The sequence below is a fragment of the Eschscholzia californica genome, unplaced genomic scaffold (genome assembly GCF_041429995.1).
Source record: "Eschscholzia californica isolate CP2 unplaced genomic scaffold, dmEscCali1.0.p SCAF_3, whole genome shotgun sequence".
In the NCBI taxonomy this organism is placed as follows: domain Eukaryota; kingdom Viridiplantae; phylum Streptophyta; class Magnoliopsida; order Ranunculales; family Papaveraceae; genus Eschscholzia; species Eschscholzia californica.
Window position 1 is genome coordinate 51,604,114 of NW_028238420.1, and position 125,427 is coordinate 51,729,540.

The 125,427-nt window shown below is 35.9% G+C and overlaps 11 protein-coding genes, 1 long non-coding RNA gene and 1 pseudogene across 21 annotated transcripts; 8 read left to right on the forward strand and 5 right to left on the reverse strand.

Moving 5' to 3' along the window:
• The first annotated feature begins 7,685 nt into the window (after positions 1–7,685).
• On the forward strand, positions 7,686–13,488 carry MAP1D (methionine aminopeptidase 1D). The gene is made up of 10 exons (XM_086668916.1): positions 7,686–7,933; positions 8,866–8,935; positions 9,430–9,658; positions 10,182–10,343; positions 10,447–10,488; positions 10,762–10,833; positions 11,250–11,329; positions 11,437–11,534; positions 12,497–12,544; positions 13,147–13,488. The coding sequence occupies exons 1-10, from the start codon at positions 7,825–7,827 to the stop codon at positions 13,290–13,292; spliced, it is 1,056 nt and encodes a 351-aa protein (XP_086525042.1). The 5' UTR covers positions 7,686–7,824; the 3' UTR covers positions 13,293–13,488.
• Positions 13,489–15,011: 1,523 nt separating this feature from the next.
• On the reverse strand, positions 15,012–25,719 carry LOC147551603 (uncharacterized). Of its 2 annotated transcripts, none has more exons than XM_086668910.1 (16): positions 25,338–25,719; positions 22,378–22,832; positions 22,048–22,273; positions 21,694–21,945; positions 21,502–21,602; positions 20,905–21,003; positions 20,710–20,797; positions 19,842–20,071; positions 19,065–19,249; positions 18,617–18,816; positions 17,779–18,111; positions 17,580–17,681; positions 16,791–17,088; positions 16,239–16,387; positions 15,868–16,152; positions 15,012–15,327 (listed from the first exon to the last, which is right to left on the reverse strand). In XM_086668910.1, the coding sequence occupies exons 2-16, from the start codon at positions 22,674–22,676 to the stop codon at positions 15,115–15,117; spliced, it is 3,060 nt and encodes a 1,019-aa protein (XP_086525036.1). In that variant the 5' UTR covers positions 22,677–22,832; positions 25,338–25,719; the 3' UTR covers positions 15,012–15,114. The 2 variants fall into 2 exon arrangements, with proteins under 2 accessions (XP_086525036.1, XP_086525037.1); XM_086668911.1 differs by having other exon boundaries at positions 22,378–22,802; positions 25,338–25,668.
• Positions 25,720–37,099: 11,380 nt separating this feature from the next.
• On the forward strand, positions 37,100–38,473 carry LOC147551604 (uncharacterized). The gene has a single exon (XM_086668917.1). The coding sequence runs from the start codon at positions 37,345–37,347 to the stop codon at positions 38,284–38,286; it is 942 nt and encodes a 313-aa protein (XP_086525043.1). The 5' UTR covers positions 37,100–37,344; the 3' UTR covers positions 38,287–38,473.
• A 2,461-nt stretch (positions 38,474–40,934) lies between these two features.
• Positions 40,935–45,969, reverse strand: LOC147551605 (peptidyl-prolyl cis-trans isomerase CYP40-like). 3 transcript variants are annotated; one of them, XR_015237539.1, is made up of 9 exons: positions 45,519–45,969; positions 44,525–45,022; positions 44,233–44,320; positions 44,090–44,142; positions 43,727–43,831; positions 42,125–42,200; positions 41,832–41,869; positions 41,380–41,749; positions 40,935–41,283 (listed from the first exon to the last, which is right to left on the reverse strand). XR_015237539.1 is itself a non-coding variant. In XM_086668914.1 (9 exons), the coding sequence occupies exons 1-8, from the start codon at positions 45,687–45,689 to the stop codon at positions 41,696–41,698; spliced, it is 1,083 nt and encodes a 360-aa protein (XP_086525040.1). In that variant the 5' UTR covers positions 45,690–45,969; the 3' UTR covers positions 40,935–41,283; positions 41,679–41,695. The 3 variants fall into 3 exon arrangements, 1 of the variants encoding a protein (XP_086525040.1); XM_086668914.1 differs by having other exon boundaries at positions 41,679–41,749; XR_015237540.1 differs by lacking the exon at positions 40,935–41,283 and having other exon boundaries at positions 41,675–41,749; positions 42,125–43,182; positions 43,259–43,831.
• Positions 45,970–49,316: 3,347 nt separating this feature from the next.
• Positions 49,317–63,940, forward strand: LOC147551606 (lipid transporter). 6 transcript variants are annotated; one of them, XR_015237127.1, is made up of 17 exons: positions 49,317–49,439; positions 51,813–51,905; positions 52,020–52,099; positions 52,690–52,784; positions 53,513–53,673; positions 54,319–54,470; positions 56,455–56,573; positions 57,025–57,188; positions 57,290–57,364; positions 59,337–59,408; positions 60,196–60,333; positions 61,145–61,300; positions 62,229–62,281; positions 62,373–62,554; positions 62,690–62,764; positions 62,863–63,745; positions 63,912–63,940. XR_015237127.1 is itself a non-coding variant. In XM_086666870.1 (16 exons), the coding sequence occupies exons 2-15, from the start codon at positions 51,821–51,823 to the stop codon at positions 62,760–62,762; spliced, it is 1,605 nt and encodes a 534-aa protein (XP_086522996.1). In that variant the 5' UTR covers positions 49,317–49,439; positions 51,813–51,820; the 3' UTR covers positions 62,763–62,764; positions 63,412–63,940. The 6 variants fall into 6 exon arrangements, 1 of the variants encoding a protein (XP_086522996.1); XR_015237126.1 differs by having other exon boundaries at positions 63,412–63,745; XR_015237129.1 differs by lacking the exon at positions 63,912–63,940 and having other exon boundaries at positions 61,915–62,281; positions 62,863–63,741.
• A 264-nt stretch (positions 63,941–64,204) lies between these two features.
• On the reverse strand, positions 64,205–65,847 carry LOC147551607 (cytochrome c-type biogenesis CcmH-like mitochondrial protein). Its single transcript, XM_086666871.1, has 3 exons — positions 65,384–65,847; positions 64,647–64,778; positions 64,205–64,563 (listed from the first exon to the last, which is right to left on the reverse strand). Exons 1-3 carry the CDS (start codon positions 65,525–65,527, stop codon positions 64,375–64,377), a joined length of 465 nt encoding a protein of 154 aa, XP_086522997.1. The 5' UTR covers positions 65,528–65,847; the 3' UTR covers positions 64,205–64,374.
• A 129-nt stretch (positions 65,848–65,976) lies between these two features.
• Positions 65,977–69,466, forward strand: LOC147551608 (cyclin-dependent kinase F-1-like). 2 transcript variants are annotated; one of them, XM_086666873.1, is made up of 3 exons: positions 65,977–66,067; positions 66,524–67,019; positions 68,285–69,466. In XM_086666873.1, the coding sequence occupies exons 2-3, from the start codon at positions 66,534–66,536 to the stop codon at positions 69,206–69,208; spliced, it is 1,410 nt and encodes a 469-aa protein (XP_086522999.1). In that variant the 5' UTR covers positions 65,977–66,067; positions 66,524–66,533; the 3' UTR covers positions 69,209–69,466. The 2 variants fall into 2 exon arrangements, with proteins under 2 accessions (XP_086522999.1, XP_086522998.1); XM_086666872.1 differs by lacking the exon at positions 65,977–66,067 and having other exon boundaries at positions 66,415–67,019.
• A 2,253-nt stretch (positions 69,467–71,719) lies between these two features.
• On the forward strand, positions 71,720–73,516 carry LOC147551609 (Chaperone DnaJ-domain superfamily protein). The gene has a single exon (XM_086665732.1). The coding sequence runs from the start codon at positions 71,849–71,851 to the stop codon at positions 73,337–73,339; it is 1,491 nt and encodes a 496-aa protein (XP_086521858.1). The 5' UTR covers positions 71,720–71,848; the 3' UTR covers positions 73,340–73,516.
• Positions 73,517–80,630: 7,114 nt separating this feature from the next.
• On the forward strand, positions 80,631–82,238 carry LOC147551610 (putative F-box protein At1g32420). The gene has a single exon (XM_086669630.1). The coding sequence runs from the start codon at positions 80,672–80,674 to the stop codon at positions 82,001–82,003; it is 1,332 nt and encodes a 443-aa protein (XP_086525756.1). The 5' UTR covers positions 80,631–80,671; the 3' UTR covers positions 82,004–82,238.
• A 1,891-nt stretch (positions 82,239–84,129) lies between these two features.
• LOC147551611 (uncharacterized) lies at positions 84,130–86,004 on the forward strand. Its single transcript, XR_015237730.1, has 2 exons — positions 84,130–84,161; positions 84,203–86,004. It is a non-coding gene; the product is annotated as an uncharacterized LOC147551611 (long non-coding RNA).
• A 12,457-nt stretch (positions 86,005–98,461) lies between these two features.
• Positions 98,462–99,724, reverse strand: LOC147551612 (AT-hook motif nuclear-localized protein 17 pseudogene; annotated as a pseudogene).
• Positions 99,725–101,390: 1,666 nt separating this feature from the next.
• On the reverse strand, positions 101,391–107,365 carry LOC147551613 (glucose-6-phosphate isomerase 1, chloroplastic-like). The gene is made up of 14 exons (XM_086665733.1): positions 106,487–107,365; positions 105,920–106,042; positions 105,455–105,553; positions 105,269–105,352; positions 104,553–104,696; positions 104,404–104,469; positions 104,171–104,239; positions 103,999–104,106; positions 103,305–103,357; positions 103,077–103,215; positions 102,527–102,683; positions 102,033–102,111; positions 101,868–101,934; positions 101,391–101,704 (listed from the first exon to the last, which is right to left on the reverse strand). The coding sequence occupies exons 1-14, from the start codon at positions 107,060–107,062 to the stop codon at positions 101,576–101,578; spliced, it is 1,893 nt and encodes a 630-aa protein (XP_086521859.1). The 5' UTR covers positions 107,063–107,365; the 3' UTR covers positions 101,391–101,575.
• A 1,708-nt stretch (positions 107,366–109,073) lies between these two features.
• LOC147551614 (14-3-3-like protein G-BOX factor 14 kappa) lies at positions 109,074–111,455 on the forward strand. The gene is made up of 4 exons (XM_086669748.1): positions 109,074–109,683; positions 109,779–109,901; positions 110,888–111,004; positions 111,239–111,455. The coding sequence occupies exons 1-4, from the start codon at positions 109,201–109,203 to the stop codon at positions 111,257–111,259; spliced, it is 744 nt and encodes a 247-aa protein (XP_086525874.1). The 5' UTR covers positions 109,074–109,200; the 3' UTR covers positions 111,260–111,455.
• The last annotated feature ends 13,972 nt before the right edge of the window (positions 111,456–125,427 follow it).

Genomic DNA, 125,427 nt, shown 5'->3' on the forward strand with positions numbered 1-125,427 from the left:
TTGTGTGCGCATCCATTTTCCTGAATCTCTTTTGAAGATTAGGCTCCATGGTTGCCAACATAAGGCAAGTTACTGAAATTGATTTCATCCGGATACTTTTGGCCTGCTTTTGTTCCTCAATCTTTGAGTTCACAGTTATTCTTGGAATAGGGGTATCCAGTACGCTTTCTTTGTTTGTAGATTTGAGAACACTTCTCAATCTATTTTCCCAATCAAGGAAGTTATCTATGTTCAATTTGTCCTCATCAAGGATTGAACATAGGTTGAAAAGATTGATTTTTGCCATAGTAAAACTACATGAAACAGAAAAAAGGATTTTGCTAAGTATTACATTCGATAATTTTTGCAAAAAGTCCTAAGTTTTTGCCACATTATTCAAGATAAAACGTGTCCCTAGATGAATAATGCGATTCCGAGATCCCATCTCTCAAGGATTAAGCGGACTAGGGCCCTGCCCTTAATTCCCATTGATTTAGGTGAGTGAATACTTTCACTGATCATACCATATGATTCTCGGTTGATGGATTACATGTTTAGTGTAAAATCCATCCTTTTGCCTCGAGTATCCAAGACTCTCTTGCTGATCTCGTTGAGTAGAACCATTTAGACATGTAGGCCTCTTCTATAGGCCTACCCGCAATGTCCCAAGGTAGAGGAAGTACTCTGCGAAGGCCGACCCACCTTCCTCGAACAAGGGCGCAAGGAGTGTCTTAATTTGGATAGGCACTGTACTCAAAATTACTTTTAGGGACTTTTACGCTAGTCTGGCGTTCGTTTTAGTGAACTAATTAGCCTAACTAACATCCACGACATAAAGCGTAAATAAGTAAGTAAATGCGCGCGAGAAAGTAAATCAAGCACATATGGATCCTAGTATGGCCCCTAACCTAGAAGATCTAATCTCCTTTGGTTTGCTTCTTGTTTCGCCTTTTTTTTTTAGTTCGTCTAGATCTCCGTCTTTGAACCTCCATTGATTTCTCCCACTCGCCTTTGAATTTCTTCCTTGAGTTTCATCAATGGACTCATAAACCCTAAACTCTAATTACAAGACTCAAACGATTCGCAGATCGTGTAAACTTGAAATTAAAATTATTACAAAACATGCACCCATCCGTGCTCAAAACAAGAATAAGAAATAAATTCTATGGCCATACTAGTTTCCGCATTCACATCACATGCAATCATATAATATATTTCAAGGCTATCAATTATATATGCATGTATATCCGGGAGATACTTTTGTCGACATCCGTATGTCATGTACGCACCTTAAGTCTACATCAAAAGATTAGACTAATGGTGTGTCTTGGTTTGATTTTAAAGAGAAATTCCGTTTGGGCCTTGAATGGCCCGGGTTAATTTCGGAAATATTTGGATTGGAATTTTGGGAGAAAATTTGGATAAAACTCCCACTCGAATAGTGGTCCCTTTTCGTGGTCCGAAAAGCCTTGAAAAGACCCGGGACAAGTCCTAGACAAGTCCCGGCCCAAGCCCACAAAAGGGCTTGGACAAGGTCCGGATATGGCACGGCCCATAGGGCTGGCATGTCCAAGCCGAGGCCAATAGGCCTGATCTCGTCCTGGCCGGAGCCAGGACGCTAGTCCAAGCACCAGACGCGTCCTAGACGCATCTGGTGCTGGACCGGACCAGCACTAGGTGTCTCGGACTTAGTCCGAGACACCCAGGACCCCAGACGCGTCTCCAAGACGCGTCTGGTAGTAGCTATTGGACGCGTCTGGAAGACGCGTCCTGGTTAAGCTCTTGGTCGCGTCTGGAAGACGCGACCTGGAGCAGCTGGACGCGTCCTCAGACGCATCCAACAGTAATCTGGGACGCGTCTACCAGACGCGTCCTCCAGGCTACTGGTCCGGCCAGGAAGCTTCCTGGCCGGACCTATTGAATTTCTAAAAAACTCAATAGTTTCCTTTTTTTTTTTTGTTGCAATTTTAAATTGCTTTTTCCAAAATTTGAAACACTTCTAAAATATTTCAAATTCTTTTTAGAACTATTCTAAATTTCCAAATTTTGTTTTTCACAAGTTTCCAAAAAACTTAAAACAACTCTTTTAATCAAACCAATTTGGATCAAAATTTTAGGTTTTGAAATTCTTTTCAAGAACAAATTTTGAAATCTTTTGACAAATACTTGAATCTTATTCAAAATTAATCAAAAATTTTGTGTTTTAAACACTTTTAAACACAATAATCTATCTAGAAAAGCATGGAATTGGTCCAAAACTTAGATAAGATAGGCTAATTGCAAGAGGCTCTGACGCCATTGTTGGGTTTTACACCCTTCTACTAGTATTTATAGCGGAATTAAGACATCTAATGTCTACACTAGTATTCCCAGGATCACATGCATAAACCTATGATAATCATTAATTAAAACTAGAAAGATAAATACCTTGTTCGCTAGTTTTCCCTCGAACCTTTCCAATTGCTTTTGAGAAGATCAAGAGCTTCAAGTGTAGCTCCTCTACTTGGGACACGAGCAAACAATTTGATCTCCCACCTTGTTGTATAGCTAGCACACCAATGGTGGTTGAAAAGAAGAACTCCTTTCTTCTTGACTAGATAGATAGTTAATGGGAATTAGCTCACTTTCTCCTCTCTACTTGATGTGGTAGAGTAAGAAAGCTTAGAGAGAAATTCCACACCTTATTCTCTGCCCTAAGAGTGTTTATATAGAACCCTAATAAGAATCCACTTCCTTTTAGGTCTCCTAAAACACCCTTTAGAATAAGATTTAGGGTCTGTTTGTTACGTGTGAAATGTGGGTAAGAAAGTCTACTTTCTTAAGAAAATCAATTATTAGTTGTTTGATTGGACCAAAAGGTGGGAAAGTTGATTTCACGTGAGCAAAAAAGGTGGTAAAATGGCCTGATAAATTTTCCCATCCTTTACATGAGAAAGTCAATTTCTCATCCACTCTAAAAACTTGCGCTCTCTCTCCTCAAAAAGGATATTTTTGTAATTTACCACTCATTCTTCATTTCATCTTCCATGTTCCAACTGAACTATCGGTTTCTTCTTCCAACCCTCTTCCCATATCATGTTATTCCTTTGATTCTAATGGTAGAACCAATCTATGGCTCCATATCAAGTAAATCTACCTCTCTTTGAGATGAACCAACTTATGATTTTGATTTCCAAACCAGTTTCAGATAAGGTGAATAAACCCTAAATCCATTATGTTCTTGATTTAGATTTCAATTGTTTACAAGTGCTAATGTGATTTATGAAATCTTGTTGTTGTTGTTGGTATTGACATCTATCTTGATACCAATCGATGAACTCACTTGTTGTTGTTGCTGGTATTCACGAGGGTTTGGGTAATTAAGATCGATAAAGATCTAGTAACTAAATCCGGTATTGTTGGGTCTGATCTGGAGCTTGATAAGAAGTTTATGGGAGTTGGGTAAGAGAGGAAGGAGATGCTTGAGATTGAGGTTGTAATTAGGGAAGTGGTTTAGATTTAGGGAGTTAAACCAAGCACATCTTCATGAATACATGTAGCTGAGAGATTTTGATTGAATTTCTGTGAAGTAGTTGTAGGTGAGAAGAAGATTTAGAGTTATCTTTTTATCATAGATTTAGTTGAAGCTGGTGTGCTTGGTTTCTGTGAATACTTGTGGTTGAAGTTGATCTTCCTGCCATTAGTATCTCTTCTTTCTCTCTCTAAATTGGGGAAGAGAAGAAGATGAAGGCTATTTTCTAAAAGCACCCTACCTAGACTTTCTCAAGGAACCCCAAATTCTCATCACATTTTACAGGCACCCCTTGGTTTTCTTTCTTCCAACCAAACACTTAAACTTCAAATTCACCAGAGTAAGAGTTCATTTTCTTTCCCATCAGAAAAAGGGGGGTTTTCTTACTCACACACTCTCGCGTAACAAACGGACCCTTAGGGAAATAGTCGAAAATAGCAACTATTGATATTTTCTCAATTCTCTAAGGAGGAGGTGCCCAAACACCACGAAAATTGGCAGATATAATGTTTATTATATCAGCAACTAACCCTCCAAAATTCAGCCCAATCCGAGTCCTAGAAGTACCCGAACCGGTCTAGGCCCAAAAACCCTGTTTTTGGCCTTTTTGTACTATCTTTGCCTAATTCCTTTTTAGGCCTATGAGATATGTTTATGGGACACTCCCATGATTATATCTCACTCCCACTAGTCATATCCTAGATCAATTTGTCACTCTTATGTGTAACCCGTTGTAGGATCCGATCGAAGTTAGCCGCGAATTACTTCGTAATTCGACGATCGTAGTTGGTCTCTAGCTACAACTCTACGATCCCTAAATCAATCGGACTTGATGATCTTCCACATCAATTGTCCTATCCGACAAATTGTTCGCATTGTCACCTTGGTCGAAGGACATCTCCTTCAACTCCTTCAAGTTTTTCGATGATGAATGCCATGTTGGGTGAGAAAAGCTGCTAATTCATTGCTGATATACTCTCCTCCACCATCAGTTTGCAGAGTTTTTATTGGATAGGAGAATTGTTTTTCCACTAGGGTTTTGAAATTTTTAAAATTGGCACTAACTTCAGATTTTTGTTTGAGGAAATAAATCCAGGTGAACCTGGTGTAGTCATCGACAAACAACAAGACAAATCGAAAACCCAAATTGGAAAATTCAGGTGAGGGTCCCCATAGATCTGAGTGAATTAATTCATTAGGGTTTTTAGATTGATGAGTAACAGAAGAATAAGGAAATTGATGATGTTTCCCAAAAACACAACTATCACATTGAAATTTTGTCATTACAGATGTAGATAAAGGTAATAACATTTGATTGAATAATAACTTAAAACTTTGTTGATTGACATGACCAAGACGGCGATGCCAGACATCAGATGATGTACGAGATCCAGGAGGTAGATGATGAGCAAAGAAACTGATAGGATTGATGGTGGCAGGAGCAGAGGAGAGTCGAAAGAGGCCATCAGACATCATTCCGACGAGAAGTTTTTTCCCTGTGGGAAGATCCTGAACATAAAAACCATTACGATGAAACACAACAATGCAATTTAGATCATGAAGAAGACGAGAGAGAGAAATTAAATTTTTCTTGAAGGTAGGAACAATGAGAGTATCTTTAAGAATTAAATTAGTGTAAGGTAAGTAGAAATTACCAACTCCTGAAACTGAAGTTGTGTTACCATTGCCCACCATCACATTTTCAAGAACAGGGGCTTCTGATCGAGAGATGAGAGAAGCTGAGTCTGAAGCAATATGAGAGGTGGCTCCAGAATCTAAATACCAGTGAGGATCAGCAGAGATGGAATCAATTCCTAGAGCAGCAAACGACTGATTAAGGTCAGTGGTTCTTTGAAGAGAATAGCATTGACGAGCAGAATGGCCATATTTTCCACAATATTGACATATGAGCTGTTGTCGATCTGGTGGTGGTCCAAGAACAGAGTTCCTTTGAAAATATCCTCTGTTTGAAGCTCGACCTCGACCACCACCTCTGTTAGAAGATCTTCCTCTAAAACCTCTGGTATTGTTATGATTTGGGTTGTAGGAACGAGTAATAATAGGAGCAGGAGATTGAGTTAATAGAGCTGTGGGTGAGGGACTTGAGCTTGCAAGATATTGAAGTCTGAATTCATGAGTAAGTAATAAAGAATGAAGTTCAGAGAAGGTGGGAGGAGTATCTCGAGTGGTAATGGAGGTGACAAGTCCTTCATACTCAGGACCTAAACCAGCAAGAACTATAAGCACCATTTCATCATCAGCAACAGGATGCCCAATGGCAGCTAATGAGTCAGACAGAGTTTTCAGACGAAGGAGGAAATCAGAAACAAAGAGAGAACCTTTCTTAGAAGTTTGAAGTTGGAGTTTGAGATTCATTAATCTTGCTGAGTTAACAGAGGAGAAGGTTCTTTCAAGGGATTCCCAAACAACCTTAGAAGAAGTAAGACCAAGAACTTGGGTAAGTATTGGTTCAGTTAGGGTAGCATTCAGCCAAGAGAGAAGCATTTGGTCGACTCTGTACCAATAAACATAATCTGGGTTGGGTATAGAATTAGAGGAGCCATCATGAGAAGGAGTAGAAATGGTAGCTGGGGGTGGTGGAAGAGAGCCATCAACAAACTTAAACAAATCTTGAGAATGGAGTATGGGAAGAAGCTGACTCTTCCAGAGTAGGTAGTTTGAGTTGTCAAGTCTAATAGAAATAAGATTAGCAATGTTGGTAAGAGAAGGCAAAGTGGAAATGGTGGTGTTTGTGTTTGAGGGAGAAGAGATAATAGGAGAAATAGTGGTTTGTTGAGTTGGAGCCTCCATTGAAACAGTGAAGAAGAAGAATATTAGAAAAAGAAGAAGAAGAAGGATGGCACTGAAAGCAAAAAAAAATTTAGAAACTTTTGGCTCTTGATACCATGTTAAGTGTTTGAGTCAAGATGCCCAAATAGTAGGGCAGAGAGATATATTTATAGTAAAAGCAATACAAGTGTAATTACATGAATGTCCTTAACACAAAGAGTAAAATACAAATGAATACAACTTCTCCTAACAGTTTGAAGAGAAATTAGAAAAGAAATTATAAAAATATGTATTTAATTTGATATTTGTTATTGTGTCTTTTAGGCTTTCTTGAGTAGTTAATTAAGTTTAATTGTTACGATTTTGTATTTTAAACTTCCTCATAATTAAGGTTTGACTAAAGTAAAAAAATTGTTTTTAAAAGGATGGATAAGCTTGAAGTTTGTCTACTTGATGTATCGGTTTGTTCTTTTAGTGTCTATATTAAAGTAAAATTGGTTTAAAAAATTAGGTAACTCTTACGAGTTGATCCCTAGACTTTTGGTTCTTTGACCAACTACTCTACCAACTCTGTTGTCCAAACAAAAATGACATATACGTGTATGAAAAAAATACATATAATAATACCTTTTATATATAATTGATATATAAATTGGAGGCCCCTAGATTTGGGGATCCCAAGCGACCGTCTATGCCCAGGGCCAACCCTAAGTGCGAAAGCCTTTTAGGTGGGTTTGTAGAGCTTTGACCAAGAACAATACTTTGTACCTGTTGGGTTTGAGTTTGAGTGTCTACATCAGAGACAATATCGACAATTGTTAAGTATTGAGGCGTCAGAAATGGTGTTAGAACCGATGACCGCTCATCGCCATGAATGGGGGATTGTAATAATCCCAAATCGCTCAAGAGAGGGTTAGGAGCCTGGTTGTAGGTGTAAACTCAAACTTAAAGTGTTGAAGCTTTTGGATGGATCGTGGAGCCTTCACAAAAAACAAAACCCTGTATATGTTGTTGGAATTCGATGTCTAAAGAGTGAAATATATCGATAACTGACAAGGCTTGAAGACTCTATTTTTTAAATTTGAGTGTAAGCTCAACTCAGAATTTAAAATGCTTATATTTGGCTGTCTTCAAATGTTTATTTGAGTTACTTTTAGGTGGAGATGCTAGAGTTACAAAGGATTTTGACAAAAGAATGTTCTCAGCTGATGTGGCGGTTGTGATATTCATCTCTCAACGGTCTAGATTTAGTCAAAGTTTCAAACCACAACCGCCACATGAACTGGGAACTATTTTTTGTCAAAATCTTTTGTAGCCTTTAATAGTTATGTTTCCTATATTAGAAGTGGGGTCGGACTCAAGTCCAATACCCTTGGGTTGCTTATAGCCAAATTGGACTGTGGTCAGAGGCCCAACCGAGCTAATCGGCCGTTTCATTACGATTCAATTTTTTCTTTGACGAAATTTGGATAATAAAACATTTTCCCGTCTGTTTTCCCCTCCAAAGAAATCACAAAAGAAGAAAGACGAAAGGGAAAGCAGCCATGGTTTCTACTTCATCACTTCAACCTCGTCTTCTTCTCTCTTCATTCATTGGTGATCGTCTCCTTCACTCAAAATACCCTCTTCAGCATCGATTCCTCCCATACCCAGGTTCACTTTTTTTCTCTTCTTTCATTCTGTTCTTGCTCTCTCTCTCTTTTTCTCTATCTATTCTAAGTTTTCTCACTCTAAATCATTATATAGAAGCTTAATTTTACTGACCCACCTTTCTTTAAATTTTTTTCAATTAAGTTGTAATCTGCTGTCTGTTTGATGTACTTATGGAAGTTCATTTAGTGATTTGGATTAAGATATAAATAGAGATTAGCAAATTCACCTTAAGCTCAGTATTGCTTAATTTCTAGGTTAAGATTTCTTTTTAATTGTCTTCAAGATAAATGGGTAGTTCTGAAGTTGAGATTGGAAGTGTCAAAATGTGAATTTTGTTATATGTTTAGCTATATGTAAGCTTTGAAATACACTTCAGTGTGAATTTTTGACAAAGGACCGATACAGGAGTGATAAGTTATAGTAAATAGAAAAAAAATCCGACACTCTTCATTTAATATTTGTTAGAGAAACCAGATGTTATATCATTACCAAGCACCCTAGAGGAGTCCTAAGTTATATACATAAATAAAAAAAAACCATTGGATTGAACCTGCGTAACGTGGGCTGTGGCCCACTGATTCCGCTTCCAGAGAGAAAAACAATTTCTTGCGTCATCTTAAAATGCTCTTTGTATAGACAGACTAATCTTTATGAACCATGGTTATTGTGAATGTCACTGCGGTAGGTCAAGGAGGGGCCAGGGCCCCCCCTGCTCCAGCTGTAGTTCCTTCCCTGCTAGAGGACATCATCATATGTGGCTCAAATTTATTTACGTCCGCACTTTTCATTTTTGTGGGATTAGAATCGTTGTGTCATATTTGAACTTGCAGTTGCATTTGTTCATATAGTGTGCTTGTAGCTAGTATCAGGGCAATGAGTCTAATCACTAATGATTGTATTTGAATCTTGTGTCTATAAATTCTTTGAAGCAGGAACTCAAAATGTATCTATGCGTTTCTCAAGAACTTTTTCTGGCTTAACTGACATGCTATTCAATAAAAGGTATGCTGCACATAGCCATCATCTAGAATGGTAAGAACCACATATTTAAGTTTATGGGAGATGATATATGTACGTAGAAAAAGCTTACATAGAGTTTCTTTTAGTGATATAGCTCCATTTATGATTTACCACACTTTTTGAATATCGGGTCTCAGTGCTTTGAATATATGGCATAAAACTGAAAATCCTATCTAGGTTGGCATAGTTGGAGCAAACAAATTGGTACTGCATCTTTTCTGCTTATCCGTTCCAACACATCTTCACATCACTTACCGGTACATGTGAGGAGAAGGAGTTTTTGGTTACTGATCACTTTTTTCTTCTTTTCTGCTATCTACATTTTACTATTCTGACATACATTATGCCGTCATTACAGGCAGATTTAGTTTCTTCTAACCCAAAATGAGAATATGAGATAAGACGTAAACAAAAACAATTTTTTACTGCAGTGCATGCATATACGTAAGAACAGATTTCTTTCTCAAAATTTACAGGAATCGGGATAACCAGCAAACTAATGGGCGTAATCGACTAAAGCCCGGAAAGGTATCACCTCGTCGACCTGTTCCAGCTCATATACCAAGGCCACCTTATGTTGAATCGAAACAATCACCAGGGATTGCGAGTGGGCCAGAATTACACGACGAGCAGGGAAAAGAGTGTATGAGAGCTTCTGGAAGGCTAGCAGCACAAGTTTTGAAGTATGCTGGAGGTTTAGTCAAGGTGAACTCATGAAGTTGATATCTTTGTAATAGTATGCCGTTTATATGTCAAAAATGTTGAACGGAGTAATTTACATATACTTGAAGTTGTTAGGTTCATGCTTACTGATTGACTCAAGATATGTCCAACTAAGCTTCTTGGAATGTCCTGACCTTCATTTATATTTCGAAGAATATGTTTATTTGTTCATGTTTTTATTAGATTTGTTCCCTTAATGAACATCTTTTCTTTATATTATAAATAATTCTTCAAGCAGTAGTTTGAGCTCTCTGGCAACCGCTTTGGACTAATTGTGCTATTTTTTCTTAAAAAAAAACCAATCTATTTTTTAGGGAGCTAACTGAAATATTTCATTTCATGACCTCAATGTCCTGCTTTTCTTCCAGAGCGATGTACTTATGCTTCTAACTTCAAGTCATTTTTGCAGCTTAGTTGTAGTTATCCTGTTACTATTGGCAGCTATTGGATAGGATTAGGTCCAAGATTTTTTCATCTGAAAGTTCTATCTTACTTCTATTGGCAGCCAGGCATAAAGACAGATGAAATTGACGAAGCAGTTCACCAAATGATAATTGATAATGGTGCATATCCTTCACCTCTCGGCTATGGTGGCTTTCCGAAGAGTGTGTGCACCTCGGTGAATGAGTGCATTTGCCATGGGATACCAGATTCCCGCGAACTTGAGGTCCACTTCTGCATTGCCAATTTAAATTTCTTTACCACATGTTTTCTTATTCCTGAACTTACAATTAACATCAAACACTGATGTAAGTTATTTTTTCTTGCAGGATGGTGACATAATCAATATCGATGTTACTGTTTATTTGAATGTATGTCTTGTCTATTTATCGGGTTTAACTACATCCAGATATGAAATTGAGTAGAACTATCTCATTTAGGGAAGTGTACTTGTTTCGTAATGTATATTTCAAGTGTCTATTTATTTTATTTCACTTTTATCGAGTGGTAACTCTGCCTGTTGATTTTCTTGCTTTGTAACTCAACTGGGTTTGCTTTAAATAAAATGGTGTCTCACTGCCTAGTAATTGCCTGTCAGTCTTAAGCTTTCGTTGATTTGTGCTGAGTCTATCATTTTTACGCAGGGCTACCATGGAGATACATCAGCTACTTTCTTTTGTGGAGATGTTGATGAAGAAGCCAAGAAGCTTGTTAAGGTGGATTTTGAAAGTTTAAGTCTAATGCATGATATACATTACACTACATTTATGTCCCTGATTTCTAATTTCCATACCTCATTCTGCGTATTTTGTATTTTATGTTTAATCTCTAAAAAATGATAAAGATGTGAGTTGATAATGTTTGTTCTCAATTGCTTCCCGTTGTTTGGATTCCCCACGGCTCTCGTAGCTTTTGATTTGGAAATACTCCTTCATTGACCACCTTTGTCATCTCTGTTTTACCTCAAAATCTTCCTGATCATATACCATCTTTTATTCTGGGACATCCCTCAGTTCTTCCTCTTCTACTAATGGAAAAGGTAACCAGGAATGAACAATGCAGCTTTTTAGGTTGTCTACCAATCATTTCTGCTTTGAATCTGTAAAGGATGAGTTGTTTTGTTCTCCTTCAGGTGACCAAGGAATGTTTAGATAAAGCAATATCGATATGTGCACCAGGAGTGGAGCTCAAGAAAATTGGCAAAACAATACAGTAAGAAATTGGTTGCTAAGTTTCGAGCTTACTGTTGCATTATTTTTATATCGAAATTTATATCTGATGCATATTATCAAGATCCTCACATGCAAACCATTTTGAAGTGATCATGCAGATAAATATCGATATGGTGTTGTTCGCCAGTTCGTTGGGCACGGGGTAGGAAAAGTTTTCCATGCTGATCCAGTTGTTCTGCACTACAGTAAGTATCCTAACAAAAACAACATCATGTTCTTAGTGCTGTTTCCGTGTTGTTTCTTTAGTGTTAAGAACCAAAAACCTAAAGCTTCACGTAGTTGATATTCATATATTACTTTACCGAGGATGCACTTAACTATCTATTCGAACTTGAGATTAATTTGGCAGTAGCCTGAGCTGAGTTTGTTTGACTTGCTTAAGTTATGTTTTAGAGAAAATGTATTAAATGTATATGTGATACTCGAGTCTCTCTATCCGAGTGACTCCTGAGTGCCTCCATTGGGTTGGTGCCTAGGTTCTGAGCCCAATTAATTAGACATATAATAATTGTAGAAGGTAACCACTAACAGATCATTTTTCACTACTCAGTATTGGGTATCCCACTGTCACTATCAGATGAAGAAAGATGGACCAAACCTGTGGTTGACAAATAGAATCTTGTTTCTTTATTTTTTTTTGCTTTTTACATTAACGAGTTTAATCACTCGCTTTATATAATATCACCTTCTTTATCAACGGGTTTGCTAAGATGAAGCTCCTGACAAATGGAAATATCATTTACCTCGTCTCCGTACCAACTTCAGTTTTGAGTCTCAGATATTATTATACAAAAGATCTTGACTACCAACCCAAATTAAAACGTTTTTGAAATTTAAGTCCGTGGAAGTGTAGAATGATGTGGCTAACGTATGTTGACATTTAGCCATGGGCCAAGGTAATGTTTTTTTCCTATCAGTTCTGAAATCTAACTCGGGGTCTGAACTCTGAACTCACTCAAGTCAGATTTTAGATTTTTGTTTTTGTCTTACTCATGATATCTGACTCGTCCGAATCAATTTTGGCTTATTTTGGTTCCACTTGAGTAAGAGGATTCCGATTTAGATGAGCCAGATTCAGACAATGAGAAAAACAAACAAACACCACCTTACTTTCTGCAATAAGAGCTGAGATTTGTTACTCCTGTAGGAAACGCTGATGCTGGACGCATGATATTGGGTCAAACTTTCACAATAGGTAATACTTTTACCATTTTAATTTATCAAGGTGACTTGAGCTTTTATCCTACTTTTGTATTCGACGGTCAAGTGGCCTGATTTTCTTATCAAACATCAAAGGCACAAATATTCATCATTTTAAGATTCTTGTTTCCATTCTTTGTGTGACATAAGACTTTAGTTTTTCTCCATGTCGAATACTTGGATACTCCGATACGCACAGTTTCTTTGGTGAGCATACCATGAGAAATAGCTTATACATCTTGTGTGTACTTAATACTTGTACATTATCATGCTAAGATCCTAAATACCACGTTAAGTTCACGTCCTATATATGATCTACAAAAGTAACAAATATTTATCCAAAAGAAAAAGTTCTACGTACAAAGGACCTAAGAACTAGTGTAACGGAAAATAATGTGTACAGACGTCTTATTGATTTTCCTGTCCACGTTCCATATCTAACACGCCGTGATGATGTCAGATATTGATACCCATATCATTATCCATATTACATAATATATCTTATTATTAATGTTTAAAACTATTTCAATGTTCTGAAGTATATTTTAAATAGAAAATAGTCTGAGGTCGAAGTAAATACTTGTGCATGTGTTTCAGAGCCTATGCTGACGATGGGTAGCTATAACCCGGTTATGTGGGACGATAACTGGACGGTTGTTACAGCAGATGGAAGTCTTTCTGCACAATTTGAACATACCTTACTAATAACAGAAGAAGGGGCTGAGATATTAACCCAGTGTTAAAGACGCCTGCAAACTAGTGAAGCCCAAAACTTGTGCAAACTCCAAATCAAGGTGCGGCAAATTCTTTTCATCTATATCGTTTGTAGTCACGGATCACAATTCAGTTGCTATAACAGTAAGAACTTACTTCTGCTTACACATTTGTGTCAGGAATTAGATGTATTATCTCTGTTATTGATTGAATGTGTTCTTGATATATCTGTTGATAATTCAATCCTATAGTTGTAGAATTCATGATCTTGTCATGACCTATCTGTTTTCAGTCGGTTACGAAAGTGAGGAACAACTCAAGAAGGAATACAATTAGGTACTAGATTCTATCAAACAGCAGCAATTTTCATTGACTTCAGTTTGCAATCATTTTACATTCACAATGCAGAAAGAACAATTTTTAATCTTAGTTACGAAACACGAGTCTTGCACCAGAAAGAGGAAAAGTACAGAACTTTATAGGAAATTCGAGATAAAAAGGTGTATCAGAAAGGAGAAAAAAAATACAAATAATGTTGTATTGGTCACAAAAGAATATAGTAACAAAAATGTTGAAGCACGAGTTATGTATAGAAAGAAATGTATAATTGTAGTTTTAATTTATCAACTGTTGATTTTAGCTTGTTGATAGCCTTTAACTACAAGCCTTGCTTTCAAAATACTCATATTACCTTCCTTGTCTGTTTTCATTTTGGAAACTCATTTCACCCTGTGGGTCTAATTCCTTTTGGCAATCAACCAAGTTCCAAACTTGATTTTCTAACGTTGATTCTATCTCGATCACATCGCGTCAAGTCATTTTCTGGAATCAGGACTGATCATAACTTCTTTGTTGTTGGTAGGTCCATTATCTTCTAGGATATGTATACTCTGAGATAGATTTCTTACCCTCTCATAAATGGTCTCTTTCCTACGTGACTATTTAGAGATATTTTATTAAAAAGTTTTCTATAGTGCAACACGCCGAGAAAAATTCTAAAGTTTATATTTTAACCATTAAATTAATTAATTTGTTTATGTGACACTCAAATATCCTCACGAAACACTCTCAATTTTGAATGTCCTTTTAAGAATCTTTATAGATACATCATTTAGAGTTTCAAGTTGAGTTTTGCATTAGAGATGATTTTCAAAGGTAGATTCTAAACAAATCCTAAGAACATTTCCAAGGGGACACTCAAACTTCGAATACCACATTTTTAAAAATTTTGTACAACGGAACACTGTTTTAGACACTCCATGATGATGTCAAAACATTTATTATAGATTCTCAAGATAAATGCTTTCTCCTTGAGACTCTCCAAGTCTCCATGTGTCATTCTAAAATTTTACTTTTCATTTAACATTGAAGATGTTCCAAGTATTACATCAGATCATAAGAACGCTAGCTAATCAGAGGATTCTGGTAAGAGAAAGAGCGTTGTCATCCGTTTACTCAAAATATCATTTATTAGGTTCCATTGTGAACAAGTCCACAACAATTTCATCCAAGTAATCGATCATCGTGAAACTGATCCACTCATAAAAAAACTGAAACCCGTTTGTTCACTTGAGTATAGTACCATGAGGTGAGCCACAAAGAGAAGAAAACATCAATCTAAATTTTAGGGATACTTTCACATTTTTGTCTGAAGATAATTACATAAGAAATTCACCAACAAAGAAGGATGTGAAAAGAGTAATGGAAGGTCTCTGCCAACGAAAAACCACAGTAAGACCGACACAAGCTTTTCATGTTTTAAGATTTCTCTTCTTTAATGATGATGGTCAAATAAATGATTACATATATATCTGAACAACTACCGAACTAAAATAAACGAACTAAAAAACATCAATTATCTGTGATTTCTGAACTAGGACTAGTACTAGAACTAGAATCTGTATGTTGGATAACAAAATGATCAACAATTCTAACAGTACTTAGGGGATCCTGCTGAGAAGTAGCTGCAGTCCACTTACTCGGATACTTCCTCCTATGACTTGGTTGCTGCATCTGTTTTGGTTCTCCATCCCACTCTGAATCCAATTTCCATTCCTTTGGTACCTGCATTTCAAATTCAAAAAAGAAAAATGATTTTGCACATCATAGTTTCCTTAGGTTCTACAATGATTACTGAACTGTCCAGAACAAGAATGTGTTGACGAAGCTAGTTCTGGTTCAGATACTGAATTAGGTGGTTATGTGTCGTCGCCTCGCTGGTAAACGGTCTTGGTTTCAGGCAGCTCTGGTTTTTTCAGTGTCATATTTCCGATTTATCGATCTTACATATGAAGTGTTAGAATGGAAGTAATAGAAGTACATGAAGAATCAATATCTCCAAGTCGATTAAATATTCCTAAAGTTAAATTTGGAAGTTTGGTTCCTCTAGGGTGGTAGACTGGTAATGGTACTTGCAGAACACACTTATAAATCTACTGGTTCCAAGTTATGGCACTAAAATATAAGATGGGCCAACATGCACAGCAAAGATGGTATGTGCCCTCTGTAGTGGAGATTGGGAGAGAACCATTCTCGATATATAAAGATTATTTGAGTTTGAATTTCAATTTTGGAATTAACGGTAGTATCTTGATAGTTATATACCTTGTCAACTGCAAGAGTGAACACTTCAAGGTCTCCGTCACTGGTGATGTGGAAACGGGTAAATGACTTGTAATTCGCAATTCGTAGAGAAGAGAATGCTTCATCGAAGTGTATATGGAGCCAATTAATACAGATATACAAGTAGCTTCCAAACACCATAGATACCACAGGAGTCGAGAAGACCCAGAAATAGAGGAAAACGGAGGCATAGTAAATTATTACACCCCCACGAGAAAGCGAATCCATGCCTTTCTTGCATATTGTGCTTCTTGTAACCGCCATGACCTGAAAAGTTCTCCCAGGCATTTAATTATGATGGGAGGAAAAAAAAAAGTACGTAAGAGAATAATATAATGAGTTCCTTTTCTCACCTCAGGAACGTCAAATGCTGACATGAGGTACTTGATACATGCTGGATAAAGCCCAAAGGTCCATTGTTCGATACGGCTTCGAAGGCCTGTTGGGTCCGGGAAGTGCTCACTCTCCACTGAACGGTACCACTGATATAGAGTGTGGTAGCCTGAAACATAAAGAGATCGCTCTAATCTTCAACATTTATTGGAGTTATCTTTTATTGTAACAAGAAGATTCGAGCACTGCTCTCTGCAATGGATACCATACATGTTACTGCCCAACCATCGGGCTATACTCATAAACTTGTGAAAGTAAAGTACGTCAAGTTAATACTCTCAATTAGTATCCTCATGCTGAAATATTCAGAAACCACCTGGGAAGTCCTCTTTGGACCTCCCCTTGGGCCCTCCCTTTGTCGCAGGGACAAATATAACAGATGTTTGAAAACATAGAGTCGTGGTTAACTGAGTTTATTCACATAAAAACCTTCAGTTACAGTATAGAAGGATCGACTGAAGCTAACACGAGGGTTTAATATTTAAAGAAAACTGAGGGAATATGAATCAAACCTGAAGTTGCTAGCAGGTCATGGCGAATGCATGTTTCAATGCCTAGTTCTAAAAGCAACATCAAAATGAGTGCAGCAGCCAAGTGGGAAGAAACATGAAGAACTCCAATTATCGCCCGCTTCTTTCGGGACAGTTTGGAAGGAACAAAACAAAATGCTGCAAACAACAAGACCAGAGTTCCAGCCGAGGAAGCATACGAGTTTTCCAGCATGTACATGAATGCCCTCCAGACTGTGGTGAAAAAGCTCTTCAAATGACCAGAAAACGAATCGGCCTGCAAGATGTGATCGAGCTTGCACTGCAATAACCAAAATGAAAGTGAAAATTTCTCCACACCACCAATTTTTTTTATATCAGAGTTGTGAAGAAGATCATTTTTGCCTACTGCTCAAGTAGATTTAGCTGGTTTCTTTTTTCACATTCAGATCCGAAAACTGACACAAGATCTTAATCAACTCGAATGGGGTTTCAGTTTTCTTTTTATCTAACTCGTGTGTCTCACTCGTTTGAATGGCCGAGTCGTGGTGATTTGGGTCCATTTGAGTCAAACATAATATAAGTCTAAACCAAGAGGCCTATGTCTAAAATAACCTGAAATGACTATCGTGCCCCTTACCGCAACAAGTTATACTTAGACAACTCAATTCCAGACAATTCAGAATCAGAAAACCGAAAAACAGTACCAACTTTTTAAATATTTCATCCAAAGAGTATCTCCAGAAAGAATAAATCTTCGAAAGCTATTAAATGCCCTAGTGGTTAAGAGGCTATGAAGGACAAGAAAGTCACCTGTGGAAACATGGAAAAGACCAATATAAAGTATATGATGCCACCAATAAAGTCAAATTGCCAATTCTTCTTTCGGAATTTCAATATGTTCCCAAGCGCGATCTGGAAAAACACTACGTATTATAAGAAACTCAACAACCCATTAGAATATTAAAAACAATTTGATGGCCGTGCTTGGAAAGTAAGTAAGAAAACATGCCCTGCTTGAATCTTCGAATGAAGGATAAGCTGCCTTGCTTTCATAAGAAGTTCCATATAATTTCTTGAAGTTACTGAAGACATGGGTAGGATGCAAAAATGCACCCCCGCAACCATTGACAAGTAAATGTTGAACATAAGCTGGCTTATCTGATTGAACAGAAGAATGACGCATGTAATGGTGCAAGTCCCCAGCCATTCGAAGCTTACACCTCCCCTTTAAATGGTCACATATTAAGTGAGAGACATTCTTCCCAGACACATCGTTCCAATACCAATCAAGAAGCCACTTGGGTTCATGTGTCATAATGATCACTGAATCATTCTCTCCAACCTGTAAAATACTGCAATTATTTTCAATACCCATTCAACCAAAGCAACCAAACCCATTAAATTAGAAGCTAGAGTCCTAAACATGATTCAAGCCATTGAGACTGAGGGAGTGAGGATTTGAAAAGAAAAAGAAACTAGCAAACAAAACATCAAAATGATGAAAAAAGTGATCAGAGTAGTGAAGGCCAGCCAATACTCGCATTAATGTGATTAACAATCTCATATCCGGTAGAGTTACCTCCACATGCGAGCACTTAGAATGCTTAACTAAAATTAACATTTCATGTAATCAAAAGAAAAAACTCATACACTATTACTATATCTATGTAGTACATTACTATATTGTTTCTTGAGGCACTGCTTAAAATACAAGGCACAACCACCAGTCCACCACCCTTTTCAGCGAATCATGTCAATCTTGCATCATAAATCATTTAATACAACGTGACATCTAGTGTCATCTCATAAGAGAGCTAATGACCAGAAGCAAAAGTAACAACTAATACCTTGTCTCTAATCAATTCCGCGAAGAATTTGAATTGGAAAACATCAATGTCAGCATGGAGAGCCTGATCTAGACCAAATACCCACCATCCTTTAGGTAGTTGCAATGCAAAATAACTCTTTTTCTGAGGAAGCAACCACCCGCCTAACCAGCTTTTATGGCATATATACCTCATAAAAGTTTGAAGTCCATCAAACCAATCTGTAATGAAAATACTTCAGCTCTGGACCTCCATTACCGCACTCTTAAAAGTTAGAACATTAAATACCATTATCACTCTTTTCTAGATAGAAGATTGGATTACTCAAACAACAAAGTTCTACCACATTGTAAAATTGAAGAGCAGCATGATTACGTAATTAAAATTAACAAGAGCTTTGTGCCATATGAATCATAAAAAGCTGTACTCTATGTCATAGTAAGAAGGTTAAAGATGGATGTGAACCAACCATGGTTTCCAGGAATTACAAAACACTGCGGCCCGTCATATTGCTTGAGTTTGGACAGACCACCAGGTATCTCAGGCTTATCTACAGCTATATGTTCTGGTTTATACCAATGTGGGGGCTGAAGAGCATACTCAAATGGGCAAAAGAATCGTCTCTCGTATGTAAATGCTGAAGGGTTAGGATACCTGTTCACAAGAGAAATTAAAAGGTATCAGGTTCTGCTTCGTTATACATGGAAGAGGTAAAATATAGCGGTGTACAAATTTGGGTTATATGTATAAAAATTAAAACATTGACATAACTTGCTTATGTTGTGAATATTTTCTTCTTTCATTGGAAGGATTTTCATATTATACAACATGGCATGTGTCGTTGCTTTACATCATGGGTCATCGTTATCAATAGATGGAATAAGCACATAAACCAGCGTGAACCCTACATTAAATATTTGTAACTTACCTGAAAGGCCAAATAACTAACCCTTAAAGTCCATGATAACTACTTTATAGTTGTTTCTACCTATAATTACATGGAATGATATAAGAGGCTAAACCACATACCCCAGGTACCGAATCCCGACCTCCTAGATTTTGGAGGAGATGCACAATCATTGGGTTACAGTCTCATGTGCATGTTTTGATTATTGTCGAAGACAAAAAAAGAAGTGTTGGGCGTATTGGGTTAAACCAACCCTAAACATATATCTTAGCTGTAACAATATGTATAGTGTCTAACAAAATGAATATAAATACGCGAAATTTGAAAGATCCAGCTTACGCAAGATCCCCTCCAATCAGTAGTAAGTCTCCACGAGGTAGGCTACAGGGAGTATCTCCATCATTTAGCCGTATAGAAGGTTGAGCCAGCAATCGGGCAATAGAATATGACGAGTTTCCACCATCCCCTGTGTCCGCCATGAAGTCAAACCATAGGTCTTTCTTCTCACTGAACTGATCATACAGGAGATCATCTTTTTTACTCCCATCTTCTACCTTGCTCATTGCAGCCTGGTCACAGATGAATGTTAACAGCTATTAAATAAAAAAGAAGAATAAAAGAGAGCCCAAACAATAGAAACAAAGAAGGAGAAAGGACCACCAAATTTGAATACAAAGAGCACTTAAAGTGTGATACCAGAAAGGACATGGAAAACAGATTACACAAAGAACCACGTAAATCCTCCGTCTATCAGTTGTTCAAGTACAGTAACTAAAGAATTGTAATAGAAACAAAAAATTGCCTCAAAGAGAAAAGATATGGTTGGACATTATAGAAGAGGAGAGAAGGACATTGTGCACAACTCATCACATAGCAATTGATAGAGATAGAAAGAAAATGACTGTGGTGAACTGTGGAGAGCTCATACGGCAGTAGATGTAGATACAAACACCCAAAGACACACACAGATTGAATTGACCAAACACAAAGTAGCTTTATACAGGGATACAACACAAACTTATCATGACACCACGAAGATAATGCATCACATTCCCATGGAATATTTCATGTACTTCTTTATAGAAAAGGATTTATTCTAATTCCAAGACCGATTTTTACAGTTTTAACTCAAACAATATTATATCAAACCGACAAAAGCAAGATAGAAGTATAGATTCACTGTAAATGGATAACAATGGAGGTTTACCTGCATCATGCGCATGTCAAACCGACCTACAAATACAGTGACTGAAACCAGGAGGTCAAACACTGTCTTGAATAAATCAGCCGAGGTTCTGCAACACAGCTGGTCATCAGCATGGTGATGCTATATTGCTAATTAATGAACCTTTCCTTTTTATGCCAAAAATGGAATGCAAGAACTCAAATAATGAAAGCATACCCAGAATACCAAGGAACCATATCCAAGAAATCGGGTTTAACTTGCAGTTTCTTCAGCTTTTCGACTTCCTCAGCTGACTGAGGATGTGTAAGGGCCCATCTGTCGATAGTAAAAAAGAAAGACAAGTATAAAAAAGTCAAATATCAACAGAACAAACAGAATAGAACAATATCCATGTTTATGTCCTCAAATGTTTTCTATGTTCTATGAACGTATAAAAGAATCAAAAGACAGCAGGCGGTCACTATAATCTGTTTATCTAGTATAGCAGAAATTAGCCAGATTAAAGCATCCTAAAGTATTAAACTTTTTCAGGCTCCTCATTTTGAAGATCAAGAAGAAAGAAGAAAAGTAATGGATGTTCAATACTAGTCACACCAGGTCAAATGTACTGGAATCAGCAGACTCCAGCATATATTCTATTTGGACATTTAAGTGACGGCGAGCCTCAGTCAGGAAAACCAAACTCGACAATTTGTTCATAATTAGATTCCGTCCATAACAGTGGAGGGGCAAGTCAATGCCATGATCTCATTCACGCTCACTAAAGCAAACAAATAATCATACACCCGTTAAACTCCACCACTGTTCACTCACCCTGTAGATCGTTCCACCACATAATTGGCCATATAAAGCCCTATAAGTGTCGCCCACAATGAGTAAATGGGGGAGATTTCATCAGATGGACCTCCGCTTAACTGAGAAAAAGGTTTGGAGAACAGAAACATAATAAGAAATGAAGTAAAAAACATCTGGAGAACACAAAGTTAGAGAGATACACATCCATACCTCCCCATAGATGACCCATTTGGATAGAAGAGGGTAGTCACTGGCAGACCCAACTGGAGCAAACCAAGATGAGCAAACCTGATCCTTCAACTCATTCACGTGGAGCAAACCAGCTAGCCACATGTTCCTCTCTTCTTTCTTCCAAAATGATGAAGAAAACCAGCCAGAATGTTTACGTTCAAAGGGTTTCTCTTTCAAAATAGCACGGTTACCGCAATGAGTATAAAATATACAGCAGGCTATGCTCAGAACCTGATTGAACAATGATATCAGACGATAATAAAGAAGGACTTATATATGGAAGTGACAGTTTGCAATCTATGATTGTGAATGTGATGGCATTTCAGTACTTACTGTACAATTTTGGATGATGGTTAGAGCCTCGGGCCTCTTTCCAGCCACACGAGCAACAAGACCAATGTACCATAGACCAAGAAATATAATATGGAAAACAAGAAGAAATACAACAGATGAGATGTATATTGTCAAAAATAGAGATAAATTCATTCTCATATCAACTCCCATGGATTGAAAACTAGGAAGATGATATAGTGCTGCTATTAAAATCCAGGCAATATACCTGTCAAAACAAATAATATCAATCCTTGAACTAGTACTAACAACAAGCCATAAATTTTCGTGAAGCTTGAATCTGCAAAGACAAGATCTAAGTGAAGTAATTACCATCTGCTGAAATTTGAATAGCTTGGTTTAATTGTCTTCCTGATAAATGGAGATGAAAAGAAGTAGAAGAAGCCCAGTAAGCAGGCGTACATTGACCACCACTTAATGTTGTTGTCTAATTTCTGTACGAGGGTATGCATGTTGTCAAATGAGATAAAGAAAAGACACCCCACAACTACTGCAATTATAGCATGACGTGAATGCTCGTGTGGGTAAGGGTATTTGTGAGTCAGAATGGTCCTGACCCTCTCCATTTTGAGGGTATTTAGTAAACCGACAGACTGTGTGTCAGAACCCATCGAACTTTTCTTCGGCTGCAAACTACTGCATTCACTTCAAACACTTCTGAAACAACTGTACTTGGTAAGCACTAATCCAGCAAAGCAGAAAAGTTCAGAACCTTGTAGCAGGGTCCACATGGGAATCTGCAGAGAAGAGAATTATACTTCACCGACCTGAAGACCAAGGCTTGCAGTTAGATATATGCAAATTAAACTTCTCTCGAAAAAGATATATCTTTAAAAATTTAAATAGTTGAAAAGTTGCAAGATAATTTACAAGGTAAAAGCATATTACATATCATTTCCTTTGGAACCAAATTCACCTTCAAATTGCATAAACATTTTATAAAAGGGAAAGAGGGCCATCATTTCCGTTGAATAAACAAGTACCTAACATTTTTACCTTCTAATGCTACAACTAGTTGGAAAATTAACAATCACTGTACATCTCAAAAAGAAGGTCTCGATTAAAAATTGAATTAGATATTAACAAAACGAATAAATCGACCAACATTCCCAAACAGCACAATAATACAATTAACAATCTTAGCAATTCATGACAAGTTCAGATACCCTCAATTGTGGTTTCTTGTCATGCACAATGAACCAATCTTGTATTGACAAAAGGAGTTGCTGCCCCATTTTGAATGTGGAAGTAGGTCAATCGCATAAAAAGAAGCAACTCCGCTGTCTCTTACTCTACAATCAAAAGTGGGATAAACTATGAAAGCAACATGTGTAATTTTCTTGTCTTTGTTCTCGATTCCGTCGTATTTCCTGTCTTTGTTCTCGATTCCGAAAACAATCTTAAAGGCAATTGATAGCAAGATGTGTAATTTTCTTTGGAATGGAAAGTCTGATAAGAAGAGAATGCATTGGGCGGCGTGGAAGTTAGTTCGGTCACCAAAACTAAAAGGAGGAATGGGAGTTAAAGATTTGAAGGCTATGAATGAAGCGTTGCTCATCAAGTGGATTTGGAGATTCTACCATGAGGATGGGGCCTTGTGGAAGGAAGTAATTTCTGCAAAATACGGACATAATCCGCGACAGTGGGAGGATCGGGTAAGGAATTCCTCCTATGGATGCGGAGTGTGGAAAGGAATCCAATGTTTATCCACAAAATTTCAAGCAATTACGAAATGGGATCTTGGAAATGGGGAATCTATCCTATTTTGGCATGAAGAATGGCTTGGGCAAACGAAGTTAAAAGATAGATTTCCTTTGATCTTTGATATTGCGTCTGATCAAAATGCGTTGGTTTCCTTTATGTTCGATAAGGAGAGGTTGGTTTGGAACATATGCACGAGAAGGAACCTTAACGATTGGGAAGTGGATCAATACATTTTGCTTTGTTATTATCTTAAGGAAGTTAGGGTGACTTCCGTGAGAGATAAAAGAGTCTGGAAGGAGGGGATAGAAAAACCTCTATGTGTCAAAGAATGTTATGAGAGGGTATCACCCAATGTCACGGTGATGAGGCAAGCCCTTGTGAGAATTCTACATCGAAAGCACACCCCCCCGAGGGTGCTGTTCCTCATATGGGCTACCTTTATAGGTAGAATACCCACGATGGAATCTTTACGGCACAGAGGCTTTCAATTGGCAAATAGGTGTATTCTATGCAAAGGGGATGAGGAATCAGCGGATCATCTCTTCCTAAGGTGCAGGATAGCATCGAACTTATGGGACTACTTTATGGGATCACTCAAAAGTCAATGGTGTAGACCCAACACCATTACAAACATGTTTGAGCAATGGGATGGCATCTCTAAACCGAGATCCAAGAAGGAAATATGGGACCTGGTGCCGGTTGCTATAGTGTGGAATCTATGGAAGGATAGGAATGACAAAATTTTTAAGGAATCTAATTCCTTCTTATCGGTAGATGTAGAAGATGTAAAAGGAACAATTCACTACTGGATTAGTTGTTCCTCAAAATTCAAAGATTCCTCTTTCTTGGATGTTGTTAGGAATTGGGAGGCCTGGGTTATGTAGTGTAGCATAACCTGAGCAACCCAACTTCCTTTCGTTTTTCTGTATAGTTTTCTCTTGTTAATTCAATCAAATTTTCAAAAAAAAAAAAAAGAAAAAAAAAAAGAAAAAAAAATGAAAGCAACAGAGTTCTTGCTTCTAGTCTCGAATCTAACATAGAATGCAAGTAAAGGCGTTTCAACAAAACCTATCAATTTATGTCTTTTGTCGTTAATTTCGAATCAAACATCGACAATACCTTCATTAATTCAGCAATACCCACGATCAAATTTACATCTTAGATAATTTACAAAATTTTGCACGAATTCGTCTCGAAAAACCAGAACTACCAAGAAAAACATAACTGCCATCACCATCTCTACTACTAATACAATATACTAAAATAACTAATAGAGGGAGAACAAGAAACAATCACGACTAATTCCGGGGAAAAAATGATTTAAATCACTTACCCAAATTCACAAACAAAACAATTTTCAAGATTAACTTTTACCCCATTCTAGGGTTTCACAGTGAGAGAGAACAAGACCCAAAATCCGTTAAATCCAACTAAAGTCTTAACCTTCATTTCACAATCAATCAATGAAATATACATAAGAATAAAATACAAACCCATCAAAAACATGCAATTTGAAAACATCTTAAAGATTCGTATACAGGTAGAGAGAGAGAGAGGGGGAGACGAACCTGAAGGAGATAAGAGAGAGAAATGTAAAGGGGGAAGGGAGGAGAAGTTTGTGAAGTAGAAAGATAAAAATTAATGATGAAGAAGAATTGGCATCTGAGAATGTTGGAAGCGAACCATTAACGGCATATTCTTTCTTTCTTTCAGGAACACATAAACACACAGATTTCTAGAGAGAGAAAGAGACGATGATGTGTCACAAAACACAAACAACACTACCCGTTTTCTCTCTCTTACTTTGCTTACAGTTTACAACTTCCTTATTCCATAGGAAAAAAAAAACTCTCTCGAGTCTCATCTCTCATTGTTACAAATGTCATTAGCCTCGTTGTTATTTATTATAAATGTCATTACAAGCATATTAATATACAACATGAATTGAATGAGTACATTAACTATTATTATTACAAGTTATCGATATATCATAGGTCGTGATTCATGAGTGCATGAACATTCTGGCATGAATTAAATAAGCACATTAATCTTTAGGAGTATTACAAATCATTGATATATCATGAGTAGTGAGGATACAATATGAATACGCGACATAAACTAAATAAGCACATTAAGTGCTATAAGCACAAGACTTTAAAGGCTTTTCTAAAGAGTCTTAAAGTTCATCTACGAATAAATTATGTACACCAAAACTTGTACCTTGTGACCTCTGAAGAAGGTGCAAACACAAGACCAAAAGGACTCTCTGGTTGGAAAAAAATTATATGTACAACCAAACACTTGTTCAATGCCTAGGGTTGATCCTGTGTTTTCAATGGCTCCAGTCGAATTAAAATTTTGTGACTATGTAAGCACGTCATATTTATGCCAGAAGACATAATGATTTCAGACTCCTTTCCTTTTCTTAAGACTTGTTTGATAAAACATATAAGTTTTATAGTTCAACAAAATTTGATAAACGATAAGTTTGATAGTTCAACAAAAAAAAAAAGTTTGATAAACGATAATTTGATCATAAAGTCTATAAAATGAATTCGTTCAAGCTTATTATTTCAAATGAGCAAAACAAAAGAACAGTTCTGAATATGCATTAGGTTGTTAAGAGAGTAAAAATTAATTTTGAGATTATTTTGAGGCTTTAAGGAGATTACAATAGCAAAGTATGATGATGAACATTTTTTACTTTTCCTTATTTTTTATTTTGAATGGATGGAGTATCTACTGAAAATGTAGTGGTGTCTCATAGTTTTCTCTTGTTTTGGTACGTAAGTGTTCAAACGAGCTTCTTAAATGTATTGCATTTGTTATCTTTGTTTACTCTTCCTTACTCCAGAGCATGGTACTACGGAGGATAAGTTCGTTCAAAGTGTAAGTAGAGGTCTTGGGTTATCCGAACACTGGGGTAGAGCCTTAAATCCTTCTATCCACCATGGTTTAATAGATGACAAAAGATGTTGGATTTAAACTTAAATAGAGTAACAGTTACGTACGACGTTATGACTTGAGTGTTAAGGATTATGTGAAAGCGGTTTTGTTTCATGAATTAAAGATGCTAAAATTGTTTTACTGTGATGTGAGAAGACTTTTCAACTGTTTTTACTATGATGTTTTAATATAATAGATTTCTGAAACAATTTGGGAACAAAAATGTTCTTAAATAGCCGAGATACGACGATTAAGAGAGAGTCCAAGATATTTGAAGATCTAGATCTGAAGATAGTGTTTCATATATTTAAGATATTTAGTATTTTTTGTGTTCTTGTATTTTTCTACTATTATAAGTAGCCACACATATATCAAGTTTCATAGATTGGTTGGAAGTTTTAAGAAACAAGAAAATTCCAATTTACTCTATCAACATGAAATGGGTTCGAGGGATTTATCCTTCAATTGCTTCTGACCAATGTAAGGAATCTTCTCACAATCGTGGAATTAATTAAAATATAGCCTTGGTGACTTTCTTCATGTAGGTGGTAAATCTCTTTCCAACCCACGTTAAACTGTAATGTTCTTTTGCATGATCATCTCATGACTGGTAAAATAATCAAGTTGATTGACAAGATAGTTCGAGGATTAACAATTATATAGGACACCATAAAAATCTGCATAGATAAAACATTGCTCATTTGCTCCTAATAGAGAGGGTTAGGCATTCATGTATATATTGTATTCATTTTAGCGGCCAATTCAAACGAATGTGTCCCAAAAAAGCAGTTCAAATATATTATTAAAATTCTATGATCCAAATCTAATCTATAGAATAATAGGGAACAAAAATGTTTGGTAGTGGATTACCATTTTAAGGAATTGACCCATTTTTAAGGATTAGATTGTCCTAATGGGGGCCGAATTGATGAGCATATAAGATCATGATTTGACCCCAAATCACTAGTCCATTTATAAACCAGACATTTGGAGTTAAGTGTAGCTTTTCCTAATATATTCGACTAGAGAGATGGAGGGTCTTAATAAGGTGGCTTCAACAATAAACTCTTCACTAACAACTTTATCTCATATTTTAATTCAATATTGAATTTAGGGTTGGGTGTGAGTGAGACTAAATACACTAGAAGTGGATTCCCTAACAATCATGTAGATTTTTAATGTTTTTTTTTTTTGATGAGAGATGTAGATTTTTAATGTTAAGCGGATGAAATAGTTCTAACACATTTCTTTAGTCTTTTATAGAACGAGAAAGATTTTAATTTTTGATCTTTATATTAAAGAGAATCATGTGTTACTGCCAAATCAAAATGGACTTCACATTTCGTTAGTCTATATATTAGTTAGAACTGGACGGATATAAATACAAATTTATTACCTTATTGATAAATGTATAATTAGAAAATATGCACCAACCATGACTCGGGGGCGATGCACTCTGCCTAAATTTTCCAAGCAAGTAAGAAAAAAAAGCGATGTTTGAGAAATTTGGGCCGACCATATCAGATAACATGAATTTTTTTTTTTTGAAATTGTCAGCGTACCTTGAACCTTTGGCTCATAAAGTGGAAGACTATACATCTTACTGCTCCGACCATGCTAGCCACATAAATGGGTTTAGATGGTTTTGTCCAAATTTCAAGTCATACATCATAGTTGATTGATTATTTAGGGAATCTTCCCTAATACCCACTCTACTTAAATACAAGTACAGAACAACTGCAATGTAACAGTCAAGTATTCATTCCTCTCTCTTTCAGTTTCAGACAAATAATGAGAACTTGATTTTCATTAATTTGCAGTTCAAAAATCAGCATGGCAACAACCAAGTTCATGGTGTGTTCATGTATTTTTGTTATTTTACTGATTTCAACTTATGAAGTTCTATCTACAGAAGGAAGCAGGCATTTGAATAAGGATAATCATGGGAACAAGAAGACTGAGGATCAGACACATGATTACCTGCAGGAGGGAAGAAGAATAATGGTTAAAAAGGTGGAAGGATTTCGACGCACAGAACCTGGACACAGTCCTGGTGTTGGTCATTCGATTATTAACTGATCATTACTCAATTTACTACCACTAAAACTTTAATTACTGTATTGTTAAGTTGTTCATATGTAGTTCAACATTGATCTCTCTTTCTATGTCTATCCTTTTATCTATATTGAGTTAGAAAATGGCTTATTTCCTTTACATTCTTATGCTCAGGTTATTTAGAAACTGAAGGAAGTTCTTCTTGTCATCTTACGACTAAAATATACTACTGAGACATGGATTTTACAGGGACAAATTTTACAGACTAGATGACGGAGTCCGCCAATGTAGGTGGTTCTCTATCTCTGGCCGCCGCTTAATTTCCAAAGTTTCAGCCATTGGAAGCAAACAAAAAAGTAGAGTTGTATTTTCTGGCGTCAACCACTTTTGAAAATTTCCAGCAACTTTGATGTATGATGTTGTAGAAAAATCTATAATTCGTCTGGTAATACAACCTTCTCAGTTGAGAAGGTTTTCTGCTCGTTGTAGGTTCACCATGGACAAGCCGCCAATAACTTTCTCATGTGAAACGGTTATTACCATGTCAGGGGTGGCCCTGGGCCAAAGCGAACAAAGCGTCGCTTCGGGCCACCGGTTTTTAGAGGCCACCAAGACATTAATTTCATTAAGAAATATATAAGAAGCCCAACTCTCTAAGAAAATTATAAGGGCCCCATGTAACAAATGTTAAGTAAAAAGGGCCACCAAATTTGATGATCTTTAAATGAATGGGGAGCCCCAACAGTTTGTTTGACTTATGAAACAAAAATGCTTTTTAAATATCCAAATCATGAAATCCCAATATCCCTTTCTTTCTTCAAGCCAAAGTGCCAAACCAGACTGCTTATTCAATTTCTAGAAACAAAGTTTATTGTTTTTCGTTGTAAGTTGTTTAGTTTCAGAAGTACAAAGAAATATTTTGTTTTCTATTTGAGTTAAAAAAAATTACCCAAGATGATGGTGATTTAAGAGATTCATGTGGTCGCTTTGAAACCTTTTTCAAGCATAACGAGTCATATGACATAGACGAACTAGATTTATTTTCTTAACTGAAACTGTTGAAGCATTTTTTACCGAATGAGATCAAAAGACCAATTAAAGTACTAGATTTTTTGAAAGATATGAAAGGTTGTTACCCGAACACATGGGTTTTCTTATAGAATTATGTTAACCATACCAATTGTTGTTGCCTCTGCAGAAAGAAGTTTTTCTAAGTTGAAGTTGATTAAGTCTTATATTCGATCCACTATGTCGCAAGAACAGTTAAACGGGTTAGCTATATTATCTATTGAGAAGTATGTGGCTGTCAGTCTTGATCATTCGACGATTATTAGTGACTTTGCATCGAAAAATTTAAGAAGAACAAAATTTCAGTGATTGTGATTATCAAAAAAACTATTTTTGTTACGGGGGATGTGTTTTAAGTCCAAAATCGCATGATCAATGAGTCTAGAGACCAAAGATAATCTGAAATAGAAAATAAATCCACTCAAAGTAAATTACATGTCTATCCTCTCATTCTCTTTTACTGCCTAACCTATCCTAAGTTAAAAAAAATAACCTAAAATAATATATACCATAATATTTAGAGATTCATTAAATGATTTCCTCAAAAATAAACTTTCCTTCCGAAAAAATAGTTGCCTTTACCGTTTAGCAGAATACTTTCTTTTATATTTCTATTAGAATTGGGCAAAAGCAAACCGAAGAGAGAGAGAGCATCGTCACTTTTTAATATATGAACTAGGTTTTGATTTCATTCATCATCGACGCCCAAATTAAATCGAGTGAAAAAGGTGAAAGCATCGAGTGGGAGAGAGAGAGAGAATCGATTGATGGTTTCATTCATCATCTACAGTAGTGAAGAGTAAGAAAAAACAAACGTTACAATAAAATGTTAAAAATGCTGTTAGACTCGATAAGATTCTACCAGCATAAAATTTTATTAGAATCAACCTATTGTAACAAATTCATATCAGATGGTAACAGAATCAAGAAAATGCTAGTAAAATACTGAAAATGTAACAAAAACAATTTCACATAATATATTTTAATTACTAAAAAGTATTTGTTAACCTATTGTAACAAATTCATAAGATGCTAGCAAAATATTCTTGCTTTTTAAACTACTGTATTCAAATTTATTCAACCGATGCTAATATAATGTAAAAGTTGCAATTAGAATCAATAAGATGCTAGCTAAATAGTATTTGCTTTTTAAACTACTTTATCAAATTCATTCATCAAATGTTAGTAGAATGTAAAATATGCTAGTAGAATCAGTAAGATGCTAGCAAAATAGTTTGCTTTTTAACCTCACAAAAGAATTTGTAGATGTTTAATTGGATCGAGGTAGAGATAAAAAGCAAATCACAAATTCATACTTTCTTGAAGTTCAAAGAACATAGAGTTACAAAGAGAGAAAATCGTTTTTGGGAGAGAGCATCTCGTTTTAGGTAAATATTGATTCAATTGGTAGGTTAATTTAGACAAATATCAGTTTTGGAAATAATATATTTTCTTGAATTCAAAGAACATATAGTTACAGAAAGAGAAACTCGTGTTTGGGAGAGAGAGAACTAGATTTAGGTAAATATCCATTGATTTGGTAGGTTACTTTAGAAAAATATAAGTTTTGGAAATAAAGATTAACATTAAATATCCACCATAAATATTTTTTCATAAAATTACTAAAAAGTATTTGTTTACCTATTGTAACAAATTTATAAGATGCTAGCAAAATATTCTTGCTTTTTAAACTACTGTATTCAAATTTATTCAACCGATGCTAATAGAATGTAAAAATTACTATTAGAATCAATAAGATGCTAGCTAAATAGTATTTGTTTTTTAAACTACTTTGTCCGATGCATTCATCAGATGCTAGTAGAATGTAAAATATGCTAGTAGAATCAGTAAGATGCTAGCAAAATAGTTTGCTTTTTAACCTCACAAAAGAATTTGTAGATGTTTAATTGGATCGAGATAGAGATAAAAAAACAAATCACAAATTCATACTTTCTTGAAGTTCAAAGAACATAGAGTTACAGAGAGAGAAAATCGTTTTTGGGAGAGAGCATCTCGTTTTAGGTAAATATTCATTGAATTGGTAGGTTAATTTAGACAAATATCAGTTTTGGAAATAATATATTTTCTTGAATTCAAAGAACATATAGTTACAGAAAGAAAAACTCGTGTTTGGTGGAGAGAAACTAGTTTTAGGTAAATATACATTGATTTGGTAGGTTACTTTAGAAAAATATAAGTTTTGGAAATAAAGATTAACATTAGATATCCACCATAAATATTCTTTCATAAAATTTATGGAAAAAATAATTGTATTAACTCAACCATTATAAACCTTTGGTTTACCAATGGTTAAAAAAATATTTATGAAAGGGCAAAATTGAGAGAAAATTAAAGGATTGATGCATGGGGCCCACCAAATAGTGAATTTTTGGACTTATTTTACATTTTCGGTTTATTTTGGTTTTATTTTATTTATTGATTTAGGAGTGGATATATGACTAATTACCCCCCTATTTTTGGACCTTAAACTCAAAAATCCTTTTTGTTATATAAATTTGATGAAAATATTTTGTGGTACTTACGATTTTCATGTAATACATTTATACGTTTTACAATTTGATAGAAGGGGCCACATTTTCAGACCTCGCTTCGGGCCACCGAAAAATCAGGGCCGGCCCTGTACCATGTGTGGACATATAGTATCCTTGGTAGTGCTGCTTCAAATCACATATCAACATCATAGTTTGTTATTGCATCCTTAGTATAAAAAAAAAAAAAGAGACTGTGTGTACTATGTCAACATCATAGTTTGTCAATCAGAAAATATGAAAAAGAAGCTTAACTATTTCATCAACAAAGCTGGAATAGCTCAGTTGGTTAGAGCGTGTGGCTGTTAACCACAAGGTCGGAGGTTCGACCCCTCCTTCTAGCGATTACTCACTTTTTTTTCTATTCTTATTGGATCACATTGAAGCCTGGTCCCATAAGAAATAGAATGATACACAATCAACAAATCAGATGTGCTGTCTTACTATTTTTGTAAAATCTCGCCCAGTCGGTCTGATTTTTATCCAGATTTGTAATCGATGGATCATGGTAACCGCAAGTAGTCGTGTAAATACCATCTTCTTTTTTGCTTCCAATATAACGACATTGTTGTTAACTTCTATGTGGTATTTGGATTTCTCACATTTTTGGGCAATGATAGGAGGAAAAAGAGTCCAGAGCATTGATTCTGTCCACTGTCTTGTTGTAAGATTGATTAAATCCTTGTTGATATCAATCGACCAATTTTCTACGTTTTACTGATCAGACCCTCAACTCTAGTTTGGACCCATGGAGCTGAGAAGATTTATGTTTCTTCGTTGTTACCGATTTGCCAAATATAATTTTGTAAGGATGATCGTTTGGGCAATAAGGTCCTTGTAGTATGCAAATAGACATTAATCATATGTGTTGAGATGGGGAGGTCCGTCAGACATGACAATTTGGATACTGAGCAAGTACAAGAGTATTTAGGTTTAAAGAAACTTATGAGGCGATGAGATCGGTTAGTGTTAGGGTGCCACGGCGAGGACTAGTTTGGTTTCCTAACTGCATTGGGAGACATAGTTTCTTTATGGGGCTGGCCTTGAGAAGAGGTTTAAAGACGAGGACAAAACTACAAGGTTGGGGAGTATACCTTGATCAAAAATGCGTCCAATATAATAGGGAGGACGACTCAGATTACTGATTTTCCAATGTGGCTATTCGAAACAAAATCTGGGAATCATTGTTCCAAGAATTGGGTTATCGCCAATAATGCCCATTTGCTTGGGATGACGAAAGATATAAAGGGTTTCAACAAAGATTTATAGAGTTCATGTTTCACACGTCTACATAGAGATGAACCAATCGACAAACTATTTATCACAATAAGGGTGGCCAAATAGAGACATTTTCAAAAGTGCAAAGCTTATTAACGGAGTTGGTTAACATTTCGTGTTTGGACAATCGGAGATACATTCGACTTAGGAAGGGTTGGGGGCTTGGGGCTAATCTTTACAATTTTCCAAGTAGTTTCTTCTTATGCTTTTTGTTGAAGGGGTGGATCCTTCAATCAACCATATTTTAGAGAAGATCTTGAATACTAACATTTATCCGAACATCATCAAATTTAAAATTAATTTAGAAAGTTTAGACTAAAAAAAATCTATAGTTAAAGCTAATAAAGAAGACAATGTATATGTGGTTTGTGATTGGTTTGTGATTCAATTTAGACAAGTTCTTCCCTTTAATCAACCTAACCTATTAAGTATTAATTAATTAGCTGAGACACACAAGGGCCAAGAAAAAGCAATTCTAGAAAGTTAGAAAACTCTTCCCATGCTACAAATTTTATACTCTCATTTATGTCTTTTTTTCAACCACCTTATACAGACGTTAATCTTTAAAATAAAAAATATCCTTACTCACGAAATCTAAAAATATCCAACTCACAACGATAGAACGCATTATCCACATGTGAAAATTCAATTCTGGGCCAGGATGGCTTCTGATCCCTTCTTATTTCAGACTAATTAGGACACTATTTGTGCGAACTCTGGCCATTACTGATATTAGTGATGAGTGCCTTAAATTTCTTTTAAATCAGGTTACATCTTCCCTTCAATTCACTTTATGTCGGACCCCGAAGGCCCAAATTCTCTTAATATAATCATGGCCCAAGAAATTATACACTACTTTCACTTCAGAAGTCCAAAAAGAGCGTTATGGATTTAAATTTGATATGTCAAAAGCTTTCCATCATAATCAAAGATGATTCATCCTCAGACCTTAATACTAAAATTTTATTGATAAAATTGAAATTTTTCAAAAACTATTAGATGCCCTTCCTATAGTATTAGTGTTTCTTAAACCTCAAATTATTATTATTTTAAATAAATAAAATACTGTAAAATTATTTGTAAATATAAAATTGCTAAATATGGTAATTATTTGCAAATATAAAATATGCTAAATTATTTACAATTCTCGAAATGTCCTCTAGAAATCTTTCTGAATTACTAAATAATAAAAAAAAGAAATGCATACAAACTTAAAAACAATAACAAGTAAGGCCCATGAATACAATTAAAAATTTGGGGTTGCAATAAATAATTTTGGAGGAGAGCGTGGATTTAGTATGACTATATTTTGCACCCCCTATCGTTGGATCCATATCCCCACGTTGATAATGTGTCAAGAAGGGGGCAAATTGTACTTTATTGTTGTTGTTGTATCCTTTTAAAAATAGGACTAAGGGGAGGACTTACATTTGCTTACTTTATACAAAGTTGGTAGAGCACCCTAGACACTCAACAGTGGGTCAACTAGTGAGAGTATTTCAATCGCTAAAATCTAGGTTCCCACATGGAAATTTACAGTTTTTGTTACAAGTTAGGTCCTTTACCCTAAACAGAGGGGAAACAAATTTTTTAGATGTTTTTTTTTTTTTTGAAAAAACAAAATTTTTAAATGTTGCTATACAAAATTTTGTTTATCGAAAGATATAACTATGTTTATCATTTGTCTAAGTATCGGTTCAACAGATACCCACAAAATTTTGTTGCTCCTCCAAATTGGTCTTTGGAGTTTATAAATACCCCCACGGCTTTTGAATATTGTTTTGACTAGAACGTGTTGATCTAGAAGAATAATTTAAATAAATTAACAATAGATATTATTTAATACGTTTTCCAGTAACTTGTAACCAATTAGTCCAAGGGTAATAAGGATCAGGGACTGAAAGTTCTTGTAAACTGCATACTTTTTTTTCTTTAACTTAAAAGTAGCGACTTAGTCCACATAATCTTATTCAATTAGACAGATTGATTTATACACATTTCAGTAGTTGTTTTCTATGTATTTTCTTTTTGTCTATATGTCTGACAAATTTGTTGATGTTCATAAAAAAATGATTCTTGTGAATCTAGAAGGCCTTGTATTCCTTGTCAACTAGCTATGGACATTCAACTTATTTAGGTGGAAGTTAAATAAGTTTCACATTTTCAACAAAAAAAAAAAAAAAAAGTTTCACATACCCAAGGTAAATGATGAAGAAAAATTTAAGAACATCATGGGGGAATTTCTTTAGTTCAACAAAAAAAAAATGGGGGAATTTCTTTCCATAGAAAAAAGTTTGAGGGAATTTTTACAAAATTTTTATTTATCTATTCATTTTGTCCCTCTGCTGATGTGGGGACATATCACTAGAATATATATTTTTTCTCCATTCTCTCCAATTACTCAACACTCAAATGATATTACGCCACATCAACAAAGGGTTGAGGGAGGGACCAAAATGGAAGGATGAATAGAATTTTGGAAAATTGTTAACTCATATATTCCACTCCGTTAAATACTGTAAGAGTTCATCTATTATCTTGACTTTATATAGTTTGAGAATAACTTTTTTTCTTTACAGTCTCATACAAAATTTGACTTAAAAGTTAATGTAGAACATTCTTGATCACATTCTTATATCAATTGTTTCAGGAAAGGCCCATGTTTTAAAGTTAAACATACACATTATGCAAGGCCAGCGCTTTGGGGAAAGCTAAATAGTTTCCAGGGTGTGAAATTTTAAAGGGAATATGTAAAATTTTAGAGATTTTTCAAGGAAATAAATTTTAAGGGGAAATAAAAAAAAAAAACACTCCACCTTACCTCACTCTCTCTCCACCTCACCTCACTCTCTCTCCACCTCACCTCACTCTCTCTCCACCTCACCTCTTTGTCTTCTCCGATTTAATTTTCCGGCCGGCGACCATTAAAAAAAAAAAAAAAAATTTCACTCTCTCTCTCTCTCTCTAGAAACTCCGGCGAAGGGACTCCTTCAACAGACCGGAACTCCGGCGAAGGGAAACCCCTTCGCCGGAGTTTCTAGAGAGAGAGTGAAAGAATTTTTTTTTTATTTTAATGATCGCCGGCCGAAAATTTTTCCGGTCGGCGACCTAATCGGAGAAGATAGAGGTGAGGTGGAGAGAGAGTGAGGTGAGGTGGAGAAGTATTTTGCTTTCCCCCTAAATAAAATTGTCAAACAAAATTGACTAATTTTTGACCAAGTCTTCACACCCCGGAAACTTTTTAGCTTTCCCCAAACGCTGCCATTATGCAATCCATGTGTAAGTGAAATTTAGAATGATTTGGGTCAAATTTTGACCAACTGAGGTAAAGACCTTATGATTGAAATTGGTATGTCAATAAGGAGGTCTTTATTAATATATATTCATTTATAAGGGTATCAAAACTAAATAAAGATTGTGCGAGGGCTAGGAATGGTAACTTAAGGGTACAAAATGGCGGCTGAAAGGTCAACTATCTCTCCTTGTTCCTTCTCTCCCATTTCTTCTTTCTCTCTCTATAAACATGTCATACATTAATCTTCTACCCCAAAACTCCAATCTTCTCAACCACCATCAAAAGATTATAACAAAGAATTCTTGCAGAGAGAAAAAGTGAAAATTCAAACAACAATCTTGATTTCAGAAACAGAGCAAAATTGAAACTCAAAAAAACCCAAAGATGGATATCATAATACCTTCACAAACAACAGAATTCAACTTCAATAGTACTACTTCTACTCCTTATGCAAGTGCTCCTTCAAGTCCTAAACGTTTTGGTGAATATTATAGTGCTCCAACTAGCCCTATTCATAGTTCTTCAATCTATCATGAATTTAACAGATTTAGTGCTTCTTCTTCTGTAATCACCTTTGATTGGGATGAAAGCATTGAAAAACCCCATTTGCCTAATGATTCCGAAGATGATTTTGCTTTCAATTTTGATTTGAAACCAGATAGATCTTCTCTAACTGCTGATGAACTCTTTGATGGTGGAAAAATTAGACCTTTAATACCCACAACTCATTCACAACTTACTTATGATTCTGGGTATACAAAAACCCCAATTATATCATCCCCAATTTCATCCAAATCGCCTATATCAAAAAAGATGTCTTGGGAGGATGAAACCAGAAAAGAAGAAGATCAAGATCGAGGAAGAGGAAGAGGAAGGACCCAAGTTGTTTTCTCTTCAAATTCAAAACGCAGAGAAAGTAGATCTCTTTCTCCTTTTAGAATAGCTGAATTTGCTTGGGAAGAAGAACAAAAACAACAACAACAAAACCCAAAACTCAATTCATCAAAAGAATCAAGACCCACTTCAGATTCGTCTTCATCATCATCAAGAAGATGGAGAATTAGGGATTTACTGTTATTTAGAAGTGCATCAGAAGGTAGAGCTTCAGATAATGATCCATTAAGGAAGTATACAAATTTGTCTAAAAAACCAATGGATGATGAGAAGAATTCTAGTTTCCCGCCGATTGGTACAAATTCAAGAAGAAAAGGACCGGGTTTGCATTACAAAGTGAACAAGGTGGTTGGTGATGATTCAAGGAAGAAAACATATTTGCCTTACAAACCAACATTGTTTGGCTGGATTGGATTCAATCACAAGGCTTAATTTACAAACACAATTTATTTATTTTTACTTTCTTTTTTTGCTATTTGTTTGTTACTCCCTGTAAAAAGAATTCTGCAAGAGAGGAAAAAGGTCAACAAATTTGTTATCTATTTTGTTCTTAGGATATGGGATTTTACTCCAATGTGTAAGATATTCAAAATTAAATACAATGGCTTTAAATTACTAACTCTCATGATCCCATCCTTCATCAAAAAAAAAAAACTCTCATGATCCCTATTTTGTTCCCGTCTGGGTAGAGACATTTTTACTTTCTCTTTCTAAATTTTGTTCAAACACATATTTGATCCGGATTCTGCGAAATAGTGGTCGGACAAAGAGACATTTTTTTCTTTAATTACTTATGCATCAATTTTATTGTCTTTACATAAGTGGCCTAAGGGTTTGCAGAACCAAATTTTAGTCATTTTTAACCAAGTCAAGAAGTCAACAGATTGACTATAATATATACAGGTCGACCCGCATCAAAACCGTCAGGTGGTGGTGGATCCGATGGAACCTTGCCCCTTGATCTCTGACGTGGGAGGTGGTCATGAGTCTCTAAAGCGCTTTGAGAACTGCTCTGGAGGCAGGTCAAAAGAAAGATAGACAAACTCTGGCAAGGAGCTCTGTCGTAGCCCATAGAACGGAGATGAGGTCTTCAGAAATCAACTCGGCACCTTGAAGTCATGCGTTGCCGCAAGGATAGAGGGAAGGTGGATACGAGCTAAAATTTACCCTACCTAAACCCTGACCTAAGAAGTGGTTCCGAGCAGAGACAGAGTAGTGGAGACGAGCTCAGTCCTCCTTTGAGCTCTGAACAACTTGAGCAAAGCACCAATGACGTAGGCTAGATAAAGCCAAAGATCCAGTTTTCATATAAGAATTTGACCATCACAGCATCTGAGCCAAGAATTACGTCAGATCAGCCTGACCTTTACAAGCATATTAGATCTGCTCTAAGGAAAGAGGTCAATTTTTTTTTTTTTGAATGGTCAGCGTGCCTCGAACCCTTGACCTTTAAGGTGGAAGACTTAACCTCTTACCACTCCAACCAAGGGTTGCTAGAAAGAGGTCAAATTCGTTACTCACACTTTGGATTCATTAACTAAGAACTGCAGAAACACCCCGCTGACACGAACGTTAGAGTGTCTTGTGTTTTTTCAATATCATCAATTTGGCGCTAGGAGGGATTTACTCTGTCAATCCCTTAACATTCGTTGGTTAAATTTAGGAATTTCTCGACCACAAGAACATTCAATAACCTATATTCCACCATGTATTCCAGTGAGAAACTATCAACAGAAATGGCACAATTGTAGGAAGAAAAGGGGCGAGATTCATACGCTATGCTCTCGATGCATTCCCTTTTAAAACCACCAGATAAAATGGAGCAGATGAAGAAATAAAGGGATGTTGAGGAACGGAGAGACCCATGGCAGTCCCTTGCAGACAATCTGTTGGCAACCCCAATTACCTCATCTACCTTGTTCATTGACAATGATAGAGACTTGGACACTAGATGGAAGTGGAGGGGGCTAAAAAGATAAAACAACCAGCACGCAAAGAAATTAGATAGATTTCAAAAGGAGCACGAAGAAGCTATCTTTTGTGGCAGAGCAAGAGGGCAAGTATAGAGTTCCTGTCTCTATGTTAGAAATCACTTCAAACGGGTACAAGTCTACATCTAGAGCTTTGGTAATTCAGCAACTAACTGAGATGAAGAAGATAAATGAGAAGCGGCCCCTTACAATTGGAAAGATAGCGCCGCCCCCCTTTAGCGTAGAAATATAAAATGCTGAAAGGCCCACGGACTTTAAATGTTCAATGCTCAAAACCTATGATAGGTCAGTAAACCTAGAAATCTTCCTTCAAAATTCTATCACCTTGATGAGCCTGGGTACCACAGACGAACCAACTATGTGTCGGGTCTTTCCCACTATCCTCTGGGAGGGGCGAAATCTTGATATTCTATCTTGTACCCATCACTACCACTATTTTTTTTCCCCCAATTTGTTATCAATCAATATGAAGAAATATTATCATGATAACAATTTTTCAAGTGCACCCACGTACAAGTTATGATGAGTACAAGATGAAAGGCAGAGATCTCAATCTTCGATGTAAAAGAAAGAACACAACAATTTCAACAATATGTTAACAGTTCAGAAGAAACCATCAACAAATGGCTCACATTTAAGTTGGTGTCTTATCATGCATCATCTCAGCCGATCAACAACGCTTGCGTAAGCATATCAGATTTGCCCTAGCAAGGAATGAAAGTGTCAATTTCTTGACATCATCACCACGGAAACAGTTTTAATACCAAACAGTAAAAATACTCCCTACTGACTTGAGTGTTCTAATGGTTTCTAAGTTTTTTACAATCTATGTTTCATCAAGTCACACAAGGATATTTAGCATCTGATTGTTGATCCTTCATCATCTGAGAGATAACTACAAACTATTTTTCTACATCATCACCATGGAAATAGATTTTACACGGAACAGTGGAAATACTCTTTTCCATCTACTTTTATTTCCATCGATATAGGTGCTCTCAAAGACAGACTAAGAATATACTGAATAACAATATCTACACAAAGCCAAGTTTTGAAGTTTCCTGCTTATCAGATACGAATCAAATTGGATTTTATCAATTGACACACAAGTTGCATATAAAACTAAGTAACAGTACAAAACAAAACTTAACCCATTAAGGTGCAAAAGAGAAAACAATGGAACCCTATACTGCAACAAATCATCAAGGTTCAATCAAGTCTTGAAGTAGCTCAATACCACTTACCCTGGATACCCAAAACAATAATTTCATCACTGAGTTCAAAAGTTGGACAGCAATTAATCTTTAACAACAGCTTACCATGATAATATATTACGGAGAAGTTTGGGGACAAAAATGGTGCAAAATTGACAATTTTAGAACTACAGCTACCTCCACCGACCTGATAGCTACCTTGCATTTTTTTCCTTCTTTGATACCTGAAATGGAAAACCAGCTTTAGGCCACAGTAGCATGAATGCTATAGATTATTTATTCAAACTTATATGTAGCAGATATAAAGTTGTATAATTTACATGATTTGAGGAATTCATGAAGCCATACTCTGAGCAAGGGCGATGGGGATAATTGTAGAATCTTATGATTTCTATATTGTTTATAGAAAACCAGATAAAGAAAACAAGATAAACGCCACATAAACTTTTGAAGAGAACACTTGTGGTGGAAACATGAATTCTGGTATCTGATTTTGCATTGTAAGATATTGCAAACCTGAACTAGTAGATAGCGTAAAAGTTGAATGCACACATAATGAAACCATTTGTTTTGAGGGAGAACATGAAGACAGGTTTTAATGGAAGGAAACCGGGCATACCAGCATAGGCATGCAGGCTACTGAAACATTTTCGAGTAAGCCTTTTTCTCCCGATCACGTCTATCAGCAATCTGCAACTCATTTTATCAGCTTTTTAATGAAAACTTCAATTTCTATTCATAATAATATGAGACCATGGTACCAGATACTTACCATCTTCTTTGCAACAGCAAGCTCCTTTTTTATTCCAGCTGAAAGAAAGCAACATTACAGCAATCACTTGGCTAAGATCAAAGTAAATTAGTTGCTAATAAGCTCATTTAGTCATTTCTTCTTATTTTGATTATCATGAGTTTCCAAACGAACAATTGAGTGCCTATCAAGAAAATGCATGACTAGAACCCTCTAGCCTCAGATCCTGAGTTGAATCATTGTTGATTCTCATTGTGATTCCATCAGTACCATCTGGACCTATCAAAGCATGATAAGAAAGCATTCACACTCACCATCATTTGGCTCCATCTCTAATGCCTTTTTGAAGCTTTCAACAGCAGCATCAATGTCCTTTAGAGCCATGTATGCCTGATATATGACCAAACTGATAAGTCAATCATACTGAAAAATCTCTTTAGCCGAAAAGATCCTCTATTACCATTTCATTTTCACAATTTAGTGGTCCAATATAAAGCGTCTTTGTACCTTATGGCAATAAATATAATACTTGCATTTGAATCAACATACATGTGATAATGAGAGCCGATTATGGGCACCCATTATATGTAACCGATACAAAAAAATTTTTTTAAGGCAACTTCTAGTTGTCAGTCTCTAAAATTTTACCAACTTCATAAAGAGAACCTTATCTGATATTAGTTTCAAAATAGTCACGCTTCGTCACGTGTATTTTCTATTCTCATTCGGGTCCTCAAAATGGTTATTGCCAGGGTTTAAAACATTTTATTAAATTGCATTCCAAACTTCACTGGAATTAAATGCTTAACAATTTATGCCTTCTACAAATATATCTGGTCTGGTGCTTCACCGTCAGCAGTTTAGCTATTATTCTAATTCTTCAGAAGCTTGCAGTAGGAGAAAATAATTTCGGAATAATAACTCTATTTCAACTCAGGAGAAAAAAAAGGGTTATGTTTCAGGTAGACTTGGCCATCTTTTAAGGATATTCTACAGGTTATAACAAGATAATGTACCATGGTAACTGCGAAACATCAACACCCTCCCATAAAAGAAATGACAACTAAGAAAAAGAATCATGTTGAAATTCTTAGCAAGTAAACCTTCAGAGATCTTGGCATAATAAGGTGCCTACACAAGTTATCACAGCGACTTGTTTTTTGAAACTTATCATAGCAACTTGTTAATTAAACAATTTCACCAATTTGCTTCCTAAGAAAATGATACGCACGGAGGAAGTTTGTTTTGTCAGAAGCATCAGAAGTATTCATTCAGGTCTAACAGATACATGACAAAGGGAACCAAGCCAAAAAAATAAATATAATTACAAATAAAATTATAAATCAAGGGAAACAATTGCAACAAAACAGAGCTAAGAATGAGCGAATAACCTGATTAGATCCAAATTCAAACTAAGAAAACCTGTTATAGGCTATGCTTTTTTCTACAGATCAGTAATTGCAACCCTAATTCGGCTACTCTCTCCCGTCTTATTTACTTATTCAGGTTTTCCATATGGTATCTAAAATTTACTTACAGAATTTGCAAACCATGAAATCTAAGTTCCAATATCATACCAATTATCGAAAAAGTGGAGAAGTACTCAACTTCAAATATAATCTATTAATTGACAAAAGGACAAAACTTCACATAGACTTCCGTTATGTGTATCCTACGTGTGCATCTATGTTTCTCCATCACCCACGACTACATCCAATGATTAACGAAATAACTCAGAACAAGGTCTTCTGTTATGTTCATCAATTTGATACTGATTAGCTGGATCTATTGCTTTCTATAATAAACATTTAACTTCATTGACCAGCTATGTGGATTTCGTGCAGGAAAAAAAGAAGTAACATACTGAATAGGAAAGTTCTATACCAATTAAATCCTTTATAAAGAACGATACCAACCTGACCTTGGCGAAACAACGCTTTAACATTGTCCTCTCCGTCTCGCATTGCAAAGTCAGTATCCAACAATGCTCCATTTAGATCTCCTAGTTTCAGCTTACAAGCCTAAACAGAGAGTGACAGAAAATCATATATCGAGTAGTTAAAAGAGAAAAATAATCACAAAATCACTTGAAGTCATTGAATTTGAGTGATACTGCTAAGTGTTGTGGTTAATTTCTAAGGTGGAAGACATTGATCTACCCAAGCATCTAAGACGGGTTAAGAACTAGACATGCATAAATTTTCCACCCTAACCAAAAATCGTACCCAGAAGCATTTATAACAGTACATAAGCATCAAACTCGAACACAAAAAACTTACAGAACTATTTGTAAATATCTGTGACTTTGACTTCCTCAGAGATGAACCCTTTTCTGCACAATAATATGTATAAAATTGAGACTATAATGAAGGGCTGAGGCATGTAATAATACGACATTACAAATCTTTAATAAACTTCTTACCTTCATCAATGTCATCTTTCTCCCAGCAGATATCCAGGTAGCGCAATGCCTTACGATACTTTCGGAGAGCCATCTTATAGTCTTGCTTCTGCGTGAATAAATATTGGAGTTACATTAAACGAACCAACACGAATAATTCTAGCTCGATCAGAATTTAGAGTCTTTCCAAGTAAGATGAACAAATAATTTGGTATTGATTATTGAAATCCTCAATCGGAAAAAAAAATAAAGGAGTCAATCAAGTAGAGGCAAAAGAAATGCATCACAACGAACCATGATTATTAAGAGTTACCTTGTAATGCTCATTTCCGAAATTCTTCACAGCAGCAACAACATCCATCCACCAAGAAACTTCATCTGGCTTTTCAGGAAGGTCAACTGGCCAGTCAGGATATATATCACCATCGTTAAAAAAATCTACAGTTCCGTCATCTGCTCCCTCAGGAATCTCTCCACAATCAGCAACTATGACTTCAAGAGTAGGACAATCACCCTCTGTTGTGACATGTTCGACAGAGCGAACCACTCCCATGCCCTTAATAACCTTACCAAACACAACATGCTTCCCGTCTAGATGAGGAGTACGAGTAGTAGTAATAAAGAACTGAGATCCGTTTGTGTCTGGGCCAGAGTTAGCCATCGACAACATTCCTTTCCGTTCATGCTTCAATTCAAAATTCTCATCTTCAAATTTCAAACCATAGATGGATTCTCCCCCTGTACCATTTCTAGCAGAGATATCTCCACCTTGTATCATAAAACTTTTAATAACACGGTGAAAGCAACTACCCTGAAACGAAGTATGAGCTATTATTAGTGAAAGAAAAAATTGATACAAGAACTACGTAGATGATATGTCAATCAGTAATTAATTATAAATGAAGACCCATACTTATATGTTTAAAAGAGCTATTTGTGGCCATCTAAGCTTGAAGTAAACCCTACCCTAATCCTCCAAGTGCATGAGAGATGTAAGACTCGGCTACCCAATGTGCATTTTAGTCATAGAAATCAAACACAATAACATCAAACAAGAGTCGGAAAAAACAATCAAAGTGACAACAAGCAAATGACTTTCTTCAGTTATATCTTATCCATACAAAAATTCAATCAGCCTCCTTCCAAATAAAGAAAGTATGTAACTATCCTAATATCTATATATAGAAACAGATAAAAACTTCAAATTTTTAAACCCAGCAAGTAAATCGAGGAAACAACATCAATTGGTGTCTTTTAATGCATGGAAGAATGAAGTAAGCTATAACCAAGAAAGTAGAGAAAGAAACCTTGAAATGGAGAGGAACACCAGTGTTAGGGCCGATACCCTTCTCACCAGTACAAAGAGCCCTGAAATTCTCAGCAGTTTTGGGTACTACATCACTAAATAACTCCATCACGATCCTTCCTTCTAGTTCACCTCCTATGCTGATGTCGAAGAAGCACCTTGGATTCGCCATCTTTCTTCTTCTTCTTCTTCCCTACTTCAAATTTCTCTGCTTAAAAGTTTCGGGACTTCAACAAAATGAAAAACCCTAATCCTTTTTTATATTCTCGTTCAATTCGAAGAACCGCGCTAACTCCCGCTTCGAATTTACGCACCACCCTTTCTCGGTTGGGTCTTCGCTAACATGCGCCCTTTGTTACGTGCACGGTGCACCCCGGTGCGAGTCTCTTTAGTCACGTTGAACTCTGTTAGCTACGATTCAAATGAGAGATTTTATAGACAATGTCCAAAATTATTAAAGAAAAATGTATTTTTTGAAAGCTAAAGAAAAATGCAGTCTATATTTGACAAGTTTGACTTGGTCAATTTTGTATGACCAAGTTTGGTTAAAGGCAATGCCTTCAATAATCGAGTTTGATGGCTATCTTAAATACTAGGTTCATCTCACCCATACATACACGGAATATAATGAAGAGTTAATTCCTATATGGCCCCCTACTTTGTGACCAGCTTTCTTTATGGCCCCCTTTTTTTCGTAAATTCAAATATGGCCCCCTATTTTCAGATAAATGTCATTACTGCCCTTCTTAATTCTAAATTTAAAACAATAAAAAAAAATGATTTCCACCTCACCCCCCTCTCTCTCCACCTCATCTCTCCCTACACCTCACCCCTCTCTCTCTCTCTCTCTCTCTCTCTCTCAAATTCACCTCTCTCTCTCTCCAACTCTCCTCTCTCTCTCCTACTCACCCCTTTCTTCTCCGGCAAGGTGGTCGGCCGGAAAATTCTCTCTCCTCTCTCTCTCTTAAAATTTTTTTTTTTAAAAAATCTCTCCACTCTCTCTCTCTAAAACTCCTGCGAAGGGGGTTTCCCTTCGCCGGAGGATCTGTTCGTGAACAGATATACTGTTCACGAACAGCAACTCTGTTCGTGAGATCCTCCGGCGAAGGGAAACCTCCTTCGCCGGAGTTTTAGAGAGAGAGAGAGTGGAGAGATTTAAAAAAAAAAAAAAAAAATTAGAGAGAGAGAGAGGAGAGAGAATTTTTTTTTTTTTTTTTTTTTTTAAGTTTGAAGGTGGCCGGCCGGAAAATTTTCCGGCCGGCCACCTTGCCAGAGAAGAAAGGGGTGAGTAGGAGAGAGAGAGAGAGGTGTAGGGATAGATGAGGTGGAGAGGGAGAGGGGTGAGGTGGAAATAATTTTTTTTTATTGTTTTAAATTTAGAATTAAGAAGGGTAGTAATGACATTTATCTGAAAATAGGGGGCCATATTTGAATTTACGAAAAAAAGGGGACCATAAAGGAAGCTGGTCACAAAGTAGGGGGCCATATAAGAATTAACTCTATAATGAAAGACTCGGTCCCTAGGGTTTAACGCCACTTGATTCTTTGAATTGGGTATTTAGCCCTTGCATTTAAAAATAAATTTCTTTGATGTTTTCAATAACGGAGCTCCTTTATCCTCATGTATTGAGAATTACTAGTCAATTAGAAGGAAGGGAATCTATTATTACAAGAATTGTAAATCGAAGGCCATTTTAACTGGTTCGGTAATCTGGTATATATATGATTTCACGCTTCTGAGAACTTCACAAATTTTTTCATTTTCTCTCTCGTATCTCCCTCGCTACATTTTTGAATCTTAGATCTAACCTTTTAGTCCTTAAACCTTCTAGCTATAATTTATGTCTAGTAACCGAAGCGCTCTTCTTTTACCAGGGTTAGAAGCTTTTTCATTTATTTCACACTGTCGATCTTCACACGACTCTTCATCCATAAAATTTCATCAACGAACTACGAGCTAAGCTCTGCATCCTCGGGCAGTTCGAGTTGATCATTCCCATCCCTGATGACTAGGTCTTAAAAACTTAGGGTCAAGCCGTAGGTTGTTATGAAGCTAGTTTTCTTTGAAGTAGGACTCTTCTTTCCTTTGTATTGCTTCTTCACTTCGCTCATGTCTTACTATCAGATTTTGTCCATCCAGTAATTTTTCAATGTTTTTTCTTTACACTAGACCTGATTCCCAAGCCCCCGATCTATTCTCTAACATCTTGTTGTTGTATAAAGTTGTGCAAAATGTTGTGGACAACTCGTCTGATGATGTCTAAATTTGGCTTTAGGTTATCATTTAGGATGTGAAGACCCGCTGAACCAAATGTTGAACAATTTCTTGTAATTCTGGGACAAAACTTGCTAAAAACGTGGAAACCTCTCCGATGCGCAAGTAGTAAGGTTTCTTGTAGTAAAAAGAATTGAATGAAAAGTTTGAATTTAAGAGATCAAACCTTCGATGACCTTAAATAGGGCGAACTTGTTGCCTTTATGGGTGTGGTTGGCTGAGTGCAATGAGCGACTGAGATGATGTGGCGATGATTTGTCGGCTTAATTGAACCACGCTTTTGTATATAGTCGTAAAAAGGATAAGTTTTCTTGTGTTGCATATATTTGTATCTGATAGATTTTATTGCCAATCTTGTAGAAAGTTACCTTCCAATAGACTTTTTGGTCCATATTATTTAGTTTTCTAGAGATTTCTATGTCCAGAATTTCAGATCAAATTAAGGTTTAGGTTGGGAATATCGAGGCATGCTGGTACCTCATATATTTCGGGATATTAAGGTATCAGACCAATTTCTGCATACATCTGTGACCATGACGCTCAGAGAGAAAAAAAAGCAAGAGATTCTGACCTGAGGAGATGAGGAAGTTCATATGGAAAAAAGAGAACGGTGGAGAGGACGAAGAGATGGAGAGAGGGGTTGAGAAGAAAAAAGTTTGGAAGATTGAGTTGCATCCAATATGCTCTTAGAATGCAACTCTTGTTTCTTGATAAGCGAGTGATAGATATACTGTCCTAAAATTCATGTAGTAACATGTGATGCGTCCTTACCAATCCTCGCGCAGGTGAGATGTGCCACATAACCCTTATATTCAATGACTAAGATTACACCTCCCAAAATTTATCTCCAAATGTTGATATTACATCTCCCAAACTTATCCACATTAGTTGATATTTACCTCCGAAATTTATCCTCAGTGACTAGGATTACACCTCTAAACTTATCTCTAACGGTTGAGATTTTAGAACTATCTACGTCGGGTGGACACGGGTTATAGCCTCAGTCAGACATGAAAGTAACCATTTCATGAAGAGGAGCACAAGATTTGGATCGAAGGTGAGACTGTGAGACTTTGCTCTTTATGTAAAAAAGGGTGTGTGTAAAAATTACCCGCGAAAATGGTAGGTGAGTGACTATACAGATCTTCAACTTGATCCACCCATCGGACAAAATCTGAATTACTAATATTATTTGATTTGGGCGTGTGTCGCCTTTCCAAATCAATTAGTTGCATCATTCAACAACAAAGTGAAGATTCGCGTGATTGAGCTGAACTCAAATCTTGTTGGATCTAAATTTGTATATGCAGATGCTTATAACATTACATATGATATCATGCAGAACTTCCAATCTTATAGTATCTATTGGGTCTAAAGTTATGTCAACCTATTGGGTCTTACTCCCTTAGCTATAGACGGGGTCGAAATGAACATGGGCACTAGAGATAACATTACCGAACCCATCCTTGTCAACAAAGCTCTAAAATCGCTAAGCCCATGTAGCTTATTAAGAGAGAGTTGCTAAAGGAGCCGAGCTGCCGAGCAACTAGTGTTTTATTCTAAATCTTCACTTTCTCTCTCAAGGATTCGGTTGGTTCAACTTTCAATTTTGGAAAACTCCAACGTTTGGGGATACTTAGATTTCTGGTGAGTAATTAATACTTGATTTGTTCAAACCAATTCCATGTGTAAAAGATTCTAAAATCTGAATGTTTGACTCATAGAGATTATTGATCCTTATTCTTCAGGTTTTAGATTTAATTTTGCTTTCCCTTTTAAGAATTTCATCATGAAATTGATGAGTCTCTTTGAGAATTGTATAGATGGTTTAGGTTGTAGCCCAACTGTTTGATGAAATTCCCCTTTTAAGTTTTTGTTTGCAGACCACTAGCAGGTTAGAAATTGCAAATTAATGATTTAGTTGATTAATGATTATGATTTATGAACTATGATTTCTACATTCTTATAAGTTATGAATCTTAGATAAGTTCAAATTTTGTTAATAGTCTTGTCCATTGATGATTTATGAATTATGACTCTTACTTTGTTGTAAGTTATGAATCTTAAATAAGTTCAAATTTTGTTAACTAGTCAAATGTTCGTTTGTCGATTGATGATTATGATTTATGAATTATGATTCTTACTTAAGAATGTAATGTTATCACTAGAAATTACCTTTAAATAACACTTTTACAAGTATTACATTCATCGTAGGTAGAAACCTACTAAGAGTGACTTTTCGTTTAAAAAATTGGCTACCGTGACGTTGAAGCTTATTCTCGTCTAAGTTGAAATCCTGACCCACCCCTACTTAAAACACTACAAAGAAAACCCTAAAATTTCTCTATGTTGAAGAGGAATTGTGGAGATTGGTGACTGTCTCAAAATGTTGTCAGGCCGATCATTTCTTCAAGATAGTTCTCAAGAGTCAAGTCGTCATTGGTGATGTAGGTCTTCAACCAATCATGTTTTCCCTCCTACAAAAAACATGTTATAAAGGTTCGAAGTGTATAATCTCTAAGGGGTATAAGCTATTTGAGTCCAAATAATATTCAAAATAGGTGAAACACTCCATTTCAAGAGTGTTCTCTTGAGATATCTCTAATTGTCCAACTCATCATTTTTAAAATTTAGACCATAGAATCAAGTTTTCATGTATCTTCAAAATACTAAATATTTCCTTATAAAAATGACCATGTCACATAAGTAAATAAAACAATTTTAGAGATTTGCATTGGAGACATACAAAAATTGGAAGATCTCAAAAGTGTCATTTACGAAAGAGATTCTCAATTGAGACTTGACACATAAGACGAGTAAAGTTTTTTTGGAGTTTTTAGTTGGAGATGCTATAATTTTCTCTTTTTATGCGAGAGTAGTAAAGAATCTAAAGATACAGTAACAATGATAATTATAATTAAATTAAATTTCGAGAAGAATAGTAGTGGAGATTTTGTTGTGTTGTTTAAACTTCGAAGAGAGAGAGAGAATCGTGTGAAAACTTTGAATGGGAAGTTTTGAGCTGTTTGAAGAGAGATTTTATGCATCTTCTTGCAGTTGAAATCGGTGAAAAAAAATCAATTTTCTCCAAGAAATTTGCTCGACCTCACTGATTCCAACTCCGCTAGATTATTCAGCTTGTTGGAGTTGAAATCGGTGGGCAACAACTAATTTTCTCCAAAATTCAGTATGTTTCGATCGAATTCTGCTTGCATGATAGGTGGAACCGGACCGAATTCAAACTCGTGATCCAATTCTTTTTTCTTCAAATAACCTACAATATATTTCATCAGTCATATAACAATGTCTTGGCCTGTTGGGGAATGTTCATGTATCTATTTGGAGTCTGAATCATGTAAAAAAATTGATTTGGTAGACAATTTGACATTACCATAAATTTTTTAGAACTCTCCATGGGGGTTTACAGAGAATGCACTTCGTAAACCTTAATGATTCCAGTGAGCTGAATATGATGTTTAGGGATTTGGTTTTGGGAGATTTGGGGTTTGAGATGGTTTTGAGAGAAATAGAAGAAATGGGTGATAAACACCCACGAAGTTGAAGGCTTAAGGAGATTGCCTTCAACCATGCTAGGTCAACTCGTTTTGACCAAGTCTTCGCTGAAACTTACATTGCCTTTAACAAGAAAAGGCATTTCGTAATAAATACTTCCCTAAATTGAAACCCCAAATTTGGGTAATCTGAACTGAACTGTTTCATCCAAAAGCCTAAATCGTTCTAGACTGCCGTTGGATCGGTTGAGAGGAAGTTAACGTGTTAGCTGAATGTTGTGACAAGATGATCCCAAATCCTCACACCTTTCCTAATTCGGAGTTTTAAATAAGTTTTCGTAATTGGATTTTCTGGAAGTGGAACACTTTTGTTATGTTAATTATGGATCCCTTGATCACTGAACACTAATACTTCGGGTGATTTGCTTTCTTAAGCTCGACCAATTACTCGTATTGTAGCAGTTGTACGTTTGACAATCATCATTTTTTTCTGATTATTTTCCTCTAGGGGTTGAGATGTCGCAGGACTGTAAAAGATCTGAACTGGTCGCGGAAGATGCCGATCGCAATAATTTTGCTCGTACATTTAAGTACCTAATGGGTTAGTTTACTTTGGTATTCTTTAATATGTAACTTATTATTTGTTATCCCAAATTTCCTGTACTCAGCTGCATTATGTTTCTTCTTGGAAATTTTGTTGTGTTATTTTGATCAGCTACTCAGTTCTTATCAAGGGGAATTCCATTTATTTTCAATACATGGATCGTGAGACACCTCAATGAAAAAGATTATGCGGTAATTCATTTGCAATAGTTGTAGTCTCTGTTTTTTTTTGTTATAATTTTAGGGTTATCTACTAATTTCCGAGTTTTGTTTATTTACTATATTTAGTTGTATATAGCATATTTATGTATTGATTTTAAGATCTGTACTACATACTAAGGCCTAGTATATTGCCCAATAATTAGAAAAAAGAGTGATATCTAGAATAATGTACTTCAAGGTAGGAACTTAGTGACAGGAGCATAGTTATATGGATTAATATTCAAGGTTAAATAGAATCTTCAAGATCATATTTTAATTAACATGAAAGTTACAATAGGTCTGTACTGCTCCAAAATCTCTCTAAACTAATGAACAGAACAGATATGGTTGCAATGGAGCACCCATCTGTTTGGTTTTGGACGGGTATAACCATCATACGCCATTGTAAATAAAGTGTGATGGTCGCTATTGATTTTCATATGGTCGTATTTACACTTTATTCAGTAATGGAATTAAGAGCTGTTAATTATTTGATGTCTTCATTCAGTACTAATGCTCGTCTTCTGCCCTTATGTAGAAAAGTAGTATTTTGTTTTCTAATGTTTTCATTTCAAATACAGCTTTATGCAGTGCAGTTTCATCTTTTCGTCACATGTGTATTGTTTCTTAGTCGGGAAGGATTTCGTCGGGCATGCTTACGTGCAGATGTCAGATGGTGATTTCTCTTGCTTACCACTGATTCCCTGAAACCTCACTATCAATCAATTTGTGAAGGAAGCTCACGTAGTATACTAAGCTCAAGTACTGTCATGCTTACTGTTTTTGTTAAGTAAGAGGAGTTTTACAACTAGGGTAATTTCCTCATGGTTAACTTAAATATGAAACTGTAGGTTTTAAATAAACTATAGGTATTGACTATTTTAAATGTAAAAAAAAATATACAGTAAAACGGGAATTTTATTTAATGGATAGCATGGGTCTGGGCGAGTGACGGTGAAGGCTTCAATTCTTTTCCAGGGTGTAAAGTTTTCATGTTCTCGTTTCATGCTGTTGTCATGTTCTCGTTTCATACTGTTGTCATGTTCTCGTTTCAGACCCAAGTTTCCTGTTAGAGTTTCTTTTAGAGAGCAAATAATTTTATCTCAAGAGTTTTTTTCTCAAAATAAAATGGTTTACTAATATTGTTTTTATTGTGAAAAAGTTTTGATGACGAATGATTGGTTCAGACCTGTGTTTTATATGGCTAAGTGAGTTTTGCTCATTGACCAAATTTGTTAGAAAGGCGTACCTCATCATGTTCCTTCATGTATTTTCTAATTAAAAACATTTTATATTCATGAAAACTACATCTTGTTGTACCCTGACAATTATTTTGTAATGCTTTTGGCGATAGATTTATCCATCTGAGCATATCAAACCTAAAAAGAAGATTCTCTTTTGCAGCGATGGTGCTTCAGCTGACGAAAATTCTGCGAAATTGTTGAAAGTAGCCTGGATAACATTTCCTATTGGGATATGTGTGACATTTTCAGCATGTCTACTTGTATTCTGGTGGAAAGCGTTAAGCATTTACGATCCATATGCACAAGCAATTTTGATTCTTGGTATGCCCTTTGAGTACCTTCAGACATTTCATTGATTTATCTAAGTATTTCTTTTCCTTTGCGCTGGATATTGTAGTTAATGAATTGATTAACTGCGAAACTCTACTTTGTTGGTCACACCGTGCTATATGTTGAAGCTGAAACTCACCCAAACAATATGTTCCTTCTTGTTCTTCTTCATCCACTTCTTTCTCTAAAAAAAATCTTCCTGACTCTATTTTGAGTTAGGAGCTTCTAGGAAACCAGGAATTGGGTTGACTATCAAGGCCTGTGTAGATGCAACTAATGACATGATCTAGTCATCTAGTGATATTTCTTTGTTATCTATCAACCGAGCCTTATTTTTCCATTCCAAAATCTGTCTAGGGAAACATCTGCACCCTAGCAGGAGATTGAGAATCATTAGAGGATTCATTGACAAAGAAGTTTTATACCAGCTGCAAACCTGAGGCAACTCTGCCCGAGTTGAGTGAGGCAATGCAAGTCAAAATTTCAATGCAAGTAGTTGGGTTCTAAAGTCTTCATTAAAGACGTAAATTTTCTGCTACAGAGCTATTGAAGTATCACTTTTTATGTTTCTCCTGTCATCGTTTTATACTTATCTAAATCTAAATTTCGGTCGCTGAGATATAGTTTTCATGTTAGGATTTGCATGTATATTGGAGCTATTGGCAGAACCCTTATATATCCTTTCTCAAAACTTGCTTCTCCTTAAATTACGATTGGTGGCTGAATCTGTGGGCACACTTCTACGTTGCATGACAACCTACATTCTCATTGTCAAGCACACAAATATGGTAACAACTCTAATCTGTTTCTATTCAACTTTTTTGGTTTTCAGATTTTACCTCATCAATAAATATTAAATGATGCTAACCCCTTAGTTAGTAAGCATTCTGATAGTTTTTCACGAAATATCCCGACTTAACCGACTCTAGTTAGTTTTTACAATATACCCCCTAATTACACCAACTTCGGTTAGTGCTGAGTTAGTTGTTATAAAAGACCGAGATCGACATTTAGTACCTTACGTGCCATCCCCCCCCCCCCCCCCCCCCCCCCCCCCCCCCCCCCCCTTGTCCTCACTTATAGCGTCTACTCATGTGATAGGTCGTCTCTTTTGCTGCCTCAATAATGTCGTCAGCTGATACGGTCTCTTCCTTGAGGATGGCATTGTTTGTCTTTCCAGACGCACCAAGTAATTGTAACTCTAATTAGCTTCCACTCTTGTTTCCCTGTCTTCGGCACCCTAAGGCCGTCTCTTTAAGCCATGCAGTCCTCCAGGGTCATCAGAATACACCAAGTATTAATAAAAGAGTTCGACAGTAATCCCAACCTTTCATGAAAACATAGAATTGATTAGCAAACTGACTTCAGGTCTTCCTCACACCTGCAGTATCTGTTGCCCCAAAAGCCCCCCTTCGTTAGCTCGTCCAGTGTAGGTAACTTTTGAAGGCAAGCTGGCACTCCGTGAAGTTGATTCTGGTAGGATTTGATCTTCTCTAGATTAAACTTCGATGCCATAGTCTCTCTGATGAATTACTGTTGAGGATCTGGTAGCTGTAGCCTGTAGCAAACTACACCCTACCAGATTAAATTTTGTTGTCTACTGATCTCCATCCTTTTTATCCTCTTCCGGTGATAACTACACCTATGATAGTCTATCGGGCAGAGTTGCTACATTGTTCACTTCCCAACATTCTATCTTGTATAAGATATAAGTTCCAAGCTATTCCTTGTTTTGTCGTGTTACAATATTGAGAAAGTGCACCATCTTTGCAAGCTGCAGCAACCTCAATAAGTAAAAGTGGAATATATATCTTTATGCACATTTTGGGTATACTTGCACAAAAATGGTGTTGTGATAGATATGACGTGGCCACTGGCACACTACTATGGTGGATCCAACTTCAGTATCAGGTGTTAGATATGGCAACCTAAAAAACCTCAGGATTTATAATCTGTTGCCCTAGTTCATTCTTTCCACACTAATAGTTTACGTTTTACCAACTATTGTCAAGATATACACAATTTGCTTAGCTCTGAGTAGTATTTTCTGGATCGAAAATGATACTGTGCAGTTACACATAAGATTTACATACAAATATTGGATTATACCTATTGAAGAGACGACAAGAACATTAAAAAAAAGAGTATTCATCTTATACATGTTATCACCATGAAGCATTGAGCTAGTGTAATTTTTCTATTATGTAATGATAGGTGGTTCAAAATAATTGCAAGTAAAAGCAGAGTAGATAATGACCAAGACATTAAATATTTATATATGTTTGTGAAGCCCACTTCGTTCAACATGAGTATCCATTGTATATAGGTGGTAACATTAGTATCTCACCACTGACGAGAGTCTCCAGACCCAGATTGGAATCTTGCTGTTCCAAAAATTATATGTATATATATACCTGTGTAAAGCTGCACGAGCGTGTGCTTGTGCCCATTCTCGCATCCCAGTACTGAAATTGTTGCGTTCCTGTATCACGTATGAGATATGTGGTACTGGCAGCACGAAGACCTTTAACCTGTACTTTGTGTCCATGCTAAGTTGCTTCAACATTCCCGGGAACTTAGCATGTCAAAATGGGTCTTCCTATCTACTAAATTTACTAAAGAATTTATGCTTTCCTTGTGTTCACGGAACTTGTGCCATAGTATTGTTATCCCTCTTTTCTGTATTCCTTTCAAGTTAAATTAATTTAGTGCTACACATACAGTAGAAGTATAAAGGTACCCCTGCAAAAATGCAATATCTGTTATTTGCAGGAGAAAGCGCTTGTATTTGCATTATCACAGAGTGCTTATGGAGCTTCCATTTTCTTTGGGTATTGGAGCTACTTTCTTCTCTTTCACACGATTAGAAGCTCAGATCTTTTCCCCTTCAGGTGGAATTCTTACCTTTATCTTCATTCACATGTGCATGCACCCTATAGTACCGGAAATTCAGAAAATGTATATCCAATGTAATTTGTTAAAAATACTGAAAATAAAGGGCTAAAAGCTTTACATAATCTATTAGTGTGTAATGTAAAACAGATGTCCTACTGTCATAGCATATAGTGGAAATAGTAAAATATGAGTTAGATAACTACCTTTTAAAACTTAATGTTTAGCACCTGCACAGTTAGATGTTTGAGAAACTTCTGCTTCTTTAGCTGGATACTGGAAGAACTTGACATGTAATTCCATATTCTCAAAGGCACGTGACACTAATGTTCCTTAATAGTAACTTTAGGTCATAGTTTTATCTTGTTTTGATTATTGTTGACATTATTATCAAGCTGAGATATGTAACATTATTATTTAGCTGATATATCATATATGTACTTTTTACAGGTTGGGAAACATTATGGATTATGATCGCCAGCTCTCACATATGTGTATGTTATTTACCCGCCAGTCCATCCGAAAACTGGTCCTGCAAGAAGGAGAAAAAATGATTCTTGTTTGGTTTGATACACCCTATAATCAAGCTGTATATGGACTTGTAGATAAATTAGGTAAGTATTAGAATCGATATCCTGACCTATACTATTACTTTTGAAGTTAAGTATTGGGTATGTTCTGCTGTTTACTTTTTCCTCGGCTTAAATAAATTCAGGTAGTTTAATAGTGAGATTGGTGTTTCTTCCCTTCGAAGAAAGTTCGTATGCTACATTTGCGAGGTTTTCATCAGGTTAGTATCTATAGATCTCTAAGTTATTTCCGGGTTAATTCCAATATGGACCCCATTTTTTAACCAACTACGAAATTGGGCACCCATATTTGTCTAGCGTTTCAATTTCGCCCCCAATACCATATTTTTGTTAGTCAAACATAACAATCAATATTTAGTTCCATTTTTACCTTTCAATCGCAAGTGTAACGCTTATGATCTCTCTTTCTTCATGACCGTAAACCATTTGTTGGTGCTGACTGGTTGTTGAGAAATTTTTTTTTTCCTCCCTCTCATCTTTGACAACAACCAACGCCGCGGCCACCACCATCTCTAGTTCTCTCTCACTCGTTAATTTCTCTTAATTTCTCTCCCCCTCTCTCTCATCCCAGACGAAGCAATGAGAGAATCCCTCGTCCGGGACTTTGAACCCCAGATGATGGGTTATCATCTAGTTCAAATCAACCGAAACGAAGGGATTCTCGTCTGGGTTTCAACCCAAACAAATAGTCGTTCACCCTTTGGGTTCAAATCAACCCTGGTGACGAACCCCAAACTCTTGGAAATGCGACTTGAACCTCTTCGAGTTGTAAATTGGTGATGGATGCAAATAGAATCCCTTGTCAACAAATGCCCTTTCTTGTGGTACTGATGAATTGGCTGCAATCATTGAAGAATTACTAGTACAACTTGGTGGAGATCTGTTAAATGGGTCTAGAATTAAAGGGGTCACAAGACTAAGAACAAGTGAAGTAAAATCAAGATACTTGGTGACAAGATCTCTTGATATCTTGGTGAAAACCCAGAATTTTCAATAAGCTCAGGCAGGAAATGACTTATTTTGAGGTTTTTCATACTATTTATTCTCTCATAGAGTTTAAAACTTTGTTTTTAGGGCCATTTAGATTGGAAGAATATGTTTTAGGCGGTGGATCATAATTAGGTTGTGATTCTTGTTTTTAGGGCCATTTAGATTGGAAGAATATTTTTTTCCCTAAAAAATTAGTCGCCTGTTGATAGTCGGATTGGTCATTACCGATAACTAGTTTCCGCCCATGAAGAAAAAGATAGGATATAACACTTTAGATTGGAAGGGTAGAGAGGAAAAGTAAATATTGACTGTTAAGTTTGACTAACAAAAATATGGTCTTGGGGGCCAAATTGAGATGTTGGACAAATATGAGGGCCACATTTTTCGATTGGTTACAAATCAGGGGCCAAATTGTAATTACCCTTATATTTTGTACTTGCAGCATTTTGGATTTTAAGTTCTTCTCTAGTTATCACTACATTGTCTTTTTTTTTTCAAAGGATTTGTACATGTTCTTAGGGTATGACTTCTTTCCCTAACTTGTTTTTGACCGAGGTAGTTTGTGTTGTTCGTTTAGTTTTTCTTTTTATGTAAACATCATCCTCGCTGTAGTTTATGAAGCGTAAGACGTATTGACTTTCAAACTTTTTCTCTCCCATAATAGGTGTCATACAAACTCAAGTATTTACGTGGCTTCCACGTGTTTTCAGTATCTATTCAATATCATCTTACAAATAAACAGGAAAGAAGTAGCAACTGGTGTATGTTCACAGTTCACCTTTTTATTTATGCTCTCGTTATCTTTGCGGTCAGCTATCATAACACTCTTAAGAAGAAAATAAGAAAAGAAATTGAAGTTGTTTTTAGATCGATAATGCTTACTAATTCACAAAAGGCAAATAATATCTCAGTCGAGTTTAATGTTCAATAATGTTAAAAAAATATGATTTGTTGAAGTAGATGGTCATAGTTAAGTTTCACTTGTGAAAAGTTATTGATGCACTTTCATTTAGGTTACTTGTCCCATTAAATGTCCATAAGGTCTTATATGTTTTTCGTATTGCAATTGGCACGCCAGACGGCATCTCTTTGTCCTCTTAAGATTGTGTTTTATGTTTTTATTACTTATGTCATGGAAAAACTTACTGTTGCAAGGTGTAAATACGTGTTTTTTCTTCACAGGTGAGAACCCTACTAGAATTTCCAAGTTGAGATATTCTCTTACGGAGGCCCTCAAGCTTGTACTTCTGATTGGTATGTTCACCCACCTTACTTATTGTTTATCGACTCAGCTATCTTAAGTAAATTATTTACAACATTTATATGCGAACTGACCAAACTAATGCTATTTGGATATGCATAGCTGTTTTGTTTGGTATGTTCACCCACCTTACTTATTGTTTATCGACTCAGCTATCTTAAGTAAATTATTTACAACATTTATATGCGAACTGACCAAACTAATGCTATTTGGATATGCATAGCTGTTTTCAAGACGATTCTAAAAAACTTGCAGTTACTCAAAGCAAAATGAAGAGATTTATGGCCCTTGATCCAGTTTTTCCAGGCAAATGACTTTTTATGATGTTAATCATGTTCCAATTGCTTCTTGTAAAAAGGAATTAGTTAATGTTTTGATAATTTTGTAGTTTAGACTGTTCATGCAGGAGCATGAAGCATCTTATTTCTGTATTAACAATTATATGAACTCAATTCAAGGATTTACTAGTACGTAATGTTGTATAGCCCATAGTTTCTTCACTTAGAATTGCATTTAGTCTTGGTGTTGGTATTTCGGGTTTGTTTGTTAATATGCACACGAAGTTGGAGACATTGAGTTCTTTCTTTCTAAAAGTTGCATATTTTCTTGTCAAATGTGCTTGTAATAAGTTCAAAATTGCCCTATGTTTGTATGTTCTCTTTCTTCTAGAATTTGAGGTTGTAAGATCGGTGAAAACGAGGATGGTATATTTGCCTCCACTTGTCCTACATTTTATACCCCTTATCTTCTCTTCCTCAATGTTGGTTGTACTTCATGCAGGTTTTGTCGTTATAGCTTTTGGTCCAAGCTATTCTTATGTACTCATTAGAGTGTTATATGGAAGGAAATGGAGTGATGGGGAAGCTCCAGCTGTCCTCCGTTACTATTGTATTTATATCATTGTTTTGGCTATGAATGGTTAGTAACTCTTTTTCTCCAATTCTGTTGCATTCTGCCAACAAAAATGGCAGGACTGTTGTCAGTGAGTGCTTACTTCTTGTCAGTACCATACGTTATTATATATATAAATTGTTTCTCTTGTCTTTGACGATTTGAGCTTTTGAACGAAGTGGTTATTAACATAAACTTTGGCTATATAAGTTTCATTAGGATGTTATAAATCTACTAGGTGGAGAATGTGTTCTAATTTATGTAACATGGACAATGTATTGATATCTGTGTCCATCACTGAGTGCTGGGTGTCGGATATGGTGAGTGGATATATACCAGTGTACAGACAAAACCATTCACATATGTCTTCTGGTCTAAGTTATCAATTCATACATTTTGTTAGTGATAATTCCCTTGGCATCAACATTGTTAAATGCAAATATACATTAATGTCTAGTTACACTTAATGGTCTTTACTCTTAATACAATTTTCTGCAATTACAAAAAAAAAAAATCTAACATGATGCCCACGGAAGTGACTAGAGTATTTGGGAAGACTATTTGAGTGTTTAACGAGAGTATCTGAGAATCTGGATATCAGACACTATTAGAAAAATTGCACACGAGTATCCCTCCCATGTCACATATGTTATAATATATTAATAATGTAATTGTTAAGTTCAATTCCTCCTTGAGGACTGCTCATGTTATAAATATATTTATATTATAACATATATGTATATGATATATTACAATATAAATGTATGTTAAAATATATTTATACTTCAAATTTAAATAGTGTATAAATAAAAGTTTTAGTATCTAATTAATGTGTCAGGGACGTCGGAAGCGTTTCTACATGCAGTCGCTTCAGAAAATCAACTCCAGCGCTCAAATGATTCCTTGCTCGTATTCTCTGGAATTTATGTAGTATTAAATGTTGTGTTTATTCAAACAGCTGGTGCAGTTGGCTTGATTCTAGCTAATGCATTGAGTATCCTTTTCACGCATTGATATTTATTTTTAACTTGTCATTGAGCAAACTCCTATCAATATAGCATACCATGTCTGAAACTCTAAATACATTTATTACCAAGTTTAGGCAGCGAAAATTCTTAAACTCTTTTCTGCTAGTTGTTTTTTTTTATAAAATTTGCTATCCATGGTATCCAGGGAAATTTTGCAAGTATTGACAGCTCATTTATGCCTTGGTACTGTTTATTTGAGTGCTATCGTATTTGTAGGAGTAGTTTCCAGCAAGCCACCAAACCCACATGACTTGACAAAACAGGGTGTGAAATTTGTAGCTTTAAACATATCTACAAAAATAACAACCTATTCCCTAACTCATGTTAGGTAACTAGAAATTAGTCCGAAGTAGCAATTCAATTAGCATCACCAATCCATAAATGGGATGTGAATATTTGCGAAAATTTCTGGATTCCAAGGCGAGCTACTAGCTTTAGACTTTGTTTTAGAGTCTTGGAAGATGTCCTAATTGATTTGTTAAGTTGATAGTATACTTGGTCGATTCTTCCAGTTCGAAACCCCTATTTGGACACTCACCATGAATTTCACCAATTATAATAATATCCTATTCAAAAACAGGAAACTCTGTGGATAAAGGACGGGTTGCTGCCCACATTTTTATATCTACAGTTTGAACTTTTAATTTTTCATCATTTTTCCGAAATCATGTATTCTATTGAGCCCGTCCCCAGCCCGGGTACTGATGCAGCTCGCAATTTAATGGTGTATCTTTTTTTATTTATCTCGACTCTTGAAGGGACTATCTATGCTCGAGAATCCTTAGATCATCACGGTCTGCAGTCAGGCTTCAGGCTGGGGCTGAACTTTTTTATTTAGAAAGTCCTCTAACAATGGCTTGAATCATTTGTCTCTCTTTCTTGACTACACAAAAGATATGACCTTCAGAATTATTTACTCAGTGGTGTTCATCAGGCATTATTTTCAGGTAAGAGTTGACACAATCTTAGTTTCTTGCCCACAGTATGTTGGATAATCAGTTGAAGGTTTTTATTTAGTTATGTTTCCCTTTTCAACAGGATTCTTCAGCCACATTTGAGTTCAACTCCTGCTTGCCGTCCGGTTGGATGGTTTTGCTTCTATCGGGTGCTGTTACTCTCGTTTCTGAAAGAATATTTTTAGATCAGGAGAATTTCTGGTCGACTGTGTTTATTCACCTTTTTATTGGATTAGCATGCTTCTGCTTATCTGCCTTCGTGATGTAAGTATTTTCATATCACTTATGTATATACTATTTTGTGATTGACGTTCATCATCATCATATCTTATATATGCTTCTATTGTTAAATGCAATTGAAAGACGACATACTGATCATTTTCGTTTTTGTGTAAGTAGATATCGCAAGGAGAGAGCTTTCATAAATAGAATCATTCGATTCCGTGATAATACCTCAATTAAAGACGAATAGTGGTAAGCAAATGATCTTCCTACCTACCTCTTGATATTCAAAAGCCTAGTTTGGAATTGCTATTTGATAGATAAAAGTACTTCTATTCATAATTTTTCAGTTCAAAGTCCGGTAAAAGAAAAAAAGTGGCTTTTAGAAAGCAGATTTCAGAGAGCAACTCAAGGGATGCTTAGAATGATGATGGTAGAAGTACTTTAGTAAAATCTCGAAGCAATACTAAGCCTTCGCTAGGAAATTACGTTTTGTTAATCATGCGAAATTGATTGTGGACAAGGTGGCCGATTGACAACGATTTTGTAAACAACTAGGCACTGTCTAAGGTTGTCCTTTATGTTTCGATGTTTCTGCCGTTGTGGTAAAACCCTAACCGTGGAACTAAAAAGACAGTCAAAAGGTTGCAGTTTAACGAGCTCGAGTAAATTTGTAACATTTGATCCTGAAACAATGGTCGTAGATCTTCGCGTGATGCAGGTGGACGTGGAAGAATAGTATTATATCCTGTAAGAATATATGATAGGTTAGTTCAGGTTCAAATCATGATGTTTGAGCCCGAAGCCATTAAATTGCGATTCTTTTTCAGTAGAGCTCCAAAAGTCATAAACGGATGTTCTTATACGTTAATTTCGTTATATATATGTTTCTCTGGCAGGGCACATGCAGTCAGACGAGATGCAAAACACAATATCAGCAGCAACATTTTGTTCTTTTCAATTTTACGTCAAATGAATTATGTGCCATGAATCTGAAGTTCGACAGTAGTTCAGATGCCTTTAGCCTTTATATGAGTTGGGGAAGTCCAGAGCTAGTGTAGTCTGTCAGTTCGGGCGCAAGCAATTCTATCAAACCCTTAACAGCGAGTGAATTGGTTTTGCTTTAGATTTTCATTTTAATCTTAAGGCTTTTCTTTTTCTTTTGTTATACCATGTAATTTTTTTTAAAGATAGTTCAGTTGTAATGTATACAGTTTCGTTTGTCTAAACATGGTTCATATTTTTCCATTTCCATACCGAGTATGTGTTGTATTTGTATAATATTTACGAAGTCGAGCAAAAAAAGCCATTAATCTGTCAAGTATACAAGCACTTCAATTTAAAAAGGTTGAATGATATGCCTAGTTAGCATTTCATTTATTACCAAGATACACACTAGTAAATAATACCAAAAGTGATTACTTACAACTGATAAGTGCAATTCCCTTTGCATTGTCTCTTACTCAACACTATTTGTCAGGGTAGTTTCCCACCTCAAGCATCATTTGAGCCAAAAATAAAAAGGTAGCTCCTACTCTGATTATCTTGGATCGAAAAAAAACTAACCTTTGAATTCATTCATGTGTAATTTGTGGAGTTCAACTATACTGTGGATTCCCTCAACAAAAAAAAAAAAAAAAACTATACTGTGGATTCTCATCAAAAAAAAAAAACTATACTGTGGCATTAATCTTCTCTCAAAATACCAAGTTTTTATTCAAAGAAACGATATAATTACAACGTTTAATACATAAATTATTGATGACAAAACTCATTAATTGATAATTATAACCATATATAATCTAAAATGGTTCAAGAAGGTCGATTAATAGTAGAGAGAAAAACTGTAACATTTTTGTCGATCATAATAAACCCCACCACCTCTTTATTCCTGGTGCGGGAGGTGGAGTAAGAACATCGAGCATCGTCTCTTTCTCTCTAGGCGTCAAAGGAACCCCTCTGACAAGATTTAGCGCCATTATGTGCACATTAGTTTTCTGTCTGTGCTTTTGATAAGCCCATACCCCTGCTGCTACCCCTGCAACTAGGAACTATTCCCAGAATGATAAATTACGTTAAAAAGTAAAATGCTAGTTTATATTATAACAGTATATTAGTTGCTTATGTAACTAACCGGTGATAACCAAATAGCTGCAGTCTGCATATCAAAACGTGGAGCATAGAGTACTGTTTCTCCAAAATCGTTCTCAAGCTTTTTAAAGATCTCTTTGTCACTTTTCCCAGAACGGATTTCATCACGAATCAACTACGACGATATAAGAAGCAATAGTGTAGAAAATGAATCAACTGATAGAGTAGTACAAAAGCAAAAAATAAAAAAGGAACAGAAAGGCGACAATAAATAAAAAGTGAAAGATTTGAATTAAGGATTTCAGTGCTGTTTATAACCCTTAGGTGTTTCAAAATTGAATAAGAAAAGGTGAAAAGATCAAATCCAGTTTATAAATACGAAATTCATGACACAAATTCTGTATAGATCCTTAATTTTGTAATTGGACTGCAAGTTTGACTATGCCTTAGACAGGCACGAACAAGAAAAAAGAGCTATTGATGAGGATGAATCACTGGAGCAATGCGCACCACCGTGAGACACTTCAGAAAGGATAATGCTAGATTACTGTGAGGACATTTTGTGTGAACGCGACAATGTCGATGTCCAACATTTTGTACCTAGGGTGGCTTACTATAAGTCTATAACCGTACCGGTGTTTATGTTACATAGTCAAGTTATTTAGACGTGTAATTTGAATCTATAACATAATTTTTTAATAAATCGAAAAGCATTCCACAATAAGATTCATGATTAGTTTATCTTGACAAGCATTTTAGTTTCGGGAAAAAGATGAATACCTTCCTAAGAAGAATAGCTACATCTGCTTGTGAGTCTTCAATGGATTGACTCCCACATTCTGTGCACCGGACATTATGACTAATATTTCTAGCCCTAGCTTCCACTACCTGGGTGTTCTTCACTACTTCATCTTCACTTGCCATATCCAAATAATCTACCAAGATAGTACAGAAACTATAACACAACCAAAATCTTCACATATAATCTTCTCTCATGCATTTCATCAAACAGGTTATATACAAAAATTAATTAATTAATTAAACAGTTGGTTCTGGTGAGTGGCCTTTACTGTGGTTAGAACCAAACCAACCGAATCCTAGAGAGAGAAAAATTGCAAAGGGAAACCCTCGTCACAAATCCTTGAGAGAGAAAGTGGAGATTAAAGTCTAAAGACAAACCCGTTGCTGGTCTCGAATTTTTTTGTTGAGCTAGAAACTACCCCTTTCTTTCCCGTCCCCGAATCGAAAAAAAGAAAAGAAAAATTATAGCAGGTAAAATACCCAAATCACCCTTATTCTTTTAAGAAAATTATGAATACACCCAGGGTATAGTCAGTCAGTCTTCACACTTGACAGAAACTAGTGATATATCCTCCTATAAATCTTCACTTTCTCTCTCAAGGATTTGGTTGGTTGAACTTTCAATTTTCGAATACTTTAACGTCGGGGATACTCAGATTTCTTGTGAGTACTTGATTTGATTCTAACCAATTCCATTTGTAGAAGATTCTAAAATCTGAATGTTTTGATTGATAGAGGTTATTGATCCTTGTTCTTCAGGTTTTAAGATATAATTTTGCTTTCCCTTTTAAGAAATTCATCAAGAAATTGATGAATCTCTTTGAGAATTTTAGAGATGGTTTAGGTTGTAGGTTTGTAGACCAACTGTTTGATGAAATTCCTCCTTTTTAAGTTTTTGTTTGGAGACCACTTGAAGGTTAGAAATTACAAATTAAAGGTTTCAATCCATTGATGATTATGATTTATGAATTATAGTTGTTACTTAAGAATGTATTGTTATCACTTGAAATTACCTTTAAATAACACGTTTACATGTATTACATGCATCATAGGTAGAAACCTACATAGAGTGACTTTTCGTTATAGAAATTTATCCCTGAATTCCTGAACAAATTTCAGAGTATTATCCATGGCGGCTCATTCTGGAAGTTGGAGTATCTACAGCCGAGCAGAGATAACTCAGCGTTATGAGATCCTAGAACGAGTTGGTTATGGGGCTTACTCAGATGTCTACAGAGCTCGTCGGCTCTCTGACAATCTCATTGTAGCTCTTAAAGAGATTCATGACTACCAGAGTGCTTCTAGAGAGATTGAAGCACTTCAAATTCTCCAAAATTCACCAAACGTAATTACCATGTTTGAGTACTTTTGGCAGGAAGATGAGGATGCTGTTCTTGTGCTTGAATTCCTGAGGACTGATCTTGCATCGGTTATCAAAGAAGCTAAGAAAAATTGGCAGGATGGACTCTCTGTAGGCGAGATTAAGAGGTGGATGATTCAGATATTGCTCGGTATTGATGCTTGCCATAGGAGTTCGCTTGTTCATCGAGATCTGAAGCCTGCGAATCTTTTGATTTCAGAGGATGGTTTTCTCAAATTGGCAGATTTCGGGCAGGTACTACAATTTGTTTGACATTTATGCTGAGTTTCTTCCTAACTGAACTATTTGTTTCAATGCACTGCATTTTGAGATGCAATCTGATTATTACTTCCTATGTATGCTTTATGAGGTGTGGTTGAACATCTAAAATCCCTAACAACTTAACAAGAACAACTATCTGAGTTTCAGTCTTTCAGAATATTGCAAACAGTCGGGTTAATGTACCTTACGCAAAGGTGCATCAATACTTTCTTTAGAGATTTTTCCTGGAGTAGGTAATAGTATAATTGTTGGTTTATGCATCGATACTTTTGAAAATGCAATGCCTATGGGGCGGGCCATGGTCCAAATATTTGTTCTTTAGCCACGGTTCGACACAGCAAGAAATGAACCACTATCAGCTTCTGAGACATGAGTGTCCCCTCTTATAAACATATAAGCAAGGCAAGAATGCCACTGAGTTGTCATGAGACTCATGACTCATGAGAAACGTCTTCAGTAAGCTTCACGAGCATAAAATATGCTTTCACGCACGTGTATCCCCCTACCTTATAATGTTTCTTATGTACTTAAAGGATCAATGGACTCTTGGTACTACTAATGACTTAGTTGTGTACCAGTAATTTCAGATTCTGACCTTTTCATTCATGCTTATTGACAGCTTATGTAAGATCAAATGACATATACCTTCATCTTATGGCACTCAGAGCCTGCTCCTTTAGGTTTACCTTTATCTGCGCGAAGGGTGTTTACCTGTAGTGACGGGATCTACTGGAACATATTTGGTTAAATATCTAATAGAAAATAACACTTCTCATTATGATAGCCTGACCTAGTTTCTTAATGAGTTGACTGCAAGACAGTTCCCTTTATCAAATCGACAGTGGGAATTTGAAACTAGTAAAAAAATCCACACACCATACTCACCCGCACATTAGGTAGTCAGTTTCTACCCAACAGTAGGCATTGAACTACTGAAAGCAACTGGGATTAGGTTACTGAACCCATTTTTTTACAGCCTTACAATTGAACCGTCATTCATTCGCCTCCATGCATTACCTGCTTCTCTAATCAGAGTTAAATTTTCCATATTTGTAGTTATTCCGTTTGAACAATTGATGATAACTACCCTTTTCTCTCGAGAATACGTTCTTATCTCCTTAATTTTCTACAATTGTGTCTTTATATAGAAAAAAATCCCATAGCCTAAATATGTACAAGGTTTGTTGTATATTATCTAGTAAGGAAGTTTGTTATTAATTGTCGTCAACCTTTTCCAGTCGAGGATCCTTCTAGAACTTGATGCTGAGAGCAACAATCCTCCGGTGGGCAGTTCACCAACTCAAGAATTGAATCTCCAACAAACTGTAGCTCTTTCGGATATGGAAGTTTCATTTCCAGAACCTTCTGGAAATGAAGAGCAGGAGACAATCAGTAAAGAAGATTATTTGCGAGAATTAGATCATATAAAAGCTACGGATCCTGTAGATGAAACTGACAAGGAGTCTAATGTTCATGATGGAAACACTTCATGTCTCGCTACATGTACAGCAAGTGATATTGGAGATGATCCTTTGAGGAGTTCTTACACCCACGAGATCGAAGAACGCGAACAAGATCGATCTGGTGATCTTACCTCCTGTGTTGGTACTCGTTGGTTTAAAGCACCTGAGCTATTATACGGATCGGTTGATTATGGTCAAGAAATCGATTTATGGTCATTAGGGTGCATCTTTGCAGAACTTTTAAGTTTAGAACCTCTTTTCCCAGGAACATCTGATATCGATCAGCTTAGCAAGATCATCAATGTGCTAGGTAATTTGAACGAGGAAACCTGGCCTGGCTGTGCGAAACTTCCTGATTACGGGAAAATCTTTTTCAATGATAATAAAACTCCATTGGGTATTCAAGTATGTCTTCCAAATCGTTCCCCTGATGAAATCCAACTTGTTCAAAAACTCGTCTGTTACAATCCAGCAAGCAGAGCCACACCAATGGAACTTTTGCAGGATCCTTACTTCAATGAAGATCCATTACCAGTTCCTATAAATGAACTGAGGGTTCCTTTAACCAACAGTGGGCAAGATGAGAGCTCCCCAGGGGAGTGGGGTAACAGAGACATGGATTCCGATTCTGACTTTGACGAGTTCAGTAGCTTCAATGTCTCTACCAGAGGTACCGACTTCTCTATCCGCTTTCCTTAAGTGTAAAATTCAAAGGTGAGTTCCAAACTTCAGTTTCATAATTGTTTTGTTTACTTTGTCATAGAAAGAATCTAGTTTGTGTCAGTTATAGAAAGTATACATGTTAAAGCTGCATTTAGCCAAATACTTAGACGGGTAATGCCGGAGCTGCCCTTCTTTCTCTTTATTTGATAAAATTCGTACTATTTATCTTATTTGTGTGACAAACTAAAACTTAATATCATAAAATCTTTTCTAGGATGGAGTAATTCATGAAAATTTGTATGTAGCGTTTATCTTAGTTCTAGTTCAATCTTATATAAGTTAATTTGGTGAACACATTTTAATCCTTGATACTATACGATTTTCAATGTTCTCAACCAGTTTGTACCTCATAGTGGCATGAGAAAATTCTGTCCCATGTAGAAGTAAATCGAGGACAATGTAACTCGTATTTAGGTCTGTGTTACATCAGATATGCTTCAAACTCAACCCAAAAATATAATGGTAGCGTAACATCTTTAGCTATGTTGTTGAAGGCGCGCTGAGGTGTTGCCTAGGCGAGCCGAGTGCAAGGTTGGGGAAGGGGTCGACTCACCAATCTCTTTGATGTGAGTTCTTGCTGTTTCCCCAGGATGCGTCACAGTGGGCCTAGTTGATCACCTCCTTGTTTCTCCAGGTTGCACCACAGTCCACCTAGTGAGCTTTTTACTTGGTGGTTGAGAGAGAAAGAACTGAGATTTATAGTCACAATTTTGTCCACGTTCTTAAAGTGGACGATGATTTTCTTCTGTAACAAATCATTAAAAGAGGTAGAATATAACAAAAAATACAGTTCTTAAACAAAAAATTGTTGATTCTTCAAATCTCTCAAAATTTACTTACTACGAAATTTCTTAAAAAAAAAAAAAAAAAATCAAATTTCCAACTTTTTTGTTGAAAAATTCCTAAACTTTGTGCTGATGAATTGAAGATGAATAAGACAAGTCAAAAGTTGAAGTAAATGACAATGATTAAGAAAATAATAAGAGCTAAGAGGTTTTCTTTTCTACAAAATCATTTTTTCAAGGACATTTTTCATGAAAATTGAATTTGTTTTTTAGAAAAGAAGAAAAGGTTTAACAACACCCATTTCCAAAAACAAAATTCTCATATAATATATGTGGGTAATTTTTGCAGGAACAAGTTGAAGATGAAGATTTAAAGAAAGAAGATGAATGTTTTATTTTTTTCTTTTGGTTGAAAGCCACATGGAATGTTGTTAATCATGACCGTCTAGGTATGTAGCACAAAAAAAAAGCATCAACCAAATTCAACCCATTTACCATCTGGGTAGGTAGCACAGAAAAAAGGTTTTGCTATGACTATGAACTATTGTTCCTGACCTGTAGACACAGGTTATATCTACGTTTTGTCGTTAATCATGAAGATATTATGCATTCACGTATTTAATAGACGTATTTAGGAGATATAATATTAGTACATATTTATCATGATAATTATGGTAGTCCTTTCATTTGGTCGTTATTCCTAGCCCATTAATTTATTCGCGTATCTGATATGGAAATTAGGGGGATGACACAATTTAGAGTTTTTTTAAGTTAAAAGGACAAGTTATAACCCAATAGTTTTTCAACCTTTTTGCAACCAGTTGTAATACTTTTGTAGGTTGTAACTCATATGCAAACAATTCCAAATTACCAAAATACTTGGGGAGTTAAAGACCAGGAAAAATTAAGTAATATTTTTTACCAAAACAAAAAATTAATAGAGATTTTCTTACCAACTTTTCCTATAATATTCATGTATTTTCTACTTAAATGAGCAATAATGAGTGCTTCCTTCTCCACGTAATGTACAATCGTAGTTAATTATAACTTTCTTTATCTCTTTTGTTTTGGGTCGTTGATTAGGACCAACAACGTTAATCAAAACACTAAACGACCAATATTGCTACGTTACAAAAAGGCTTTCATTCACGCAAATTTGATTAGTTTAGCACAGTTGGGAGAAGAAGAGAGAAAAACGTGAAGAATTTTTTTCCCTTTTTGTTTGGAGGGCGTCAGAAAATGTGACAGCCAACGACATCCGTCGGAATAAATGGCGAGGTAGAGAGAGATAATGTTTGTAATTTCTTGAAAATTAATTTTGTTTTGGTCTCCAAGGACATTTCTGTCAAAATTTGAATTTTTCTTAACTATTAGTGACCAAAACGAACACTTGTGGGACCAAAATAGTGAATTAGTCACAAATTAAGGACTAAAAAAAAATTAACCCAAAAAAGACAGAAGTACGGTCAATCTAACGGACTCAAAAACATCAACACCGCACGTGGTTACGGTACTTTCCCCTATGTTACATGAACTTGAGAACCCACTCTTAAAATGGGTGTACAAAACTGAATTCGATAATCAATAAGTACCTGAAGTAAAGACGAAAATACCCTCCAAATTATGGATTTCCTTACTATAAATTCATTGTCATTCAAGATATATTTCTCCCTAATTTCGTCCAACAAAACATTTCTCTCTCTCTCTTGTCGGATTTCTCACTCTAAACTCCTTTTTCTCTCTCTCTAATTCAACCAAGGTTATCAATCTGAAATATTTGAGAGGAACAGAGAGAGAGAGAGAGAGAGAGAGAGAGAGAGAGAGGGAGGAAATGGAAGGATCAACAAAGAAAGTAGAAGCTCAAAGATGGTTAGAAGTAGCAGAAAGGTTATTAATGGCACGTGATTTAATAGGAAGTAAGAAATTTGCTGTAAGAGCACAAGAATCAGATCCAATTCTTGATGGTGTTGATCAAATCTTAGCTGTTGCTGATGTTCTTTTATCTGCTGAAAAAAGAATCAATAATCATATGGACTGGTATGCTATCTTACAAATTGATCAGAATAGATCTGATGATTTTGAACTAATTAAACGTCAATTTAAGAAATTTGCTTTACTTTTACATCCTGATAAAAACAGATCTCCTTTTGCTGATAATGCTTTTAAACTTGTTTCTGATGCTTGGTCTGTTCTTTCAGATCCTTCTAAAAAATCTCTTTATGATAATGAACTCAATCTTTTCTTGAAATTTGATCCTGTTTCCTTAAATAACCACCCCCAATCCACACCACCACCACCACCACCACCTCATCAGCCGCAACAAGATACTCCGGTCAGGCGGAGTTCTAGAGAGAAAAGAAAACCTGGAAAAGGAACAGAAGAACAACAACCAATTACTCAACCGATTTCTCAACCTAGAAATGAGACTCAGTCTAGGGTTCCGACTAGGTCACAAACTCGGACTGCTACTAAAATGACTAGTTTTTGGACAACTTGTCCTTACTGTTATAATCTGTATGAGTATCCTAGGGTTTATGAAGATTGTTGTTTAAGATGTCAAAATTGTAGAAGAGCTTTTCATGCTGCTGTTATTCCGACTCCTCCACCGGTTGTTCCTGGTCAAGAAGCTTATTATTGTTGTTGGGCGTTTTTCCCATTAGGGTTTCAAGTTCCTAGTTTAGTTGCTGGTCAAAAAACTGGTTACCCAAATTGGACTCCTTTTTCAGCTATGAATCCTGTCAATTCTCAACCTCCTCCTCCTCCTCCTCCTTTTCAAAACCCTAATCTTGGATTTCCGGATAAAGATAATGGTGGTGGTGGTGGTGATGATCAGAATGAGAATGACAATGGTAATGATTCTGATGGGAGTTGGGATCAAACTGAAACTGGAAGTAGAAAGAAAGGAAAAAATGTTGAAACTTTGAGTAGAACTCCTGTGATTAAGAAGACGGCTAGGAAATCTGTAGCTCCGAGATCGACTAGGGTTACTAGTAATGAAACTTTTCAGCAAGATGGTTCTGGTTTGTTCAATAATCAGAATAATACTCAGAAACCGACAAAGAAGGCTGTGGTAAAAACACAAGCGAAACGACAAGGAAAATTCGCTAGTGAATCAGAGATAGTAGATTTGAATGAAGATGTTAGAGGTGATTATGATGATCCGAATTCGGTAAGTGGAGTTCAAGAAGCTACTACTGGAACTGAAGATCCTATTGCTGGAATTGGATTTTTCGAAGGACTTGATGAAATACTCGGGAATTTGGGAAACTTTCCGATACTTTCAGTTCCGGGGGATCAAAATAAGGCGGCGGGTAATGCTTAGACTTTTATTTCTCTCTGTTGTTCTTGTGTTTATTAGATGATAATTTAAGTTAGATCATCAACTTGAAATTTCTCTTTTAAGTTGCCTGTCTCTTTTTTTTTGTTACTGTGATGATGTACAAGTTGGAGAAATATAACCTTAAGTTAGTTTGCATGCTATCTATATTTTATCTTTGCAGATATCTTTTTTAGTTCAATTTCTGATTTTAAAGTTCATATATGTATTGATGTAACAAGATCATTGAGCTAGGAACCTTAAAACTCGTCGAACAACGACTCGGCAGCCTTTTTTTGTTTCCTTTTTATCATCCTTGATACTTGGTCCAAAAATAGTAGGGCTACAACAGGCGGGTGGCCGACTGATGTGGTCAGGCAAGCAACGTTTTTGTTATTTTCTATCATGTTTATTAGTTCTATGGTTCAATATGTATCTTGAATGTGGAATAGTGAGTGATCTATCTTGGTTGATTATGGATAATATCTTCCCATTTTTCTCAGTTATGTGATTTTCAGGTTTAGAGGATTTCCTTTTCCTAGTTAAGCACGTGCGCGCTCTTGAAAGGTAACTCATCAATGGCCATACCCTAATAACAGGATTTGCTCCTAAGATTGAAAATAGGAAGGGGAAGAAAGTTGTAGCTTTTAAGTTGTTTGATTCCAAAAGCAACAATTTGGCTTGGGTCGGTTATGACCTTGAGTCAGGTTTCCGATCATTGAGGGTACCTAACTCATCTATGCTATCAATAAAACTCGAAGTTGAGAGATCAAATTTGTGTATGGATAATCGAGTATTATGGTTAAAAGAACAACACCGTTCTTAATGGGCATCATGACCACGTGAAGATTTGGGTGAGGCGAATTGCTAACATAGTCTCCTGTTTTCCAAAAATGCGCTTCTCTACTGCCGAATTTTGAGGAATTCGTCATCCGTTTTCCCGAATTGCGCTTCTCTACTATGGAATTGCATGGGAGAATCGAACATTTTAAGAAAATGCCAAGAGCTCCAATTTTCCTTGGGCAGCTCCTTTATAACTTTCCTTGTGAGAGTTCCTTAACAAAATTTTATCGAGTTTAATAACCTTTGTTCAACCATGGCTCACCACATCCATTTCTTCTTTAAGTCTACTTGTTACTTGTTTGATTTCAATGAGTTGTATTGTTCATGGATCTGGCTATTTTTTAGATACACCAACTATTCAAGAGGTTCGCAAGCTGACATTGCCATCTCTAACCCGGATACGATACTTACCAAAGCCTGCGTTGTCTCCATTGCCTAAGGTGGACCTATGTCTTTACTAAATCACGTCCCTCCGTTACCTAATATGGACTTCACTTCTTTACCAAAACCCAATTAGTTGCCTCCATTGTTGGAAAATTGTTGTTGCTACTAGTTTGAAATGAAAAAAAATAAAAAGCGATGGTGTACACGAAACCTTAAAGCTCGATAAATCGATTCTTTTAGAAAGTAATTCGCTTCCTTCTAAGTCAAACTACGAGTATACAACGAGTATGAAATTATGTCTTCAGGATACGATGTACTCTTTACAACTGTTTTGGTTCAAAGTATGTACGCCTTGACCAAGATCGATAACACTCTGAAATTAACTGATAATGTAATAAAATCGACTAGGAATTCACCAACTAATTTGTAAACAAAATATCTGAAAAACCTTCACACTTGACCAAAAAATTCAAGAGACAAAGGAAGATAGAATTCATTGAGTCATTGGATGAGTTGATTGTCAATTGATTTATATTGAGTGAAAGGTGTTGGAGGCATCTCATACCATGGGATGCAAAGTATGCAACCGTTAACAATTTGAATGGGTACATCCCTTCAAGATTTCTCTTCTTTGACGAGATGAACAATTACCATCTTCCATCCAAAACATCCCTTCAACGTCTCATTAGATTGTTGAAAATCTCTAACATTCTTCCACCATTATCAAAATTGAAATCTATATAATAAAACAGGTGGATGGGTGCTGACTAGGACAAACCAAAAGATAAATCCAGCCGTCCGTTTCACATCAACATTAGTATAGACCGTTAGATCAAGCAAAATCGTTTATGTGGCACCCGGGCGCCTATAGCCTATGTTACTCCTTCCTCTCCTTTCTCCACGTTGATTTCATGTTTGCTCACAGACGCATCTTCTCGACGCATCTTCTCGACGCACTAGAAACATCTCCTCTCTCTCACTAAAAGCCCCTCAGAGATTATATTTCCTCCATCTCTTTTCTTCAGCCATTTTTGTTGGATCGACCAATTTAGGGTTTGTGTGTTTTTCTTTTGAGTAACAATTTAGGGGTTGTTAACGCAATCCATCGTCTGTCTTTTCTTCACCTATTTTATATTGGATCGACAAATTCAGGATTTGTTAAGGTATGTTAGATTTCGTCTTTTCGATTGTGCTCATCCAGGTTCACATTAATTTGAGATTCCATTAGTCGGGAAATTTTGCTCGATAGATTGGATGCTTCATTCGATTCCAATAAATTAAGGTATTTTCTTTCTTTTCACTTTTCACTTTTAACTTTAATTTGTTGTTCAGTTTAATCCACCTCAATTGAATTCTCTAAGTACTTATTTGGGTTATTTCACTAATAGCCCCTAATTTTGTGACCAGCTTCCTGCCTAGCCCCTAACTTTATCAAAAATTTCCAGATAACCCTTTTTTTCAGTTACCGTTATAACATCGTTAACCAGTCATCAACTCTCTCACCTACATCTCTTCTTTTCTCTCTGCCACCTCGTCTTCTTGCCACCTCATCGTCTTCTCCGGCGAAGGTCTCCTGCCAGCCAATTTTCCGCCCGACGACCTTCAAACATTAAAAAAATATATGATTAGGGTTGTTTCTATATTTATGTTATCTCTTTGTATTTTTCTAATTAATGTAATATTTTCCTATTCTGAATAAACAAGGAGATACTGAAAATGTATGATCAATTTGATCATAAACCAACTCAAACTTCAATGGACCCAATTATTAATTTACTGAAGAATATTAGTCGTGAACAAGCTCAACTAGAGTACATCCGTGTTATAGGTAGTCTAATGTGTGTCATGCGCAACACAATACCTGAAATAACCAGTGTTTATTTATATAGTACATAGTAATCCAATGAAATACTATGTACAATACTATGTACATAATAATCCAATGAAATACCTGAGTACATAGTACACAATGCGCTGGTAGTGTACTATGTTGATTTACAAGTAATCCAAGACTAAAGCATTGGAAAGCAGTTTCCAAAGTGTTTCGTTACCTGAAGGGAACCATGAATTATGGTTTACATTATAAAGGAGACCCAACTGTATTAGAAGGATATAGCGATGCTAGCTGGAATAGTATTTGAGACAAAGTCAAAATCTACCGTCGTATGAATTTTCACCTCAGGTGTACTACTGTGTCTTGGGGATCCAAAAACCATACCATGATTTTAGATTCAACTACGTTGTCGGAATTAATTGCATTAGCAGATGCAAGCAAGGAAGCGGAATGACATAGAATCTGCTAGAAGAAATTCCCATATGGAAGAAGTCATCTTCACTCGGTCATGATAAATTATGACAATCAGGATACACATTACAACGTTGCAAATAAGACCTACAATGGTAAGTCGAGACACGTGAGTCTCAGACATCAATTTGTGAGACAATTGTTCAAGAGAGGAGTAATTACAGTCGACTATGTAAAATAATTTTTTTTTAGAAAATCCATTAACTAAATGACTTCCTAAAGTATTAGTCTCGATTAAGAGTAAATAAATGGGACTCGGGGTCTGTGAATGAAGGTTGATCACCTTTAACAGAAACCCAATTTATACCTTGAAATAGATAGCCAAGTTCAACGGGTACCAACAAGTTAAAGCTTTCGCGATTATGAAATACTAACATTTTAAATTCTCCCATTTCTGAGCTAGTATTGGTTTTTTACTAGACAAATGATGGATGATAAATCCTTAATAAGTCCTAATTTTAAGTGGTGCCTCGCGGATACACCTTAGATGGACTTACCTAAATGAGTATGAAGATCAGAAGTTGTTACTTTTATCTATGTGTAACACGTGATGGATGGTGCAAAGATAATGAGTCCCAAAAGATCATACAGTAGTAAAATCTCATTGAGTGTCAATAATATCATTCAAGTGAAAGTAACACCTTTTGTCTTGTATGTTCTAATAAATGAAAGTTTGTAGTGTGATGATATATAGCTAATTTATGATTAGTGCGTACAACTCCCTTTTCTTTATGTCATAATCCAATTCATGCTTAAATATAAATTTGAAAGATTCTAAAGGCAGTCATAACCCAATTCATGCTTAAAAATAAATTTGAAAGATTCTAAATGCCTTTAGGAAAATTGCTTTAGGTGGCCACCCAAAAAAAAATTGATGTATTTATATACACAAGTAGTTCTTTCGACGTATAAGTTTAGTTTCATTTTGTTCTCGATAACTTAATGTATATAAGCATTGATTTATCTATGGAGCTCTTTATGTTGTGTTAAAAATTTACATGGTTAATCACTTTCTTATGAGATGAATGAAACTTTGTAAAGTTGGTTTATTAATAAATATTTATTTATTATAAAATATTTATTAATAAATATTTATTTTAATAACAAATATTTATTAAGAAGTTAGCAAAATGAAATTGATAACTTCATTTTGCTAACATAAAGAGCTCCATAGGTAAATGAAGTTAATCTCTAACTTCAATGCTTTTTAGGGTGGGAGCTAAGTAGGATGCAAATTGGCCATAGTAATGGTGATAATACTTTGTTTCATTTAGACTCTTTATTAATAAATTTTGATAATCCTGTTTGAATTTCTACTAGCGACTATTCAGCTATGTGTTGTGTTTGACATCTGAATTATGAATCCTGGTTTGTTATGATACTGGCGAGACTTTATACTCTTGTTTTGAATTATGATATTCCTGTTTGAATTTCTACTGGCGACTATTTTTTCTGTTTTGAATCATGTTTTGTTATGATACTGGCGAGACTGTGCTATTCATGTGTGTTTTCTGTTTTGCATCTAAATCTCTAAAATTGGACTGAGTGATATTCACAAAACACATTTTTTTTTGTTATCTATCGCTTAACAAAAAAAAACTTCATTTATTATGGAGCTCTTTATGTTAGCAAAATGAAGTTATCAATTTCAATTTGCTAAATTCTTAATAAATATTTGTTAATAAATATTTATTAATAAATATTTAATAAATATTTATTAATAAACCAACTTTACAAAGTTTCATTCATCTCATAAGAAATTGATTAACCATGTAAATTTTTAATACAATATAAAGAGCTCCATAGATAAATCAATGCTTTTATATACATTAAGTTATCGAGAACAAAATGAAACTAAACTTATACGTCGAAAGAACTACTTGTGTATATAAATACATCAAATTTTTCTTGGGTGGCCACCTAAAGGCATTTAGAATCTTTCAAATTTATATTTAAGCATGAATTGGATTATGACATAGAGAAAAGGGACTTGTACGCAATTATCATAAATTAGTTATCTATCATCACACTGTAAACTTTCATTTATTAGAACATACAAGACAAAAGGTGTTCCTTTCACTTTGAATGATATTAGGGTTTTTTGAACTTACCCCCTCATCACTAATTGGTAATTGAGTTTACCCCCCTCAATAATGAGTAATTGAGTTTACCCCCCTAGATTTGTTATTTTTGACAAAAACACAAAGGTTGTGTTTGGCGTACGTGAAATGAATGTGACTACCAAGAACAATTATCATTCAATATGATTCCTCGTAGTTGTTCCACTTCACTTTTGTTGTTTGATTTAGTCGGTAATAAAATTAGTAAAGATTGATTTTGATTGTAATTTGTGATTTTATCATCTCATGCCAAACATGCCCTTAGTAGTTTTGCTAGAAATACCAAATTCAAGGGGGTAAGCTCAATTACTAATTACTGAAGGGGGTAAACTCAATTACTAATTAGTTTTGAGGGGGTAAGTTCAAAAAACCCATGATATTATTGACACTCAATGAGATTTTACTATGATCTTTTGGGACTCATTATCTTTGCACCATCCATCACGTGTTACACATAGATAAAAGTAACAACTTCTAATCTCAATACTCATTTAGGTAAGTCCATTTGAGGTGTTTCCGCAAGGCACCACTTAAAATTAGGACTTATTAAGGATTTATCATCCATCATTTGTCTTGTAAAAAACCAATACTAGCTCAAAATGGGAGAATTTAAAATGTTAGCATTTCATAATCGTGAAAGTTTAACTTGTTGGTACCTGTTGAACTTTGCCTATCTATTTAAAGACATAAATTGGGTCTGTTAAAGGCGATCAACCTTCTTCATTCACAGACCCCAGTCCCATTTATTTACTCTTAACCGAGACTACTACTTTAGGAAGTCATTTAGTTAATGGATCTGCTAAATTTTTTCGATTTTACCTAGTCGACTGTAATTACTCCTCTCTTGAACAATTGTCTCACAAATTGATGTCTGAGACTCACGTGTCTCGACTTACCATTGTAGGTCTTATTTGCAACGTTGTAATGTGTATCCTGATTGTCACAATTTATCATAACCGAGTTAAGATGACTTCTTCCATTAGGGAACTTCTTCTAGCAGATTTTATGTCATTCCGCTTCATTGCTTGCATCTGCTAATGCAATTAATTCCGACAACGTAGTTGAATCTAAAATTATGGTATGGTTTTTGGATCCCCAAGACACAGTAGTACACCTAAGGTGAAAATTCATACGACGGTAGATTTTGACTCTGTCTCAAATGCTATTCCAGCTAGCATCACTATATCCTTCTAATATAGTTGGGTCTCCTTTATAATGTAAACCATGATTCATGGTTCCTTTCAGGTAACTAAACACTTCGGAAACTGCTTTCCAATGCTTTAGTCTTGGATTACTTGTAAATCAACATAGTACACTACCAGCGTAGGTTATTTCAGGTATTGTGTAGCGCATGACACACATGAGAGAGAGAGGGAGATATCGTGAGAGAATTTGAGAGAGAGACATTGTGATTGAGAGATAGATTGTGTGATCGTGAGAGAGAGAGACCGTGAGAGAGAAAGAGTTGACGATGAAGAAGAAACATTTTATTTCCCCGTAAAATTTGTTTCCCCATATAATCTTCTAAATTTCCCATCTTTCCTTAAAAAACTTTCACCCCCGTTAATATTTTTATTTCCCAAATTAGCGGCCTTAACTAAAACGGGATTATAAAATCGGTCTAACCTCAAGGAAGAGAGAAGAAAGACATTACAGAGAGAAGGAAACAAGCTCGTTTAAACTACAATGAGAAACCCTAATCAAGGTTCTGCCACCACCACTAGCACTAAAACTGATGTTTCAACCCTTCATGGAGTTTATTTCATTAATGAAATAATGATGGACATATTGAGTAGACTTCCTGCAAAGTCACTTATGCGGCTCAAGTCTGTAAGTAAGAGTTGGTTGTCTCTGATTCAAAATCACAAACAATTTTTCTCTTTACACAGTTGTCGATCAAAATCAAATATAAAGTTCCTCATTCGTTTTTTGTGTGAACATCAAGAAACTAGTTTCCTCACATTAGATTTGTTCAACCAGACTATTGAATCTGTGAGAAAAATTCCCCCTACATTAGAGAAAAAGTACATGCTCAAACCCGTTAATGGTCTATTATGTTTCGTTGATTATTCGTCCAGTTCTGTTCTTATTTACAATCTTTCCACCAAAGAAGAAACACCTTGGATTACATCAAATGTTAAGAAAACTTATACTAGTCCTATTCGTGATCCTCCAATATGTGGATTTGGTTTTGATCCTGTTACTCAAGAACATAAAGTAATATTCATATGGCGGATAGATTATGACAAATTTAATAAATGGGAATTATGTGAGGTATTGACAGTCGGTGAAAATACGTGGAGAATGATTCACTGCCAAGTATTACCGGTTAAAGATTTTGGCAGTAGAGATTCAGTTTACTCAAATGGTTCTTTATATTGGTTGACACATGAATCTGGGGATGATCCACGAGTGGACACGATATTAGAATTTGATGTTGGAAACGAGAAATTTAGATCAATAGAACACCAATATGGTATAAGGTTTAAGGGGCGTAGTAGCGACAATTACGTTTTTATAGTACAAGTTGATGGAAAGTTAGCAATAATGGAGAGAATGCTGGTTAATGATGATGAAAAGAAAGTGACAAAGATTAAGGTGTGGACTTTTATTGAGGATGAGAAGAGTAGTGAGTGGATTTGGGAAATAATCGAATTCCCTTTTTATATGGGAGACCATGATTGTTATTATATTGAATCAATTCCTGGAACAGATTTGTTTATGATAACAAGTATAACTAACACGAGTGGATCTCCCTATATTTATTTTTATGACATGAAGGAGAAGAAGTTTAGCGAATATGGTAGTTTGACTTGGCCACAAGAAAAATTAAGCATGAATTTCAAGTGTCTTTATACGTGCAATGTATCAGTTATTGAAGAGAGCATTTATCCTGTTCGAGAACAACTAGTGTCACCACCACCATTGGTTGACATTGGAAAATGGTCCAACAATAGGATAGTTCGTGCTAGTCTTTTTCTTGGTTTGTTATCGGCTCTTTATATTTTTAAGAAGTAAGGGAGTTTTGTTATAGTTGAGTCTACTCAGCTAAAATCGAGCCTCGTGAAGATTTCAACTTGAAATTTCTCTCTGTTTTTGTCTAGTTGAAGGCGGCAGGTAATGCTTAGAATTAGATTTCTATCTGCTATTCGTGTGTTTATTTGATGATAATTTAAGTTGAAATTTCACTTTTGAGTTGCTGTCTCTTTTGTTAAACAGTGATAATGTACAAGTTTTAGAAATATAATATTAATCCAGGTATCTCTTTTAATTCAATTTCGGATTTTAAAATTCATATATTTATAGATGCTAGGAACCTTAGAACTCGTCGAGCAATGACTCTGCAGCCATTTTATTTCCTGTTTATCAGCCGTGATACTCGGTCCGAGAAAGTAGGGCTACCTAAGTGAGATACCGCAAGGTGATCATTGAGGGTACGTAGCTCTCGTCTATGCCATCAATAGGTGATCATTGAGGGTATGTAGCTCATCTATGCCATCAATAAAACTCGGAGTTGAGAAATCAATTCGTGCATTGAGAAAGAAATCTGATAATCGATTCAAGACCAACTGACTAAGAGTCCTCTCACGGGTAGAAGAAAACACCCTCTTAATGGGAATTCACGTCCGCATGATGATTTGGGTGAGGCAAAATGCTAACATGGCCTTCCGTTTTCCCAAAAGGCGATTCTCTATTGCCTGAATTTTGTGGAGTTGCATGCGAGAATGGGTCTGTTTCAAGAAAGTGTGAGGTTTTCCTTTATAACTTCCCTTAGCAAAATGCGAGGGGCTCCTTTATAACTTTCCTTGTGAGAGTTGCGTAACAAATTTTGTCGAGTTTAACCTTTAGTAGTTAAACGAACATGAATTACCAAATCAAACTCATTGATCATAGCTAGGGCTTGATAAGGAAACATGACAACCCACTACAACTCTCATGCTTTCTTTGATAGTCATATAAGAAGGAACAAGGACCCAAGGGTTTGTATTATATTTCATCTATCACAGGCCTATTCCTCTCAACCTTTAGAAGACCTCTAGTAGTTAAACCAACATGAATTACCAAATCAAACTCATTGATCATAGCTAGGGCTTGATAAGGAAACATGACAACCCACTACAACTCTCATGCTTTCTTTGATAGTCATATAAGAAGGAACAAGGACCCAAGGGTTTGTATTATATTTCATCTATCACAGGCCTATTCCTCTCAACCTTTAGAAGACCTCTATCCCATCTTAATACCCATCCGACCATAAAAAACCCACTTACCCAAACTCATTTCATGAATTAACACCTTGCATCTTCAATCTTCATTAATTAAACTCATTCTAACACTAAGACAGTGATCATAATCTTCCATACTTGTTCAACCATTGCTCTTCACCACATCCATTTCGATCTTTAAGTCTACTTGTTACTTGTTTGGTTTCATTGAGTTGTATTGTTCATGGATCTGGTTATTTTTTAGATACACCAACTATCAATGAGATTTGCAAGCTTAGATTGCCATCTCTACCCTGAATACAATCCTTACCAAAGGCCGATTTGCCTAAGTTGGACCTCCCGTTATTGAATCCGCGGTGCCTCCATTACCTAATATGGTCATCCCTTTTTTGCCGCAACCTAAGTTGCCTCCAATGGGTAAGATGGTGACTTCCGTATCTATGAAGCCCGATTTTCATTGACTAAGTTCGACACTCCTTCCCAACTCAAGCTTGAGTTGCCGCCATTGCCTAAGACCGTGTTGCCTTCTCGTCTAAAACCCAAGTTGCAGAAGCTTGGTGTCTCAAGTTTCCCCGTCTCGGCTGAAACCCAAGTTGCAGAAGCTTGATGTCTTAAGTTTCCCAAAGCCTGAAGTACCAAGACTACCTAAGACAGCTACTGACCTTGCAAACTAGAAACTTCAACCCTTGTCAAAGTTTGAAGTGCCCAAACTACCATAATTGTCTCATCTGCCTGAGATCCTCAATGAGCATATCCACAAACCAGAACTACCACAAGTGCCAAAATTGGACTTAAAATTGATGAATACTTGTACTGCAGATATATGGACTGGCCACCTGACACGGATTAGGGAGGTGCTCGGCCCAATCCTTTGCTAATCTAGGATTAACAGAAGTTAGTTATTATATCAAGATCAGACCCTTGTTAATATCATGTATATGTTTACCCTAGTTTTGATTTTATATACTTGCAAATTCATTGTTTAAATTAGTGAGAAAACATTATCTTCTTTATCTCTCTTTTCTCTCCATAGCTCCCGGCTTCACCCTCTTTCTCTATCTCTCCTTCACTTGATCATTCAACTATATAGGATCCATTTATCATTGATAGCCAGGTGGAACATACAAGGAAAGAGTCACGTATCGTGATTGTATCTTTGTTAGTAGCGGCTCTAATTGGAGACACAGGTTTCTGACGTTATCAGGTCTTCCGCGTACCTATCATTCTTTTAGGCAGGGGTCAGAGCAGGGCTCGGGACAAATCAATCTTGGATCCACCTCTCTACTTGCCTCTATCTATGGTATAACATAGCTCAAGCAGCTAAGTAGACTCGTGCAGACGTCCCTACAATTTCTCTTCTTTGAGTAGCGCTCCGAGGACAGAGTTTATTCTGGTCGATCTCTTCCCAGCTACATCCAAGGCTAATTCTATGTGCCGTATACGAAGCTGACTAGTGCAACTTAGGTCGATTCATTGTACAGTTAACTATTAATTTCCAAAGACTTAAACTAAGTATCATACACCAAAATGCTTCATATAATGCCGGCCATAAGTCTGATCTAAGATTTAGATTTTTTTTTCTTTTTTGAAGTTAAACACTAAGCCCGGCCGGCATTCTTCTTCAAAATCCTGTGTTGCCAACAATTCTATGTTATTAATTTTCCAAGTGACAGATGGGAAATTGAAAAAAACAGCTGATAACCTAATCTCATAGTCACAAATTCTAATATATAATAGTTTTAATTGATATTCTACTGATAAATTTTTGTATCCCTCTATAGCATCTCATCTAAATACCAATTCGTTATTAATACGATCTTCAATATATATAGCTGACTCATTTTACTTCATTCTGACTGCAATTAACTTTCTTCTTCTTCAGTCTTCATTAAAACTCAAAACTAGTACATAGTCATCATCATATATTCTTTCAAGCTTATTCAACCATGGCTTTTCAGCACAACCTAGCTTCCCTTTTTCCTCTATGTCTCCTTATTACTTGTTTGATTTTAATGAGTTGTAGTGTTCATGGATCCCGCTATCTTTTAGATACACCGTTTGTTCGAAATGGCATTCCAACACTGATGAAACTAAAGAAACCAGATATTAAATACACAGCAGGACTGGGAAAACTTCCGGGGGCAGGACTGGGAAAACTTCCGGGGGCAGGACCGGGAAAACTGCCAGGAATCGGAATGTTGTTGAAAGCAGGACAACAAGCCGTTGCAAAAATGCCAGGAGAAGGAACTGGAATGTTGAAAGCAGGAATACCGAACCTGATGGCACTAAAGGGTCCACGAACTGCATTCATACAACGATTTCCAAAAGCAGCAGGACCCGGAAAACTGACAGAAGCAGGCCTGCAAAAACTGACGAGAGCAGAACGGCAAACGCTGCGAGGAATTGGAATGTCGGAAGTAGGACAACAAGCAGGACTTCCAAAGCTGCCAGCAGCAGGACTTCCAAATCTGCCAGGTTCCGGAGCTCATATTCCTTGAGGAGCCTTCATCTTCCTCCTCCCTCTTCTCCTTTTTCAATTAGCCCTTGGACACGCGTGTTGAACTACTTTTATTAGAGAAGTTGTTGCTTTTGGCTTTCTTCACTTGGGTGCTTAATCTGTATGGTGGATTTTTATTTGTTATAGATAGGATGGTGTTCATGTTTGAGGTTAAACCAAATTAAATTGAAATCATCATGATAACGGTGGTAGATGATAAAGAAAGAGTTTGATATTATTATTGTAATAGTAGTTGTTGGGTTAGGGCGTATCGTAATGCTATTAACTTAATTTCAGATTTCTAACATCTAACACTAGGTACTTAGGATCACATACACAACTATGAAACTATGAATTAACTTAGAGGTTGAAGAAACATATACCTTTGAACGCTTCCTTATTATGTTACTAAGACAAGAACCCCCAGAACCCCCCCCCCCCCCCCCCCCAAATCGCTCTTTTAGATAAGATATCCGATAGCTCCAATTGATGAAGTCGAAAAGTGATTTTCTCAGCTATCTTCCTGATGAACAAGATCAATGGACAGATAATGAATTCTCCCCAAATCCTTAATGAAATTCAGGTAGGATAGAGCCTGCAAAAAACAAAGACACTCGGACGCTCAAGTCAAGGAGACCTTTTTTGCAGTTCAAAGAAAGAATTCAAAGTCTGAGTTAGAATGTGATGATTTCAAAAAGTGATACTCTCGGTTATCTTCTTGATGATTGAATCAATGGTCAGATAATGAAAGCCTGTCAAGTGATTTATGAAACAGAGCCTGCAAAAAACAAAGAAGACACTCAGACGCTCAAGTCCCGTGAGGTGTTTCTGTAAGTTAAAGAAATGAATTCGAAGTCTAAGTTTAGAATTGGGCCTCTCTCCTTTATTAGGCAGATAACATGTGATGATTGTGTATCTTCTGACACTGACAGATCTTCTGACATTTAAAGCTTGGTGTATAACAAGTGGATCGTTGGCTCTTTCTAGCCTTCCAGATCACTTTATTTTGTTCGGGTTGTTTAGAGCTCGAAGGGACCGAGCTCTTCCAATTTGATCTCTCTCCTCCACATATCTGACTAGATCAGGGTTAAGGGCAAGTAAACCTTATCTTGGATCCACCTTTCCGTGCATTGAGGGACTACGAGGCTCAATGTGCCTGGTTGATTGACACAAATGTCCTTTCTGTTTGATTATGGATGAAGTGTTGATTTGTTTTGCTTACAGATGAAAAAGTTGAATATATAGTTCATCATTCATTGTTTCGATCATTGATGACAAGATATTCGCGTTTTCTACTTTGATTTGTTTTCATTATTGTTTTTTCTTTTCCATTATGTATGGATAGTTGGTTTGTTAGATCATGGATGAAGATTTTTATTTGTTTTCATTGTCTATCAACATTGGGTGATGAGGAAGAAGAAGAAGCTTCGCCAGATTTAAAAAATAAACTTTCAATTTTTTTCCAAATTTGCAAATCTGGACACCCTTTGCAAGATCTGCAAAGCGAGGTTGCAGTCGGATGCCGAGTTTGCAAGATCAATTGACCTAGTTTGCATTCTGCAAACTGAGTTTGCAAGATCTGAAAATTTAGCTTGCATTCTACAAACTGAGTTTGCAACATCTGCAAATTTAGTTTGTGATATGCAAACCGAGTTAGCCACATTTGCAACGCAGTATGAATCTTCAAACCAAGTTTCCAAGATTTGCAAACCAAGTTTCCAAGATTTGCAAACCCAGTTTGCAAAATTGACAACTCAGTTTGTATTTGCAAACCTCGTTTGTTAAAAACAGAAATAAAAACGTCATTTTTTTCTGAGATTTAAAAAAATAAAAGTGCAATGAATGTGGATCTTGTTAAAATGAAAATTCCTTTTCAAATATGTATGGTTTTTTTCGAAAGTGACATCTAACGAAACTTATATGTATTTAAAGTTTAAAGAAAAACTAAGGAACTATTTACACTAAGAGGTAATTTAGTCTTTATAATTATTTTGACGTGAATAATAATTATGAAATGTATGTTGATTTTTTACTTATTTTGACTCCAATAGCTAAAACATCCTTACATTTCTGACTACTCTTTTTAGACACTTGTCGGAACTAATCTTTTGTGACTCCTTGTAATTAAGGCTTCCAAAATATTATTCCTAACGGCACTTGCTACAACTATTTTCTTTCTTTTCGAGTCCCGAATACTGTTGGCTCACTTTTCTTATGATTTTACTTATTTGTCACATTAGTTAATCATCGGTACAAATTGGTTTTTTGTGTAGCCTCTTTTATGTATATTTCATGAATTGGTCTGGTAATCTAATTGAATTCATTAAAGGTTGCATGTTTACTGCATCAGTATATAACAACTTCTGGTCTTCCCTTTGCAGGCATAATTTGTCTATGTGTTAAAAATCAATTATCTCTAAGTAGTTTGAAGTAAGCATGATAACATAGTTTAATTCTTCTCCAACACTCTTTGACACATCTCACCTATCAAAGGCCTAAATCCTAACTACCCATCTTTCCTATATCATTTGTCTTCCAAATCTCCCCATATTAAAACTCATTCCTGCAAACCAATATCTCATTCATTCACAAACAACTACTTCCTTCCATCTCCACACCTGAACTTAGTACCTAGGTATTCATTCAGCCATGGCCACTTACAATCCAAAACTATCTTCTATATTCGAATTGCTATTCGTCTGGGCTTTATTTCTCATGAGTATCAATATGACAAGTTCATTGGTTCATGGAGATCCCAATCTCTCAGAACTAACTACTCCAACAGTTTCAGTTCTTAGGACTAAATTACACAAACCAGCTGAACTTAAACACCTACGTCCCGAGATCCCAAACTTTCCAAAACCTAGAAAGTCATTGTTACATAAGATCAAAGTGCCTTCTTTTCGAAAGCCCGAGTTAAAACCATTGCCTGAAATTGAGGTTCCTTCTAAACCAAAGGGTGAGCTATCGCCATCACCTAAGATCGAAAACCCTCCTCCACCAAAGCCGGAGCCAAAGGACGAAGAAAAACCTGTTCCATCTAAGCCTGATCATGAGTTGCCACCATCGCCTACTAATATACATTTCTTACCCAAGCCTGATTGGCCGAAGATCGGTGTTCCTGCTTGGCGAAAACCGGAATGGCCAAAGTTTAGGATTCCAACTTTGTCAAAGCCTAAACTGCCATTGTTGCCAAAATGGCATCCTATTCCTAAGAACTTCATTTCTAAGCCATTTCCCGAACTTCCCAAGGGTTTCCCATCTCCTCCTATCTCTCCTCCTGACTCAACTAAAGCTTAAACAAGAGTTCTCTAGAGATGTTTGGTTTGGTGGTTTCATTTACTTCCTAAAGTTGTTTTAGTTGTCTGATTTTCTTTACTGCATGGGTTTATTGATTGCTATAGGGTTATGGTGTTTATGCTTCTTATATAATTATCTAAATTGTTTACTATTTATACTTAGTATATGTTGCTCGTATTGCCTTTTGGCTATATTGGAAATATATTTGCATTTCTTTATCTTGAATTGCTCAGTGGTTTCCATATATATATATATATATATATATATATATATATATATATATATATATATACTTAGGTTGAATTTTAATTGGTACTTGATACATATTAAAATTAGTAATGATCCATGTTAATCAAGATACTGCTAACTTTTTTTTCTTCCAAGAAATATAGGAAAAAAAAAACCATTTTATAAAAAAAGCTCCACCTTTTTACTAATTATATTCATCCTTCAATTTTGGTCCCTCTCCAAGGTCTCCGATGATGTGACGACATATAACTGGAGTATATGTTCTCTCCAATTGCTCCACACTCAAGTGATATGTCGTTGCATGCCCACATCAGCGGAGGGCTGGGGGAGGGACCCAAATGAGGGATGAATAGAATTTCTCATTCTAAAAACACATTACTGTCATTTAGCGGCAGAATTTGGTTGTAAGAAAACAAAATGTTTTGAAGAAAATACAAAAAAAGGAAGTGCTAGTTTGAGCCTTTGAGGATTATAACAACCATGCATACCCCAAGAAATAGGATATGTATAAGATAATTACAAAAACTAGAATATACAAGATACTTACCAGTGGAAACACCGAGAGAGTGATAACCAAAAGAGTGAAGTTATTTTTGTTGTATTTTCAATTGTTATGTATAAATAAAATCATGCAAGACACATGAATATATTCTCAATCATCTATTTGATAAATAAATGAGATGAAAGAAAGGTCACTGTTTTGGGGAAGCAGAAAAGTTTCCGGAGAAGACGGTGGAAAACAAAAAACAATTAAACCAAACACACCTTTAGTGTCGCCAGTCGGATGTTGCCGGCGACTTCATCATCTTCTCTCTCCTGTTTCTCTCCCTTCTCTTTCCTTCTCTTCTCCCTCTCTTCTCTCTCTTCTCTTGTTCTCTCTTTCTTCTCAATGTCTCCGGCAAAGGGGAGGAGCCCCTTCGCCGGAGATGGAGAGGAGAACAAAAAACAAATTTGTCACTGGAAATGGTGGACTTCACCGCAGATGGTGGAAGTTGCCGGAGATGGTGGTGGTAGGTGAAAGGAAAAAGAATCTAAAAAAGTACAAGGAGTTGGTTGTTTGGGGTAAAAAAAAGTTTCCACCCAAAACTTCACGCCCCGGAAAATTTCTTTATTTCCCGAATCCATTGCTAAAAAATTTGGTAAACCTTGAGATATCCCCTAAAATTTGGACAAATCTTGTAAACCGTGAGAATTACCCAATTTCTGATTTCTCCAAAGATGGGTGTTGGAAAATCACGGTGTTTCTTTGTTTTAGGGATTTATGTCTTAAATAAATGGAAATTGCCTAAGTAGTTATTGGCTGAGCTTAGTAATTATTAAAGAGCTCTTCATTCTTTAGTAATAAGTAACTTTCAAGGGCTCTACACATTGTACATTAATAAATCATATGCCAGCCTCCCACACTTCTAATATATCATGGTTCATGCGTATGATGAGGTAGAAAAGTGGGTTTTTCAGTTATCTTCCTTATAATCGAGATCTACGGTCTGATGTTCAAGTCTTCTCAAGTACTTGACGAAATTTAGGCAAGACAAAGTATATGATGATTTCAGCGAGACTAAGCCTACAAAAAACAAAGAAAACACTACGACGCTCGAGTCAATGAGTTATTTTGCAGTTTAAGAAAGAATTCAATATAATCTCTATCCCTTTTAGAGCAAACAAGATATGCTTATATCGGTTTGGATGAGTTGAGGCAATGCACGGCTAAGATGATGTGGTAGTAAGGCACTGGTCTTGATGATAGACATATAAGCATGGTTGTCTGGAGGATAATATCTTATGAGTGCATATCTTCTAACACTAGAAAATCCTTTGGCACATAACCACTCGTGTATGAATAGTGGACTTACATCTGGTTTTGGCCTTCCACATGAGAAGAATACCAAGTTGCTCCGTTATATGGCATGTTTGAGTCCATCTAGAGGTTTTGTCTTTTTCGACATAAGTTGATGTGTCTTGTTGAATGTTATCCGTCAGACTTTAGTAGTCTTGAAACTATGCTGCTTAGTTCTCAGTTTGATCATTACATTTACGATATGAGGCAGAATGATGGTTTCTCAAATTTAGATGGTTCTGGAGCTCTTGATGTAACATTGGTGGAAACTAAGAGAGACAAAACACATCACTTAGTTTATTTGCTTATCACCTTAGCATTAACTTTGTGGTTGCAACTGCCTCTGTCGAATGAGCTTTTTTCAACTATGAAGCTAGTCAAGATACGCTTAAGAAACAAGGTGAGTTATTCATGGTTGAATGATGGTTTAGTAGTTTTTATTGGAAAGAAGTTTTTACTGAAATTTACAATGAGTCGATTGTACGAACATTTCAAAACATGAACTCTCGTAGAGGTTATATAAATTCGCACTACCTAAGTGGAAATCCTAGATCCGTCCCTAGAAAGTGGTATATAGAATTTTGACTTAAGGTCTTAAAATCTAGAACACATTTTCTTTTCTTGCATTTGGTACCTCCTTGAATGTGTCTAGATTCTTTACTTGAATGGTTATGTCAAGTATGAAGTTCAAGGAACACTCTCCATATAATATTAAGACCAAATCAAGAAGATCATTTGTAAAGGCACTTTTGTTGAGATATAATTAAGGTTTGAATATTGCTATTTCCAAATTAAATGGAGGTTATATGATTTCTAAATGGGCGGTAATTATAAGGCCCAAAATGGGAAAGTTAAAGAGAATCAGGCCCAATACTAAATAATAATGAGGAAAAACCCCAGTAGGTAAAAATACAATTTTACCCTCCAAAATAAAAATTTCCGCCTAAATCAACGTCAAAAACAATTTTGAACATTTCTAAACAATTCTTGGTTTGCTCTCAACAATTTTGTAAATTTCTGACCAAATCTTAGTTTGTCTCAACAATTTGTTAATTTCTGAACAAATTCTTTTTGCTTAGACATTGTTTTGCCAAAATATTTCGCATTTTTTTCTTTTGCATTTCACATAGACAAACTGACACAAACATTTTGGCTACAACATTTTTCGATTTGTCTTGTGAAAAAATAAATGGTTTCCGCATTTTTTGTTTTGCTTTCGACATAAATATTAAGACTAAAACATTTTTTATTTGTCCTTTACAAAAATTAAAATGTTATGCATATTATCTTTTGTATTTAACAAATCCGTTAACGAACAAATAATATTTTGACTAATACATTATATATGTTGTTAAGAACATAATTTATATGACGCCAACATTTTATAATAAGTCGGGACATTATTATAGATATTGTCAACATTTTATAACAACACAATGATATATGTTGTCAACATATAAGGTAAATATGAAATTTTGAAAAAAATATGTTGTCTTGTTAACAACATAATTACATATGTTGTCAACATTTTGAAAAATGTTCAAAAAATAGGTTTTTTTGACATTATTATTGTTGAGTGGGTTTTTTTCCTATTAGAGTCGAGATTGTTGGGTTTTTCACTCATTTTTTCTTTCTAAATCACTCGTACCCAATTCTTAGACAAGCTCATTCTTCAAGTGACCCAATTTTTCTATCAATTTTTTCTAGTAACAATACAATGTATAGACAATTTTAGTAAAATAGAAGTAAAAAATATCACTATAAAACAACCACTTTTAGAAACAATCTTGATGAGGAGCAAAAATAACTATTGATTCAATTGTAGTCTATTTGATATTTAATTTCATAGTGAAAGATGAGAAGTTGAACATTAACAATAAAAAGTGAACTATATATCAGCCCTCTTTGTCACATCTGTGCCATTCCCATATATACCCCTAATTTTAACTACTCATCTTTCCCAAGATTTACTTACGTGTATATATATATAGCCATGAGTGCCCATTCAATCTCAAGCAACTTACATTCTTTTAACTCATTCTAATACTAAACCCTAAATCCTAAACCATAAACCGTAAACCGTAGCCATGGCTGCTCACCACCACTACGGCCTATCTTCCCTCTACTTAGTGTTGTTAATCAGTAGTATTTTCATTGTTACTAGTGTTTTCCGAGACGGGCAGATGGTAGCTCATGCAGCTCGTAATCTTATCGAGACTCATCCAAAAGTTCCTCCACCCGAGACGCCTAAGATTGAGACCAAGTCTCTATGGAGGTTCCCAGGACCATTTCCTACAATAATCAGGATACCATGTATGCCAAGGCTTGAATTCCCAATTCCATTTCCTAGGACAAATTTTCCACCACTTCCTAAGACCTTAATCCCTTTTATTCCAAAGCCTGAGAATATTGGAAAGCCTCAAAGTGGAGGGTTTGAAGCTGATGGGCCTCCTAATCAGGCTGAAGTGCCTCAGCTCTCCCCAACTTTGCCCATGAATGAACTTCCACACATACCAGCAAGCAACCAGACTACTACTGATCTTCCACAAACCACTTTGCCTACCAGCCCTAAGAGCTTCAACTCTCTTCCCTCCCCACTCAACTAGCCATTCAACATAAGTTTTATAAATCAGTGGCGCCGGAGTCAGAATTTCACTTCAATGTCTGATTTGATCCATTGAATAATGTCTTTTTTGGGCTACTTTATGTGTTTGCTACTCTCATTAAATGACATTACGACAGTAGGCTTAGTTTTTAAGTGTAATCGACTTAATTTAATTTTTTGTTCTAATAATTGAAGATATGTAGAGTCTATATCAAGATGATGATCTAATAAGAATTGAAAGTTAATTAAGAAAATTTTCTTCTTATATTATTCATAATAAAGTTATATTGACAATTAATCCTCTCATACTCATGTTCCACGGCGACGTAGTACAAATTTTGATCGGGAGCTACTTTTCTGCAAAGGGTGGATAGGGTGAGAATAATATTATCGAAACTATCATTCATTCTATCATGAAGGCGCCACAGACAAATGATACTATATAATTCTTTTTTAAATTAATATTTGTATAGTAAAATAATAGAAAAAATGGTCTTAAATCTACTTTGTGCCACAAAATGGACAATTAGTTCTGACTCCCCCACAGAAAACAAATAGTCCAATTTTTCTTTTATTAATATTAGTTTTAGGAGAAATTATGGAGGAAAAAATATAATTGACCGAAGGTGTAAAATTGACTTTTTCTAATCAAAATACCTCTCCACTGTAAACTCTTGTGACCTCTCATAATGTACTATGATTGTTTATAATTATTACGAACGGTCATCATGCATTATGAAAAAAATTTATTTTGTTCTTCAATATAATATCATTTTTCTTCCTACATTATTTTTTGTTTCTCATCGTAATGCCTTATGAACATAAATAGTAAGTTAATTATAAACAAGCACAACACACTATAGTTGTTCATAAGATGTTATGAGCGAAAATTTAATTCGGACTTGTGTATTAAAATAAAAACGTCTTACTCCATTTCTGTTTGACAAGCTTTTGAGGTTTCGTTTTTCTCTACTAGTGACTGAACATGTGACAGGAGAGAGTAACTCTTGTTTCTCTCACAAGCGGTTCAAGTGGGAGTCCCGGGAGGTGGGTTGAGTATACTTTTTCTATAGCCAATTAAAACCTGAGACCAAAACTAAAATCTAATGAAATAAAGTATTTGGATAGATAGGGGCAAGATTTTCGAGCCTTACTACTCCTATGATCGTGTTTGATCCCGTTTAAAATAAGTTAAAAGTCTGTTATTAGCTTATTTTAGATGTATTTATTAAAAACTTTATGTGTTGGTTCAAAAAAGTAGTTTATGTTATGCAAGGAAATGTCATTTTCTTCCAAAAGCATAACCCACAATTTTGCAACTTTTGTACAATTGAACTTTAAAAATGTAGTTAAATAAATGTATCTGTCTCTTTTGTCAGCATCAATGACAATTTACCACCAATACTATCACTCCACCACCTCTCCTAGCACTTCACCACCTCTGCCACCAGTCCACCACCTCTTATGTTATGGCGCAACTCCACCACCATCACTTCTGCCTCAAGCCCTCAACTCTAACTTTGTTACAACTCCACCACAACCACTTCACTACAATGTATTCGCACCGGTTCTTTGACGGTGACCGAATCCGTATGCCCACTTCTCTTGTTCGGATGAAGTTAGTTCCACCTATCGTATTACTGGGCTAGTTTCATGTATTTCCACATAGAAAAGGGGGATTGCTACATCACTTTACCCTTGATTTAAGATTTGTCGTCTGCTTTCGCAAACAACAATTGTTCATGAAGGTATGTAGTCAGAAAATTATCGCATCGACTTCTAAATCAAACAGCTTGAGGAATATTTTGAGGAAAAAAAAACATTTCTCACGGCTGAGCTAGAAACTAGTAGCTTTGGGAGAAGAAAATAAATACTCATGTGCGTCGCTCATATCATGTTCCTTTCTTGGCTTGTTAGAGCAACTCCAACCTGGGGTGACTCCGGCCTAAAATTTGAATTTTGAGCCTGAGTTGCTCACTCCAACCCGGGTCGGAAGGGGATGAGCTAAGGTAAAATACAGGATTTCCATTTTCCAATCCTAGCAGGAAAAGAGGGGAAACGGACACAACCCCAGCTATCCCCTTCAGTCGACCCAACAGATTAGGTAGGCTGAAAGGTGGTCACATGACCGTTGGGGACTCTTACCGTTCATGTGGCCATTTTCATATTGGTCGTTGGGTGTGATCCAACGGTCAGATTTTTTTATAAATATATATTATCTTTTAATCTTTTTTAAATAAAATTAATTACTTTTTTCAATTAAAACATTAATATAATTATTTTAGAGTTCAAAAAAATATAATTACTTTAATTTTTTTAAACTTTAATAAATTTGTAAAATATTGTTTCAAAAATAGGTCACAGGCTCACAGCACGTGTTTCACACATACACAAGATCACACACATTTTTCGCGCACCCACAAAAAACCTACACATGTGTTTCCCACATGCACAAATTTTAAGCCTCAAGAGAGGCTGGAGTTGAAGCGATTTTTTCACGCTGAGGCTGAAAATTTTAGGTTAAAAAAGTGTTTTTTTGTGCCTAAGTCAGGCTGGGGTAGGAGTTGCTCTTTAGCTACTTGTGTGAATCAGATATTCTTGATTTGCAACTTTATCCTTTAAATGATGGTTAGCTTTAAATGATGGTTTTTTTTTTAATTTGACTTCAATGTACAATAGTAATTACAATGTTGATACATCAAAGATGTGATAAACACGGTAACTGCCAAATCAAACAAGAACAAGCCTAAATCCCTACTAAACTATGGCCTAAAGCCTATCTACATTATTTATGCCCTAATAACCCCAAGTTCAATTTCACATTCTTTAGGGATCGAACCCGGGACCTCTAGAGACCTTTGGAGTGTATGTCAACACTTTAACGACTGGGGCAAACAAGTGTTGACAACTTTAAATGATGGTTAGCTTAGGATAATTTTTACGTCATCAACTTTTGTTATCAGGAAACTGCTTATAAATTACACATTTCTAGTTAAATTAGTTCAAAAAAAATTTCCTTTTCTCATTCAATTCATAAACCTTTGGACTGAGTTAAAACAACCATTCAGGCATTCCTTCAATCCTCAAAAAAAAAAACATAGCCAATAGTAATAGCAATATTAAACAAGAAGAGAAAAACAAAAAACTCTAGGAAGCCATACTACTTTTTTGGTGAAATGAAAAAAACCACACTACTTGAAAAACAATCTTGATATGAGACATAATTGAAGAAAAGATACATAATTGAAGACTCTCTTTGACATGCCTCTAACTCTACCTACCCATCTTTCTTAATTAAAGGCCCCCAATCCAACCCCATATATATATCCATTACATATCATGCATTCTCAAAACAACTTACATTCAAAATACTAAGACCTAGTCCTCAAAGGTGTCTTCTTTTCTTCATCATTCAGCTACCCATGGCTACTCAGCACTACCACCACCACCACCTATCTTGTATCTTTTCTTTGTTGTTCTTTTGTAGTATTTCCTTTGGTATGATTGGTGCCTCCGACACGACAACGACCGTACACGTTGCTCGGCGCCTTTTAGACACAACAAGAACTCCAAAAGTACAATTGCTTGAACCATCATCACCTAAGTTACAAGTCATGTTCTTCCCAAATTTTAGATTTCCAGGATCATTTCCTAAGTTCAGGATTCCATGGCTCAATATTCCTCATTACCCAAATCATGATACTTCAATACCATTGCCCAAGATCAAGATTCCACCATCATCGAAGCATGACGTGTCTCCATTGCCCAAGCCCAAGACTCCGTCAACATTCCCAATGCCCGACGTGCCGCAAGCTGCTCCCACATTGCCTACCCCTGAACTCCCACCACCTCAATCTCAACTACCACCACCTCAAACTGAACTGCCACCACCTCAATCTCAACTTCCACCACCTCAATCTCAACTTCCCAATTTACCTGTATACCCACCTCAAACTCAACTTCCACAGTTACCTGTATATCAACCTCCATCTGAACTTCCTCATTTACCAGTATTTCCACCTCTTTCTAGCATCCCTTCTACTGATCTGCCTGATACCACAATGCCTACCATCCCTAAGGATTTTCCTCTTCTTCCTCCCTCACTCAAGAACTAGTCATTCAACATGAGTTCCATCCCATGGAATTACTTTACCCATTGTGTCTGTTAATTAGATTCCAACATGTCTTTCAGATATTCCAACCGAATATGTATTTCCTTTTTCGCTTGTTTGTTTTAAATAAATATATTATTATTAATCAAACGGGCGGGTCAATTTCAAGAGATTTGTTCATGACAGTACATTTTTTGACATGATCAAAGTTTGTTATTATATGGCACGGGAGTCTTGGACCTACTATAGGTGTCGGCTCAAACTTATACTTATGGAGGCCTTATGAGTTGGTTCGCGGTCACGGAGCCTCTGTTAGGAAAAAATTCTTTAGTCTAAATCTGACTCGTTTGAATGAGTCATCTAGTTCAAATAAAATTAAAATCAGACCGAACTAGCTACTCAACGAATATCAGACATATATTATGAACCTAACAACATTATGAAATTTGATCTGAGTCAATTAAGAATTCAAATTAGTATGGAAATATGACATTATAAAAACTAACTCGTCTAAATTTGAGTTGTCTAAATTAAATAGATCCAAAATCGGACTTTATGTGTTGAACAAAGATACCCATTAATTATGAGACGTCGAGTCAGATCTGACTCGGGCGGGAAAATATCAGTACCTAAATTAAACCAATCAACCATTATGGAAAAGGAAAATTAAATTATTAACATAATTATTACATAAGAATGGATTCAAAATTCAGAAAACCTAATTAAACCTAACCCAGATTGATTGATTGATTTGATGATCAGAATGGAGGTAGTGGTGGTGGTGGTGGTTGTCTAGGTGTTCGGAGTCCAAATAACATCTGAAGGAAGATGATGATACATTGGCATTGACCACGATTCATCTGTTAATTGATCAGATGGATTATTACTTTCTCTCTCTTCACTTCCGGCACCCACATCACCACTTGATATTGAATTCCGATCATCATCATCTTCAATGAGTGGTAAACGATGAAAACTAGGGCTATGAAAAGAAGAGGCAACAACAAACACAGTCCCGGCGGCAATTAAACTACCCACAACTGACCCACCAAAGATATGACCTTGTGTGCCAGCTAGAGAGATAGTAAACCCATTGAAGGATGAAAGAGAAGAAGAGGGAGGTAAAATAGTTGCAGATATTGATAGGAGTTCAAATCTGCCATGAAAAGTAACCGTTGCTCCTGGGGTTATTGATAATGGTTGACGAAGAGAAACATTAGTCACGGTTCCAGATCCAGAGAGAACACAAAGACCAGTATTTTGCCGGCGAGAGAAACCAGAGATGGAAGTTATGATGTCGAGACCAGCCGGAATCTCGAGGAGGTGTGTGCGCATTCCGCACTCATCATCTATGGTGTTTTGGGTTACGTTTGGTTTTGGTTTGTTTTTTGAACCAGGTGGCCGGCCTCTTGGTCTTTTTACTATTTGAGTGGTGGCTCCGTCACTAACACCACCGCAGCCGCCAGAACTACTGCTCTTATTGATGGGTTCGTGTTCGTCGTCTTTTTGTACTTTTTTACTGAGAAAAACAACAATTTCATGATTGTCCTGGTTGTTGTTGTTGTGGTGGTGATGGTTGGTTTGGCCTCCGCCACGGCCAACAATGTTACGAGTTTCATCTTCTTTGGAAGTTTCGTGGTTGTGGTGGTGGTTCTGGTGATGTGGTGGTTGTTGGTGGTGTTGAAAGTGATGAAATTCTAGGAACATGCTATCATGTTTTCTTTTCATATCTCCTAATAATACTAGAACAAAAACAAATGTTAAGAGACAAGTGAGGGCTGCAAGACCCACCAGTCGAGCAGGGACGAAAGTCAGTCTTAGTGATCTGCTGATGCGAGTAGAAGGGCTGCCGCTCAACAGTTGAAAGTTACTCTACGGATAACAGGTTGATCTTCTCCAAGAGCTCACACGGACGGAAAGGTTTGGCACCTCGATGAGAACATAAAAAGGAGGTGATTGAAGTTATATACAAGTAGTAATTGTCATGGTCACTCTCTCTCTCTCTCTCTCTCTCTCTCTCTCTCTCTCTCTCTCCTCCTCCTCTCTCTCTATCTCTCCTCTCTCTCTCCTCTCGTCTCTCTCTTCTCTCTCTCTCTCTCTCTCCTCTCTCGTCTCTCTCTCTCTCTCTCTCTCTCTCTCTCTCTGTCTCTCTCGTCCTCTCTCTCTCTCTCTCTCTCCTCTCTCTCTCCTCTCTCCTCTCTCTCCCTCTCTCCTCTCTCTCTCTCTCTCTCTCTCTCTCTCTCTCTCTCTCTCTCCCTCTCTCTCTCTCTCTCTCTCCTCTCTCTCGTCCTCCTCTCTCTCTCTACCCCTTGTTCTTCCTTCTAGGCTCTCAGTGGATTGGGACATATACAAGGCATTTGGTAGAGATATTTCAAATATCTTCTAATGTCAAAGCACCCCATATTTGAGTATTGGTTTGAAACATATCAGAATACCTATTACACCTAATGTTTGTTTCAAATGTCCTACATATCGGCCTTCATTCGATTGATACTTCTACTAATATTTGTAAACTATTAAGATTATGTTGAGTCTGAACAGAAATCTTACGTGGTTTGTTTTGATGATTTAGTCGATTAGAATCATCGAGAATACAAATCACATCAACCCACATAAAATTTCTACATCGTGAAATATTGTGAAAGGTATCTATGAATATTGTAGTCTAAAGAGTCCACTAATATTCCAATCCACTTCCCTTCATGTTATTTCTTCTTTTGGATTCCGATGGCCATTAAATTCCTTACTTTGTCTCTGTTCATTTGGGGTCTGTTTACTTTGTCCCTGTAAGGTGGGGGCTGTGTGGAATGTTGTGGTTCTTCCCCTTTGGTGAAAAGAAAACAATGAACAATAATAATAGCACACATCCTTTGACAGAAGAAAATGGGAAATGGATTTGACTGATCTCAATCAAATTCACATGTCATCACTACTTGTCGTCCTCTCCAACTAGAAGATAATTGATCCAAGTGGGTGGGGTTGATGGAGTTAGGTTTTGATTTTACACGTTACCATTGATATTAAGCCGAAATCCACATGTTTTTAAACACAGTTAAACAACTGTGAAGAGTCAATGATTTTAATTCCCAAACAACTGTGAAGAATCAATAAACACAGTTAAACAACTGTGAAGAATCAATAATCCACACGTTCACATAATCGACTTGTTGTTTGGACTAGTCACGAACGAAAGTCAAAAAGTCTAAGCACTTCTTATCGTAGATTTACACTCCATCATGAATCTCCAAATGCATCTGGAATAGTCACGAACGAAAGTCAAAAAGTATTGCTCGTTCATGAGTTGTCATCATGAGTTGCTTGCTTGAAGAGGTGAGGAAGTATTGCTTGCGTTCGGAATAGTCCTCTCCCTTCTTCTCCCCGGCTCGATGCCACCAGAATTGGTTTCAGAAGTTCTTTGTCATTTTTCGTCTCTTCACCGGCGACACCAGGGCAACTGTTGTATTCATCACCACACTCATGCTTGGAAATCTCATACAAATAGGTTTAGGATGATTGGTTATTAACAATTAACTTTGTTCTTCTCAGTTCAATTTGTATATATGAAGCACAAAATGGAGAGAGTTCAAAACTTGACCTTCTCTATTATTTATTAAATAAAGTATAAATCAGAGTATGGTAGGACAGTGTTCCATGAGATGAATCAGCTCAAACCTTAAACCAGACTGTAGTGGTTCATGTGATTCAGATTTCGAACACAAGAAATCACAAGAAACAAATAAAATTAACGTAGATAATGATTATGCTTAGATATCGTCAATGTTACATTCCCCGAGGAAAACCCTAATGCTCCGAGGTGAACCACAGTCGCCCTCGGCAATGATTGCTCTGTCATTTGCTGCCATATGCTCGATGATCTTGAAAATCATTTCGATCTGTAATGGATGAGAGAGGAACAATGAGTGGAGCGAATAACATTACTATGTACTTTTTGGTATGATTAGTTATTTTACAATCAGGGATACAAAGTTCACAAACAGCCCAAGAATCTCTTGCGAACATTAAGAGTAGAGGTCTAGAGAGGGATTTGAAGTGTACCTGTTCAGGGGCGTGGCAATGATCTGCGATTTCATCAAGTGTCAAAGGTTCGACAGGATCTTTGCAGCTGAGAAAACAAACATACGAAAATGAATCAGATACGAAAATGAACCCCAAGAATTTTTGCCACAACCTACATTATAATAGTGACTGATTAAGACATACCTAGCTTCGTTTAATACGGACAAAACCCTCTTCTGAAGAGCTAGTACTTCTCCTGCAGCCTTTTTCCCAGCTTCAACACCTAAATTACATCGAAGAAAGTAGGACTGGTAATTGGTTTTCTCATTTCATTTTTGACTTGTAACTCAACGTAAGCCTCGGACCAAACTCAGATTTTGTACTCTTTGTTTTCTCTGACTCGCCCAAATAAGACTCGTGAAAACAATAAATCCCAAGCTATTTCAGGTTCACTCCAGTAAGACTAATTTCAAGTCTAAATTGAAGATTAGATATTTGACTCGATTTAAATTACTATTTTATCCTCGAACTAAACAAAATGTGGATGCACGAGAATTAGATGATTCAGATCCAGACAGTACCAAACACAGAAGTTTTATACACGAATGAGAAATGTATCAAGTGGCAAAAAAAATTTAGAAATTTAGCCTTTCTTGACTTCTCTTCACCACTACAGAGATTATGGCTAAATAGCTTACCAGGTTGGTGGTAAGCGTTGATATTAACAAGTGAGGCATAGATCCCAACAGCTCGTTCATAGAGTGCAATGAGAGCCCCAACTGATCTGGGAGTCACTTCCTGCACTGTGACTGTAATCGATTCTCGGTCATTGGAATATAGAGCTGACCTTGTTCCCTACACAAAGGGCCCACATTAAGCACCAAACAGCCTTGAACATTCTCGGGATCACCTTGGATCCCATGATACATGAAGGTTTTAACTTCTTAACTACAATAAAAAATAAGCACCTTACTTCTTATCCTTAAGTAGTTGTACTTTTAAGTAAGTTGTGGCCCTCTATTCAGTTTTTACCAAATGCAAGCTTGAACTAAGATAAAAAATTGCAAAAACACAAGTAAATACTACTAAAGCTCACAAATCCAACTTTCGCACTTGTCACAGCCCATGGGCTCATGGATATGGAGACTGTTGGCCACCAAATGGTTCTGCGAGGTTCGAGTACGACCTATCTAACTGCAGATTGGATATAATATTTGCAGGATTAAATTTTATATATTAGAGAATAACCTGTAGCATTCCGAAAAGGTAGTCACCACAAGTTACTCCAGGTTCGAGCTCCCAATCATGACCTGGGGGTCTGTCACGTAGAACTTCAATGAAGGTAACGAAAAAGTTATGCACCCCATCTCTTAGTTGCTGAATATAGCTGGACAACAAGGATGTTTGCGGTATCAGTGTTTATAAGCATTGTGAATATACATTAATTTCTAAACAAAATAGCAAGTGAAGACCTACGCATGTTGATCTGTGCTCCCTTTATTCCCATAGACAGAAAGCCCTTGATTCACCTGTCATTAAAATGGAACAGAAATTAAGCATCAAGTTACTATACGCTGGAACATTTTGGTTGATTAAATGGCATAAAACACTTTCAAGAATCATTTCCAAAAGAATAGTTTAATGAAATGTTTAATGAAATGTTTAATGCACGTTCTTGTGCCATAGATTTTCATATAGTTGCATACTTGCATGAACGTCATAGTTCGAGGGTTTTAATGTTTTGTACAAATTTACTTGAAGTAGTAACCATTCTTTACATATTTGCTCAAATGGGAAATGATTAGAGGAAATGATTGGGTGTTTCGATCTAATGGGAGCTCAATAGGACAAAACAGACCATCCTGGACCCTCCAAACAATTCATTTGGCTCATCCAGGTTGAAGCCTCAACGTAGACCCTCTAATGACTTTGAATATGTCCTTATCTATGTAGGAGAAGATATCTTAATGTGAAACTTGGTTAGTTACACCTTTTACCAATGTAACCAAATCCTGAAACATCTTATTAGAACGTTGTTCAGGGGAAATGATCTTAGCCAAAAGCTCTTAGTTGCTTAACCGCCAGGTGTAGATTTTAGAATATACAAGGCAGTTGTCTTAATATGTAAATAGAAACTAAATATCCTTCTATAACCTGCTTGTATGCATACCCGATTACCATCAAGGTCAAACTCCTTTCCAAGTGATTCCATGACCAACTGCTGCAAATACCTGCTAAAAAGTAACAGGCTGTCCTTGTATGGAAGTACAACCATATCCTGTGATAAAACCAAAGTAATCGTTTCAAAAGAACAAGAAAGAAAGGATAGTAAGTATAGAAACCTTGGAACCCACTCCATCGCAGGCCCAATACCAACATAAAGCCAGTAAAGCTGCAGGGTTGTTCTTTATCTGAAAAATACCGAGAAAATGACCGATAAATTAGCTTTTTTTCTAAGAAAAGTGACTCATTGGAGAAGAGTCCTCGTAATATGAATTATAAAGCACGAAAAAGTGATATCCAAATATAGCAACGATTACATAAGAAAAATGATAATTGGATCTTAGTATCTTACCACGGTACTCCTGTTTGCCTCATCCATTAGTGAAGCACCATCAAGCATTTCTCTAATGTTAATTCCCTAAATTAAGAATTCTTAAATAATAAGTAGAAAGTAAAGCAGCACTAATAAACACTAAATTTGCTACATGAAAGAAAACATGCCTGTAGCGCTGCTGGAAGTAAACCAACTGCAGACATTACAGAGGTCCTACCTCCAACCCAATCAAACATAGGAAATCTCGCAACCCACCGCTCAATTCTTGCTGTATTATCTAACAAGGAATTTTCTTGTGTGATAGCAATTCCCTGCAAGTCCGTGGCAAACAAAAGCCTGAGCTAATGCCACTAGTGTGGCAAACAAGGAGTTTATATGTGTGATGATATGCAGCTACAATATGCAGTGAAATTTGTATGTTTTCATGGAAGAGACGAAAGAAACCAAGTCAAACTGGAAACTCAAACCACCATGTAGCGATCTATTACTCAGTAGAGTATTAGTTTAATTTGGGTATGCAAATAGTTACTGGAGAACACGAAACACTTTAACCTTGCCAATTGGATAAAGATCACGAATCGAATATGTCTGCTACTCTACTGGTGGCAGAGGCAGAGATTGTTGGACGCAAGACTCAATAATATTCAAGAAAAATGAACTAAAGAAACACAAAGGGTACAGACAAAGAGGTCCGTAAAGTTATAGAAGAGTAGTTTCCTTTTCTTTTTTACATTCTACTAAACTTGCAACAAATAATTTTATTTATATTTTCTAGTCTGAAAATCGGATCAAATGTATCATCATAAGTCACTTCTCACTTCTAAAATATATATGCTGTTAAAAATGAACAAAATAAGCAGAAATAGAAACCTGAGATGAAAACCTGTTTTGAGAAGTCCAAGCCAGCTTCACGAAATGCGTTTTGCACTTCCAACAAGCCATTTCTAGTTTCAGGTGTACCTCCACTCTGCTCAAAAGATTGACTACTAAATTAATGATAATGTAAAATTAAATTCAGATAGCCCAAAGTTTGAAGATGTAGAGGAAAGGGAATAGTTTCTCCGTATACCTTTGAGATCACTATAACAAGTGTAGAAGCCAGTTCAGGCCCCAACTGTGCAATTTGATGATCGATTCCGGCTGGATCTGTATTGTCTATGAATCTTATCTGCCATTGTTGAACAGAAGAGAAAAAGTAAGGCTGTGCATTAAGAAGAAAAGTTTTACTTGTTCTGAGAATAAATATATAATTTACTCTCTCTTCTCTATACTATAGACACAATCCACCAGAGGAAAGTAAACCATTTCTTTAAGTAAACTAGATTACCACATCAGGAACATCAAACTACAGGTAAAGAAAGATAAAAGAATAGAATGAGCTCATTATTCATTAATGCATCTTTAAAACAACCATCAATACAATAAATCATAAATTTCACATGACAAAACGTGAATCTTTTCACGCAACCATGATATTTATTTCACCAAGCAAGAAAAATACCAGAAATCAAAGTTTACAAGTTTAGGAGCACACCTTCAAAGGAGGATTATCAGGAGCCAATGCCTCTGCAACAAATTGTGGACCTAGAGCTGAACCTCCAATTCCAACAGAAAGTATTTGAGTAAAGCGTCCATCTGGAGATGATGGAGGCTTAATCTGTTCTTACCTCAAACATCAAGCAGGGAAAAATCAAAGTCAAATTACTATAGAATATAAAAAAAATCACTTACCCATATCATCAATCTAAATATACATTTACAAAAATGCATTCTTGCGTAAGTAGAATTTCGATTATTTAGATTAACAACTCTAAGGTCATGTTTGGCACGCAGGAAAGAACTTGCTCATAGTAATAGCAATACATTGTTTTGGTTTGGTCCGAAATATAGTTGTTAGAGATTACTTTCGCAAATTCATATGGAAAGAAAATCGCAAACCCACCCACCCACTTCAGGGTTTGAAATTCCACATCTAATACTTGTCCATTCCCGGGCACCAAATATTGCCTAAATAATCAGAGATGTTCTAAGTTCTAACTATATGGGTTTGAAAAATGACATTGTCTCCAAATTTTAGGGTAAGAATGAAGAAAGTTCTGACCTTGCCACTGATTATATCATCAGCAAATTTGCAGATAGCTTTAAGTGTGTTATCAATCTGTAACCTAAGGTGAGAAGTAGGGGAAAGTGATGAATTACGTAGCCAATAATGACCAACCATTCTCCCTTCATCAGGATTAGCAATTGACCCTTTCTCAAGTTCCTCCATATCTTTAAAAGCAGCTTGAAACTTTGGTTCCATTTTCTCCACAAATTCATCAGTAAATCCAACACGACTCACATCAATAAACAACCCTAATTCCTTATGCTGATACATCCAATCAACATATCTACGCCACAAAACAAAAGAATCCTTCTCTAATCCCTTTTTCTCTCCATGAACAATCTCATCCTTGGATAAATCTGCTGGAACTTCTCTAGCTACAGATTGTGTCCGCTTTAGATCCTGATTTTGACCAACGATCTTTGAACGAAGAGGGTATAAAATTGATGAATCCTTTCGGCTCCACCGGATTGATGAAGAAATCGAAGTCAATCGTGTCGTTGAGGTTTTAGGGAAGAGTTTCTCACTTTTGAAAGTTGATGAGGAAGAGTAGAAACTAGAAACAGACGCCATTAAAGAGAATATCAAACAAGTAAGAAATCACAGGAAACGAAGGAGAAATGTCAAATGGGTTTGCTGAAAAGTTCTCAGTCTGACTCCATTAGCTTGAGGAGTGAAGGAGGAAGTCTGACTGAACTAGAGAGAGAGAGAGAATGGGGGGGGGGGGGGGGGGAGTTTTCTTTCACTTTTCAGTGGTGGGTGAGTCATGATCATGAGTGAAGATGAGAGAGAAACATTATATAATCTGTTGGAATCGTGTGCTTGTGCGACCAAGGGTGGACATATCTCGCACGCAGATTTCACAAACTTCTTTGGGAAACCAATTTGACATTTCACAGTTTAAGAAAATGAACTCGAAGTCTAAGTTTAGATACGGGACCTTCTTTCTTCTTTTAGGCCAAACCTGATATGCTTATATAGGTTTAGTTGATCTATCGCGATGCTCGACTGAGATGATGTGGTGGTAAAGCGTCGACTTTGATGAATGCCACGTGTCGATGTCGTTAAGAGGATAATATATGATGTTTATGTATCTTCTGACACTAATAAATCCTCTAATATTTAACTGTTCGAGTATGAAAGTGGTTCGTTTGCTCTTTCTAGCCTTCGACGTTTCTTTGCTCTGTTCAGGTTGTTTTGGGCTCAGAAAACATCAGCTTTCCCTAACTAATCTCTCAGCTTTGAGCCTCCGACTATATCGTGGCTTAGGTTGGTAAATCACCTCGGGTCCACCTTCCCATATCCCGAGGCATTAGGAATGTGTCGGGATGATTTTCAAACCTCCCTTAGAGCATCTCCAATGCAACACTCCATCTTAGAAACTCTGAGTGCCACCTAGGATTTTTAGAGTTTTTTCTTAAAACTCCTCTCCAATGCAACACTTTATTTGGATCTCTAAGATGACGTGTCGAGGGTGGAAAAGAGATATCTCAAGAGGACACTCTATTTCTAGAGTGTCCTCTTGAGATATCTCTAATTGTCCAACTCATCAATATTTGATTTTCAACCAATAGAAATCGAGTCTTCTATATTTTCTAAAATAACTAATTATTTATTGACAAAAACAATTATGCCACATAAGTAAATAAGATAAGTTTAGAGTTTTGCATTGGAGACAAAAAAAAATTTGAGGATCTCTATTAAGGCCACCTAGGAGTGAAAATCTCAATTGGAACTTGACACATAGGATGAATAGAGATTTTTCTGAGTTTTGCATTGGAGATGCTCTTACTGTTCTAAGACTCGTGATGGAGCTCTTACTCTGTCTCCATTTCGGTGAAAGACTCATGTTGAAACAACCAATTTGGTTTAGGGGAGGCCCCCAAATCAAATCAGTATCTGATCTGGACAAAATTCTTTCAAACCAAAGTTGAAATCTCCCAAACCACGTATGTTGTTCATGTGACATAAATCTTTTCCTGGAACAAGAAAAATAGTTAGAGATAGAAGATAGAGCTAGAGAGAAATTATGGTGGTGGTAGAAATTGATGATGGTAAGCAGAAGTGATGGGTAAAGACTACGAGGGTAAAAACACAAAGAAGTTGAAGTTGAAAACTTAAAACAACGTTGATCCATAGATCATATTTAGTTGACTAGCCAACAACCCTTGTTTGGAGTGGTAAGAGGTATAATCTTTCACCTTAGAGGTCAATGGTTCGAGACAGACGCTGAATAATTAAAAAAAATATTTGATTGACTAAAATCTTTACGTCCCGAAGAGTATTTTAGATGCCCCGAACCGCCACATAAGATTAAATAGTCTAATGGAACAAATTAACAACTTTACTGATACCATCCTAAAAGTAAATGGGTCTAAAAATTTCCTAACAAAACATAATATAATAGAAAAGTAGATATAATAGATCTCTTGTGTATCCAAAAATTTGTTATCTTCAATAAAAATCTTTTTATTTTTATTTTTCCTTATCTCAAATTTCTCACAATACGAATTTCATTGATTTCTTACTAAATTTTAAGATATTTGGAAAAAAAAAAATCTGTCTTTTTTCCTTTTCATTTTGACGTGCCCATAAAATTTCTCCTCGACTTATCTCCCCACTCTTCAATCTTCACCTCACTTTCTTCGCGCAGTCCAACTTTTTCACTCTCTCTCTCTCTCTCTTCTTCTGCAACTGACTTTCTCTCTCTAATGGAATCCCTACGAAGAGATGAATACGTTTACTTAGCTAAAATCGCCGAACAAGCAGAGCGATATGAAGAAATGGTTACCTTCATGGAGAAACTCGTTGTTGGATCTTCATCTGTTGAAGAACTAACTATCGAAGAAAGAAATCTCCTTTCTGTCGCTTACAAAAACGTAATCGGATCTCTTCGTGCTGCTTGGCGTATCGTTTCTTCGATCGAACAGAAAGAAGAAAGCCGTAAGAATGAAGATCACGTTACGCTCGTTAAATCTTACAGATCCAAAGTTGAATCTGAACTTTCAGAGATCTGTGCTGGAATCTTAAAGCTTTTAGATTCTCATCTGATTCCATCTGCTTCTGCTTCTGAATCTAAAGTGTTTTATCTAAAAATGAAGGGAGATTATCACAGGTACGTTGCTGAATTCAAAGTCGGTGACGAACGAAAAGAAGCTGCTGAAGAAACAATGGCCGCATACAAGGCCGCTCAGGTATAATCTAGGGTTTTTTTGTACTTTTTAGAGATATTAGTGTTTAAGTGTGAGTAAAATCTGAAAGTTATGCTTTCTGATTCTTGATTTTGAAGGATATTGCGGTTGCTGAGCTTGATCCAACTCATCCTATTAGATTGGGATTGGCGCTCAACTTCTCTGTGTTTTACTATGAAATTCTCAACTCTTCTGAAAAAGCTTGTAGCATGGCCAAACAGGTATAGCTTTGATAGTAATCTTCTTGTTCATGTTTAATCTTAGGTTATGTTTGTTTTTTCTCGTCTGAATCTAAATCATGAGATTTTAAATCAACTATTTAGACAAGTTAAACAGAGACAAACACTCTGAATAATGACTCAGATTCAAATTCTTAAAGAAAAAACAAGCACTACCTTATCAAGTTCTATTCAGTTGTCAAGAAAGTAATTATTAGAAGTCTGAAAATTTAGCGCTCGTTTCGCTAGACTTGAGTGGATTGAAAGGCACTGTGGCAGTTCAAAGAAATCATGATAGAGACTCTCATTTATTTTCTTCAATTTTGTTTGAATGATATAATATATTCTTTTTATCTCTTCTGCATCAAAATCTCTTCGCGGAGCATAAAATAGTGCGACCTTTATATGTACTCTATGTAGTATTTTGGTTGCTCTAACTGCATTACGGAATCATAATCACAGCTCTAAAAAGTGACTCTCAAACTTCATTTCTTTAATTCTTTCTGGCTTTTTGTTATTTAAAACCGAATAAATGGATTGAAGGGGTATATTTGATTTTCTCTTAATATACTACTTTCTTTTGCTGGGAAACTATTACCTTTGATATAGTGACAGGGACCTTCAATGGTGGAAGACTGGAAGGTCAATACTTTAGATACTGGTATTTGAAATATTACGAATTTAGCTTCTAAGAAACAGTTGCTTAAATAATAGTTTCGCGTTTATCAGTTTCCTTGAAACGAGCATAACCATTGGTTTGAAGCTCAAATAGAATATCTTGCTCTAGCTAGTTTACTAGTTTGACTATTGTGCAGTCATATCCTCTTAAATTCTACCGACTGATGTTGTTTTTCCTATTTCACTTGGCTTTGAGAATTGAGTTATCATTTCCAATTGCTTTGAGCCAGCGCTAAGTTCAAAGACGGATACTGACACGATTATGACATACTCGACTTCGTCTAATTCTCCATTCTCTTAACAATATGCAGGCATTTGAGGAAGCCATTGCTGAGCTTGATACCTTAGGTGAAGAGTCATACAAGGACAGCACTCTCATCATGCAACTCCTTAGGGATAATCTCACTCTTTGGACATCTGATGCTCAGGTGAACTCAAATGCACCTAAATGTTCAATTTTGAAATGCCATTACTGATTAAGAGTATTATGTTTGTGAGCATCCTACTCAAAACCAATCAGCGATGAGTGAAAGTTCTTAGACGTTATATTCGTAGCCGTGAGACGTCTCTTTATCCATTTAGGATTATTTCTAGAGAGAGAGATCTGATGTCGTGCTTTGAATATCAAATCTCTAATCAAGGTTTTCTTTTTCTTTTTGTAGGATCAGCTAGACGAAGCTTAAGTAAGATTACGAGGTGATGTGTTATTTGGTTACCGTCATGGGAGGTGGGCTTAGAATGTCATTTATCATTTAATCAATGTTTTACAGTATGGTTGAAGTATGCTCCCTGAATTGGGTTCATATCAACCAATTACATTGTTGTTTCTGATAATCAAAACTTGATCTGATTTTAAATTCAGAAGTTGATTTCTAGCCATGTTTTTCTTTGATGAGTGCTTGTACTTTATGGTAAGAAGAAGATTACCATCTTTCACTAAAGTTAGGTGGGGTTTGTGTTTTCTTAATTCAGATCTGGAATCTGACTCGAGGTCTTATTAGGTAGCTTACTTGAGTTGATTGTGGGTCTACTCTGAAATTAGATTTCACTGTCTGATTCAACTTGAGATGATAATTGTCCCTCTTAGTCAAAATAAATTGGACTTTGATGGCTCGAAATTTGGACTGGTGCGTGAGTTAAATTCAGACAAGATATTTTGTCAAAGTTCCGATCCACTCTATTCACTCCCCTTAAATTCAGAAGGGAGGGAATGTATAAGGAAGAAGAAGAAAGAGAAATTAGAGAAAAGGAAAAATTCAGAAGGGAGGGAATGAAGAAGATGCAGAAATTAGAGAAAAGGAATTTAGTTTGAAAGTTGCAGGAAAAAATGTCTACAGTGTCCTTTTGAGGGTGCCTATAATGAACGTTGCTAGATCATTTTAGCGATTAATAATGAGTTTTGAATTGCAAGTGGTTTTGCATTCCAATGAGACATTCTAAACTCTTTTTGTTTTGAGTTCTAATTTCATCAAAATAAGGATGTCTATTGGTTAAAGTTTTAGAGAATAAGAGGGGCACTTAGAGTATCTCCAATTGGCATCTAAGATTACTTGTGATTTTTGACAAAAAACACTCTTCAGTGCAACACTCAACTTGAATCTCAATATAATGCAGCAACAATAAAAATTGAGATACCAAAAAAAATTCAACAATTGAGTTTTCTTTTGAGTATCTCAACATTATTGTTGTATCTCAATTGGCACACTTCATCATTTTATATATTAAAATAGAAAATAAGAGTAAAATCTAGATTAAATGTTGAGTTTTTTAAGTGTTGCATTTTATACAATAAAATAGAAGATCTTTTTATTTCTTTTTAACAAAATCTCCATAAATCTAAAGTGGGCACATTGAGTTTTAGAATATGAGTGTCCCAGTGGGGATGCTTTTCTTTTCAGAATTTTGATAATGAATACTTTCACCTTATCCTGGAGTATATCGTGTTTTTGATGATTCTAATTCACTATACAACAAATCACGACAAGCTACATAGGATGTATGTCTAGAGTATGTTTGGATTTTCTTGTTCTATATCGTTTCTAGCTATATAAAGTACCCAAATTTGAGTGGCATAAATTATTATTGGGTTTTGATATAGGAAGAGCATTTTTTAGCAAAAGCAGTGCATTAGATAGGGAGAGCACTCTTTTTAGAATAGGGAGGGATAAATATTTTTTTTAAATATCCCAAATTTATACTTTGGTCCCTCCCATGTCCCATCAAACTATTTTGGACCAAAAGAAGAGAATAGAGAGTATCTTCCTATTCGACTAAACACTTTTTGAGAGAGGAGAGAATTTGTTCGACTTAAAACCTTCGATCAAATTAAAGAGAGAGAAGAGAGATAAACATATCCTGAAAAGGAGAAAAGCCCTAAATCTGTTTGATTCTATCAAAAAGAGAAATATAAAGATAGATACTTAAATCCTAGATGACTAACACAACACTATCTCCATAGAGAGTTTGTAATTATTGTTATTGCTTGGTTTCTCCATAGATTTTTAGGGTTTTAACACTAATTAAAGTAATGGTGGTGTTGATAGTAGCGACGATATTAGGGTTTTGGTTGTTTATGTGAGAGAAATTACAAGTGAATAAAATATTAGATTTATTATTAATTTTTATCTAATAGGGTGTTTGATTTTTTAGCACTTAGAAGTGCTACCACTTACTAAGTGATTATCACTTAGTAAGTGATATAAATTGTAAGTGCTATGGCGTTTGTTTTTCGTGGCTTCTAAGTGCTTGATTTCTGTTTTTATATTAATCTAAATGTTATAAAAATGAGAAATTGTCTATTTTAACCTTAATATATTTACACATTGACATTTTTACTAATTCATTAAGTTCGCAAGTTTAGGTACAAGAGAATTACGGTTTATGAATACTATGTCAAGAATCGCAAGTCATTACGAATTATGAAGGAGAAAGAACTTAGTTGTATTATAGTTTGGGTGTTCAGTGACTAGTGAAGGAAGAAATGCGAAAAAAATTAGAATAAAAACTTAGATGAAGGATGAGTGAAGATGAAGAAGAATCATTGTTAAAGTCGTAAAAAGATTTTGTATTTATCATTTGATTAAGATTTTCTTTTTAGTTATAATTATACTGGTAATTATAATATTAGAAGAAGGATAAAAATGATCTTTTTAGCACTTAGAAAGTAAGGGCATAAAAATAAGCTCCAACTTGGAGCTTACTTTTTTGCACTTACTTTGCCACCACTTACAAGTGATTTTCACTTATTAAGTGAAAAAACAAACGACCTAAAATTGCCGGCCCGCACTTAATAAGTGAAAATCACTTAATAAGTGCAAAAATCAAACACCCTCTAAGTCCTTCTATTTTGACGCTATTGTTTAAATGATCTTTATAACGCCCTCCTTACGCTAATTTGGTAAAGGAAGAACAAATACATGAATTGACTTTTCTAATGCACTGCCTTTACTAAATAGTGCTCTTTCTATACCAAAAGCCATTATTATTTTCACTCACAAAATTCTAAATTTGCAAATTGCACTAGGCCATGTGTATCCAATATCCATCTTTGGCTCTTTTGGCCTTTTTTTTTTTTTTTGTTGAAAGATCTTTTGGCCTTAATACTATTAAATATACATATTGTAAGTTAATATAAGTTAATATTTTAAGGAGTACTATTTATTTTTGGAAAGTTGAGACAGTGATAAAGATATAGCTGATATTGAGGACTAAAGCTAAAATGGTAATGTGGCAGCACGTGTTGATTTATATGCTTATAATGGCAAGGAGAACTGTCCAAAATTTATAGGTTGCAAATTCTAATGGTCATATAATTTAAAATGATGCTAATACCTTTACCTAATGTTTACATTTTGAAAAAAGAAATTATACTTTATTTTATTAAATTTAGTCTGATTACAAGGGAAGTGCAATGGTAGATGGATATTAGTGATTTTTCATAGTCTAGTTTCTTTTGAAGTGAGAATGCCGGTAAGAGCGAGCAACGTCTTTACATTCCCTGAAACAAAAGCAAAATAGAAATCAACTCGAAATCTGTCTCAAGAAGATGAATGTATTGCCAACAAAAAAAAATGGAATATAAATGTCCAAAATGATAGATTGAGTTGTCCATGGAGTGAGTGATGCCTCATTAGTACTTCATTCAATTAGAATTTTGCAATCACCAACGTCTAAAGAGATAATTGCATTCCTATTAGTAGAATATCGGCTTCGACTTCAATGTGAGAGTTGGGCTCTAAAGGTAGTTTATAAGAATCAATTTATTGTCCCGTCGAATGGTTTGAGCGGCGGACTTTGACTATTATGGGATGATGATGTTCAGCTGGAAATTATTTCTCACTTATTGAATCACATTCACGTTCGTATAGAAGAGATTGGGCAATCGGAGAAGTGGAGTTTACTTGCGGTTTACGGGCCTCCATGATTTTGGGACTTTATGAGGACATTTAGTACACAAATAAATGAACCTTGGTGTGCTATTAGAGATTTTAAGGCAATCTATACACAGTCGGAAAAGTGGGGAGGTTCAAGGTTTAATCATAAAGCAGCAAGCTTGTTTAGAAAGATGAAAGATGATTGCAACTTAATGGATGTTGGTTATTCAGGCCCGTCATACACGTGGACTAATGGAAGAGATTTACAAAATCACATTCGAGAAAGATTAGATAGAATTCTTGTTTGTCCGAACTGGAGAATCAGATTTCCGAATGCTCAGGTAAAACACATACCTAGATTTAATAGTGATCATGCTCCCATCATTCTAAATATAATTAAAACCAAGCTTCGAGGTGGGGTACCATTCAGATTTGAGGCATATTGGACCGTTCATGAGGAGTTTGTTAATGTTATGGAAAATTGTTGGAACCAAGCGTTGGGTTATGGTGGTGTCTACTAATGTCGAATAAGCAGAAACTCAGACATCTAATGTCTTGACATAAGTATTGGTCCCATGATCATCATGCATAAACTAGTAATTAACTAATAGGAGATAGTAGATTACCTTAATCGTTATTTCCCTCGAACTAGTAGAATAGATTAAAGAAGGCCAAGAGCTCCAATAGTCTCTCCTCTACTTGGGACACCGAACGGTGTATTTAATCTCCCTCCTTGAAAGCTTGTTAGCGCTCCAATGGTGGTTTGATAATAAGAAGACCTTCTTCTTGCTTTACTAGAGATAACTTGAGAATTAGCTCACTTTCTCCTCTCTACTTGATGAGGTAGAGTAAGAAAGCTTAAGGAGAAATTTCACACCTTATTCTCTGCCCTAAGAGTGTTTATATAGAACCCTAATGAGAATACACCTCCTTAAAGGTTTCCTAAAACACCCTTTAGAATAAGATTTAAGGAAATTATCGAAATAACAACTAGTTGATATTTTCTCAATTCCTTGAGGAGGTGACGTCCAAACCCTGCCAAAATTGGCAGATTTAATGTTCATAACATAAGGAAACGCCCCTCTAAAAATCAGCCCAATCCGAACCCTAAAAGTACCCGAATCGGTCTAGGCCCAAAACCCTTATTTCGGGCCTTTTTGCTATCTTTTGCCCAAATTCTATTTAGGCCTGTGAGATATGTTTATGGGACATTCGCAATGTTATATGACACTCCCACTAGTCATATCATCCGATTAAATACCCATTCTTATGTGTAACCCGATGTAGGATCCGATCGAAGTTAGCCGCGAATTACTTCGTAATTCGACGATCGTAGTTGGTTCCTAGCATAAACTTTACGACCCCTAAATCAATTGGACTTGATGATCTTCTTCATCAATTGTCCTAGCCGAAAAATTGCTCGCATTACAATCTTGGTCGAAGGACATCTCCTTCAACTCCTTCACCAAGCTAGTGGTGTATTTACACAAAAACTTCCACAGATTGCAAATCAATTAAAGGATTGGAGTAAGGCAAGGGTAGGACAACTCTTTAACCAAATCAAGATAGCCGAAGGGGACCTTCTTGTTGCCCAAAAACGACCACCTAATGAGGAGAATCTAGAGATGGAAAAGCAAGCTCATGACTATCTCGCACGTCTCAGGAAAATGGAGGAAATATTTTGGATCCAAAGGGCTAAGAAGCATTGGGTGACCGATAATGATAAAAGTACTAAGTATTTTCACTTGTCGGTACTTAATAGGAGGCGTAAAAATAATATTCATGCAGTGAAGTTGGCAGACCAATCTTGGTCAGCTGACCCGAAGTAATTTCTGATGTGTTTGTTGCACATTTTTTCAGGGTCTCACGCGCAGAACCTATATCAGAATTTCCGGAAGCATTGGAACTCACAGATCGGCCTATACTTACTACCGAAAACCTTATGCTATCTAGTCCTCCTTCGAAAGATGAAATCTGGAATATTCTGAAAAAGATGAAGTCTTGCCCCTGGACCTGATGGATTTCCTGCAATATTTTACAAAAAATGTTGGAACATCATTGGAGATTCGGTTACTTCTCAAATCCAATCTATATTTGTTTCAGGCCTTCTCCCAGGTAATATCAATCATACGTTCATTGCATTAGTCCCAAAGGTGCAGAACCCAGAAACTCCAATTGACTATAGGCCGATTTCACTATGTAATGTACTATATCGGATTATAACGAAGATCTTGACTTGTAGACTCCGCCCGTTGATGGAGAAATTAATTTTTCCAGTTCAGAATGCTTTTGTTCCTGGCAGACAAATTGCGGATAATATAATAGTGGCTCAGGAATTTTTTTATTCTATAGCTCATTCTTCAGCCAAAGATGGATCATTTGCATTGAAAGTAGATATGACTAAAGCCTATGATCGGGTAGACTGGAAATTCTTGAGTGATGTCCTTATTCGTTATGGTATTATTGCAAATTCTCATCTACTTATTATGAATTGTGTTACAACGACTTCATTTTTTATATTATTGAATGGAAGACCTAAGGGTTCTTTCAGGAGTGAGAGGGGGCTCAGACAGGGATGTCCGTTAAGCCCTTATTTATTTATCTTATGCTCGGAAACCTTGACAAGGTTGGTAGTACAAGCTGAAACTAATGGACTCTATAATCGGCTCAAGGTAAATAGATATGCACCGAGTGTGAGTCATCTAATGTTTGTTGATGATCTATTTTTCTTTGGGAAGGCATCAGATGATAATATTTCTCAACTAAAAGGAATCCTAGAGACTTATGGTCAATGTTCGGGTCAGCTGATTAATTATCATAAGTCTTCAGTGCATTTTAGTGGCAACTGTGATAATGGGCGGAAAGAGATGGTCATTAATGCTCTAGGCGTAAAGGAGATGAAGGATGATGATAAGTATTTGAGAAATTACTTGTTGAAACCAAAATACAAATTATCATCTTATGATTTTATCGTGGAAAAAATAGAAAAGAAATTGATGGGCTGGAAGAGAAATACTCTTCGCATGCCGGCAGAACTATTCTTCTTAAAAGTGTGTTAGCCTCTATCCCTATTTATTTTTTATCTACAAATCTGGCTCCTAAGGGTGTTATCGATAAAATAGAGAAGCACCAACGAAATTTTTGGTGGGGACATGACACTGAAACTACAAAGATGCATTACTTGAATTGGAAAAAACTACAATCTAGACGTAAAGAAGGAGGGTTGGGAATTCAGAATATGGGAATTGTGAATATAGCCATGGTCGGAAAACTTGTGTGGAGATTTGTAACCGAACCTAATGCTCTTTGGGTTCGGTTACTCAGAGCCAGATACTTAAAAAATTCAGACATTTGGAAACATATACCGAAGGCGGCTACCACATCGACATGGAGGAGTATGTTATTAATGAGAGCTAGTATTGAAGAAGGGATGTGTTACTCGGTGGGAGATGGGACCACAATTAGAATTTGGGAGGATCCGTGGGTTCCTACATTGAGAGGCTTTAAGCCGGGCAAAAAATATGACTATATCGATGTCCCAAATTTATTTAAGGTACGAGATTTATTCGAAGCTTCAGGATCGTGGAACTAGGAGCTTATCGAAAACATTTTTGATGAAATGTCTTAGAGAGCTATTTTACAAATCCATTAAGTGGGAGCGGTGAAATTAATAAACTGGTATGGGTTCATACAAGTACGAGTAAGTTCACCACTAAATCTTTATACCAGACTATTGAAAAGTCTATTCCATACTCCTCGCTTTCTTCGGTTATACCAATTAACTTCAGTTGGGACAGGTTTTAGAAAAAACTCAAGGTTCTTCCAAGAGTTAAATATTTCGTATGGCGTCTTATACATAATGCTTTACCGGTCAAGAACAGGGCATTAAGGTTCAATAGTCAAGCCACGAGACTCTGTCCTTTTTGTAATGAAATTGATGAGGGCGTGGATCAATTATTTCGTAATTGTCGAATCGCGAGAGAGGTATGGAGTAGTACTCCGTTATGTCTACGACTAGAGGGCCATGAAGAGTTCTGTGTTGCTTCCGTGGTTGGTAGGTGAAGAAGAAGAGAGTATTATTCACCTCATGATTTTACACGAGTCGGTGTTTGTGGAAGGCTCAGAATAAGAAATTATTCTAGGGATCGATCCCTTGTATTCATTCAATTGTTCGGCAAGCTTTAATAATGTGTAAGGAGTATGATATGTCGGACGTAGGGTATGGGACCGACGATGACATTTGCCAACATATTTTATTGAAGCACCAGACATTACCACCTCAAGGGTCACTAAAAATAAATTTTGATGCGGCTTTTAAAGGCGGGACTGCAGCGTTAGCGGTGGGTTTGTCGAGATTCTGAAGCTAAGTTTGTTAGTGCATTATCTGAGGTGATTAGGGTGCAAAATGCTCTAGTTGCGGAAGCCATGGCGGCTAAATTGGCTATTAATCATGCGAAATCACTATATCGACATAAATGTATTATTAAAGGAGACTCGTTGATCGTGATGAAGGCGTGTTCGAATCCGAAAGAGGAACCACCGTGGATAATTCACTCTCTTATTTCTGAGATCCTTAGTGAAGCTGCAACTTTAGAGAGTTGTCAATTTTCGCATTGTTCGCGTAATTTTAATGCAGTAGCTCATGAGTTAGCTAGATTTGCTTTTGCCAATACTGTGACCCAAAAGTGAGAATTTCCTAGCATTCTTGTTGCATTGCAAGTCTCCTAGCGATTGACAAAGCCATGACTTTGAGTTAATAAATTCTAGGCTAATGCCTACTTCCATCAAATTTTTTTTTTCTAATTTACAAATTTTAATATTCAGGGAAGATAGATTCTGTTGGAGTTTGTGTGTATCTAATAACTATCTAGTGTTCTAAGCGGAATCTCAAACATCATATGTTAATACTAGAATATCCAGAATCGTAAAGCATGAACTATTCAATGAACTAGAATGGGAAATATACCTCTATCGCGTTTTTCCCACGAACCTTTCCAATCGCGTGTGAAGATCGAGAGCTTCAATTGTCGCTCCTCTACTTGAGACACCGAGTGTGTTGACTTGATCTCCCCTATCAAAACCGACCCGGTCAGGACTCATGTTTATTGGGTTTGCTCTAAAACGATAGGTTTCGGTTCAATTTTATTTGGTTGGTTCAACTATAAAAAAATATAAACTATTTAAAATCGTTTGTTATTTACTAGTACTCAAGCAAGAATGATTTGTTTGATACATTTTAAAATTTGTATTTTTGTGGACTTTTGACGTGTTTCGTGTAAATAGTGGACTTGTTATGCTATTAGGTCATATTTTAGACCTTTCACCAATACATCCACACGTAAATACGCCTATTTAAATTTTTTTTTTAAGGAGTCCCTTTTTCTAGTTGAAAGTTTTAAAGAGTCCCTTGCAATAAATGCCTTGGGATATACTTCTAAGTAGATTAATTATATCTTAAAATTTATCATAAAGTCCATTGTATGATCTAACAAAATAATGTTTTACAATAACTTATAGTAGAATCGATCTGAACCATTTTAAAATGCTCTAGTAAAAAATCAAACCAAATTGATTTATTTTGGTTGTGGAATATGTGATATAATAACGTCAGATTTAATTTAGCTGATTCGGCTAATTTTTATTCAGAGCATCTTCAATTCAAAAAAAACTTTAATTGTCTTATGTGTCAAGTCTCAATTGAAATTCTCTTTCTTATGTGGTCAATTGAGTGTCTCTAATTTAAGTATTTCTCTAATACAACACTCAAAAAAACTCTAATAGTTACACATGTCACACATACATTTAATAGGAAAAAAGTGATTGAGAAAGAAAAGCTTTCTATTGGTCCAAAAATTAAATTTGATGACTAGGACACTTAAGACTCTCAAAAGAGATCTCAAAAATAGAATTTGTAGTTGAGACATCTCAAAATTAAATGTTTCCACATAATCTTAAGATCTCGATTGAGTTTTGCATTATAGAGGTTTTTTTCTGTAAAAAACTTTTAAGTCTTAAGTGGTACTTAAAATTTTAAGATTGAATCTTGCATTGGAGATGCTCTCAACTTCATTACGTCTCGAAGACTGGAAAGGATGTAGGACAATCCTAATAGTCTATGATTGATGATTCTATATGTATCAAGATTGTCTTGATATCTCTAACCGGATAGGAGATAGATAGACACTACCAAGTGCCAAGAGACATTGGGTATTGAAAAAAAGTAAAAGAGTGGAAAGAAATCTAAGTGGACCGGATTTGTTAAAAGCAACGAACAATTTAGAGATAGAGAAAGAGTTGAAAGTTTTAGAAAGCTCGAATCTCAAACAAATATATAACAAGAAAGAAAGAAAGAAAGAAAGAATAATACTCCATGAAGAAGACAAGATATGATAACTTCCTTTGCAAACAAGACTCTTCTTCTCCTCGTGCTTACCCACCCACCACTTTCATTCATTCATCATCTTAAAAGTGACAAGAAGAATATATCATTCATTTTTTTACATGTGCCCTTCTCTCTCTCTCTCTAACTCTTTCCTATTACTTTCTCTCTCTACACCACAAGGCATTTTAAGAGGGAATTTTTTGGCGGGGACAAACGATCACAAAAAAAAATGGCGGGTACTTTAAATAAAAAAGTTGAAATCTTAAAAAAACATTTTAATGAAAAAAGATGAATAAGAAATTTGTGCTTTGGGATCTTATCTATCTGCTCTCAATAATATTTATGTCTTCACGTTTTTGCATTATTTTCCGGAAAAGATAAATGAATGGGATGAAAGAAAGTATCGGATGAGGCGATGACTTGGTTTATAACGTTATTCTTTCATAACACTTTTATATTATAGATCCCATCTGTTACTCTTTTTTTCCGTTGCATTAATTTTCCGTGCAAGTACCTAAAAAACAATTGATATTTTAGCATTAGATTGAGTATTATGTGTTTAACTAATAATTTGCCTACATCCATGGACACTTAAGGGAAAAATAGTCATTTAAATTTGATAACTAAGTAGCACAAAAATTATTTTCGAATATTATTAAACTATTGTTTCTTTGAACGAAATTGATTTACATTTTCTAATTTTGTTTGTTCGAAGTATTTGAATTTCTTACCAACTCGATTAATGGTTTGTATTTATCTTTGATTAATAACGACATAACTTGTTTGTTTTGATTTTATCTCAACTTATGTAGTTTTATTTCTTAGTAAAATCATATTTGACTACTAAAGGAAATAATCTTCAAGTATTAGAGCATCTCCGATGCAAGACTCAAGAAAAACTCTAAAAATTCTATGTGTCAAATGTGAAAATTGGAATTCTATTGAAAAACTTTCTCCAATGCAGCACTCAAGAAAAACTCTACAAACCTATATTTTAGTTTAGAACTAATTTATTTGCTTATGTGGCACTTCAAGATCCTCAAGAGGACACTCGAAATTTAGAGCGTCCTCTTAAGAGCATCTCCAATGCTACACTCAATCATAGAAATTCTGACTGCCACATATATTTTTTAGGGTTTTCTCTTAAAAACTCTCTCCAATGCAACACACTATTTGGATCTCTAAGATGACGTGTCAAGGGTGGAATAGAAATACCTCACACTCTATTTCTAGAGTGTCTTCTTCAGATATCTCTAATTGTCCAACTCATCAATATTAGATTTTTAACTAATAAAAATTGAGTCTTCTAAATTTTTCAAATAACTAATTATTTATTAAAAAAATAAATATGACACATAAGTAACTAAGATAAGTTTAGAGTTTTGCATTGGAGACACAAAAAATTGAAGATATCTACTTTCACCACATAGAAGTGAGAACCTCTATTGAAACTCGACACATAGGATGAATAGAGATTTTTTTAGAGTTTTACATTGGAGATGCTCTAAGATAAATCTTGAAACGTGACTTTAGATATCCACGTTGAGTTTTGGATTGGAGATTGATTTAAAAAAAAAAAACTCTAAATGTCCTATGTGACACTATAAGATTTAGAGTTTGAGTGTTGCATTGGAGATGCTCTAAGATGTTTACAATGAAGATCACTTGACTAATGATCTGTAGTTATTATGAGTACTATTTTTAGAACGTAATTCTTGGTAATCAGATGATTTTAATTTCATATTTGATTGATTTGACCAACAATAAGAATAGAATTCTTAGCAGATTATGGTATTCGATACGTGCTGGAGTAGGGATCGAAATCTATGCAAAATTTTCATTATAACCCTTATCTTATATAGTGAAAATTGGTATCTTAGACTTGAAAATGTACCTAAGATCCGCGAGGAAATAATGTATGTTAGAGGTTTACGCACGTGAGAAACTCCAACCTTTTTCATCTGTATCCGTCATCTTTTAGGGATAACATGTGATCCCCCAAGGTCCCCAAATGCGGCCCAAAATGTCATCACATCGTATCTGTTGTTCCTTTTGTCTTCTTCTTCATCTTCTCACTGTACAACTGTCGTTTTATCTGATGATGTGTCTCGTTTCCAACTCTTCTTCTCACTAGTTTTTTGTTTTTGATACATAAATAGGAATTTATTTTATGTTCTTGATGTATTATGAACAATTATATTTCTCTTGTTTTTGTTCATATTGGTGATGTCAGAAAACGTCAATCTGGTTATCAGTCGGGAATAAGAGACTTGATGTTGGACTACGGTGAATGAATGATACTGCTCCTTTGATTTCTGTCTTTGCTCTTGGAAACGTGGGGGGAAATATGCAAAGAATTCGAAAACCTTTCCAACCCCCAAGGCAGTCAGATTTTCCTTTGCAGTTAAAGTATAGAGTATTGACTGCTCCTTGTGGAATGTACCTTGTTGAAGGTGACGAGATGCACTTCTATAAGCTGCTTTAGACCGACTGTGATAGACGGTGAGATTGAGGCAGTTGAGATCTACCGTGTTGTATTAGAACTACAATTTCATAGTTAGGGTTTCCTCTTTGTGTTTATCTCGCATCTTGGATGTTTATAAATTTTTATGTTCAAGGATCCTTTGCAGATATACTGTCGAGTTGGACTCTTTTAGGAAATGTTTCCTCCTTCGAGACTCTTGAAAGCCCAAATTTAACCAAACACTTAAGATCTTGACCGACTAAGATCTTTGGTAAGATTTAGGATTAAGTCGGTAAGCGTGGGACACACTTCTGTCTTCCCATGTTCAGGGTGTAAAACATCGACCTTGCTTAAGCGGACCCCCTGACTCTCCTTACGAATTCCAGGACATACCTGGTTGTGTTTGAGGCAGGGCAGAGTTGTAGCTCCTTAGATGATCTTGCCGACCTCTCGATTATGGGCTTAGGTGTCAGACCTCTTTGGGCACAACAGTCCTGTTGCCTTGAGACGGGTTGACCCATCGGACTTTTGATTTTTTCTTAACTTGTTGACAATAGGCAACTATTCGCCATTTTATGTATCATCACATACTATTTCATTTTATGTAATGCATTAAGAATTAGCATGTGTTATGTGTTGTTAGCATTTCTCATTGTATTGTTGTGCTCTACTTTATCAAACATCCAAAAAATTCAAAAATTCTGAAAAGTTTCTAAACTTATAATCCATTGCAAGCATTTCAAATATAGTTATCAAACCAAACAATTCAAACGTGTTTTAGATACCTGCGAGGCTTTAAGCGTGTTTTAGATACAATTGTATCTTTAAGTTGATCTTTCGAAATATCAGTTCGTGGTGGTATATTAGCAGCTAGTGTATGCGAGTTAGTTACTTTTTTTGAATCCGTGAACGTAGTAAATGGTTTGCAAACTTTTGTAAGTGAATGATCCTTTGAATTTCAAGTTCACACTGGTTGGTGTGAGGATGTAGATGAGATAAGAGATATGAGTATGCCAAGAAATTTCATGTTTTCCTCTTCCTTGGTTTATCTCCCCCCTTAACAGTGGAAATTTCTCTTCCTCAGAATGACAGTCGACATATCGTGCAGTAAAGACATCACTCATAAGAGGCTCTAGATACCCTATTATAGAATGTGAGCCAAAACCAACATAAATACCTAGCCACTTGTAACAAATATAACTATAATAAAGATAAAAGGACAATATTCGGTCACCCTTAGGAACAATCTAATCGTAGACATAAATAATGTGTTTTAGACAGATATAACGCTAAAACCTAAATCGCCTTTGGCTAGTTTGGCCAAAAACCAAAATTTTAAAGTACAAACATTTTATAGGAAGATAAAGATTTTTGCGATCACATGTCTCACTGAAGATATACAATGCATTTACATATTTTTTTGAGGGGGAATTTAACACAAGAAATTTAGTTTGTACGAACAACAGATAACTTTTAGGATCTAAGATATCTATGCGATGACAATTATTGTGCTTCTTTAATTCATTATATAACATATTTATGTTGAAGTATGATCTCCAAGAGCATACAAATGCAAAACTCAATCTTAGATACGTGCCACATACGTTTTTTTGCGTTTTTCTTAAAAATTAT

Excerpts from the sequence above, each read along its gene's own strand:
- MAP1D (XM_086668916.1), top strand. The coding sequence starts at position 7,825 with ATGGTTTCTACTTCATCACTTCAACCTCGTCTTCTTCTCTCTTCATTC. Across the intron at positions 10,344-10,446 it reads CAGATTCCCGCGAACTTGAG|GATGGTGACATAATCAATAT; the intron begins GTCCACTTCTGC and ends TTTTTCTTGCAG. Across the intron at positions 10,489-10,761 it reads ATGTTACTGTTTATTTGAAT|GGCTACCATGGAGATACATC; the intron begins GTATGTCTTGTC and ends ATTTTTACGCAG.
- LOC147551603 (XM_086668910.1), bottom strand. The coding sequence starts at position 22,676 with ATGGGTTCTGACACACAGTCTGTCGGTTTACTAAATACCCTCAAAATG. Across the intron at positions 21,603-21,693 it reads AATGGGTCATCTATGGGGAG|TTAAGCGGAGGTCCATCTGA; the intron begins GTATGGATGTGT and ends CCTTTTTCTCAG. Across the intron at positions 15,328-15,867 it reads TCACTCTTGCAGTTGACAAG|GTACCAAAGGAATGGAAATT; the intron begins GTATATAACTAT and ends TTTGAAATGCAG.
- LOC147551604 (XM_086668917.1), top strand. The coding sequence starts at position 37,345 with ATGGATATCATAATACCTTCACAAACAACAGAATTCAACTTCAATAGT.
- LOC147551605 (XM_086668914.1), bottom strand. The coding sequence starts at position 45,689 with ATGGCGAATCCAAGGTGCTTCTTCGACATCAGCATAGGAGGTGAACTA. Across the intron at positions 43,832-44,089 it reads AGATATTTACAAATAGTTCT|GCTTGTAAGCTGAAACTAGG; the intron begins GTAAGTTTTTTG and ends CTCTCTGTTTAG. Across the intron at positions 41,750-41,831 it reads TTGCTGTTGCAAAGAAGATG|ATTGCTGATAGACGTGATCG; the intron begins GTAAGTATCTGG and ends AATGAGTTGCAG.
- LOC147551606 (XM_086666870.1), top strand. The coding sequence starts at position 51,821 with ATGTCGCAGGACTGTAAAAGATCTGAACTGGTCGCGGAAGATGCCGAT. Across the intron at positions 54,471-56,454 it reads TTGTCAAGCACACAAATATG|GAGAAAGCGCTTGTATTTGC; the intron begins GTAACAACTCTA and ends TGTTATTTGCAG. Across the intron at positions 57,365-59,336 it reads ATTTGCGAGGTTTTCATCAG|GTGAGAACCCTACTAGAATT; the intron begins GTTAGTATCTAT and ends TTTTCTTCACAG.
- LOC147551607 (XM_086666871.1), bottom strand. The coding sequence starts at position 65,527 with ATGGCAAGTGAAGATGAAGTAGTGAAGAACACCCAGGTAGTGGAAGCT. Across the intron at positions 64,779-65,383 it reads TAGCTATTCTTCTTAGGAAG|TTGATTCGTGATGAAATCCG; the intron begins GTATTCATCTTT and ends ATATCGTCGTAG. Across the intron at positions 64,564-64,646 it reads CAGCTATTTGGTTATCACCG|TTCCTAGTTGCAGGGGTAGC; the intron begins GTTAGTTACATA and ends TTCTGGGAATAG.
- LOC147551608 (XM_086666873.1), top strand. The coding sequence starts at position 66,534 with ATGGCGGCTCATTCTGGAAGTTGGAGTATCTACAGCCGAGCAGAGATA. Across the intron at positions 67,020-68,284 it reads AATTGGCAGATTTCGGGCAG|TCGAGGATCCTTCTAGAACT; the intron begins GTACTACAATTT and ends AACCTTTTCCAG.
- LOC147551609 (XM_086665732.1), top strand. The coding sequence starts at position 71,849 with ATGGAAGGATCAACAAAGAAAGTAGAAGCTCAAAGATGGTTAGAAGTA.
- LOC147551610 (XM_086669630.1), top strand. The coding sequence starts at position 80,672 with ATGAGAAACCCTAATCAAGGTTCTGCCACCACCACTAGCACTAAAACT.
- LOC147551613 (XM_086665733.1), bottom strand. The coding sequence starts at position 107,062 with ATGGCGTCTGTTTCTAGTTTCTACTCTTCCTCATCAACTTTCAAAAGT. Across the intron at positions 102,684-103,076 it reads ACCTTTTCGGAATGCTACAG|GGAACAAGGTCAGCTCTATA; the intron begins GTTATTCTCTAA and ends CCCTTTGTGTAG. Across the intron at positions 101,705-101,867 it reads ATTGCCACGCCCCTGAACAG|ATCGAAATGATTTTCAAGAT; the intron begins GTACACTTCAAA and ends CATCCATTACAG.
- LOC147551614 (XM_086669748.1), top strand. The coding sequence starts at position 109,201 with ATGGAATCCCTACGAAGAGATGAATACGTTTACTTAGCTAAAATCGCC. Across the intron at positions 109,684-109,778 it reads CCGCATACAAGGCCGCTCAG|GATATTGCGGTTGCTGAGCT; the intron begins GTATAATCTAGG and ends TTGATTTTGAAG. Across the intron at positions 109,902-110,887 it reads CTTGTAGCATGGCCAAACAG|GCATTTGAGGAAGCCATTGC; the intron begins GTATAGCTTTGA and ends AACAATATGCAG.